The sequence below is a fragment of the Notamacropus eugenii genome, chromosome 1 (assembly GCF_028372415.1).
Source record: "Notamacropus eugenii isolate mMacEug1 chromosome 1, mMacEug1.pri_v2, whole genome shotgun sequence".
NCBI lineage: Eukaryota > Metazoa > Chordata > Mammalia > Diprotodontia > Macropodidae > Notamacropus > Notamacropus eugenii.
Genome location: NC_092872.1, coordinates 452184888 through 452329066, shown reverse-complemented (window position 1 = coordinate 452329066; position 144179 = coordinate 452184888). Strand labels below are relative to the sequence as shown.

The window sequence follows — 144179 nt, the reverse complement described above, 5'->3', positions numbered from 1 at the left end:
GTTACATTGAGGTGCAAACCAATTTTCTTGGCTTTTTTCACTATTTCTTTTGATATTCTTGACTTTTTGTTTTTCCAAATAAATTTTATTATTAGCTTTTCTAGTTCAGTAAAATAGTTTTTGATAATTTAATTGGGATGATATTGAATATATAAATTAGTTTTGGAAAAATTATCATTTTTATAGATGTTTTTTCTTTATAGGTGGAGCACTTACAGAGTTAGTGGTCCTATGAAAGTTCTTTGTGCATCTATATCCCTTAGACAGTCCCAAAAAAACTGGGCAAAGGTTCCCCAGTCAGTCACCTAGCTCATCTTTTGAGATCTGATTGCATGTTTTGGGGAGGTGTTACTCCATCCAGTCAGAGATAGAGCCAGTCTTTGGGTAGTCTTCTGCTTGACACCAGAAAGTAGAACAAAAAGTGGTAGGTAGGAATCACAGAAAAACACATTTAGGCTCAATATAAGGAAATATTTCTTAGTAATTAGAATAGTCCCAAAGAGTAATGAGGCATATTAGGAGGTAGTACATTCCTTCTCCCTGGAGGTATTCAAGCTATGTGACTTCTTGGATATATTGTGAAATATATTCTTGATTAGGTATGGTTTGGAAAAGAAGGCTTATGAGGTCGCTTCCAATTCTTAAAAAATAGGCTGGATTTGGAATCTGAGAACCTAAGGTTCAAATATGTGCTAGCCTTTTCTAATCTGTGTGATTTAGGGCATGTCATCTCTCTGGGTCTCAGGTTTCTTATCCAAAAACCAAAGACATTGAATGATATGATCTTTAACATCCCTTTAAGCTTTAAATTGAAATGATCTAAATCTAAATAATTTTTGATTTTATGACTAGTATGCCATTTATTACAGGTGAGGTTTTGGCATAGACTTCCCTGTTTTCTGCATGAGAGTTGCCTCATGACCCAGACTGTGGCCAATTGGATATCAGTTCATTGTTGGCAAGAATTGCATTTTTCTTTGAATCTCAGAACATGGTATGGTGCTTGGCATATAGCAGATGTTTAATAAATGCTTGTTGAATATAATATAATATAATTGATCCCCTTCCCCTCCCACCCACACTTTAAGATTATATTGACAAGAAATTAGATTTAGTTCAATAGTTTATGCCACATCCTACAAAGATATGGCAAACAAAGAATTTGGCCTACAAAGAGTCTAAAATAGATATTTGATTTAAAGTTCATGTCACAAAAACATTAAAAGAGATACAATTCAGATACCTTTCACAGATAAAATTGGGGGAAGAGTTCTTAATCAGAAAAGGGATAGAAGTGATCATAAAAGATAAAATAATTTGTGTTACATGAAATTGAAAATCTTTTGCACAAACAAAATCAATGCAACTGGGACAAGAAGGAAAGCTGTAAATCAGGGGAAAATATTTGCATCATATAGTGTGGCTGCATGGTAGAATTAAAGGCATACCAAATTTCAAGTCAAGAGATGCAAGTTTGACGCCTGACTCTAAAACCCATTAGTTGTATGACTCTGAACAAGTAATTTAACCTCTCTGAGTTTCAGGTTCCTTATCTATAAAAAGAAAGGGCTTGACTAGATGGCCTCTAAGGTCCCTTCCATCTCTGAATCTGTGATCCTATTATGTCTCATGAGGGTCTGATATTTAAATATACAAAGACCAAATATATAAGACCAAGAGCCATTCTCTCTAAATGAACAAAACATATAGCCAAATAATCCTCTGAAGGAAAATTGCAAGTAATTAAAAATCATATGAAAGGTAACATAGTATAATGAATGGAGAACTAGACTGAGGCAGGAGGACATATGTTTAAGTTTTGCCTCTGGTAATAGTAGGGTATGATGCTCGGCAGGTTACTTAAAAACTCTTAGGAACCCAGACAACTCTCTAAGACTATGAGTTGCAGAGAATGTGCTGACTTATACTGACAGAACTCCACCTTTTGAAGGTTTCCTATCTTAGTGGAACCTCATGACTAGTTTCAGTGAAAGACATAATGGTACAAGGGAGAGAGTATTGAATTTAGTGTTAGAAGATCCAAGTTCAAGTTGTATCTCTGATTTTCACCTGTGCAACTTTCAAAAAGTCACTTAGTTTCTCCGGGACTCAGTTTTGTTATCTGTAAAATGGGGTGGTTGAACTGGGTATCATCTAAGATGTCTTCTAGATTCCAAACTCTGATCCTCTAAGGCATCAGAGGAGTTGGTAGTAGAAGTGGTAGAGATACAGAATAGGTCAGTAGTGAGTCTAGATCAAAGCATCATAGATTTTTGAGCTGGACAGGACCTTGGAGAGTACCTAGTTCAACCCTGTCATTTTGCTGATGAAGAATCTAAGGCCCAGAGAGGTTAAGACACTTGTCCAAGCTCACACAAAAAGCAAGCCACAGTCCCAGGATTTCAAATATAGTCCTCTTTCCTGTAGTTATATAGAACTTCTCAAAGGCCACCCTTTTTTCCTCTTGAATACCCTCCTCTCATATTTCCCTCATAAATTTACTGTTGCAAAAAAATTGCCATTTGGAAGAAAAAGCTCTTCACCATTAAAGATGCATTAGAGACATACCCTTGAGGGGGTATGACACCCTACTCTTGTCCACACTGACCATAAAAATCTGGAGTGCCTTCTGACTACTTGGCAGCTCAATATACTCCATATCTACTAGCCCTTATCTTATAATAGGTTTAATTTCATCGTAATTTATGCTCCTGGACACTACAATCTGTAAATAGAAACATTTTTACAAAAACTCTGATTTGGTCATCAAATCACTCCAGCCATCCTGTCTACATACCATACATGCATTCTGCAGTCATGAGATAATAACTGGAACTAGTGGAGTTAATTTAGGAGTAGTGGGCCTGGGACAAGAATATGTGGGTCTAATTAGCTACTCTCTTATTGGATAGGGCACCTTTACCCAAACTGAAGATCATTCTTAGATGACTCCTTTAGTCTTTTAAAATATTTTAATATGCTGAAATATTATTTACACATGACTTTTTAATAATTAGCTCATCACTCAACAAGTATTTTTGACAAGTTAGAGTTTGACACAATAATTTATCACAGTAGCTGGGTATAAAAGATTAACAAGGGACTGAAGATCAGATATTATCTCCCTCATTAGAGTGTGAACTTTTTGAGAGCAGTGACTGTCTTTCCACTTTTCTTGATTTGTTTAGAAACTTCTATAAATAAACTAATGAAATCAACACAAAGGTAATAAATTGTGAAACATTTGTGACAAATAATGCAGATTAAAATCTTGACATTTAAATATATGAGGAATTGTTAAAAATGGCTAGCTGTTGCCTACAATAAATAGTTGAAGGATATGGCCAATTTACAAATGAGGAGACTTCAATAATCACTTTAAAATGCTCAAATGTACGAAATCAAAGAGACATAAATTGAAATAATTCTCAGGTATTACATCATATCCTCAATCTGGGAAAAATCATTAAAAGCAATGAAAGTCAATGTTGGTAAGGTTGTGGAGAAACAGGTATATTCATTCATTGCTGGTCTTATTGCAAACTTGCAGAATTTTTTGTTGATCAAGCTGACTGTGCTCAGTAAAAGTTACCAAAAACAATCCTACCCTTTAACCAAGTAGTTGCATTATTGGAAATATACTTGGAGAGCATTAACAAAGACAGAGAAAAAGAACTGCCTGTTCAGATTTTTCAGAGAAGCTTTATATGCAATGGAAAACAAAATAAAATGAAAACAGAAAATGTACAACAAAAAAACTGGAAACAACTTAAATTTTTAACATTAGAGGAATGACTGCATAAGTCATGTCATATTAATATAATGGAATACAACAATTACAATAAGAATGAGAACGATAAAGAATATAAAGAAATCTAAAAAAGAGTTTGTGAAATAACATAAAGAAAAAAAGCAGAACCACTATAATAGAGTATATCTTAATTATTACCTTATAAAAGGAAAAGCAAATGCAAAAGACTGGACAAAAGAATCCCAAATCAGATGTAGAGATTACATGATACTTTTAGGCATTGAAATGAATTTATTTAAGTATAAATGCAAGATGTTACAAAAATGCTTTAAGAACTTAAAAATCCACTAAAACTTTTAGTTTAATGGTTTTTTAGTACTATTTGTTTATTGTTATTTTCCAAGAGAGCAAGTTGATATTCAACAATCTTTCTAATAAGCATTTAATTAAGATGCAATATTAGAAAATGTTTGCTTTGTGAAGGGGTATTGTAACTTGGTTCCTTGTCTAAAAATAAAAGGGATGATAAAACTTACTGACTTCTTTGGGAAAAGGAAACACATATACAAAAGAGAGACTCAAGAATAAGTAACAGAGGATAAATACAAGAGCATGGCATGGTGTCAGCATCAGAAGTGTTTGTGCTTAACATGATTTGAGGTGGCCCAGTGGATAGAGTTCCAAGTCTGGAGTCAGGAAGACTCATCTTCCTGAATTCAAATCTGACCTCAGATACTTACTACCTGTGTGACTCTGTCACTTTACCCTGTTTGCTTTGGTTTCCTCATGTATAAAATGAGCTAGAGAAGGAAATGGCAAATGACTCCAGTATCTTTACCAAGAAAACCTTCAGTGGAGTCATGAAGAATCAGACATGACTCAACAACAGCAACAAGTTGGCAAGGAATACTTAAGAACAACTCCAAGGCTTCAAAAAAACCTCGCATATTGGAGAAAAAGGAGAATCAGGGAAGAGACAGCAGTATTGCTTGGTGAAGGGGTGCTATCGTAATGGGTGATAGATAAATTAATCAACTTATTTTATTGTTGTTTTCCTTTCTAAGTTAAATAATCTTTTTGTCATAATAAAATATAGAATAATGAATAAATTTCAGTAGAAAGCTAACACCCAAGATAAGTACTAAAAGTAGAAAAAGCGTTAGAGTTAGAGTCAGAAGAATTGGATCTAAGTTTTGGTTCTGATACTATTTGACTCTTTTGCTGTTCATATGTGTCTGATTCTATAACCGCATTTGGGGTTTTCTTGGCAAAGATATTGGAGTGATTTGCCATTTCCTTCTCTAGCTCATTTTCCAGATAAGGAAACTGAGGCAAACAAGGTTAAGTGACTGGCCCAGGGTCACACAATTAATAAGTGTCTGAGACCAGATTTGAAGTCAGGAAGTTCATTGCACCACATTTAAGCTCCCTCTATGAAGTTCCCCTAAGTTGCAGATGTCATCTGTGTAAAATATATAAAAAGGTAATACCTACCTCGCGGGATTTTTGTGAAGTAAAAAAAAAAACCAACCGAACTTCTACATAAATATAAACATTACTTTATAACCAAATGTTCAGGAGTCTGTGGAGGAGTTAGTGGGCTGGACAGTGGGAGATTCTGGCCCAAGCCACTATTAGATAGGATAGGTAGCATGAGAGCAGCCTAGTATGTAACATTCTCAGGGTTTATCCTCTCTACTGTATTTATCCTCTGCTACTTACTCTTGAGTCTCTCTTTTGTATATGTGTTTCCTTTTCCCAAAGAAGTGAGTAAGCTTTATTATCCCTATTTTTTTAGATAAGGAACCAAGTTTATTCTATTGGCTGTATTCCTGCCTGTAAACCTGATCCATGCGCCATCCCCTGCTGTTCACTGCTCTTGAACTCACTCTATGTCTTCTACATCCATCATTTTTATGATTAGACTCCAGGTGTTATCCCACTCTAAATTGTGCTCTTTGCTCAAAGGTTCTTTCTAGAGTTCTTAATTCTGAATTGTGTTGCTCGATAAGAAGGGTCTGACAGAAAATATAAGACACAATCCTTGACCTCAAAGATCTTGTAATATACTTGGAAGAACTGTGTTTAAAAAAATAAAGAATTCGACACAAATATCAGAAAGCATGTCTTAGATTGTATTTGTGCTGTTACATAACAACTGAGTTACAAATATTATGTCATATGAACCTCATAATAAATCTGGGAAGTAGGTGCTATTATTATCCCTATTTTACAGATGAGGAAACTGAGGCAGACAGAGGTGAAGTGAGTTGCCAAGGTCATACAGCTAATAAATGTCTGAGTTTTGATTTAAATTCAGGTCTTCCTGACTCCAGGCCCACAGCTCTTTTCACTGTACTACCAGTTACCTACAACACCTGAGGTTTTCAACCTCTGAATGCAACAAGAAAGTGCTCCTGTTAAAGCAGAAGAAAGAAAATTTACATTAAATTTATTTTTTGAAAGAAGGCACATTGGTATTTTAGCCATCACAATTAACTTAGTTTAAATAAGTAAGATTTTATGCTTTGGACACAGGAGCGTATGCCACAAAAAACTGAGTAAACTTAAGACCCTGCTTTGAAACATGAGTTTAAAATTCAAACACTGTTGTGAATTTTCCAAGTATATTTTCATTTATTCATGGACATCAAATGACTTCAACTCACTAGAAACGCAGTTAGTCTTAAGAATGAAAAATATCTCATTTTATGCATTTGTTCTGCCCATTGATTGAACCGTAGAAGTGGAATGACCTGTCTCCTTTTTCCAAGTGGGTGTAATTGTGGGAAGATGAATGAACCTCTGAGTATGCAGACAAGAAAAATTAGTTTGCTGGAAGGTTCTGAAGTTAGAACCCAGGGAAAGTCAGGAATCCAGATACTCTAGCTGAGAGTTTTACAAACTCAATTAAGGTTGGTCTGCACCTGACTGTCCATGATCCCCATCCACAAAATTTTGGATAAGTGTCTAACTAGTTCCTGCTTTGAAAACCTCCTAAGGAATTTACAACCCTCTGAAGTGGTCAGTTCCATTTTTTAGACAGGTCTAAATAGGACCTCCTCATATCAAGTTATGTAGAATATGTATAATCTAGATTCTATAAGACAAACTTCAAATATTTAAGGATTTTTGTCAACTATTCTCCCTTCCTTCCAAACACAGTGGAAGAGGTAGCTCTCTTAATGGCAAAAGCTAAACATATACTCATCCCTTTCCAAGCTAGAACCTTTCTGTCCCTGTCAATCCTTCTTTGTTAGGTAAGAGCAAAATCTCTAATCACCAATCAATCAGTTTTGGTAAATAAATGCTCAAGTTCATAAATTTAGAGGTATAAGGGACCTCAGAGGCCATCAAATTACAGCTGAGGAATCTGTGGTCCAGCAAGGTTAAGTGACTTGTCCAAAGTCACACAGGTAATAAGTGACAGAGCCTAGATTTAAACTCAGGTCCTTAAACTCCAGGTTAAATGATTTCCCCCACTAGTCTAGGTTGTCATTCCTCCCCTCTGCACACTGAACTGTAAGTCTCTTTAGAGTCCTTTATCTATTTTTGTGTCCCTGATACCCATCTCAGTACCTTACAAATAGTACACACTTAATCCATATTTCTTTTTGTATTTCAATTTGAATTTGTTGTAGAAAGAATTAAGAAAGTGGGTGCTATTTAATTGTGAGTGAGAGAGCAAGAGTATCTGGGAGAATGGGAAAACTGGGAGGAAATAGTGGGAAAGGGAAGTCTCCCTCAGTAAAAAGAACATTCCTTAAGGGCAGAGACTATACTTTATTTCAAGTGCCTGCCATTGTGCCTGGAACTTTGTAGGAGTTAATATGTGTTTGTTAAATAGAATGGAATTAAATAGTATTAGACTGGGAGCAAGAGGAAGGAATATAAGGGAAGGAACAATCCAGTTTAGGAGGGAGGGTGCGATGAAGGAAAGGAAGGAGGGGAAAGATCAAAGGAAAGAAGAGACAGTAGAAGGGTGGGGCAGGGAGACAAAAAGGGATAGTGAAAATGGAGTTGATGGATTGAGAAAGACAAAACTATCATTGGGAAGAGGGAGAGAGACTGAGAAGAGAATGGGGGGGAGGATAAGGAAAGGATATGGGGGAATATAATAATGAAATAATTTGCTGTCCTTTACTGAAACCCTGTCACTGTCCTTTCTTCCCTGAGTCTTCCAAACAGATTGCCCTCCCCCCAATATTGATTTCAGGTTTTTCCTGTTTTTCAAGTTTTAGTCTTATTCAGAGTCTTCTCATTCCCTTCCTTATAATCAGACATGTGAGGGACTGGAAAAGTTAAGTGTCTCTCAGAGATTCTATTTCCTCCCCTATAATCCTAGAAACCTTTCTTCCCTCTCTCTAAAATCCCAAGAGACTTTCAAGAGGCAAATTAGGGTTTTTTTCTATAAATACTTGAACTCTGGGCTAAACATGAATAGGAGGTGGTCAGTACAGTAGGAAAAGCATTGGAGTTTTTGAGGATTTTGAGCCCAATCTTGTCACTACTTATATGACCATGGCCAAGTTCATTAACCCCTTGGAAGTTGTTTCTTTTTTGGTAAGATGACAAGATTAGTTTAAAGACCTCAATGGTTTCTTCCAACTCTAAATCTGTCATGTTGATAAAATTTACTTATAGAAGCAAGATCAGAAGTCTCTGAAGGTTTCCAATATAAAAATTATCTGTAAAGTTCAATTCTGCTGAAGCCTCCACATTATAATAGACAGTTCTCTAACTTCCCTGTTCTTGTTGATGGCTCCATCCCTCGTCTGGTCACCTAAGTTGGAAATAACAAGAATCATCTTCAACTCTTCCGTCTCCCTGACACTTAGTGTTGATCATTTACCAAATCTTGACAATTTATCTCCACAACATCTCTCACATCTCTTCCCTTCTCTCCACTCCCCTCCCCCCCTTCACTTTTCACTTGGACTATTACAAAAAATTCACAATTGGTCTCACTAATTCTAGTCTTTTACTTCTATAAAACAATGTTCTAATAAACTTATAAAATAATTTTCCTCAAGCAGAGCTTTGGTTACTTTACTCTTTTGCTCAATAACAAAAGGGAGTCACTCCTTTTTGTCTCCAGGACAAAACACAAAGGGCATTTAATGTCCCTCACAGGCTGGTTCCATCCTTTTTTTTCCTAGTCTTATTTGATACTACTTTTCTTCCTCTACTTTACATTTCAACCTCACTAGACTATTTGCTGTTACCCAAACTTGGCATTCCATCCCCTGCATCTCTAACTTTCCGTGGGCTGTGCCTCATTCTTAGAATATCCTTCCTCCTCCTCACTGTCTCTTTGAATTCCTAGCTTGCTTCCAGCTATAGATCATGTGCCCCCTCCTACAGAAAGCCTTTCAGAATCCCTCTAATTGTCAGGAGTACTTTCTCTCCTCAAATTATCCTTTATTTACTTATCCTTTTATGTGTTTTATTCCTCAGTAGAATAAAACTTTTTGAAGCAGGGATTATTTGTCAGCTTTGCTTTTATACCCTCATTGCCTTGCATAGTACCTTTCATAGATGAGGCATTGATAAATGCTTGTTGAATTAATTTGGATAGAATCCTCAGCTCCTGAAGCTTATTGAAGATAAATTGTTCAAGGGACTTTGATTTGTCTGAAGAAAATGACAAAGGTCATAGGGTCAGGGAGAGAAACCTTGTCATCTGCCTATTATTTCTCTGTCCTTTACTTTAAACATCTTCCATATAATAACTTTGTACTTGTAGACGGCTTGTACACCAGATTAAATATGTATTATATGTTTATATTATATTATATGTATTATATATAAATGTATATTAAATAAAATATATTTAAAGTTAAATATACACATATTTTTTGAAATATAAATCTATTTAAAATTGAATATAGACATACTTAAGAATAAATATATTTAAAATTAAATAGAAATATATTTACTTGAACACAAATACATATTTAAACATAAATATATGCAAAATTAAGTGTAAAACAATATTTATTTAAATACATGTTCAAAATTAAATATAAATATATTTAAAATTGAATCCAAATTTAATCATAATATAGTTAAAAATAAACATACATTTCATAGGTTATACACATAAATGCATGCTATCTATCTATCTGTGTAATTAAATACCACCTATGAAGGGCACTAGAGAGTCTGGTTATTCAGGATGGGCATATATGCTATTTCAGAGTACAGGAACTGGACAAGTAAGTCCTCTAAGTCCTCAAGTAAGTTTTTTAATCATTGGGTCAGCATAAGGTTTCAGTGAATGATTTTCCCCTTGATTTCAAATGATAAACAGAAGATTTTGGTAAGGTTAGAGGATAATGTTAGGAGAACAGGATCGGATCTTACCTGTGGGACCTTGTTTGTGATATCCTCCTAAACATCCAGTGCTCCTCTCTTTACCCTGACTCAGATTGAGATATCACTCTGCTTGATCCTTGGGAAGCTATATGATCTTGCTTGCTTCTTAAGAGTTTGGTTGTCTCTCACAGATACCTGATAGATAGTGTGACCTAGCCCAGTATGGCTCCTAGAATGAAGGAAAGAAGAAAAGTTTGTCAAATTATGACCAATTAGTTTTAGTCATTGCTAAAGAAGATGCTTTTTCTATTGGAGTTTGGAGACTCATAAGGCCCAATTCCCCAGGCTGTCAAGATGTGACCTTGCCACACTGCCAATTAGAACAGAAATATTATGGCCCCGATTAGGCTATTCTATCAGGAGTCTCTGGGGGTTGGAGCAAGACATTATGTTGGCTTGGAGGCAGTCACAATAGGGTATTTTGGAATTTCTTGTCCTGTAGACCTTCAGTGGTTACCATTCTGACTATCCCAATGCCTCCAGTTCAAGCACATAGGCTACTCTGTCCTAGTTGAGTTTCACTTCTATTCACTCTCTAAGACCTAGAGATGGGGTGGCAAACCTGCAGCCTCAAGGCCAGGTTTTATAGAACAAATCTTTTTATTGAGGGAATTTGTTCTGTGAAGTTTGGATTCAGTCAGAGGACTGTACTTGAGGACTTAGAGATCCACATGTGGCCTCAAGGTTGCAGGTTCCCCGCCTCTGCTAGGCCAACCCCATTCCAGGGGAGGAGATATCCATCTTCTGTTACTACTTTTTCTGCATTTTCTGCATTCTGCACCGAATGGCCAGAGGGTTAATGTCAGTCAAGAGCATTTTTTATTTATTACTATGTTTAAAATTTATTTTTCATTTTTAACACAGTTCATATCACATAACACAATTTCAGCTTTTGGTCAGGTGATATTTCTTTTAAAGTATTTACAATATAGACCACAAACAGATTTTTTTTTTTAACATTAACCAACTGAGACACAAATAATAACTATGTATGCTAACTTCATAAGCCCTTGACCTAATTTCTCCAAGCTATTACTTATAGCTTATTGGGTTTAAGTCCTAAGCCTAATAGCTTAATTTTAAATTTGACCTCAGATGTTCCCCTACCAACAATCTATAATAGATCTGATATTAAGCTTACAAACCTTTTGACTACAGGAAATTGCCCCTAAGAGTAGGGACATTGCAGGGAAACAATATCTCCCCAACTTCATGTCAGTTCCAGGCAGCAGTAGATTGTCAACTTGCTTTCAGTGAGGCTTAGAGTCTGCCAGGTGTCAGTGGAGAAACTGAGTCAGGAGAATCCTACCTCAGCCCAGGCTGAACAGCCACTCTCCCGCCCTTCCTATGAGATCACCTTTTGCAGTTCATACCAGCATCTCACAGGCTTACTGGCATCATGGATTGGAGGCTCAGACCACCTTTGTTGCTTTTCATACCTGTAGTTAGAATCAGAAGAACAGTCATTTAATAGTCCCACAGCATCTTAAAATAGCAAGTTCCAATAACCAGGTTTCAGATATGACTATAATTTCATATTGGCTAAGGAACATCTTTTGAGACAAGTGTTAAGTGGCTTACATGCCTTTCTATACCTGTTCTAGTTCCTGCTTAAATAACATAAAATCAAATTTACCATTAAAACCTTAATTTTTCCATCAATGCCAAATTTTACCTGAAGTTACCTGCCTCTAGGAGACTTAGATTAAAATTCATTTCCCCAAACTAAAGATGTCTCTGATTTAGTCTCAGTAATTAATTAATGAATTGTTTAAATATTGATTGCTTTTACATCACTTTGTAACATGTCCAATTTTTCTCCCCATGTCTCCCCTCCCCCCACTCCCTAATACCTTGCATTCTGATTACCCCTTCCCTCAATGAGCCCTCCCTTCTATCACACCCCCCCCCTTCCCTTATCCCCATCTTCCCTCTTGTCTTGTAGGGCAAGATAAATTGCTATACCTCATTACCTGTGTTTCTTATTTCCCGGTTATATGCAATAATAATTTTCAACATTCATTTTTAATGCTTTGAATTCTACCTTCTTTCCCGCCCTCCCTCCCTCCCCATCCCCACTGAGAAGGTAAGCAATTCGATACAGGCTATATATGTGTCATTTTGCAAAAGACTTCCATAATCATCATGTTGTGTAATACTATCTTGCCCCCATCCTACTCTATCCCCCCTTATTTTTTTATTCCCTCATTTGAACTTGTCCCTTCCCAAAAATGTTTATTTCTAGTTACTTCCTTCTCCCATTTCCCTCCCTTCTATCATTCCCCTCACCCCACTTGTCACCTCCTCCCCTACTTTCCTGTAGTATAAGATAGATTTTCATACCAAATTTAGTGAGCATGTTATTCCCTCCTTAAGCCATATGAGGAGAGAGTAGCTTCATTTTCCCCCTCTCCCCTTCTCCCTTTTCTCCTTCATTGAATAAGATTTTTCTTTATCTCATTTATGAGTTACAGCCTGCCCTATCTCATTTCTCACTTTCTCCTCTCAGCATTTTCCTCCCTCACCTCTTAATTTTTACTTTATATCTTTTTTTTTTGTGGATATCATCTCTTCTGATTCAACACAACCTGTACTCTCTGTCTATGTGTGTGTGTGTGTGTGTGTGTGTGTGTGTGTGTGTGTGTGTAATCCCTCCACCTACCCAAATACTGAGAAAAGTCTCAAGAGTTACAAATATTTTCTTTCCATGTAGGAATGTAAACAGTTCAGCTTTAGATAGTCTTTTATGATTTCTCTTTCCTGTTTACCTTTTCAAACTTCTCTTGATTCTTGTGTTTGAAAGTCAAATTTTCTATACAGTTCTGGTCTTTTCAACAGAAATGCTTGAAAGTCCTCTATATCATTGAATGACCATTTATTCCCTTGAAGTATTATACTCAGTTTTGCTGGGTAGGTGATTCTTGGTTTTAATCCCAGTTCCTTTGAGTTCTGGAATATTCTATTCCAAGCCCTTTGATCCCTTAATGTTGATCTTGTGTTATCCTGATTGTACTTCCATACTACTCAAATGATTTCTTTCTAGCTGCTTGCAGTATTTTCTCCTTGACCTTGGAACTCTGAAATTTGGTCACAATATTCCTAGGAGTTTCTCTTTTTGGGTCTCTTTCAGAAGGTGATGGGTGGATTCTTTCAATATTTATTTTGCCCTCTGGTTCTAGACTATCAGGACAGTTTTCCTTGATAATTTCATGGAAGATAATGTCTAGGCTCTTTTTTTGATCATGGCCTTCAGGTAATCCCATAATTTTTAAATTGTCTCTCCTGAGTGTATTTTCCAGGTCAGTTGTTTTTCCAATGAGATGTTTTACATTATCTTCTATTTTTTCAAACTTTTGATTTTGTTTTCTAACTGCTTTTTTATCTCATAGTCATTTGTTTCCCTGAACTCAATTTTCTCTTTCAAAGAACTGTTTTGTTCAGTGAGCTTTTGAACCTTCTCCTCCATTTGGCTAATTCTGCTTTTTAATGCCTCCTTCTCCTCATTGGTTTTTTGGACCTCTTTTTCCAATTGAGTTAGCCTCCTTTTAAAGGTGTTGCTTTCCTCAGTATTTTTTTGGTTCTCCTTTAGCAAGCTGCTGACTCACTTTTCAAGCTCATCTATTGCCAAAGTTCACTTTGGAGGCCCTGGAGGCAGGGGTCTCAACTTCCTGAGACAGTAAGCCTTGTTCTTCCTCATCTGAAAGGATGAGAGGAGATACCTGTTCACCAAGAAAGTAACCTTCCATGGTCTTATTTTTTTCCCCTTTTTGGGCATTTTCCCAGTCAGTTATTTGACTTCTGAATCTTTTGTCAAGAGAGTAGACTCAGCTTCTTGGTTCCCTTGGGCTTTGGGTGGGTGTAGGGGTGGGACCATCACTCAGGGCTGGGGTTTAGATCAGCTGCTCCCTACTGCCAGAGGCTTTAAGCTGAGCTGCCTGAACAATGGGTCTAGGTTGCTTCCTGGCCACTGTAGCTGCCTACAGTCTGCTGCTTTGGTCTGTGCCATTGCCTGGGACTATTGGTGAAGAAACTCCATTCCCTGTTGCCCAGCTGGGAAAGTCCTCCCCCACTGACCTTTAGAGCTTTCTTTGTCACTTGTGGATTGAGGTATCTGGGACCTTCCCTGCTAGGAACTCTGCCCAGAGGTCTGTTCAGGTCCTGTTCCTCCCAATGCTGTGTGGCCAGGGCTGTGCTCTGCTCAGAGTCCCATGAGATAGACCTTTCCTGTAGGCCTTCCAGGTTACCTTTGGGTGGAAACCTCTTTTGTTCTGTTGTTCTGTGGCTTCTGCTACTCTAGACATTGTTGAGAGTCCTTTTTACAAGTATTATATAGGCTGTGTGGGAAGCACTAGAGTATATGTGTCTTTCTACTCTGCCATCTTGGCTCCATCCCTCAAGAGCATTTATTAAGAGCCTATTCAATGACAGGTATTGTGCTAAACGCTGAAAACAAAAAGGCATAATAGACATCCCTTGCCCTTAAGAAACTCACAATCTAATAGGAGAAAAAACATGAAAATACCTATTTTTAAACAAATTATATGCAAAGAATAAATTAGAGACAATCAATAGAAGAAAGACACTAGCATTAAGGAGGGGGGCAAGAAAGGATTCTTATAAAAGAGAGGATTTTAGTTGGAGCTTGAAGAGAGTCAGCAAAGCCAAGAATAACAAATAAGTATTCCAGGTATGGGGACCAGTCAGTCAAAATGCCCAGAGTCTAGGGATAGTGTTTGGTGCCAGGAACAGCAAGAAGGCCAGTGTCTCTGGATCACAGTGTACATGGTGGTGCTGGTGGAGTAAGGTGTAAGAATACTGGAAATATAGGAGGTGTTCAGGTTATTAAGCACTTTGAATGCCAAACAGGATTTTTTATTTGATTCTGAAGGTGAATGTGAACCACTGGAGTTTAGTAATTGGCATGTATGACATCTGGGCTTTAAGAAGGTTAATTTGCCAGCTGAGTGGATGATGGACTAGGGCAGCACTTCTTAAAAGGGTCATGAGTGGCAACAGTTTAAGAAGCACTGGATTAGATTTCCAGTTCCGGGAGACAAGATGATAGAGTGATGATCAATTGCTATCTCCCTTCCCTTGTTCACCTTGATGAGCTCAGAGAATATCTCCCTGGGAAAAACCCTGAACAGTGGAAGTAATTGAAGGGATTAACAGACTCTTAGCATGTGAGGCTAGGAAGATCAATAAGGAGGGTCCTTCTTGCTGTGGCTGAAGGGGACCAGTGCAATCCCAGAGCTGTCCCAGACAGCCCCACCTGAACAAACTGGCAGAAGATCCTGAGCCCCAGGGGGGTGAAGCCCACAAGCACCAACACTAGGACCCCAGGCATACCTCAGCACCCCAGGGGAATTGGGAAGACACTAGTGCAGATGGGATCACAAACCACTGAGTTTGCCTATGCTCTAGCTCAGTAGAGGAGACCTCCTGTGACCAGACCACCCCTCCCCCACACTTAATGAGCTAACTCTAGGGTAACTGGGGGGAAACCCAAGAAGACCTCATCTGAACTCTGATTTCTAACACCAGCCAGCTCAGCACCAGGTAAGTTGCAGCATTTTAGCTTCTAGTTGAAAGAACCAGAGGCTACAACACACAAAGCCTCAAGTTTTAGGCATGAGAACTATGGGACAGAGCCCCCTGTGCCCCAGATACAGAGATCTACTGTAAATGATTATCATGAGTAAGAAGCAAAGCAGAAAAGAAAAAACCATAGAATTTTTCTATGGGAACAAGGACCAAAACACAAATACCAAAGTGGTCAGTATTGAGACTGTACTCCCATCTGAAACTTCAGAAGGGAATATGAACTGGTCTGAAGCACAAAGAGCCTCCTTAGAAGAGTTCAGGAAGGATTTTGAAATATAAATTAGAGAAACAGAAGAAAAACTGAGCAATGACTTTAAAAATATGAAAAAAGAAATCACAGAAGAATTTAAAAGGACAATTGGACAAATGGAAAAGGAAGTACAAAACCTAACTTGAGAAAATAGCTCCTTAAAAGGAACAACTGGACAGATGAAAAAGGAGATGCAATAGTTAACTGAAGAAAACATTTTGATACAAATTGGGATTGGGCAAGTTGAAGCTAATGAATCTATCAAGAAGCAGTCAAACAGAATCTAAAAAATGAAAAGATAGAAGAAAATGTAAAATAAAATATCTAATTGGAGAAACAACTGATCTGGAAAACAAATCCAGGAGAGAAAAATCTAAGGACGATTGGTCTACCAGAAAGCCATGATGAAAAAAAAGAGCCTGGACAATATCATCCAAGAAATGAAGAGAAGTTGCCCAGAAGTCCTAGACCCAGAGGGCAAAGTAGGCATCGAAAGAATCCACCATTCAGTTCCTGAAAAACCTCCCAAACTAAAAACACCAAGGAATATCATTGCCAAATTCCAGAACTATCAAGTGAAGGAGAAAATACTGCAGGCAGTCAGAAAGAAACAATTCAAATATCAAGGAGCTATGCAGGACCTTGCAGCTTCTACATTAAAAGATCGAAGGAATTGAAATACGATATTCTGTAAGGCAAGGAGCTGGGACTACAATAAAGGATTAATTACTCAACACAGTTGAGCATAATATTTCAGGCAAGGAGAGGGACATTCAGTGAAATAAGGGATTTGCAGACCTTCCTGATGAAAAGACCAGAACTCAATAGAAAATTTGATCTTCAAATGCAGGTCTCAAGAGAGGCATAAAAAGGGAAACAGGAAAAAAAAACAACTTGTTACTCAATATGGGCAAAATGTTTATATCCCTATAAGGGAAGATGATACTTGTTAATCTTAAGGATTACGTATTTATTATGAAATATAAAAAGGACATACATAGATAGAAGGAGTGGGTATAAATTAAATTACGTGACGATAACAAATGTGATTTAAGGGTGTGAAAGGATTGGAATGGGATATGTGAAAATGAGGAGGCAGGAAAAAAATAAATTCCATCACAGGAAGAGGCACAAAAATATATTACACTAGAGGAAAAGAGGGGAGGGAGATGAGCATTGTTTGAGAGGTACTCTCATCTGATTGGATTCAAGAAGGGTACAACAAACTCAGTTAAGTATAGAAATACAAGTAGCTCTATAGGCTGTAGGAGGGGAAGGGAGAAAGAAAAAGGAGGGGAGTTTAAAAGGGAGATTAGAAGTAGTAAGGGAAAAGGGGATTAAAAGGGAGGGTGTTTGAAAGAAGGGAGGGAAGACTGAGAGAGATGGTGGTCAAAAATTAAAACTCCATTGTGGAGGGGAAGGGAGAAGGGAGAACTAAAAGCATAAACAAGGGGAAAGAGGATGGAGGGAAAGACACAGACAGTAATCATAACTGTGAATGTGAATGGGATGAACTCTCCCGTAAAACAGAGATGGATAGCAGAATGGATTAAAAACCATAATCCAACAATATATTTTTTACAAGATACACATTTGAAAGGGAGGGGCGGAATACACACAGGCTAAAGGTAAAAGGTTGGAGCAGAATATTTTGTGTTTCAGCTGATGTAAAAAAAAGCAGGAGTAGCAATCCTAATCACAGACAAAACAAAAGCAGAAATAAATCTAATCAAAAGAGATAAGGAAGGAAACTATACCCTACTAAAAAGCACCATAGACAATGAAGCAATTTCATTACTAAACATATATGCTCCAAGTGGTATAGCATCCATATTCCTAGAGGAGAAGTTAAGGGAGTTACAGGAAGAAATAGACAGCAAAACTAGGGGCCTCAGCCTCCTTCTCTCTGGACTTGATACATATAACCTCAAAATAAACAAGAAAGAAGTTAAGGAGGTGGATAGAACTCTGGATAAGGTAAATATGATAGCTGTCTGGAGAAAACTGAATGGAGATGGAAAGGAATATACCTTTTTCTCAGCAGTACATGGCACATTTACAAAAACTGATCATCTTCTAGGGCATAAAAACCTCACAATACAGTGCAGAAAGGCAGAGATAGTCAATTCATCCTTCTCAGATCATAATGCAATAAAAATTATATGTAATCAGAGAAGAAGGAAAGATAAAGCAAAAATTAATTGGAAACTAAACAATCTAATCCTAAACAATGAATGGGTTAAACAACAAATTACAGAAACAATCAAAACTTCATTCAAGAGAATAACAATAATGCGACAACCTCCCAAATCTTATGGGATACTGCAAAAGCAGTTCTTAGGGGAAGTTTTATATTCTTGAATGCCTACATGAATAAAATAGAGAAAGAGGAGATCAATGAATTGGGCACACAACTGAAAAAGCTAGAAAAGGAACAAATTGAAAATCCCCAAGTAAATATCTAATTAGAAATACTGAAAATCAAAGGAGAGATTAATAAAATTGAAATTAAGAAAACTATTGAACTACTAAGTAAAACTAAGAGTTGGTTTTATGAAAAAAAAACAACAAAATTGGTAAACCTTTGATCAATTTGATTAAAAAAAAGAAGAAAACCAAATTACCAATATAAAAAATGAAAAGGGTGAACTAACCTACAATGAGGAAGAAATTAAAACAATAATTAGAAATTACTTGGCCCAACTGTAAGCCCATGAATTCGACCATCTAAATGAGATGGATGATTATTTTAAAAAATATAAATTGCTCAGATTAACAGAAGAGGAAGTTGAGTACTTAAATAATTCCATCTCAGAAAAGGAAATTGAACAAGCCATCTATGAACTCCCTGGGAAAAAATCTCTAGGACCAGATGGATTTACAAGTGAATTTTATCAAACATTTAAAGAACAGTTAATTCCAATTCTACATAGATTATTTTGGGAAATCACCCAAGAAGGAGTCCTACCAACTTCTTTTTATGATACAAATATGGTTCTGACACCTAAACCAGGAAGAGCCAAAATAGAGAAAGAATATTATAGATCAATTTCTCTAATGAATATAGATACAAAAATGTTAAATAAGATATTAGCAAAAAGAATACAGCAACTTATCATGAGGATAATACATTATTATCAGGTAGAATTTATACCAGAAATGCAGGACTGGTTCAATATTAGAAAAATTATTTGCATTATTGATCATATCAACAACAGAACTAACAGAAACCACATGATTATCTCAATAGATGCAGAAAGGCTTTTGACAAATTACAACACCCATTCCTATTGATAATACTGGAGAGCATAGGAATAGGTGGGTCCCTAATTTCAAACAGAACATTGGTAATCTGGAGAGTATCTTGAGGAGTGTAGGCTGGATAGTAAAGGAACTTGAGTTCATGCCATATGCCTATAGGAAGATAGGCAATTGGTGGCAGAAGGCTGCTGTCGCCATTCCTACCACATCTTTCCCACTGGGACGTTTGTATAAGTTTCATAACTTAATCACCATGAAGGAAAAAAAAAAGAGATATTGCCTTGGTTGGTTAACCCCTATTTTAGGCATAGTGGGTTCTGGTTCATCAGCAGCAGATGCTCTGAAGGTGATGTGAGAAATTGCTCAAGGCAGAACATATTGTGCATCTTCAGTAGGACAGTACTCTCATTGGCAATAAATAAAAGAAAGTTGCTTGGTGAAATCTCTGTGCATCCACATTGTTTTCTTTAGAAAACTCTCCTTTTTCTTCAGTTATGGAATTATTTCTGTTTGTTTCTTCTAAATTTCATTCTTGAGAAGTACTCATTCTGCTTTAAAATTTTTTGAATGTATTTTATTCTGAACTTGAGAAATAAAATAAGCATTTCCATAACACAGTCGAATAGAAGAAAAAGATGATTGTATATGAAGCTCCAAATCTATTATGTACAACATACTATTCCTTTTAAAGATATAACTTTAAAAATATAGCTTTCTTTTTTCCCCTTTTATCTTCCTCCAATCCTAGAGATGGCTCTTCTTAGATACAAATATGCATTCATATCTAAAACCACTCTATACCTAGTCCTAATTATCGGTTCTTTTTTTGAATGCAGATAGCATCTTCCTCCATTTGTCCTTTGTAGTTGATTTAGCTATTTACAATAGACAAAATGATTTAGTCACTCAAAGTTGTTTTTAAAACAATACTGTTGTTACTGTATTGTGAAAGCTCTCTCACTAAAAGCATTGACAATCAGATGTGAGGAAGAAAATGTCTAGAAAGCCTGCACTGTGGAAACACCGTAGAGCATTGGGTACAACAGAGAAGTTGTCTTGTCAGCTGTTTTCACAACTTAATTAAATTCCTAAAGTCCCCATATTTTGTGTGAATGTACTGCAAGGCATGTTCCCACCACCTTTGCAAAATAATTCCTTTTTTAGTATAAAGAAGCATTAAATTTCATAGCATACCCACTGGTTACACTGACAAGGTATAAGTTTCATATAGATAAGCTTAGATCACCCCAAGGTTCTATCTTAACTTACTCTGCCATTCACTTGAAATAAACCTCCAACCCCTCCTCTTAGACAAGCCTATAATCTTTTAAATAATTATATAAAACCCCATGATTTTGTCCACTCCTTAGCCAGTTTTAGCCAGGGCAGACCAGCCAGCTTGTTCACCAAGGTTGACTCACTAGAGGGATGGGGGAGCACACTTGACTCGACCTAAGGGGAGGGCAATCTGGTCTTGCCAGTATGTAATTTTATACTTGAGGAAAACTGGGAGACAGCTCTCACCTGTCTTGTCCAGCACCAACCCTGGCTCTAGGCAAATATACTTGACTTTACAATAAACATATGTATCATTTCTGACTGGACTCAAGTAATTCACAGCACCTGCACTTCATTTCACGTTTTGACAGTATACAACGTTCTTTTGTTTCTGCTCATTTTGTCTTCATTATTTCATGCAAATATATCCACATTTTTCTAAGATCATTGAGCTTATCACTTCTTATAACATAGTGTGTTCCATTACAATCATATATCACAACTTGTTCAGCCATTCCTCAATCGACAGGCATCCTTGCAATGTCCAGTTCTTTGCCACCACAAAGAAAGCTGCTATAAATATTTTAGAACATCTAAGTTCCTTTCCTTTGTTCTTAATTATCCTGGGAAACATACTGAGTGATGATATTGCTGGCTGAAAGGGTGCAGGCAGTTTAATAACTATTTGGGCATAATTCCAGATTGCTTTCCAAAATAGTTGGATCAATTCACAGTTCCACCAATAGTGAGTGTCTCAATTTTCCACATCTCCTCAACATTTTGCCACTTTCATCTTCACTCTGATAGTGTAAAAGGATATATCAAGGTTCTTTTAATTTGCATTTCTCTAATTAATAATGATATAGGGCATTTTTTATATGACTGTAAATTGTTTTTATTTATTCATCAGAAAAGTACCTTTCCATATCGTTTGACCATTTATCAATTAGGGAGTGAATCATATTCTTATAGATTTGACACAGTTCTTTACATATCTGAGATATGAGGGTTTTATCTGACAATCTGCTATAGAACTCCCCACCCCCCCCATTTTCTGCTTTCCTTCTGATCTTGACTACATGTTTTTGTGTACAAAAACCTTTCAATTTAGTGTAATCAAAATTATCATTTTACACCACACATTGCTCTCTATCTCTTGTTTATTCATAAAATGTTAACCTATCCATAAATCTTATAGGTAATATATTCCATGTTCTTCAAATTTTCTTGCAATCTGTGTCTCTGTATGTAGGATATGTATCCATTTTGATCTGATCTTGGTGAATGGTGTAAGATACTGGTCTATGCTCAATTTCTGCCAGGCTGCTTACCATTTTTTCAATAATTTTCACCAAATAATGAATTCTTATCCCAAAATTTTAAGTCTTTACACTTGTCAAATATAAGGTCATTATGTTTATATGTTACTGTAAATTATATGTTTACTCTATTCCATTGATCTACTTTTCTATTTCTTAGCCAGTGCCACATAGTTTTGATAATTGCTGCCTTATAATATAGTTTAAAATCTGGTACTACTAAGCCGCCTTCTTTCATATATTTTTTCCATTGGTTCTTTTAACATTCTTGACTTTTTGTTCTTCCAAATGAATTTTGTTACCTTTTTTTTTTTTTATAATTCAGGAAAATAATTACTTGGTAACTTAATTGGGATGACATTTAACATATAAATTAGTTAAGGTAAAATCATCATTTTTATTATATTGACCCTGCCTATGCATGCACAATGAACATTTCTCCAATGATTTTAATCTGACTTTATTTGTATAAAAAGTTTTTATAATTTTGTTCATATAGTTCTTGAATTTGTTTTGGCAGGTGTACTCCTAGGTATTTTATACAGTCTAGAATTAATTTAAATGGGATATCTCTTGTTATCTTTTCCAGGGTTTTTTTAGGTGGTATGTAGGAGTGCTGATGATTTATGTTGATTTACTTTATATTCTGCTGCTTTGCTAAAACTATTATTTCAACTAACTTTTTTGGTGAGACTTTGGAATTTTCCGAGTATATCATCATATTCTCTGCAAAAAGAGATACTTTTACTTCCTCATTCCCTATTCTGATTCCTTCTATTTCTTTTTCTTTTCTTATTACTATTGCTTGGATTTTCAATACAATATTGAATAATACAATGGTGACAGTGGGCATCCTTGTTTCACACCTGATCCTCCTGGGAAGACTTCCAGCTTGTCCTCATTACAAATAATGCTTGCTGATAGTTTTAGGTAAATGCTTTTTAATCAATTTAAGTAAAAATCTGCTTAGATCTATACTTTTAAGTATTTTTTAAAAATAAAAATGAATATCATACTTCATCAAAAGTTTTTTTTGCATCTATTGATATAAAATATTATTTTTGTTACTTTTATTATTGAAATCAAATTAAATTATAATTATAAATTAAATGTATTAGTTTTCCTTATATTAAATAATTCTTGCATTTCTGGTATTAATCCTATCTGGTCATAATGTCTAAACTTTGTAAAACATTGTAATCTTTTAGCTAGCAATTTATTTAGGAGTTTTGCATTCATATTCATTAATGAAATTGGTTTATAATTTTCTTTCTATGTTTTTAATCTTCTTGGTTTAGGTATCAGTGTCACAGTTGTTGCATAAAAAGGAGTTTGGTAGGATTCCTTCTTTGCTTATTTTCCCAAATAATTGATTTGATATTGGAATGGGTTGATATTTAAATGTTTGAAAAAATTCATTTGTAGATCCATCTGGTCCTGGTGCTTTTCTCTTAGGAAGGTCATTTTTGGGCAATTCAATTTATTTTTCTAAAATAAGTCTTTTGAGAAATTCTATTTCTTCTTCTTCTAATCTAGGCAATTTTTGTTGTTGTAAATATTCTTCCACTTCACTTACATTGTTAAATTTATTGGCATATTATTGTGTTAAGTAGCTCTTTATAATTGCTTTAGTTTCATCTTCCCTAGTGGTATATTTACCCTTTTCATTTTTAATACCAGTGATTTGGTTTTCTTCTCTTTTAAATCAAATTAATCAGTGGTTTATCTATTTTACTGCCATTTCAAACCAACTCTTACTTTTATTTATTAATCAATTACTTTTTAGACTCAATTTTATTAATCTCATTTTTAATTTTTAGAATTTTCATTTTAGTGTTTGATGGGGATTTTTAGTTTGTTCTTTTTCTAGTTTTTAAAAATTGCATACCCAATTTATTAGTCTGCTCTTTCTCTATTTTATTGAAATAAATATTTAGAGACATAAATGTTTTTCCACTTACTGCTTTTGCTATATCCCAAAGGTTTTTATATATTGTCTCATTATTGTCATTCTCCTTAATGAAATAATTATTTCTATGATTTGTTCTTTGACCTGCTCATTCTTTAAGATTAAGTTGTTTAAACTCCAATTTGTTTTTAATCTGTTTCCATGATTCCTGATTAAATATGATTTTTATTGCATTGTGATCTGAAAAGGATAATTTTAATATTTCTGCTTTTAAAAATAAAATTTTATTTCCTAACATATGAGCAATCTTCGTAAAGGTAGCATGATGAGAAAAAAGGTGTATTCCTTTCTATTTCCATTCAATTCTCTCCAGATTTCTATCACACATAGCTTATCTAAAATTCTATACATTTCCTTGATTTCTTCCTTATTTTTTAGTTAGATTTGCCTGGTTCTAAAGGAGAAGATTAAAGCCCCTCAACTATTATAGTACTACTATCTATCTCTAACAGGAATTCATTTACTTTTTTTTTAACATTACAATTCTGTAGTGTTTGGTACATCTAGCTTCAGTATTTCAGTACATATTGCTTCATTGTCTATGAAATCTTTCTTTCTTTCTTTTTTTTTACTAAAATGGGGATCTCTTTTAATTAAATTTATTTTAGCCATAACTTTGAGATCTTAATCATTACCCCTGCCTTTTTTGCATCAACTGAAACATGATAAAGTCTATTCCAACCTTCCATTTTAACTCTGTGTGTATCTCTCATTCTTACATATATCTTTTGAATGGGTCAGAAAATTCCAGGCTCTCCAAATTTCCTCCTCAAACAGATAGAACATTGCCACTAAATGAACACAGCGCAGAAAAAAAAAGGGGTAAAACAACTGTCCTCCTAAGACAACTTGAGAGGACCTCAGGAAAGACAGGACCTCTAGGACTGAGGTTTAGACTGAATGCAGTTTCAACAACTCCAGGCCTTCTCTGCTGAATCACCAAATAGGAGTTCTTGAAGGCAGCTCTTTAAGGAAGCAGACTAGGCCTCAAAAACTTTTATCTCACAAGCTTTCATCTAAAGAATAGCATGGAGATCAGATGACTGAATAGGAGAAGATTGAAGGACCCTCTGCTGTTTCTAGATAACAGGCCTAACATTGCTGACTATGGGCTGTAGTTGTGGGTGCAGAGGACGAAGCACACACTCTGTGTGTGTAAGTAAGAACGAGTGCATGGAGTAAGAGTGTTTCTGGGACAGTGTAGCTGGGGTCCCTAACTGTGGCTTAGGGAAGGTTGGGCCCCTGGACAGAATTCAGAAAATAACAGGAAGGAGGACCTGAGTCTTGAGGCACCAATAACCACAACTCAGAATTAAATCAGTTGCTAAAAATAAAGAAAAATAAATAAAAATAAAAATGAGCAAACAAAAGAGAAGGAACTTAACCATAGAGAGCTACTATGGAATGAAAGAAGATCTGGGTTCATATTCAGAGGGAGATAGTGAGGTTAAAAAAAAACATTCCTACCTCACAGAATAATGTCAAGTGGTCAAAAGCCAGGAAAGAGTTCTTAGAAGAACGTAAAAAAGAATTCAAAAATCAAATAAGAGAGATTGAAGAAACAAGGAAAAAAGGAAAAAAATAAAAGCAATCCAAAAAAACTATGAAAAGAAAGTTAACTGATTGGAAAAAGAGGTCCAAAATATTAAACTCCTTGAAAACTAGAATTGAGTAAGAGGAATGATATTATAAGACATGAGAAACAATAAAACTAGAAAAAATAGAAGAGAATCTGAAACATCCCATTAGAAAAACAACTGACCTGGGGAATAGATCAAGGAGAGACAATGTAAAAATTGTTGAACTACCTGAAAGGTATGATCAAAAAATGAATCTGGATACTGTTTACTTCTCATATAAGAAAATGTTGTCAGTATTCTTAAGACAGTCATCATTTGTAGGGTAGTTTGAAAGAAAGGGTGGGGATGAGTTATGTGTTTTGTTCCTCAAACCTGAGAGGCGAGATCAAAAGTGAGACTTTGCTGATAACTTTGTCAGAAATGGGGCCTTTTTTATGTAAGCAAAAACAACCCTGTTTCCAATTATACTTCCTGACTTCCATAAACATGTAACTCATCACAGGTGTGGAGATGTGAAGACTTATTATAGACTTGGGAAGAATCCCAAAGACGGCTGTATTCAAGCTGCCCTTTCCATCATCTTGGGACCATGGCACTTAATCTGTATCCTTCATTATTTGTATATGGAAGTTATATCTTCCTTTCACTTTCAGTGGTGTGGTAGTGATTCTTGTCACACAACAACCAGGATTTGAACTCAGATCTTCTGATTAAAGGGCTAGAGCTCTTTCCACTGCCTCTCACCTCACCCTAAGGATCAGTCATGAACATGCATTCATTAAGCACTTATTATGGGTCAGGGGCAGCTAGGTGGTATAGTTGATAGAGCACCAGTGCAGGAGTCAGGAAGACCTGAATTCAAATTTTACCTCAGACACTTGACATTCACTAGCTGTGTGATCTTGAGCAAGTCACTTAACCCCAACTGCCTCATCCTGGGTCATCTCCAGTCCATCCTGATGACGATCTGGTCACTGGATTCAGATGGCTCTGGAGGAGAAGTGAGGCTGGTGACCTGCACAGCCCTCCCTCACTCAAAACAAAGTCAAGTGCAAGTCATGTCATCATTTCTCTGATGCCATGGTCTTCTTTGGCAACAAGGGACAAACACAAACATAATTCACCAGCCTATGTCTCTGCCTCTAGGGACTACTGGAAGGACAGAACCGGCTCCATTTAATTGTTAAGCTCTTTCCCTCAGGTACAGTGGAGGTCTCTCATTGCCTCCTGGGCTAATCATCCTGATGAATATCTGGTCACTTAATCTGGATGGCTCAGGAGGAGAAAGTGAGACTGGTGACCTGCACAGCCCTCCCTCGCTCAAAACAAAGTCAAATGCAAATCATGTCATCATTTCTCTGATGTCATGATCCTCTTCGAAATGAAGGATGAACACAACAACTCTAGAGAATTTAACATAATGGGACAGACATCTTCCAGTGGTCCTAGAGAATCTAATAAGATATTTATGAGGATCAGTGAGATGATCTTAAAGGGAACTGTAAATAGTGAATGAACAGTAAATATTGGGAAAGATCTTGACCTTATACCAAGACTTGATACCAATAATGAAGACACTGCAATACTATGAAAGGCTGAAGTATTCAAAACTACTTACTATGTCTGTGGACCAACTTAAGCCATTATTAAGAGCATGCTAGTCTTTGATTATGAGAAATTAAAAGGAGGGCAAAATTTTAGTAAGATTTAACTATTGGGGAGCCAGTTGTATTTCCTGTGTAAGTCATCTTATACAGAGGGGAGAGTCTAACTTATACAGAGAAGGTAAAAGCTTTATAGAGTTTCTGGTAAAAACAGAAGATGGGGAAGAGACATCACATTACATGAACTCAACAATATTTAATTTATTCCCTGGGAAATATAGTTCTACTAAATATATTTCCTCTCTTTACTATTTGTTTTCTCTTATGATTCATCAGCACTGTAGTCTGTTCCGACTTGTAAGTTCCCTCAGGGATTCATTTGTTATAGCAGCCAGATCTGTCTTTTGAGAGGGAATTGTTGAATCAAAAAGCTAAAATAATGAAATGTCTTCCAGAAGGAGGAAGTCTCCTGTCCATGGTTCTGATACCATCGGGGGCTCCAGGCTCAGTGAATCCTGGCGTTGTAGAAAAATAAAGTTCCCTAAGGTGCTACTATTAAAAGTGATGGTTGCTTCAGTGAGGGAGTGGGTACATCTGTTGTTGTTAGCATAGAAAGCTGCTAGCTATGATAATAAGCTTTGAGAACAAACTATGAGGACCTATATTAATTCTAGGAGGGATACACTTTGATTTCTTTCATTGTATTCGTGTGTGCTGACTGTTACTTTAGATCCTTGTAGCTTTGAATACATTCACTGAGAGCAAGTAGATAAAAGGGCGGTCCTTAGAAGACCTCCACTCAAATAGTATCTAGTGATCATTGGTTGTCTTTGACTATATTATTATAGTCCTCTACTATTATGAATTTTATGAATTCTATACTTGAATTGGGAAGTTACTGTCAGCCCAAGGATAACTGTTATGTTTTTTTATATAGGGGTCATTTCATGGAATTAAAGTTATCTATGTAAACTGCTATTTATTTTAGCAAAATGTTTCCTGATTCTAGGTTAGCTGGATCAGTGGCCAGGGATACAATTGAATTCACTGGCTAATGGATCTTAGACTCTTTTCTGAGATGCAGAATTCTGAGGCTAATCCATCAACAGGGGCATTGGAAGGGGAGAATGAGCTCTGAATATGGTGTATTAGAAAGAACACTGAACTACAAATCAGAAGTTCTAGTTCCTAGTTTGACCACCCACTAACACTGGATAAATTATCCTATTATTATCCAAATTATCCTCAACTTCTTTCTTTACATGTAAAGTGATGATAATACCTTTCTTATCTACCCCACAGGAGTCTTCACAGTCATGTTCAGATCTGCAGTAACTTTATCATGATAATAGATACACCAGTCACTGAAATTGGTAACTTTGTTCTTGACATTTCTAACTATCCAAATGTCTAGACCACTGACTTATCCTACCAGGTTTTCAGTCTCTCAGTCAGGTGATTGTGCTTTTATGTGGGTATAAGTGTACTACATATTAGTGATATGTTCAATATATTGTCTTTTATATTTGCTACATGAGCTTTTCAATATCTTTCTATGTTAGACTGCATATATCTCTCACCCTGCACCTCGACTTCATCCCTTAATTTGTATGTGATGCCCCAGACAGGTTTTGTACACAATATACGCTGAATGTAAACATCTGCCTTATGCATTTCATTTCCTTGTGGTTAGTTGCTCATATAACAAGAAACGTACTGCAAACTAAATCATTGGTATAGGAGGAAGCAGCTACACATACAGTTTTGTGAGGTTTATAACTGCTTCTTTTCCTGGTGATTGCTGCCTAGGTACACATGGTGCCTTGGCTTTTTTGGTGAAATAACATAGACAGGAATCAGCCAGGAAGGAGAACCACACTGAGTATCAGCAAAATCAGGCAAGTTTCAAATGAGGAGGATATTTCTTGACAGTGGAAGAAAAGCCCTATAGATCCTAGAGAAAGAGAAGCAAAGTCAAGGATAAACTACCTACTATAATCATCTTACAGTGAGATAATGCTTTTGTTCAAAGCTGGTACATGTGGTATGGATCAAGGCACTAATTCATTCTTCAGGGAATCATGCCATTCATAACCAAGCAGTTAGGTAAAGTGGGACCTTCTAGTTTAATTAAATTAAATTCAACAAAAATTTTATAAGCAAATTTTACATACTTGGCACTGGGGATATAAAGCCAAAAACAAAATAGACACTCCGTAAGGAAACTTCTTTGTGTCTATTGCTTCTCCTGGTAGAATGCAAGCCCTTCAAGGGCATGAACTATTTCTTTTCAGTCTTCATATTTCTGGTGCCTAGAACATAGTAAACCCTTAATAACCAAATGTTGACTGACCAAATTTGAGGAGGAAGAGAACATTTACATCTAGAAAGATCAGGAAAAGTTTGAAGAAAAATGATATCTGAGTTGAGCCTTGAATGAAGACAAAGATTCTGACAGTCAGAGACAATGAATGAATGTACTTCTAAATGGTTAATGGTTTGTTTGAATGTATGGAGGTAGAAGATGGTGTACTGTGTTTCTTTTTCCTTTTTACCAACCAAAGCAAAGGTGATGGCTATGAGTCATTTTACAGTTCAGAGGCAGAAGTTATATTGTCAGGTCATCAAGCACTTATTAAACACCTACTATGTGCCAGGCATTGTGCTAAGTTCTGAAGATACAAACAAAGGGAAGAGACAGTCTTTGCTCTCAAGGACTGCTCTCACAGTCTAATGATGGAAATACCATGCAGACAACTGTGTCCAAACAAGATATGTACAGGAGAATTTGGATATGGTATCTTTCCCCCAAACAGCTTTTTTTGTGTGGGTTATGTCTATTGATAGTTATCATATTAGAAATGAAAATATCTTAGGATTATTTTAGCATTTGTTCAGCCTTATGGATTTGCTGAAAGGTCTTGGGCACCCCCTATGGTCACACTTTGAGAATCACTGAGGCAATAAAGAGTCATTGGAATTAATTGAACATGGAATACTATATTCAGTCTTGATCTTTAAAAATTTCTGTGTGATATCTGTGTGGAGAATGGATTGGAGATGGAATAGATTAGAGTAAGGGAGATCAATTAGGCTACTGTAGTAGTTCAGGCAAGAATTCATGAGGCCATCAGTTAGGGTGATGGCCATGTTAACAGTAAGAAGGAGATAGAGGCAAGAGATGTGGACATGGAATCAATAAGACTTGGCAATGGATTTCATAAGCTACGTAAAGATAGAGAGTCTAAAATAATACCTAGGTTGCCAACCAAGTGGTTAGAAGAATAGTAGTACCCTTGGCAGAAATAGGTGAGATAGTGGAGGGGGTAAATTTAGGGGGAAAGATAATGAACTCTGTTTTGGATATGTTGAGTTTGCGAAGTGCATGTAGCATTGAGGATGACGTGTCCAGAAGGCAACTGTTAGACACCAGCAACTAGCACTCCATTTCCATTTAACTAACATCAAGTAGGTTTTATAAAAGGATATTGATAGCAAGAACAGATTTTATAAATGGATATTTATAGCAAGAACAGAAGTATAAATATCCCTTTCTCTCCCCAACACTTCAGGGGAATATCCTCCCCTTTATCTCTCTTCTCAGACTCTATATAGAATGGACTGAATTTAACTTAGTTAATACATAACATTGATTCAATCAAGTTCATACCCTAAATGTAGCATCTCTGCCAGATGAACTATTTTCTTAGCTATTACTAGGCTGTGTTCTGTAGATTATTCCTTAGGGCCCCCAAACCAGACTGTCTAAAAAACACAGCATGTATATCATATAAAATTCTAAGAGACAAAGTTCTAGGTATAGAAAAAATCAATTTATTGACTAGGTTGGCCAATAATCAGTAAATCAATGGTCAGTGATTTCTCTCAGGGATCAAAGACAAAAAGGTAGCATCTTAAATCTCTGTTTCCCTTCTAACAGGGACATCCCCTGACAAGAGAATGGTAACGCTAATTGACAGATATTTAATGAAGGAATGTTATTAGAAAGTCCATGAGAAAGAATAAAAACATAAGCAGAGGATAAGTTTAGATTGGAAAACAGCTTTACACTACAATGAGAGGTAATATAAAGGTTGTTTCTGCAGAATATTTGAAACAGTCTATGTTGCTTTTGAGATGGCTTGTAATGTACCTGCTCAACAGTTTCCTAACAGTTTGATATTTGTACAGCAAGAATGCAAACATTCATAAATTGCATACAGTTGATGAGGCCTGATTACAAAGTAACAGAAGGGAATAAGTGAACTAGTCTGGTGCAGTGTACAGAATGCAGAAGAGAGCATGTCCATGGGTCTGACCATATTTTGGGAATTGGTTTCTGTGTTTGAATACTGAACCCTTTTGATGATTTGGAAATTATTTTGTGACTGGTTGAGAAACTGCAAGATCATGTAACTTAGAAGCGATTAGTGTTTTGTTTAATTGCTATAATAATACCAAAACTGTTGTGAATATTATCATGGGATCATTATAGTTTCAAACTGCTACAGAAACAAACCTATAACGCTTCACATATGGACATGTTTGTTGTCACAGAGGAAAATATATATTTGGAAAATATTTGAGTCATTAATACCATTAAGATTGTTAAGTGTGAACCTCTTGTACCATTGTTGCATGCTCCATGGAGGTGGGGTGGGGTGAGAAAGCACTAAATGGGAAGTGATGTAATGGAATTTAACATACCAGGAAATGGCTGCTATTAATCTTTTGGTATATATCTTTTTTTTTAAATGCTTAGGGATATATGCCTGTGTTAGGGTAGAGTCAATCATATTATTCCATCCTCCCTAAAGTAAATGATAAAATACTACAGCCTGGTGCTTTAACCGGGAAGGAACTCATCTCAATTGAATCAAATCAATCACAGGCATTCCAACTAAATGTGAAAAGCCATTGATCAATTAGATCTCTGAGGAACCTTTGGAGGAACTTGAAATGATTTTGTGCAGGAAGTGTTCAGATTTGCTGAGGAATTTGGTCAACCCGTAGTGGTCTTCTATAAACTATGAAGTCATTTGGGGCCCAAGAGAGATTTTGACATGTGTGTCAGTGGAGAGAGGGGGAAGTTACCTCTAAGAAAGAATCATTTTGAGAGGGAACAAGAGTGCTTTGGCCTTGGCCTTTGTCTTTCTCCCTTCCTCACTTTCATCAATTGAGAATCTCATGAATTTTGGGGTTGGAGAATTTCTCACCTTCCCATTGGTATCCTAGCTTTGAATAGGTGGCAACAGTTACTGCTTCAGCAACCAAGGACATACTAGATACAAATTTGTGGATTTACAAGAACTCTAGTAAAACTACATCCTGCTTAAGGGGAACATTTATTTTTAAATTAAATAAAATAGTATTTTATTTTTCCCAATTATATGTCAATTTTTAACCTTCATTTTTGTAAGACTTAGAGTTTCACATTTTTCTCCCTCCCCACTCTGCCCCTTTTCCAAAAATGGTAGGCAATTGATATAGGTTATCATGCATTATCCTGTAAAACATATTTCTGTATTACTTACATTTGTGAAAGAAGAAACACATCAAAGGGAAAAGAAAAATACAAAAAGGATAAAGTAAGTGAAAAAAGTATGCTTTGATCTGCAGTCAGAACCCATCAGTTCTTTATCTGGATTTGGATAGCATTTTCCTTCATGAGTCCTTTGTACTTGACTTAGATCATTGTGTTGCTGAGAAGAGCTGAATCATTCATAGAAGATCATCACACAATGTTGTTGATATGGGGTACAACGTTTTCTTGGTTCAGGACATTTTACTTTGCATCAGTTCATACAAATTTAAGGGGAACTTCTTGAGTAACTACAAAGGGGAAAAAAAGAATTTTCAGCAACCTGTAACTGTGAGTCACCCTTTCCCACATATGCTCTCTTAGCTTGAACTCAATTGTCCTTGGAATCTATGTATTGGTGGAAGATCATACTTCATAGACATTGGGCAGGGGGGATGATTTGTACTGTGTGTTCTTATCATACTACTGGAGTAAAAACTTTTGTCTAAAAGCTAACTAATAATGACTGACTGATAATCAGCTGACAATCATGATGAGAAACACATTGATGAGGGGCCATTATTAAGCTACAAAGCACTAGAAAGACATCCTGAACTTCTCAACTACCTCAAAGCTGTGAGGAGATACAGTCACTGAGCTCAGGGAACCTAACTCATTAGAGCAATCAGTCAGTCAACAGGTATGCATTAATTGCCTGCTATATGCTGGACACTATTCCAAGTGCTGGGGATATAAATACAAAAGAGAAAGACAGTCCCTGCCTTCAAGGAGCTCATAATCTAATGAAGATAACACACAAAAGGAAGCTAAAAAGCAGTGGAGGAGGGAAGGTATCCATTAGAAGCATGATGGAATCTATCCATGGGAGTGTTGCTGAGTAGGAAATGAAGAGATGGGAGTCCTCGTTAAGTGCAGGCTTTGTGAGGATTTATTTTTTGCTCTGTCTTGCAGTCCTCCAGTCAGTAGGCAGTAGATGGTAGTCTGATGTAGATGATATTAGCAGATGATATTATGGATGAAGGGTGAGTGCTAGGCAGGAGTATGCTAGAAAATGTTTAAGAATGAGAATAATTTTATGTTAATCTGCATTTTATCAAACACTTTATTAAGTGTTTGACAATCAACAAAACAATAAATCAAGTTCTGATGATTTCCAAAGTATAAATGTTCACACTGAAGATTTAGAAGTCAGCTCTCAGGATCTCACACAAGTTGACTCTAGTACATTACTGGTTAGGAAAAGAACCCCAAGACTTATGTCCATGGGGACGGGAATTATTTTAATTTTCTTAGAAATTCCAACTCGATATCCATCTACCCTGAACATCTTGGCACATCTTGCTCCCAATCTAGCTTCAGTAATCAAATTAATACTGCCATTAATTCCAGAAAAAGCATGATATTTAACTGTCTTCTGGCTGCATTCATTATTCCTGTAAACTTTTTAGACAAAAAAATTTCTTCACTGGCTATACTATTCGTTTTCCATCAATATTTCAGATCTTTTGTTCTTTTTAAAATTTTTGTTATTATTTTCTATAAAATAACTTTTTGTTAGTTAATTGTCCCTTTTTTTCTTTACTTATTCTGTGGTATTTTCTACATAACTCCTATAAATAGGGATAAGTTTGTTTCCTCTTTACATATGTTTATTCCTTTAATACTTTTTCTCTTTTCTGCTCTTAGTAGCATAACTGTATCAATATTGACCAACAACAAGGAAAGCTGAATACATGCTTTACTTTTGCATTTTATTTGGAAACAATTAGAGTTTTCTCATTGCAAATAATTCTAGCTTTTTGTTGCAGTAACTTGTGTTGTTGCTGTGTTCATCCTTTGTTGCCAAAGGAGACGCTGCCATCAGAGAAATGATGACATGACTTGCTCTTGACCTTGATTTGAGTGAGGGAGGGCTGTGCAGGTCACCAGCCTTACTTGTCCTCCAGAGCCATCTGAATCCAGTGACCAGATATTCCTGCAGTAACTTATCAAAATGACAATATCCTTTTTATGCCACTGCTTTGCAATATCTTAAGGTATAAATGTGTTGTACTTTAAAAAAGCCTTGTAACTATTTTTATGACAATGTAGTTTTGGAGTGTTTTTTTCAAGATGTAATTGTATTAATTGTTTTCCTAATGCCAAACCATTTTTGTATCCCTTGTTTATAGTGAAAAATCTTTTGGTAGTGTAATGGAAAACTGGCCATCCTGAACCTAGTCCTCTAAATATGCACAGGATGCCCAGTTTTAAGTATTCTCTGAAGAGTGTCATGAGTGAAATTTCTACCATATGCCCCTCAAGTAGCACCATGTAGGTAGCCTACCTACATTACCTACTTGTAAGACAGTTTTTGTGTTGAACTATTCCCACTATCATCTATTTTATTATTACATTGATATGATATATTGTGACCCAAACCATGTTCCCTGTAACATCATAACTTCTAGGAAATGTCTGGAATTTTCACTCAAAACAAAGTCAAGTGCAAGTCATGTCATTGTTTCTGTGATGCCATGCTCTTCTTTGAAAATGAAGGATAAACACAACAACAACACGGGTGAAATTTAACAAGAAAGTAAACTGAGGAATATTTCTCCAAGCAAGACAACATTTTATTATCTGGGTTGGTAACCTGAGCATAAGATGGTTCAATGGCTTCCTCAAATTCCAGTTAAAGACCTTGAACTAAAGGATAGATCCCTTTTTATAGATTTTGGGGACTACAGAGCAAAGAACAAAACTGGGTAGGTGACATCATGGGGTTGAGGTCAGCACGATTGTTTACAAAGCTAAGGCAAGGGGAACAATATGACTGATTGGAAGTTGGAAGTGAGGGGCTAGCAATAACTCCTTCCTCTCCCTCCTATGACTAAAAAGTGTTCGTTGTTTGAAACCACATGTAAGGTCAAAGAAAAGGGCCCAGACTTCTTTAAATAGCAAACTAGAAATCCTTGAAGGATAACTTGGTGATGTAAAAATATTAGGCCTAACTCCCTTATGGCAACCGAGATTCCCAAGGATAACAGATTTCCTTGAGGTAATTGTAGAACGGTGATTAGCAAGAGAAACAGATTTCTAAACTTAATGCCTTACAGACTAGCTAGATTCTGGACTGAGTTCAGAGGCAAAGAAGCACAGGAGAAAATAAATTAACTGTGAATAGGAACAATAAAAATGATACAGAATCAAGTTAATCTTCTCAAGAAGAGAGTAATGACAAAAAAAAAAATCATTCATGCTCAGAAGCATGCTTACCAAGCATATGTATAAGTGATTGCATCAATCTGAGCATACTGTGCACGTTCATGCAGAGTGGGCCCTCCCATTGGCTGCTTCACTTTTGGATTCCCTCCCTTTTCAAAAGTTTGCCATCCTTGGCAAACTTGACAGGGTACATTTTCAACACTACTCATTTCCTCAGTATATAACACTTCTTAGAGTGCTATAAACATTAGGTTTTCACTCACTTTCTCAATGCCAATCAGGAAAGAATCTCAATAGTTATTGTCCTGCTACAATTATATTCCCATTGTCTTTTTGCTAGGTTGTAATTTAATTTTTGAATCATACATTAGTGATATAAGCCTATAAATCTCTCTCTCTCTCTCTGTCTTTGTCTCTCTCTCTTTCTCTATCTCTCTCTCTGCTTTATCTTTCCATGGTATAGATATTGGGCTATATTTGTTCCATAAAAGTAGTTTGGTAGAATTTTTTTCCTTTTCAGTTTTTGAGAACCATTTATTTATCATAAGTATTACTTTTTCTTTAAATGTCATAAAAGTCATTTGGACTAAGGTTTTCCCCCTTGGTGTTCCTTTAGGGAAACAATGTAATTTTTTGATTCTGTTGTATTATAAGATTAAAAACATGGAAAATCAAATTCCAAATTTTTAAAAATAAATAAGAGGAACTCGAATAGAGAAGAAATAAAAAGTTATCAGAACCTATTTTATGCAATTATATGCTATCAAACTGGGATTATCTACAAAAACCAAAATATGTAAATTAGCAGAATATGAAGTTGAGATCCTAAACAATAGAATATCAAAGCTGAAATCTTTCTTCTGCCTAGTATTTCAGCTATCTCACAACTTTGGGTATGTTTTGTCTTCATTATTGTATGATTTGTTCTTTAACCCACTCATTACTTTGGATTTATTTGTCATACTGTTAGTTTTTCCATTATTAATTTAAATGCTATACCATTTTTCATGTACACATGTATATTTAACATTAATAATGTTTCATTATCTTTAGCTCCTTTCATCACATAGGAGTTTCCTTCTTTTTATTTTTTGACATTGTGAATTTTTGTTTTCATTGTGTGTCATTGTAAATAATGTTTTTCTAAAGTCTCCTGAAATATAGCAAATTTTGTCCCAGCCTCTCATTTTCATTCTATATTTGTCTTCATTTTCTAAGACAAAGTTTTTAATGTAACATATTCTTTTGGATTTTGCTTTCTTATTAAGCATATTAGTGTTTTGTTTTATTGTCTTATTTAGTTCATTCACATTAAAATTTATGATTGTTAGGTCTATTTTTCTTCCATTATTTCTTCTCTATTTTAAAAAATTTACCTTCTTTTTCAACCAGTACTTCTCCTGCTCCCATGCCTGTTGTATCCTAAGTTGTGTTTTTATTCAGTAATTATCAAACATTCATTCAAAGTGATCATTTCGATGTATAAAGTAGAATACACAATGGTGATTATACATGAATCTGTGAGTCTTCAATTCCATATTATTTAAAAAAACATAAAATTAACATATTATTCAAAAAAAATTTCTTCATGCTTCTTTCTTAACTTCCCGATATATACCTTCATGTACTTAAAAATGAATTGCTCTATCTCTTTTTCTTTTCTTATTTTGTATTGTGAATACTCTCTCCCATCTTCCTTCCCATTAAAAACAGAAAAACAACCCTTGTGACAAATAAATATAGTAAAACATAACAAGTCCACATGGTATCCATGACCCAAAATGTATGTCTCTTTCCATACTTTGAGACCATAATTTCTCTTTTAGGAGAAGAATAGTATATCATCTATGGTCACCTGGAATCATGATTGATTTTTGCATTGATCAGAGTTTTTAAATTTTCAAAGCTGTTTTTTTTAAAGTTGTCATTATATAAGCTGTCAATATATATTATATTATATTATTATAAGTTGTCAATATATATTATATATTGTCATTATATAAATCGATGTTTTGGTTGTGGTCACTACTCTCTGTAGTAGTTTACATGTCCCAGGATTCTCTGAATTCATCTATTATAATTTCTTACAATGAAAGAGAATTCCATTACATTTTACAAACTACAATTTGTTTAGCTATTCCCCAATTGATGGGCATCTTTTTAGTTTCCAGTTTTTTGATTACATATATTTCCCCTTTTAATCTCCCCATTCAGGTCAGAAAGTTTACTTTGGTCGTAACTGTTCTCTCCCTGGTATTAGCCTTCCTTTTAACCCTGACCACTCCCCACCCACCATTGGCTGCCTGTTTCTCTATTGAGTTTGATGAATTTGTACATAAGTATTTATGTGTGATTAAGTTTTGTTTTCTCATCTCTTCTTTGTATAAGAGCGAGATTTATCTGATGCCCACATCACCCATTTTTTTCTCCAGGTTTGCCTATTTCTCTCACACATCTCAATTATGAAAAATAGGAAGTTTTGCCCTATATTCCTCCTTCCTATATGAGTACATTCCTTTTAACCTCCCTTCTATTACTCCCATTGAAATGCTCAGAACAAGAATAATTCACCCTCTAGACTTCTATTTGTTTAATTTAACTTCCTTCATAATCTTTTAAGACATTAATCAGTGAGTCAGTCAGTCAATAAGCATTTATTAAGCACTAACTCTATGTCAGGAACTGTGCTAAGCACTGGAGATAAAAAAAGAACGAAATATAATCTTTGCCCTCAAGGAACTCGCAATCTAATGGAAGAGACAACAAAGAAACAAATATGTACAAATAAATTATATACAGGATTAAGAGGAAATAACTAACATAAGGAAGGCACTAGAATTAAGAGGGGTTGGAAAAGACTTCCTGTACAATATGGTATTTTATTTAGGACTTAAAGGAATTTAGGAAAGCCAATAGTCAGAGATGAGGAGTGAGAACATTGTAGGCATAGGAGACAGTCTAGAAAAATGATCTGAACTAAAAGATGGAGTTTCTATCTAGCAAGGAAGCTGTTGTCACTGGATTGAAGAGCACATGGCAGGGAGTTTACTCTTGGTAGTCATTTAAAGTCATTGGAATTTATTGAGTAAGTAGGTGACATGGCCAGACCTGCACTTTAGGAAAATCATTTTGATGACTGACTAGAAGATGGATTGAAATGAAGATAGTCTTGAGGCAGGCAGATTGTATTGTAATTGCCTGTTGTGATTGCCTATTGACTGTCTATTGTAAGAGTGCATGTGTGAGGTCACTAGTACCAGAGTGGTGGCAGTATCAGAGGAGAGAAGGGGACATATTTGAGAGATGTTACAAAGGTGAAATTGACAGACCTTGGTAACAAATTGGGGATGGGGAGTGAGAGATAGTAAGGTGTCAAGAATGACTCTTAGGTTGCAAGCCTCAGGGGCTGAGGCAGATAGTGTTACCCTTTACAGTATTAAGGAAGGTATGTGGTAGGGAAAGTGTAGGAGGGAAAGATAATGAGTTTTGTTTTGAACATGCTGAGTTTAAGGTGTCTATTGGATATACAGTTTGAGATGTATGAATGACAGTTGGAAATTTGAGATTGGTAGAATAAATTGATCTGAGCATCAGCAGCATAGAGAAGATGGCAATTAAATCCAGGGGGCTGATGAGATCACCTAATGAAATAATATAGAGGGAGAAGAAAAGAGGACCCAAAACAGAACCTGTGAGACACCTACAGTTAGATGGTTTAAACTGGATGATGATATAGCAGACTGAGAAGGAGTGATCTTATTGATAGGAGAACCAGAAGAGAGTGATGTCCTGAAAACCTAGAGAGAAAAGAGCATCAAAGAGGATAATGTCAAACAATGTCAAAGGCTACAGAAAGATCAAGGAGAATGAAGACTGAAAAAAGATTGGATTAAATGACTAAGAGATCATTAGTGACTTTGGAGAGGGCAGTTTATGTGGAATTTTAAAGTCAAAATCTGGATTGTAAGGGAATAAGAAGAGAGTGAGAGGAGAGAAATAGTATAGTGTAGATATAACAGTATAGATGTTCTTTTCAAGGAGTTTAGTCACAAAGGACAGAAGAGACACAAGATGATAGTGGGGATGGAAGAGTCAAGTGAGGGTTTTTTTTCTGGGAGAAGGGAGACATGGAAATGTTTGTAGGCAATAAGAAATGAACCAGATGATAGGGAGAGATTGAAAATAAATGATAGAGTGGGGACAAGAGATGGGACAATCTGTTGGAGGAGATGTGATGGAATGGGATGACTTTAACAGGTAATGGGGGTTAGCCTTGGTAAGGAATCAGATCACTTCATTATGTGAGACAGGGGTGAAAGAGGAAATAATGAAAGTAGGCATGTGATTAATAATGAGATGAAGAAGGGTGGAAAGGAGGGAGGCCATGGAGAATAGTCTCAATTTTTTTCCACTACGTATGAGACAAGGCTCTCATCTAAGAGGAGTGGGGAAGGGGGTTCCATGGGAGGTTTGAGAAGGGATGAATAAATTTAAAGAGCCTTTGTAAAGAGTGGGATAGTGAATTGATAAGGATGATATAGTAGGGTTACTTAGCAGCAATGAGGGCCCAGTTAAGGTTGTGCAAAATATATTTGTAGAATAATCATAATAGTTGTATGATTATTCTCTACCTTTCTTCAGCACCATGTGTGAAAGAGCAAAGGCAATAAAAGATGAGAGTGATTCAAGGGTGCGACTTGGATGACGTATCAGTGACATAAGGGAACTAAGGATTAAAGAGAGGGGAACAGCGTAGAGTTGATTTGCTTGACTAAAGGGTCAAGCTGGGGAAAAGAGGAGAGAATGATAAATGCATGGGTGAAAGGTCAGGGGATTGGAGATCATAGTGTGGGATGAAAAGCAAGATTTGGTAAAGGAAGGCAAAGAAATAAGAGGAAAGTCAATAAATTAAAGTTCTGTAAGGGTTTTTCAGAATACTTGAATACAGAAGTGGTACAATATGTATGTATATGTGTGTGTGTGTGTGTGTGTGTGTGTGCGTGCATGTGTGTGTGTGTTGTTGACCTGAAAGTTTGGTTAAAAAAGGCAAACAGACTAAATACATATTTTTTATTCCCTTAAAGCTAGTGGTTACATGATCATGGAGCCAGAAAAACTTCTGACTGACTAATACAAGAATGACCAGGCTTAAATCTGTTTTTGGACAATCCAAGGTTTTCTGTGTCCTTCAGATTTATGGTTTCCATATGTGTTTAACCATACCATGAGAAAGCAATTTTTTAATTGCATAGGTTGTAAATACAATGAGATAACAGAGTTGACAAAGTTTCAATTGAAATTATGACCCAAGATATCTGTGTTTTCTTTACCATTAACATGCCATAACATAGTATATAGCCACAAAATATTAGGCCATGGAAAAAGTCCCATTATTCAAGATAAGTGTCTAGGGTTAAGGGTCTTGTAAGGAATACTAAGTTAGCCCTGCCTGACTTTGTTGACATAGGAAGTGGTATCCTCTGAGTTTACTTCAGAGAACAAAGAGACTGTTAGATCCAGACTCTTCTTCATACTCTGGCCCTTATTAAAGTCCAAAATTTATATTAAAGGATTATCAGTGTATACACATTTGTGTATATGAGTATATATGTGCCCTTCTGCAGAAGTTAGGGAGGAGAAAAAAATCAAGATTCATTGTGGGATTAAGGGGAGTGACCTGGAGGTTATAGACAACAGCTACCAGGATTTTGATTTGGCGGTAATGATAAGTAACATGAACCTCAAAGGTGGAAATGTTACTGAGTGATAGAGGTAGGGGGAGAACCTCAAAGCAGCATTGAGAACAAGGAGTATTCTAACTCCCTTGCCTTGACCAATGAGCTGAGGTGAATGAATGAAGTTAAAGCTAGAACTAGAAATGTTGGCCAGGGAGAATGTGTCATTGTGGGGAGCCAGATTTCATTAATACCCAGAAGATTGAAGGAATGGGAGAGGAAAAGATTTAGAATGAAGGCTGCCTATGGACTAGGTATTCTGGAGGGGAGAGTGAAAAGAGTGGGTAGTGTTTGGTTGGAACTTTATGGTGGGAGGGTTGAGAGGGACAGGAATAAGAAATTGGGAGGTAATAGATGGGTAATGGGGGTTTGGGTGATGACATATAAAAGTTCAGAATCTCTGTGATATAGTAAGACCAAATGTGAACATGCTTCTCATTGAATGGAAGGGGCCACTCCACTTCCCAAAGGAAACAGGAGATCAGACTGGAGGAAAAAGGAACATGGAATGGGAGGTACATGGTCAGGTGAACAGATGGGATTCCCCCTTTCACTACTCCTTTTTCTCCTGAAGGCTAGAGATTTGGCAGGAAAGGCCATAACAGGAGAGTGTAAGTTTAATCTGTACAACAAAGAGAAGGAATTTCTTTTCCCCATCGATTTTTGTCTCTCTTTTCCCTCTAGGGACAGGTGTAGAAGGAGATGGAAGGCTTGAAGTCAGAAGGAAGGTTGCTCCTATTTGTACCCCAAATTCTTCTCATCTCACTTGAGAGATCAGACTGGCAGCAGGAGGTGAAAGTTAAGTTATGTTGGCACAAATGGAAGTTAGCTCTGCCTGTTACCACTTCCCTTCAGGGCACACACAGTAGGAGGGGGAGGGTGCAGTCAGACCAAAGTCTGGCCCTTCTTTTTTCCTGAGGTTGGAGATCAGGCAGCAGAGTAGGAAGGCTCCAGGTATAAAAGGAAGTTGCTTTGGGGCAGATGGAAGGTGCTGGAAGAGGCCTTTATTATTATTATTTTCCCATTAAATGTTAGCATTGCATCATCATATGTCATCTTTTAATTCCTCAAATAGATTTACCTTTCTGGTTTTCTCTCGACTTTTGTGCTTGTATTCCAAAGGTTCTACTCAACTCTGGTCTACAGAAATTCTTGAAATTCCTCTATTCCACCAAATGTCCATTTCTTTTCCTTGCAAAAGGAAATGTAGCAGGTGTTGGAGTGAATAAATTCCTGGTCTGGAGGCAAGAAATTGTTTTTGTTGTTTTCCAGTTGTGTCCAATGCTCTTTGACCCCATTTGAGTTTTTTTTTTTTTTGGCAGGGATACTGGAGTGGTTTGCCAGTTTTTTCTCCAGGTCATTTTACAAATGAGGAAACAGAGGCAAAGAGGCTTAAGTGACTTGCCCAGAGTCACAGAGTTAGTAAGTGTCCGAGACCAAATTTGAATTCAGGAAGATGATTCTTTCTGACTCCAGGTCCATAACTCTATCCACTGTACTTCCTAGCTGCCTCAAGTCAGGAACTAGGAAGACCTAAGTTCAAATCTGGACACAGAGCTATGTGATCCTGAGCAAGTCACTTAACCTCAGTCTCAACTGTAAAATGAGAGTAATAAAAGCACCTAACTTCAAGAGTTGTTCCGAGGATCAAATGAGAGCTTATTTGTAAATAGTGCTTAGAACAGTGCCTGGCAAATAATAGGTTCTACATTATTGCTCATTCCCTTCTCTCCCCACTCCCCCTTTTAGGATTATCCCCAGTTTTGCAGAGTAAAGTGTTAATGGTTATAAACCTAATCCTTTTATCTTTTTGCAATATCATATTCCACTACCTGCTCTGCTTTATAGTAGAAGCTGCTATGTTTTGGTACTCAAAGTACTTCTTTCCAATCTTTTGAGTATTTTTCTTTGACTTGGGAATTCTGGATTTTAGTCTTGGAATTCCTGTGACCTTCCTTTTTGAAGTTCCCCTCAGGAGATAATTAGTGGGTCTTTTCTACCTTCACTTTGTCCTTAGCTATAATAGATCTGGGTAGCTGTCATTTGTGGTTTCCTGAAATGTAGAGTCTTGACTTTAAAAAAAATATTGATTTTCAAGGAATCTAATGATACTTAAATTGTCACTCTTTGGTCTATTTTCAAGAGTGTGCTTGCCCCTTCTCAGTCAGGCTTGTGAGAATTACTTGTTAAAATTTCAGTGTGAACATTTACAGTTAAGAAATTGGAAAATGCTGCAAGTTATGGCTTGATTTATTTATTTTTGTTGATTGTCTACAAACTTAAGATAGTGATGAATGACATGTTAATAATGCATTTTTTGGTAAATAGTATTTTATTTTTTGCCAATTACAATTAAAGATAGTTTTCAACATTAATTTTAAAAAAGATTTTGAATTCCAAATTTTTCTCCCTCTTCTTCCTAAAAATGGCAAGCAATCTGATAAAAGTTTTTACGTGTATGATCATGTACAACTTATACACACATTAATCGTGTTGTGAAAGAAGAGGCAGAATAAAAGGGAAAAACTACACACAACAAACCCCAACCTTCTCTGAAGTGAAAATTGTATGCTTCAGTCTCATTCAGACTCCATAATTCTTTCTCTGAAGGTGGAGAACATTTTTCATCCTGAGTCCTGAGAACTGTCGTAGAGCATTGTATTGCTGAGAAGAGACAAGTCTATCATAGTTGATCATCACATAGTGTTATTGTTACTGTGTACAATGTTCTCCTGGTTCTATTCACTTCATTTAGCATCAGCTCTTGTAAGTCTTCTCAGATTTTTCTGAAATCTTTCTGCTAATCATTTCTTATAGCACAATAGTATTCCATTACATTCCTATGCCACAACTTATTCAGCCATTCCTCAATTTATGTACATTCCTTCAATGTCCAATTCTTTGACACCACATAAAAAGTTGCTATAAATATTTTCGTACATGCGGATATTTTCCCCCTTTTTATGATTTTTTCGGGATACAGACATAGTAGTGGTATTGCTGGATCAAAGGGTAAGCACAGTTTGATTGCCCTTTGGGTATAGTTCTAAATTACTCTCCAGAATTATTGGATCATTTTACAACTCCATCAACAACGCATTAGTATGCCAATCTTCTCCAACACTTATCATTTTCCTTTTCTGTCATTTTAGCCAATCTGATAGATGTCAGGTGATACCTCAGAATCGTTTTAATTTTCATTTCTCTAATCAATAGTGATTTAGAGCATTTTTCCAATATATTTCTCTCTCACCACTTAATTTCATTTTTTTAAGATATGCCCCCATCCTATTCAATTCCCTCTGTGCTCTCTGTCTCTCTCTGTGTGTGTTTGTGTGTGTGTGTGTGTGTGTGTATAATCCCACCCACTACCCATATACTGAAAAGTAACTTTCAAAAGTTACAAAAAGTTTCAAATATTGTCTTTCCTTGTAGGAATGTAAACAGTTCAACTTTAGTAAGTCCCTTATGACTTCTCTTTGCTGTTTACCTTTTCATGCTTCTCTTCATTCTTGTGTTTGAAAGTCAAATTTTCTTTTCAGCTCTGGTCTTTTCATCAAGAATGCTTGAAAGTCCTTGATTTCATTGAAAGACCATTTTTCCCCCTGAAGTATTATACTCAGTTTTGCTGGGTAGGTGATTCTTGGTTTTAGTCCTAGTTCCTTTGACTTCTGGAATATCATATTCCATGCCCTTTGATCCCTTAATGTAAAAGCTGCTAGATCTTGTGTTATCCTGATTGTATTTCCACAATACTTGCATTGTTTCTTTCTAGCTCCTTGCAATATTTTCTCCTTGACCAGGGAACTCTGGAATTTGGCCACAATGTTCCTAGGAGTTTCTCTTTTTGGATCTCTTTCTGGTGGTGATCAGTGGATTCTTTCAATATTTATTTTGTCCTTTGGTTCTAGAATATCAGGGCAGTTTTCCTTGATAATTTCATGAAAAATGATGTCTAGGCTCTTTTTTTGATTATGACTTTCAGGTAGGCCCATAATTTTTAAATTGTCTCTCCTGGATCTATTTTCCAGGTCAGTTGTTTTTCCAATGAGATATTTCACATTATCTTCCATTTTCTCATTCTTTTGATTTTGTTTTGTGATTTCTTGGTTTCTCATAAAGTCATTAGCCTCCATCTGTCCCATTCTAATTTTGAAAGAACTATTTTCTTCAGTGAGCTTTTGGACCTCCTTTTCCATTTGACTAATTCTGCTTTTTAAAGCATTCTTCTCCTCATTGGCTTTTTGAGCCTCTTTTCCCAATTGAGTTAGCCTATTTTTCAAGGTGTTACTTTCTTCAGCATTTTTTGGGTCTCCTTTAGCAAGGTGTTGACCTGCTTTTCATGCTTTTCTTGTATCTCTCTCATTTCTCTTCCCAGTATTTCCTCTACCTCTCTAACTTGATTTTCAAAATCCTTTTTGAGCTCTTCCATGGCCTGATCCCATTGAATATTTATTTTGGGTGTTTGGGATACAGCAGCCTTGACTTTTATGTCTTTCCTTGATGGTAAGCATTGTTCTTCCTCATCTGAAAGGATGGGAGGAGATATCTGTTCACCAAGAAAGTAGCCTTCTGTGGTCTTACTTTTTTTCCCTTTTTTGGGCATTTTCCCAACCAGTTACTTGACTTTTGGGTCCTTTGTCAAGAGTAGGGTATACTCTGGGAATCTGTGAGATCTCGGTTCCTCCAAGGTGGCACAATCAAGCGTGTACTGGTCTGGATGCAGAGAGGGATTTTTGTGCGCAGAATCTTAGCAGATACCTCTCCACAGCCACTTGGCCTCCAGTTCCCAAGTCAGCACTGGGGGCTGATTTTCAGAGAAGCTGAATGGGCAGGGCTGCCATTCAGTGTGAGACAAAGACCAGCTCTCCCAGGGCCTCCACCCAGGGCTGAGGTAAGACTAAGTTCTTCAATGCCCCCAGGGGTTTTTTCTCCTTTAGTAAGCTGCTAACTTGTTTTTCAAGCTCTTCTATTGCCTGAGTTCAGTTGAAGTTCCCTTTGGAGGCCCTGGAGGCAGGGGCCTTGACTTCCTCTGACATTATGCCTTGTTCTTCCTCATCTGAAAGGTTGAGGGGAGACACCTGTTCACCAAGAAAATAACCTTCTATGGTCTTATTTTCCTCCCCTTTTGGGGGCATTTTCCCAGCCAGTTACTAGACTTCAGAGTTTCCTCTCCACAACCACTTTGCCTCCAGTTCTGCCAAGCCAGCACTGGGGGCTGAGATTCAGATGAGCTGCTCCAAACCTTCAGGGGATTTAGGTGGGGCAGGGCTGCTATTCAGTGTGAGATTAAGATCAGCTGCTCAGGTTGGGGCAGGGCCACCACACAGGGCTCAGTTCTCTCAGGGGCTTTATGATGAGACCTTCAACAATGAATGCAGGCTGCTGCCTGCATTAGGAACCCCCTTCTGCTGCTGCCTCCACTGCTTCCACCTGAGAAGGCCCAAGTTATGGGGACACCCTGCCCCCTTCTCTGCCAGCCAAAAAGACTCTCTCACTGACCTTTAGTGCCCGTGGGTTGAGGGATCTGTGCTGCTGCTGGAGATTCTGTCCCTGAAGCCTGCTTGGTTCTCCTCCTTTTGGTGCCTTGTGACCAAGGCTGGGCTGGGCTCTGCTCCAGTGTGACAGACCTTTCCCATTGCTCTTTCAGGTCACTCTAGGCTAGAAATCTCCTCCACTCTGTTGTTCTGTGGCTTCTGCTGCTCTAGAATTTGTTGAGAGTTCTTCTTTACAGGTATTTTATGGGCTGTGGTGTAAGAACTAGTGTATGTGCATCTTTCTACTCTGCTCTCTTGACTCTACCCCCCCACCCCAATTAATCTATCTTTCTATGGCCCTTTACAACATGTAATTTTTTTTTAATGCATCATGATCTGAAAAGGATGAATTTACTATTTCTGCCTTTCTGCATTTGATTATGAGGTTTTTATGCACTAATACATGGTCAATTTTTGTGTCAGTGATTAATAATTAATATTATACTACTGAGAAAAAAGTAAATTACTTTCTGTCACCATTCAGTTTTCTCCAGAGTTCTATCATATCTAACTTTCCCAAAATTGTATTCACCTCCTCAGTTTCTTTATTTATTAATTTTGTGGTTAGATTTATCTAGTTCTTAGAAGGGGAGGTTAAAATCCCCCACTAAGATAGTTTTACTGTCTATTTCCTCCTATAACTTATTTAACTTCTTCAAAAATTTGGATGCTATACCATTTGCATATATATATTTAGTATTTATATCACTTAATTGTCCATAGTACCCCTTGACAAGATGTAGCTTCCTTCCTTGCTTCTTTTAATTAGATCTGTTTTTGCTTTGTCTGAGATTCTGATTGTCACCCCTGATTTTTTTTTAAGTCAGCCGAAGGCACAATATATTCTGTCCCAGCCTTTCACCTGTGTCTCTCTGCATTGAATCTACCTACCTACCTACCTACCTACCTACCTACCTACCTACCTATCTATCTATCTATCTATCTATCTATCTATCTATCTATCTATCTATCTATCTATCTGTCTGTCTGTCTGTCTGTCTGTCTGTCTGTCTGTCTGTCTGTCTGTCTGTCTGTCTATCTATCTATATCTATATCTATATTTTTTGGTAAATAGCATATTGTAAAATTCTGATTTTTGATCCAATCTGATTTCTGTCTGCATTTTATGGGAGAGTTCATCCCATTAATATTCACAGTTGTGATTACTATGTATTTCCCTTCATCCTATTTTCCTCCTATTTATACTTTTTTCTCTCCTTTTATCCTATCCCTCCTTATCACTGTATTGCTTTTGACCACCACCTCCCTCAATCTGCCCTATCTTCTATTAGCCCCTCTTTCTTTTCTTCTTCTCTTCCTACTTCCTTACAGAGTAAGATAGATTTCTATACTTAGCTGAGCATATATGTTATTCCCTCAGAGACAAAATCTAGCAAAAGTTAGGTTCAAACAATGCTCACCCCACTTCCTTCTTTCCCTCTACTGTCTTCCATGCCTCTTCATATGATATCATTTACTCCATTCTACCTCTCCCTTTGGTCTTCTCCCAGTACAATATCTTTTTCATGCCTTATTTTTTTATATCATCACATCAAAATCAACTTATGCCCACATCCTCTGTCTATGTATTTTCCTTTTAACTGCCCTAATAGAGATATAGTTCTCAAGAGTTACAAGTATCATCTTCCCATATAGATATGTAAGTAGTTTAACATCATTGAATGACATGTTTTATTTTCTTACTTGTTTACCTTTTTATACTTCTCTTAAGTCTTGTATTTGAAGATCAAATTTTCTATTGAGCTCTGGTCTTTTCATCAGGAAAGTTTGAAAGTCTCCTATTTCATTGAATACCTATTTTCCCCCCAAAAGATAGATCATGTTCAGTTTTGCTGGGTAGTTGATTTTTAGTTGTAATCCAACCTCCTTTGCCTTCCAGAATATCATATTCCAAACCCTCTGATCTTTTAATATAGAACCTGCTAAATCCTCTGTAGTACTGATTGTGGTTCCTTGATATCTGAATTGTTTCTTCCTGGCTGTTCTCAGTGTTTTCTCCTTGACCTGATAGTTCTGAAATTTGGCTACTATATTTCTTGGAGTTGTTGTTTTGAGATCTCTTTCAGGCAGTGATCAATGGATTCTTTCAAAAATTATTTTACCCTCTGGTTCTAGGATATCAGGAAAATTTTTCTTGGTAATTTCTTGAAAGATGCTGTCCAGGATCATTTTTTCAATCCTGACTTTCAGGTAGTCCAATAATTTTTAAATTATCTCTCTTGGATCTTTTTTCTAGGCCAGTTATTTTTGCAATGAGATATTTTGCATTTTTCTGTTTTTCATTTTTTCAATTTTGTTTTATTGATTCTTGATGTCTCATGGAGTTATTCATTTCCACTTGCCCAATTCTAATTTTTAAGGAATTATTTTCTTCAGTTAGTTCTTGTAACTTCATTTCCATTTGGCCAATTATACCTTTTAAAGAATTGTTTCTGGCCAATGTGGTGTACTAGAAAGACACACTTACGTAAGGTCTCCTCACACAGCCCACAAAATGCCTGTAGAGAGGGACTTTCAACAAATTCTGGAGCAGCAGAAGTGGAGAACAACAGAGTGGGGGAGATTTCCAGCCCACAGTGACCTGAAAGGCCCATGGAAACATTGGTTGCACCAGACACGGAGCAGAGCACAGAGCCCAGCCCAGCCTTGGCCACACAGCGTGGCATGAGGAGACTCTGGGAGGAGGACACCTCGAGGCGGAATCTCCAGTCCCAGCAGGGGGCCTCAGATCCCTCAACCCACAGGTGCCAAAGGTCAGTGACGGGGTTTTATTAGCTGGCCAGGAAGGGAAAAAGGCTTTCCCATAGCTCTGGCAGCAGGCAGCAGCCACAGAGAGTGCACAGCAGCCTGTACAGACCACTCGTTGTTGGAGCATAAAAACCCCTGGGGGCAATGAAGAGCTGAGTCTTACCTCAGCCCAGGGTGGAGGACCTGGCCTACCTGGCCTTTGTCTCACACTGAATGGTGGCTCTGCCCATCCAGTTTATCTGAAAATCAACCCCTAGGGCTGACTTGGCGAAACTGGAGGCTAGGTGGCTGTGGAGAGGTAATTGCTAAGATTCTGGACATAAAAATCCCTTTCTATGTCCAGACCAGTACATGCTTTATTGTGCCACCTTGGAGCAACTGAGATCTCACAGATTCCCAGAGTATACCCTACTCTTGACAAAGGACCCAAAAGTCAAGTAACTGGTTGGGAAAATGCCCCCAAAAAGAAAAAAAAATAAGACCATAGAAGGTTACTTTCTTGGTGAACAGATATCTCTTCCCATCCTTTCAGATGAGGAAGAACAATGCTTGCCATCAGGGAAAGACATAGAAGTCAAGGCTGCTGTATCCCAAACACCCAAAATAAATATTCAATGGGCTCAGGCCATGGAAGAGCTCAAAAAGGATTTTGAAAATCAAGTTAGAGAGGTGGAGGAAAAACTGGGAAGAGAAATGAGAGAGATGCAAGAGAAGCATGAAAAGCAGGTCAACACCTTGCTAAAGGAGACCCAAAAAATGCTGAAGAAAGTAACACCTTGAAAAATAGGCTAACTCAATTGGGAAAAGAGGTTCAAAAAGCCAGTGAGGAGAAGAATGCTTTAAAAAGCAGAATTAGTCAAATGGAAAAGGAAGTCCAAAAGCTCACTGAAGAAAATAGTTCTTTCAAAATTAGAATGGGACAGATGGAGGCTAATGACTTTATGAGAAACCAAGAAATCACAAAACAAAACCAAAAGAATGAGAAAATGGAAGATAATGTGAAATATCTCATTGGAAAAACAACTGACCTGGAAAATAGATCCAGGAGAGACAATTTAAAAATTATGGGCCTACCTGAAAGCCATAATCAAAAAAAGAGCCTAGACATCATTTTTCATGAAATTATCAAGGAAAACTGCCCTGATATTCTAGAACCAAAGGACAAAATAAATATTGAAAGAATCCACTGATCACCACCAGAAAGAGATCCAAAAAGAGAAACTCCTAGGAACATTGTGGCCAAATTCCAGAGTTCCCTGGTCAAGGAGAAAATATTGCAAGGAGCTAGAAAGAAACAATTCAAGTATTGTGGAAATACAATCAGGATAACACAAGATCTAGCAGCTTCTACATTAAGGGATCGAAGGGTGTGGAATATGATATTCCAGAAGTCAAAGGATCTAGGACTAAACCCAAGAATCACCTACCCAGCAAAACTGAGTATAATATTTCAGGGGAAAAAATGGTCTTTCAATGAAATCAAGGACTTTCAAGCATTCTTGATGAAAAGACCAGAGCTGAAAAGAAAATTTGACTTTCAAACACAAGAATGAAGACAAGCTATGAAAAGGTAAACAGTAAAGAGAAGTCATAAGGGACTGTTTACATTCCTACATGGAAAGACAATATTTGTAACTCTTGAAACTTTTCAGTATTTGGGTAGTTGGTGGGATTATACACACACATAAACACACACACACACAGAGACAGAGAGCACAGAGTGAACTGAATAGTATGGGATAATATCTTAAAAAAATGAAATTAAGCAGTGAGAGAGAAATATATTGGGAGAAGAAAGGGAGAAATGGAATGGGGCAAATTATCTCTCATAGAAGAGGCAAGCAAAAGACTTTTCAGTGGAGGGAAAAAGAGGGGAGGAGAGAGAAAAACATGAAGCTTACTCTCATCACATTCAACTAAAGGAAGGAATAAAATGCACACTCATTTTGGTATGAAAACCTATCTTACAATACTGGAAAGTGGGGGAGAAGGGGATCAGCAGGGTGGGGGGAATGATGGAAGGGAGGGCAGTGGGAGGAGGGAACAATTTGAGGTCGACACTCATGGGGAGGGACAGGATCAAAAGAGAGAACAGAAGCAATGGAGGACAAGATAGGATGGAGGGAAATATAGTTAGTCTTTCACAACACTATTATGGAAGTCATTTGCAAAACTACACTGATATGGCCTATATTGAATTACTTGCCTTCCCAAAGGGAATGGGTGGGGAGGGGGGGATGAAGAGAAGTTGGAAGTCAAAGTTTTAGGAACAACTGTCGAGTACTGTTCTTGCTGCTAGGAAATAAGAAATACATGAAATGGAGTATAGAAAGTTATCTGGCCTTACAGGACAAAAGAGAAGATGGGGACAAGGGAAGGGAGGGATGTTAGAAAAGAGGGCAGGTTGGTGATAAGTGCAATTAGAATGCTCGGCATTTTGGGATGGAAGGAGGGGATAAATGGGGAGAAAATTTGGAACCCAAAATTTTGTGAAAGTGAATGTTAAAAGTTAAAAAAAATTTTCTTCAGTCATTTTTTTGTGATTCCTTTTCTAAACTGTTAAGTCTTTTTTCATTATTCTCTTGCAGAATTGTGATTTCTTTTCCAATTTTTCTTCTACTTCTCTTATTTGATTTTTAAAATGCTTTTTGAGCTCTTCCAAGAGGATATTTTGGGCTTGAGATCTATTAATATTCCTCTTTGGAGCTTTGCATGTAGGCATTGTGGTATTGTTGTCCTCTTCTTTTTTTCTTTTTTAAAAAAATCTTAAATGCACAATAGAGAAAAGAAAAAAGAAAATTATCGACTTAAATATTGAAGCAAATATAAAATAAGAAAAGAAAGAAGTATGTCATGTGCCCCACAGAACATAAGAGAGGATTCAAAGTATATGGCAATAAATTTCCTTTTCAAGAAAGTATGTATAATAAATATATATAATGTATGTAATATAAATATTATTTATATATTATATAAATATGATAAATATAAAATATTTCATGTTGTTTTGAGAGCTGTCCATCTTTGCTTCCTTGTAAGTTTTCTTTTGTTCTCTGCTGTGAACTTTTTACTTCCTTGTTTTCCTCCCTTCTTCCCTCCATCCCCAGAATGCTACAATTAAGGACAGATATATTTATATACAGATATATACATACATATACAGACACATTTTTCCTAACAAATTCTACTCCTGATCTTTGTTTTTATGTTTGTACATATCTCTTATTTCCTATCTCTCCTGACTGCTCTACTTTAATTCTACCCACTACCTTGCCCTCTTACTACTTTATTTACCCTGCTTCCAAGGATCCCTCCTTTATCCTCTCATTCTTGAAAATCTGAACACCCTTCTATACCCCCCCCTTTAACCTATTCCCTCACTCTCCCCTCTAGAGATGCTTCCCTTATCCTCTCCCCCTTCCTATACCCTTAATGTTTTATTTCCTTCTGGATTTAGAAGACTTTTATACTTTTCTTGATATATATGTATTATTCCCTCTTGAATTCATTCCTGATGAAATTAGGATTCCAAAACAAACAGTCCTTCTCCCCCATTTAATTTCTTTGTATGGGTTCTTCCTCTTACTCCTCATTTGTATAAGATGATTAGTCTTTTTAGGTGTTTTTAAGTGGTTTTACTTTTTAAAAGTCATATCATACACAGTCCTACCACAGTCTTTCCTATGAACTACCCAATTACAAATAACAATATTAGACATACATTTTACATTTTATGTACATAAAAGGTAAACAGTCAGTCCTTAGTGAGTCTCTTGTAAGTATCCTTTGGTAAGTATCTTATATTTCTCTTTGCTCTTGTATGTCAAATTTTCTACTAAGTTCAGGGTTTTTTTTTAATGAAGTTCTGAAACTCTGACAGTTTATTAAATGTCCATTTTTTTTTTCATTCAGGATCGTGCTTAGCTTTGCTGGGCATGATATTTTTGGCCAGAAGTCCAATTCTTTTGCTCTTTGGTACATAGTGTTCTAATACCTGTGGTCTTTTAGTATCACCATTGCTAGGTCTTGTGTGATTCATATTTATATCATGAACATATTTAAATTATTTTTTTCTTCTTGCTTGTAATATTTTATCTTTGAGCTATAATATTCTTGTGAGTTTTCCTCATAGGGCCTTTTTCAGGTGGTGATTGATGAATTTTTTCTATTTTTACTTTCCCTTCTTGTTCTAGTGCTTCAGGACAATTTTCTTTAATTGTTTATTGTATTATTGTGTCATTATTCTTTTTTTGATCATGGCTTTCAAGTAGTCTGATTATTCTTATGTTTTCTCTTGTTGATATGTTTTCAAGATCAGTTGTTTTTCTCATAAGATGTTTCACTTTCTGTTCTATTTTTTCATTCTTTCTAATTTGTTTTATTTTTTCTTGATCTCTTATTACTCTGTTGGCTTCCCCTTGCCCAATTCTAATTTTCAAGGAATCATTTTCCTCCTTAAGATTTTGGATCTCCTTGTCTAATCGGTTGACTTTCTTTTCATAATCTTGTTTTTCTTGGATTGTTATTTTTTTTTTTTTTTTTTTACTTTTTCACCAATCTCTCTCATTTGGTTTTTAAGATTCTTTTTTGAATTCTTTTTGGGCAAATGACCATTTTATGTTAATCTTTGGGGTAGCAAAGGTCTCTGCTTCAGTATTCTCCTCTGAAGATGAACCCTTGTCTTCTTAACTTTCATAGTAATTCTTTAAGGTTAGATTCCTTCTCTTTTGCCTGTGTATTTTTATTTTGTAGTAGTAGTAACTTAATTTTTGTAATCACCTCTAGTCCTGTGTTATGGGGGAATGGTGCTTCTGGACTCAGTTCTTCAGTTCTCTTCTTTGGCCTAGGACTGGAACTAAGATCTTCAGCCTCCTATAAGTTCCCACAGCCAGTGGTGTCCTTGTCACTCTGCTTATGTGCTTATTGGGTAGGTGTGTGCTTGTTTCTTCTCACCCTGCAGCTGAATCTTTTGTAGTGCAGGTTGGTCTGGCTTTCCTTGTCAGTTGAGGTTCCCTTGGTCTTCGCTGGCTCAGATACCCAACTTGCCTCACTACACCAGGTAAAAATTCCTGTGGCTGGGGCTGAGGCAGCTTTCCAACCCAGTTAAACCCAGGGTTTGTTGTTTAAGGGACCCAGGACCTAGGCAGGAGGTGGTTACTCTTCACCAGACCAAACCTCATCCTGGGATTTTTTTTTCAGATCTCCTAGCATTCCAGGAGAAACCCTGTTGCACCCCTACTCTTGTTTGTTTTTACTGCTCTATGTTTGGTCTATTTTATCTCTTTTGTGAGGAAATCTTGAGAGCTTGGAATTTTCTGACTTACTCCACTATATTCTCAGAATCCTCTCTTGTTCTCTTCTGAGTTGGTGTTTTGCTCTTCCCTGTCATCACAGTATCTTTCTATGGTCAGGGCTTTTCCCTCTCATATTTTAGCCTATTTCATGACTTTTAAAGTTGATCTCTACTCCTGGGATACAGGAGACACTGTCCCAAGCTTCTTGTGCTAGGGCTCAAAGGTCTGGTGACTGGCATTTTGTGTGGTGCCTTCAGGGCTGGTGGCTTTCCCAATACACAGGCGTGGCCCAGCCTAGTCTCACCTGTTGTGCTAGGGGTTTGGGATCTGGAGTCCTCACAGATGGCCTGGTATGCCATCTGTTTGCTGAGCCAGGACTGTGGGTCCTGGTTTGCTGATCTGTGGCTAAGAACCTCCTGCTGGCTTGCCTGGACCCTACCTACACTGGATTGTGCTCTCTATTTACTCAAGTGAGACAGGCCTTTTCTGAAATCCTTCTAAGTTATTTTGGGCTCAAAAATTGTTTCACTGTGTCTTCTTGTGGGTTTTGTCACTCCAGAATTCATCTAGAGGCTTGATTTAATTTTGTTTCTGAGTGAAACCAGGGAGAACTCATGCAGCTTCCTGGCTTTTCTTCACCTTCTTGGCTCTGCCTCCTAATAATGTAAATTTTAAATTTAGAAGTGTGTTGTGTGTACATTTTCCTTCCAGAAAACTGGTTGTTAAATATTAACAGACACAGCTTTGCCTGTTTTCTAGGTTGATTGCTTTTGAGATCAGATGTTAGTTTCTTCTCCTTATTTAATATTTTAATTTTGTTCTAATATTTTTTGCTGCTTTGTTTTGCCTGAAGAAGGGAATAGGAGTCATAGATTTCAAAAACCAAAATAGAAAGGAAGCTAAGTAGAGTTCCATTTTGGACATGTTAATAAGTTTGCCACATCTAAGAATTTGAAGCGATTTCATAGACCTTCCATTGCAATCCCCACTTTAAGACTATCCTATAAAGCATGCCATAAAAGTAATCTTCCAGCCTTTGCTTGAAGACCTCCGCTGAAAGAGAAATCCATTTCACATTTGCAGTGTTTTAATCATCAAAAAAGTTATTGACAAGAACAATAAGTTTGTAATTACTTTTGGTTCTACTCTAAGGATCCAAGCATAACAAAAGTAATCTATATTAATCTCTAGGGAGAAGAGGAACATTAGGTTCATACAGCATCACAGTTCCTACATAGCATTAGTCTTACCAGCCTTAGTTCTTTGCATATTGGTCCCCCCTTTAGACTATAAACTCCTTGAGAACAGGGATGGTTTTTGATTTTTCTTTTGTATCCCTAGTTCTTAGTACAGTGCCTGGCACATTGTAACAGCTTAATAAATACTTGTTTATGTGACTTGACTTGAATGTAATAAAAAAAATTCCTGAAATTCCTAATAATCCTATCCAGAAGTTGAATATATTGTTTTAAGAGGTGAGGAATTCTCTGTCACTAGTGATTTTCATGTAGTGGTTAATAGCTTCTGAAGGATGCTTTACAGGGCATTTCCTTTTAGCTACAGATTGAATCAGAAGACCTCTGAGATCTCTTCCAACTTTGAGATGCCAGAATTATTTTGAACCAATCTTCATGTGTCAGGTTTTCCAGTTCTCTCATCATCTGTCACTCATTTCTTGACATCTTCCATATTAGTAATGTTCTTTACCATTCTGAACACTTTGTTTCTATTAATAGTAGTCTAGGATAAAATTAGAGGAATTACCTATGGGAAAAGCTCTTGGAGTTAGGAAGACCTGGTATATACCCTGTTATATACTATCCTTTGACTCTGGGCAAGTCACTCAATCTCTCAGGTTCACAGACAACTTATTTTCTAAGAAATTTTATCTTAGGATAGTAACATCTTCATTGTTAGAAAGAGTTTTGTCAATGAGATTACCATCTCATTACTCTCGGTATCCATATATATATATATATATATATATATATATATATATACATATATACATATATATATATTCACATGTATACTTACATACATCTGTGATTTTATCAGTAGACAGTAATCTCTCTCCCCAACACATACACACACATATATCTATATATATATACATATATGTGTGTGTGTGTGTGTGTATGCATTCTTGTTACTTCTTTCTATCTACACATAGATATAGATAGGGAGAATGTCCTTATGTGCCTCTCCCCATTAGTTTCTGAAAGGCTTACATCTCCTATGCCCAAGGATCCTTATACCAAACATGGCTCTGTTCTCCAAAGTCCTGTGCAGAATTTCCAGGGACTGTAATGATTTCACAATAATAAGACTCTGCTTTGAGCCTCCTATATTTGTATAATTCCACCAAAATCTCCAGAGTAATAAGTGTATCCTCTCACACATCTTGATGCAAATGAAGACATATTAAGGGTATATAATATATAAACATTCTATATATTATTAGAGAACAATATAAATATACATTTTATACCACCAGTCATGAGGCAAAGGCCATTTCTTCCCAGGGAGGCATACAACAAGTCTTGGAGGTAAGAAATGTAGCCAAATGTAAATATATTTTGAGTCTCAAGGTCTATGGGATTTCCCCCTATTGACAGCATTCCTAAATGCCCTCTTCACATCCTTGTTCCTCAGACTGTAGATAAGGGGGTTAAGCATAGGGTTTATCACTGCATAGAAAACAGACACTAGCTTCCCCTGACTCTTGGAGGACTTAGGTATCATGTAGGAAATTATTCCTGTTCCATAAAAAAGGATGACCACAAGGAGGTGGGAGCCGCAAGTGGAGAATGCCTTGAGTCTCCCTGAAGTCGTCTTCATCCTGACAACAGTTACTATGATAGAGCCATAGGAGACTAGGATGAGGGACACAGGTGCAAGAAGAATCACCACACCCATGAGGAAAATGGCTGTCTCTGCTTGGTGAGTATCTGCTGATGCCAAAGGTAGGAGGGCTGGGGCCTCACAGAAGAAATGAGCAATCCTATTGTCTCCTTGGTAGGGAAGTTGTAATGTAAATGTAGTGTCCACCAAGGATGCTACTAGTCCACTGACCCAGCATCCCAAGGCCAAGTGACCACATACCTTCCATGTCATGATGCTTGGGTAGTGCATTGGGTCACATATTGCCAAGTACCGGTCATAGGACATCACAGCTAATAGGGCACATTGTGTAGATCCAAAAATGAGGAAGAGAAAAATCTGAGTTGCACATCCCATAAAAGAAATGACTTTCTTCCTGGTCAGCATGTGAACTATAGCTTGGGGAACTATGTTAGTTGAGAAGAAGAGGTCAGCTGTAGACAAGTTGGTCAGAAAAAAGTACATGGGTGTATGGAGTTGCGAGTCAGTCAGAACCAGCCAGATGAGGAGTAAGCTGCCAAGCACCGTAGCCAGGTAGACCCCCAGGAACAATATAAAGAGCAGCACCTGAGTCTGAGGGTCATCAGAGAGACTGAGGAGGAGAAATTCTGTCACCCAAGTCTCGTTGGCCTGGCTCATGTTCTTTCTGTTTCTTGAGAAAAGACCCAACAGGTAGTTGATGTGGGATTATATCCTGTGGAATTATATGATCTAATATTTGCTGGGGATGGAAGCTCAATTCCAGGTGGACAGTCTCGGGCGGGTAAAGGTGGGAACTTCTAAATCTTAGAGTTCTCACGAGGCCCCCCCAGGAAACGACTGGGAATCGAGGTGAACCGAGCTATCTTGTGTATTTCCACCTCTTCCCGTGAGAAACGTGATGGGAGAGAGCTCTCCCCGCCCTCGAGATTGTCCCGGATCTGGGCACACTATTGTTATCTAACAGCACGGTATTCAGATGCAAACTATGCTGCTGGAGAGTTTAAGTAGGATCAGGAAAGCCTGAAAGTTCTCTTGGGCGGAGGGGCGCGGAGCGGACAGGACAACAAGGCTCCGCTTTTCCTCTCTCCTCTCTCCCCTCCCCCTCTCTCCCCACTTATACTTCTACTTCCAATCTCTTATTGTAAGATCTTTGCCTCCTTGGGAGATTCTTCGCTCCCTCCTAAGGAAGAATTCCCCTGCACTTGTAACCAGAACCCTGAATAAAGCTCAACCCTTGTTCGACTCTGGAACGTCCTTTCTCTCATACGAGCATCCGGTTTGGCCAACCGAAGACCTCCGATAGAGGTAAGGGAAGACTCGGGTAGCCCTCAGGCCTCTAGGCCTGGCAAATATTGTTAGATGTTACCTAGTTATAATCTCCCACCCTACTATCAACAGATATCCTGATTAGTGTCCATTGAATGCTTCAGTAATATTTAGTATACATGTAATAAAGAAGTGATTCCATTGTTGTACATCTCTAATTGTTAAAAAATATTTCCATATGATGAAATGAAATCTGTCACTCTCTAATTTCTTACTGTTATTGTTAATGTTGTTCTTTGGCTCTACAAAGAATAAAAGCTCATTCTTGTGCCGCTTAAAAAGGCCTCAAAAATTTAAACAGATCTCTTATTCCTTCTAAATCTCTCTGTTCCTGGCTAAATATCACCTTATTTTTCTCTTTTTAAATAGGATATACTGTCTAGACACTTCCCATTTCTGTTTACTTTTCCATACATATGCTCCATTTTGTAAAATTTTGGGTAAACAACTGAGTAGAATCTTTCATATGTGGTTTGACCATCAGAAAGTTCACTGCTTTTAGACTAAAATGACAAAATAGTGTATTAACTTTTTGTTATCTAAATATATCTATACTGAGCATGTAGTCAACTAAAACCTTTTGAGGTTATTTTTACTTGAATGACTTTTGAACTAGGTCAATCCCATTCCCTGATGATTTTTCAGCAAATATCAGAAATTCAGATTTAGCCATTTGACTAAATCCTGTTATACACACATGCATACATATATACATATATGATATCTCTCTGTCTCTTTATCTTTCTCTCCCATCTCTCTCCCTCTCCCGTTTTCCTCAGGGGAGCAACGAGCAGCATTTAGGGAAACAACATAAGGCAAAGAATTATTAGTTCAATCAGTACATTGTGAGGAACAATGAGATACTCTCAAGGGAAACCTTAAACACTGATAGTGATCTCTGGGATGGTTCACAATCCTACATCAGGACTTAATGCTGAGTTAGACTTTCATTATACTCAGAGAAACTCTCCTCTATGCTAGAATCAAAGTGCAGCATTAGCAGTAGAGGGCCTCGGACAAATTGCTTAACACCTTTGGACCCCCATATGAAATTAAAAAAGGTATTCAACCACATGGAAGAGCTTCTTGTTTGGGTTCCGGTGGTATATTCTCCCTGAGTTTTTTTTTAATAGAGAAACAGAAGCTACCTTGCATGGGGAAAGGATGGAGTGGAGAGAACACTAATCACATCCTAGGAACTCTAATAATACCTGAGCATTGCCTGGAAAAAGACAACTCCCTCTACACCAGATTCTGCTTCCTGTTAAAGTTGACATCATTGTTAGTCATTTCACTATATCAATTTATTGATTATCATACTTTCTGTGTGACACGTCCAATTTATTTTGACATTTGACTGCTTCCAATCCAACTGTTACTTCCGACCTTTCACAGAGATCCTTGGTTGACATGAGGTTTCCTTAGAGAGCTTTGAGTCATAGCATAGATAACAATACAAAGAATAGCAGCTGAGTCTGAGGATCCCTAGAAAGTTCTAGCAGGAGGAATTCTGTCACCCAGGCCTGACTGGATATGTTCTGTCTTTCTGCTCCTTCAGGAAGGACCCAACATATGCTCAATGTGGGGATTTAACATATAGAATCATAGTGTTGGGAGGTTATCTAGTTTAGTCTCCCACCTCACATCAACAGCTGCCCTGATCAGCGATCATGGAACATTTACAGCCATAAATGGTGCACTCTCTCACAAGGAAGCCGTTTTGTTGTTATCCTGTTCAAAGCGTTGGACGATATTCTGAGATGTAGATCTTATATATTGAAGGGTAGCACAGCATAGTGCAGAGGAAGAGATAATATTGGTGTCCCAACATATTCCTCCTGTCAGGCAGTCAGAAAACGCCCGGCATAGAAAAAAAGATCAGGGAGTGGTCCATTAGAAAAAAAGGAAAGAAAATCATGGCAATTTGGGTCTTTTGGTTAATTTCTTTTTGTTTCTATCTATTTGTTCAACTGGCACATCTTATCTGTGGTAAAGTACCAGTAGAAGACATTGTGCATATATCCCTTTGGGTCTGTCTATTTCATCTGAAGCTGCACAGGCAAATTGTCCAAAGGTCTTAATCCATAGAACACCAGTGGGAAACTAATAGAAACTAATATTTTCTCTGCCTTTGGCTGTGGAAGCCCAGCCTATCCTTTAAATATCAACTCAAATGTTGCTTGCTCAATGAAGCCTTCTTTGTTACCTCTGGTTGCTAATGTCCTTCCTTCCATGTCATGGGTATACTTGAGTTAGCTCACACTGGCTCATGAGACCTGATTATTAAATTTTCAGTGTTAGCATTTATACCTAGAATATTGGGTAATGCCACAAATCAGGGCTTGATTTATTGTGTTGTTGATTGTCTTAATAAAACAACGAAGAAAATGTTAATAATGTAGATCAAACTTAAAAGCTTGTTTTATATATATATATAAATATGTAGATACATAACCACATTATATATGTATGTATGTATATATATTTCCAGAGTTTTGAGTGTTAAATATTTACCATCATATCCCTATCCTATTCACTCATATCCTATTTTGTTTTGCAGCTACAAGATATACCTATCATATAAATCACATATTAGAGCTGTCTGCGTTGGTGTCTTAACTCCCTATTTAGTATTAGCTTCTTGAAGATAATGACTAAACCTTGCATCCCTTTGCATCTAATACAATATTCTTTTTGCTTTTTGTTTCTTTTTAAGATATAATTTTTCATTCTTAATTTAAACACCGAAGAAAGAGCCCAGCACATACATACACAGTAGAAAATAAAAAATGGGTTCTATAAGAGTGTTGTTTTCCAGTTCCTATTGTTTGTTCTGTGGTTGCATAATTCATGATTCTTGAATGAATGAATAAATGATTGAATGCTCTGACTTCAGTTTGCTGAATGACAGAACCAGGATTTTGGAGATTTCTATTTTGTCTCAGGGTACGATTATGGTAGTGATTGGGTGGGGATAGTGGATCCGATGTCAGTAATAACTGCATTATTTAAGCTACCTTTTATGTAATCCTAGATAGGCTGGAAGTACATCTGAGAGAACTTTAAGGGGTGATGGAATGTATGATATAATGAATCATTGAATGAGAGAGAGTCTCATGTGGGTTCCAGTGAAAGCTCTACCCATGTCTCTACTTGTAGCAGGATTACTAATGCCTAAACCTGCCATAGTCTCTTTATTCATTCACCAGGGTTGCTGGAAACAAAGATTGACTATGCTGAATTTATGTAATTTAGGACTTAATGTCCACTAGATGTGTTTTCAACAGATTTTGCTAAAAATGGTAGCCTTCATTACTGGAAAACTTGGAGGTGTTGCTCTGATTTGAGGCAGTCATCTGATGAAGTAGGGAAATTCCCTTTGGCAAACTATCAAAAAGTCAATGATGAGTCTATGATAGTGTCTACAAAACTATCCTGTGGTACATGGTTCAGTGGAAAGAGCATTGCACTTGGAGGGAAGGGATGTAGGTTCAAATGTGCCTCTGCTGCCTTTTACCTATGTGACCTTGGGAAAATCAGTCAGTCAATATACATTTATTGTGTCAAACTCTATGCCAGATACTATGCTATATTCTGGGGTTGCAAAGAAAGATAAAAGGCAGTCCCTGTTCTTAAGAACCTCATAGTCTAATGGGGGAAATAACATGCAAAAAACTAAGTACAAACAAGATATATACATATATATATATATACATATATATGACAAATAAGAAATCATCAGAATTACTAATCTTCTCTGTACCTGTCTCCTCATCTATAAATGGAGATGCTTGAACTTATGATTTTATTATTCTATGTTAGACAGTTAACAGAAAATAACTACATTGATGAAGGCTTATACTTTTTCTGTGCTGCTATTGTGGGGGTAGTTTTAAAAGTACAAGTTAAACTTTGGAGGCTTTCTAGAGGAGGGGCTGCACACACTTACGCTACAGATATTAGCACCCTTGATTGATGAAGAAGGAATTAGTAAAAACTGTTTGACATGATGGGTATCATATTTGTTTTTTTCTTGTGCCCTATTTTGGAGCAAGAGTTGGTACTGTTTTCCTCTTATATATATGCATACCCTATTCTGTTATTAGCTTTTATGACATTCTCTCTTTTCTTCCTTTTCTCTTTCCTCCCTTTGCCTTTCCTTCCTTTTATTTTTCTTCTCTTTCTTTCTATTCCCTTTCTCTGCTCTCCTTTTCCATTGCCATCTTATTAAATACCTGACATTTATAATGATTCTCCAAATGAAATCTCTTTTGTCAAACCTCGGAAAGAAGCAGTCATCTGGACCAGAAGTTGAGACCATCTGGCTTAGTACAGTAGGATAGACAGGGTCCAACTAAGAAAGGGAACTACACTAAAACTCAGGGAAAGGAAAGCAGCTGGGGAGAAAAATGAAAGCTTCTCACTATTGGAGAAAACCTTCCGGATTCTAGGGAAAGTAAAGCAGAAGTAGTCTAAGACACCCTGCTATGATCGTCTTTGCTTCTTGGACAGTAATTCTCTTGGCATAAGATTATAGTCCCCCTCCATCTTTGTTGTCTTGCTCACCAGAGTGATAATGGCCTTTCTACAAAGTGGCACCCAGGACCAAACATAGTACTTCAGACATTGCTTTCAAGGGTAAGAGTACAGTAGTATATAAATTCCCTCATGTTGGTTATAGTGACTTTCTTAATATAGCCTTAAAAAGCAGGAGTTTTTTTTTTTAATGTAATGTATTGCTACTGATACATTGTGAATTTGTCCTTAGCAAAACTTCCAGACATTTTTTTCCTCTCCACATAAATTGTTGTATAGCCATACTTATCCCCACACTGTATTTGGGAAGTTAATTTTTTGAATCACATATAGTCTGGATTTCTTATTAAATTTTATCTCATTAGAATCAACTCATCATTTTAGCCTGTGAAAATCTATTTGTGTCCTCTTTTCCAGTCAAATATTAATTTTACTCTTTATTCTGTGTCTTTGGCAAATTTCAAAAGGATTCTATCTATGTCTTCATACAAATCATTGATAACTTGTTTTGTATAGCACAGTTTAAGAACAGATTCACGAGTCATTTCAATCAAGATCTCCTTCCCAATAGTCTTCATCTTATTACTACCAAACTATCAGTTTGGTAATTACTTTCAACTATTTCTATAGCCATCTTGCTGTGCTATCAATTAGTCCACATCTCTAATCAGTGCAGAAGAATTTTATGAGAGACTTTGTCAAAAACTTTTTTGAAGTCTTCTCAGTGTATTTTGTATAGAACATTTGCCTGGGCTACTCTTTCAAAAAGCAAAGGGGGTTAATTTAGGATCATCTTCTTTCAATGAAGCTTTGTGTCCCTTATGATTGGCATATCCTTTTCTAGATATCATATGCCATCTCTTTAAGAATATTTTCTAGAATTTTACCTAGAATTTGTGTCAAATTTACTGACATGTATTTTATATGCCCTACAGGGTGAAGGATAGAGGCTGAAGCCAGCTTGAGAGTCAATTGTTAATCATTCAGTGTGAGACCCCAGCAATTAGCAACTACAAATCTTCATTTTATTTATCAGGTAGTTTATTGTCTATAAAAGTAATGGAGACAATTCACATTAAACTTTAAAGTGTGTCCTGTGTATATCCTTTCCCTCAGCCCCCAAAGTCAGTTGTTAAATATTTACCATCACAACCCTGTGGTCTCTCTCTTCTGTTTTAGAAAACTGGCACACTTCCCCTTCTGTAGTCTTTGAGCACCTCTTCCATCAAGCTAAGTCATAGAACCACGTTAAATAGATTATAGGTAAGAATGAAACAAAAGCACACAACCCCCCCAAAAAATCTATCTGCTAAACTCTATTCTAAATTCATTTTCAATTAACTTTAACTTAATTTTGTTAGCTGCCAGGCCTAGAGGCCTGTGTGGGCTACCCGAGTCTTCTTACCTCACCTCCGAGGTCTTCGGTTGGCCAAAACCGGATGCTCATATGAGAGAAAGGACGTTCCAGAGTCGAACAAGGGTTGAGCTTTATTTCAGGGTCTCAGTTACAAGTGCAGGGGAGGTCTTCCTTAGGAGGAAGAGGGGGAGATTTCCTAAGGAGGCTAGGATCTTAAGGGACTGGAAGTAGAAGTACAAGCGGGGAGAGAGGGGGAGGGGAGAGAGGAAAGAAGAAAAGCGGAGCCTACTGTCCTCTTGGCTCCTCACGTGCTAAGAGAGCTTTCAGGCTTCCTCAATCCTACTTAACCTTCAGCCGCACAGTTTGCATCTCAATACCGTGCTGTTAGATAACAATAGTGTGCCCAGATCCGGGACAATCTCGAGGGCGGGAAGATCTCTCTCCCATCACGTTTCTCACGGGAAGAGGCGGAATTACTCGAGATAGCTCGGTTCACCTCGATTCCCTGCCGTTTCCTGGGGGGGTCTCGTGAGAGCTCTAAGATTTAGAAGCTCCCACCTTTACCCGCCCGAGACTGTCCACACGGAATTGAGCTTCCAATCCCAACAGTTAGCACCCAGTATCTTCACTTTTTTTCGTAGAGATGAACTTGTTTCAACTATATTACTTATATAATACAAGCATTTCAAAATGGACTGTAAGATTTAAGCCTCAATATTCCTATAAATAAAAACATATGCTAGAGGCATGAATTATTTCATTCAAGAGATAAAAGGAAAGATGTATAAGACATACCTGAATTTGATATTTTAAATTGAAGAGAGGCAGCACACAAACAAAGTCATAGGACTGTGGAATCTCATAGTTGGGAGAACCTCAGAGCTTGTCTCATGGAAATCCATACCTAACTGGGATTCCTCTCTGTGAAATCTTTAATTAGTTCTTAAAGACATTCAATGATGGAGGATTCACTACTTCCTCAGTGACCTCATTAAACTTTTGACCAGCTTTATTTTTTAGGACTCCCTCCTAATATTTCATAAAAATATGCTTCTTTGTAACTCTCACCAATTACTTCTTGTGCAGCCATCTAGAGCGACATCTTATGACCCCTTTTTCAATACTATATAGCAGCTACCATGTTTTCCTCACTGCCTCAAAGTTTTCTATTTTCCAGTGTAAATATTCCCAGGCAGTATAAATTGTCCTAATATGGCATGACTCCAAGTCATCTTGCTGTCTTGGTCACCATCTTCTGGACATGCTCCAGTATCAGGGGAGTCCCTGCTAACAGATGATATTGGGGGTCCAGGTATCTCTCATTCTGACTAGCACATATGCTATCATAGCTGAGATGTGACCACATTGAGAAGTAAGTCCAGCAATCAATGTGGCTAAGATATTTTTTTGGGGGGAGGAAGAATAGGACATGCTGAGGGAAACAGAATCTGGTGAAGAAGTCCATTTTTCTTTTGATTTGAGGCACTTCACTACTAATATCTTATTATTAAACTTCAATGCTTCACCTTCATTACCCTCATCTGCAGCTCTTACCATGTATTTATGCTCCCCTGAAATATTTGCTTTCCTTGATTCTAGATGATATTCATTCATGTAATACCTTCTCTCAGTTTTGGTGCTCAGTTGTCCTCAGTCCATCACAGAAGAAAGACAAGGCTAAGACAGTTTTGATAAATAACAAAGGGGGGAAAGGAAATAGAAGTTCTGTGCATAATGTACTTTCTATTTAACGTGAATTTTAAGGCATTAGGGAGGACTGTGTCAGACTGCCAGGTCCTATCTATCCCTAGATTGCACCCTGACACATGCCCAGAACTAGGTGACTCAATGTGTAAATTGATAAATCACCTCTTCAGATTTTTGATGTGTGGAACTCCATTATGAAGGGTTTCTGGTCAATGATCCTTTGCCAGATAACCATCATATCTCTGTGAGTGAGGGATGTGTGTATTTTTCCTGAATGAAGCTAAGAGACTAGCTCTCTGACCACATAGAACTATTTTCTCACTTGGCCTATAGCTAGGAAGGGTCAAGGAGATGGTCCTTCCACTCCAAGCCAATTTCATCATACTACTAATAATAACAATAGCTAAAATTTGTATGGTACTTTAAAGTTTTCAGAGCTCTTTGCATATTTTTTCCATGATTGGATACAACAATCCTATCAGATGAACTCTATTCTCTCTTTTTATAGGTAAGAAAACTGTTGGAGAATGGTTAAGTGACTTACCTAGGTTCACATAGCTAATACATTTCTGAGGCATCAGTATTTGAATTCACCTTTACAACTCCAGTACCAACTCTCTATACACTCTGCAACCACTCCTAAGTATAGATACATGTAAAAATCATGCTCTTGTACCTAAGGGACTCTTCCTTTTGTATAAGGTGTCACATGAAATTCATGCTGGTTCCTGAGGTATCTGTTTTGGTAATAGATGACATAGGTCTTATATGTAAATTATTAATCTATACCCATTGCCAAGGTGAGAAAACTGGGATATCAGCCTTTCCGGGCAGGGAATCTCAATCAAAACAAAAGAACAATTCCAGAAAGGTACTACATACAAAATCCTCTTGAAACATTCAGTATCAAACTTCCTCTTCTATAACTTCTTCTACTTTTCTCTTACCCTCTCCTAAAAAGAGCCATCTTACCTGGGAGGCAGAAAGGTCCAGGAGTGCCTCTCATGGTGTCTGAACAGACTCTAAATGCAGAGCATAGAAGAGATGCCTGAGAAGTTGTCATTCAGCTGAATGAGAGGGCTAGAAAACACAGGCATATTTTCCTGAAGGCAAAAAACACATCCCCAATCATTGTAGAGAGGTCAGAAAAAGGGACAGAAATGGAGTTAGGGTGAAGGGGAATAGTGGAAAATTTGTTCAAATCAACCCTTTCCACCAGTAAATCTCAGTGGTTCAGAAGACTTGCCTTTCAAATAAAGGCTGATTCTTTGAGGATGGTCCTAATTTAATAGGCTATGGTATTTGTCTTTGGAGTCTCTGTTGTGCTCAGGAGAATTTCTCCTCATTAATATAGTCTTTGGAGTGTTTCTTTCCAGAGTGGCTCACAGATGGTGGCAAGGGGGAGATTTTAGTGGAACTGACTCAAAGTTCTAGATTCAGGCATAAGCTCTGACTGAATATCTCCTCTCCTTTCTTCCCCATATCTGTGTCCACTTGGGTGCAGCGATGGGCTTTTCCTAAATTTTTATAGTAGTTCCATGGGTCATCATACTACTAATCCTGTCTGCTGAGTATTTTTTGTGACCTTTGAACTTAGTTTTTTTCTCACATTTTTATAAATGTAATTTGCCAACCTCTTCCATGAGAATTACAGAAGGCGAAATGATAATTTTACGTTCAATCAAGAAGTGTTTGCACTAAAAAATCCAGTATAGCTAACATTAGAAGGAAATAATACATATATATGTAGAGGAAGGAAACAATACATATATATGTACATGTATTTATGAAATGAAACATTTATCAGAAAAACTTGTGGGAAAAATATTTGCCACAAGTTTTTCTGATAAATGTTTCATTTCATAAATACATGTACATATATATGTATTGTTTCAAATTTATAAGACTAAAAGGTATCTTCCAGATGATAAATGGTTGAAACATATGAAGAAGGAACCTGTAAGGGAAAAAATTCCGGCAATCTCTAGCCACATAAAAATTCCTGCTCCAAATTACTAATATCTAGAAAAATATAAATTAAGGCAACTTTTAAGGTCTACCTCTCACCCATCAGATTGGCAAAATTGAAAGATGGGAAAATGACAAACTTTGGAGAGGCTGCTGGCTAAGAGTCATACTGATGCACTGTTTCTAGAGTTGTGAATTGTTATAGCCATTCTATAAAAACATTTAGAACTGTGCCTTTAAAGTTATTAAACTGTGCATCATTTTGATCCAATGATACTACTAGACCCATACCCCAAAGAGATCAATGAAAGACAAAAGCACCTCTAGATACGAACATACTTATGGCTACTCATTTTTCAAGTGTGAAGCAACTTGAAATTAAAAGAGAGAATCCACCAATTGGGCAATGGCTGAACAAACTATGGTATATGTAAATAATGGAATATTATTATGTCCTAAGAAATGAAAAAAGGGGTAGTTGTGTGGCAGAGTGGATAGAGCCCTGGGGCTGAAGTCAGGAAGACATGAGTTCAGATCCAGCCTTAGACACTTCTCAGGAGTGTGACCCTCAGCAAGTCACCTAACCCTGTTTACGTCAGTTTCCTCTTCCTTAAAATGAGCTAGGAAAGAAAACATGTTCAATCACTTCAGTATCTTTGCCAAGAAAGCTCCAAATGTGATCATGAATAGTGGGACATGACTGAACAGCAGCAAGAAATGAATAAAATAAAATGAAAATAGTGTCTCCCCTAACCTTGTAACAAATATATTTAGTCAAGTACAGGAAACTTTTACATTGGCTGTATCTAGAAATGCATGTTTTGTTATTTATCTACAACCTTGTGATTTCCCAGATTATTTACTTTATAAATTAATTAATTAATTTTTAGTTTTCAACAGTCACTTCCATAAGATTATGAGTTTTAATTTTTCTCCTCCTCCTTCCCTTCCTCACTCCCCAAGATGGTATACAATATGATAAAGGCTCTACATATACATTCATATTAAACATATTTTCCCCTTAATTATATTTGTAAAGAAGAATTAGAAGTAATGGGAGGAACCATGAGAAAGAAAAAACAAAACAACAAAATAAAACAATCAAATAGCATGCTTTGATTTGCCTTAAGACTCCATAGTTCTTTCTCTGGATTTGGATAGCATTTTCCATCGTGAGTCTTTTGAGGTTGTCTTAGATCCATGCATTTCTGAGAAAAATTAAGTTTATCAAAGTTAGTCATTGCTGTTAATGTGTACAATGTTCTCAGTTCACTTCACTCAGCATCAGTTCGTAAAAGTTTTTCCAGGTTTTTCTGAAGTTTGCTTGATCATCATTTCTTATAGCACAATAGTATTCCATTACATTCATATACCACAACTTGTTCAGTCATTCCCCAGTTGATGGACATCCCCTCAATTTCCAATTCTTGGTCACCCATGAAAAGAACTGCTATAAATATATTTGCACATCTGATTTCTTTTCCCATTTTTTATGATCTCTTTGGGACACAGACCTAGAAGTTGTATTGCTGGGTCAAAGGGTATGCACAGTTTGACAACCCTTTGGCATAGTTCCAAATTGCTCTCCAGAATTGTTGGATCAGTTCACAATTCCACCAACAATGCATTAATTTCTTTCCCACATTCTCTCCAACATTTATTATTTTCCTGTTTTGTCATGTTAGCCAATGTGATAGATGTGATGTGGTACCTCAGAGTTGCTTTGATTGACATTTCTCCAATGAATAGTGATTTAGAGCATTTTTTCCCTTATGATTATAGATAGCTTTAATTTCATCAACTGAAAACTGCCTGTTCATCCTTTTACCATTTATCAATTGGGGAATGACTTGTTTTCTTATAAATTTGACTCAGTTTTCTACATATTTTAGAAATTAGGTCTTGTAATGGCAATTTAAATGGGAAGATCTTTCCCATTAGTTAATAGGCCCATGTGACCTGTCTGGGTCACTTGGAAATCTGAGTCACATGGAGCCTGTTGTGGGAGGAGTTTGCAGAATGGGTGGAGCAGGGAGGATGGAACAGGAAGAGGCAGAGCTAGAGCAGAGCTGAGAGGAAGTTAGTTATTAGATCAATCAGAGCCAGGAAAGCTGCAGGCAAGCAAGTACCTGGCTAGCATGAGTGAAAAAGCTTGTGATTTTATTTAAGGGAACCTGCCTGTGATTTGTTTAATGGAGCTGGATTGTGGGAAGCCTAGCAGGAGGAAGGTGTGGGGATGGTGTTGTCTTCTGCAGTGTTATTGTGTGTAGATTATGATGGATTTGACTTTTTGGTGTCTGTATAAATGTTTTGGTTCTGTTTTTTTTTTTTTTGTGGAGAGTCTGTTGTATTTTGTGATTCAGGATTTTGCTGAGGTATTCATGGTCACCGTTGGCGCTGTAAATATCGGTGTTGGTGCTACAAGCCTTTATCACAGATCCTGGCTATAATGATTATTTCCCAGCTTTCTGCTTCCCTTCTAATTTTGATTGCATTTGCTTTTTGCAAAATCTTTTCAATTCAATATAATAAAAATCATCCATTTTGCATTTCATAATATTCTCTATCTCTTATTTGGTCATAAATTTTCCCCTTCTCCATAAATCTGACAGGTAAACTATTAGTTGCTCTCCTACTTTGCATATAATATCAGCGTATGTGTACCCATATGTATCCAAATTGTGTACCCATTTAGATTTTATCTTGGTATATGGCATAAGATGTTGGTCTATGCCTAGTTTCTGCCATTCTATTTTCCAGTTTTCAAAGTAGTTTTCATTAAATGAGTTCTTATGCCAGAAGCTAGAATCTTTGAGTTCATCAAACAATAGATTACTATAATCCTTGACTATTATGTCTTACATGCCTAACCTATTTCACTGATCCATGACTCTGTTTCTTAGCTAGAAACTAGCTACTTTATAATACAATTTAAGATTCAGTACAGCTAGGTCACCTATCCTTGCATTTCTTTTCATTAATTCCCTTGATATTCTGGACCATTTGTTTTTCCAGATGAATTTTGTTTTTTCTATCTCTATAAAATAATTCTTTTTGTAGTTTGATTGCTACTTTTTCTATTTTAATCAATTTTCCTAGTATTCTATGTAGTGGTGGGAAATTATGTCACAGGTTTTGGAGGAATGCTTTGCAATAACTTATTATTATTCAACTTTAGTAAAAACTCCTTTCTAAAAGTTAATTAAGTCTAGCTGACTATTAATTGATAACCATGGTGGGAAACACTCTGGTAGGGGTTTAAAAAAATTTGAGTCCCAAATTTTTTTCCTTCCTGAGAGGGCAACCAATTTGATATTGGATATACATATGCAATATTATGAAAGAAAATAGACAAAAAAAAACCCCTAAGCAAAACAAAGTAAAAACAATATGGTCTGACTTGTATTCAAATTCTATCAGTTCTTTCTCTGGAGGTGGAGAGCATTTTCATCAGTAGTCCTTTAGAATTGGATCATTATATTGCTGAGAATAGCTAAGTCATTCACAGTTGATCATTATAAAATATTACTGGTATGGTGTGCAATATTCTCCTGTTACTGCTCACTTCACTTTGCATCAGCTTGTGTCTTTCCTTCTGAAAGCATCCTACTCATCATTCATATAGAATAATAATATTTTAATTTGGTGTAATAAAATAATACATTTTACATCAGGCAATGCTGTCTTTCTTTTGTTTGATCATGAATTCTACCCTTACCCAACTATCTGACAATTAAACTATTCCATGCTCCCCTAATTTGCTTTTGGTATCACTGTTTTTGTCTAAATCATGTACCCATATTGACCTTGGTATATGGTGTGAGATATTGATCTATTCCTGGTTTTTGCTACACTGCTTTTCAGTTTTCTCAGCAGTTTTTGTCAAATAGTGAGTTTTTGTCCCTAAAGCTTAGATCTTTTTATTTATGAAATGCTAGATTACTATGATCATTTACTGATGGAACCATCAGTTAACAGCAAATGGAGAAGTTTTGAATTCTGTGGATAAGTTCATTTACTTTACAGAGATGTACACATTGAGAAGGAGGTTGATGTACACATTGCCAGAGTTAGCTCAGTGTTTGGGGGACTCTGAAGGAAAGTATTAGAGAGAAGAGGTATTAGACTATCAAACTGAAGGTCTCCAGAGCCATTGTGTTTGCCTCATTGTTGCATGCCTGTGAAACCTGGATAGTACACAGTACCATTCCAGGAAACTGGATTGCTTCCATTTGGATTGTCTTAGGAAGATTCTGAAGGCCACCTGGCAGGATAAGGTACCAAATGCAGAGGTCCTTACTTGAACTAAACTGCCAAACATTCAAACTGCTTCAGAGAGTGCAACTCTGATGGGCTGACTACCTTGTTCCAATGCAAAATGTACACTTGCCACAAAAGACTATTTATGGGGAACTCTCACAGAGCAAGCATTCATATGGTGGTCAGAAGAAGCAATACAGGGACATTCTCAAGATCTCTTGGCATGGCATGCCCACATTAGAGAAGGTATTGTTCTCTAGGAGCAAAGTAGAATTGAGACAGCTCAAAGGAAACACAGGATTCACAAATTTGGAGTATCCACCCCAAATGTTCACACAGAGTATTTGTGCCTGCCCTGTGGTAGTGCATTTCGAACTTGCATTGGTCTTATCAGCCATAATCTGACACACTGAAACTTGACTCTAGCATAGTCATGTCATTTTGGTCCTCTTCGAGAACGAAGGACAGCAAACCAATGGTCATTTACCATCTATGGTGTACCTAATCTATTCCATTGAACCACCACTCTATTTCTTCGTGAGTACCAGATTGTTTTGTTGATTACAGCTTGAGATCTAGTATGGCTAGGCCACCTTCCTTCATGTTTTTTTCATTGGTTCACTTGATATTCTTGACATTTTGTTCTGCCAGATGGAATTTGTTATTATTTTTTGTAATGCTATAAAATAATTTTTGGTCATTTGGTATTGCACTAAATAAATAAATTTAGGTACAGCTGTAATTTTTATTATATTTCCTCAGACCTATCCATAAGCAGTTAATATTTTTCCAACTGATTAGCTGTGCTCTCTAGTTTTTTTTTTTTAATAGGAATGGATGCTGTATTTTATCAAAGGTTTTTTCTGCAACTATGAAGATAATAATATGATTTCTGTTGATTTTGTTATTGATATGGTCACTTATGCTGATAGTTTTCCTAATATTGAAGCGACCCTGCATTCCTGGTACATATCCTATATGGTCATAGTATATGATCCTTTTAATATATTACTGTAATCTCTTTGCTAGTATTTTATTATATTTTTTGCATCAATATTCCTTAGGGAAATTGTTCTATAATTATCTTCCTTTTGGCTCTTCCTGTTTTGAGTGTTGGTGCCATATTTGTGTCATAAAAGGAATTGGGTAGGACTCCACCTATTTTTCCAAATAGTTTGCACATTATTGGGATAAATTGCTCTTTAAATGATTGGTAGAATTCACTTTTGAATCAATCTGGTCCTGGGGATTTTTTTCTTAGGAAGTTCATTGATGGCTTTTTCAACTTCTTTTTTTAAACATTGGATTAAGAGTTTTATTTCTTTTGTTAGTCTGGGTAATTTATTTTTTGAAGATATCCCTCCATTTCACTTAGATGGCCAAATTTATTGGTATACAGTTGGGCAGTATAGCTCCTAACAATTGTCTTAATTTCCTCTTCATTGGTGGTGAATCTACCCCTTTCATTTTTGATACTAGTAATTTGTTTTTCTTCTTTTTTCTTTTTAAAAATAAAATTAATCAACTGTTTACCTTTTTATTATTTTTTCATAAAACCTACTTCTAGTTTTACTTATTATTCAATGTTTTCCTTACTTTCAGTTTTATTAATCTCTTCTTCGATTTTCAGGATTTCATATTTGTTGTTTGGGGATTTTTTGTTATTTTCATTGGAATTTCTCTACCTCTTCCTGACAGATTGTTGTTGCCAATATACTTAAAAGCTAATTAGTAATGTGGATTTATTTATATCACTCTGCTTTACTAATATTATTAATGACATCAATTTTTAATTGAATTTTTAGGATTTTCTGAGTGAACCATCATATTATCTGCAAAAAGTGATGACTTTGTTCTTTGAGTCTGTTTTTCTTTGTCTTTTTGAGATAGCTAGTATGTCTGCAATTACATAAAATAATGGTGGTGAGAAATGGCATTTTTGCTTTACATCTGATGCTACTGGACAGGCTTTTAGCCTTTCTCCATTACATGTAATTCTGTATTTCATCTTAGATAGATATTATTTACCATATTAAAGAAAGTTCTATTTATTCATGTACTTGGTAGTTTTTTTGATTGTATCATTTTATCTTTCAATTTATTATTTATTCATTTTAAACATATTTTTTTTTTAAATTCTGAGTTCCAAATTTTCTCCCTCTCATCCTCTTACAACCTCTCTCACACTGACTAGAAAAGCAAATGATATAATATCCATAAGTAAAACCACACAAAATATTTCCATGTTAGTTATGGTTAAAAATAGCAAGAAATATAAAGTGAGTAAATTATTCCTCAATTTGCAGTCAGAATTCATTAGTTCTCTCTTTGTTCATCATGAGTTCTTTGAAATTGCCTTGGACCATTGTCAGAGGTGCCAAGATTTTCACAGCTGATTATCATTACCTCATTGCTGTTACTGGGCACAATGATTTCCTAGTTCCTCTTACTTCACTTTGCATTTGTTGATATAGTTCTTGCCAGATTTTTCTGAAACCACCCCTCCTCATCGTTTCTTACAGCACGAGAGTACTCCATCACAACTCTATGTCTGAACTTGTTGGCCAAAGATGCCCATGACTTGGGTTTTACTGGTTCCTCTCCTCTCCTCTCCTCTCCTCTCCTCTCCTCTCCTCTCCTCTCCTCTCCTCTCCTCTCCTCTCCTCTCCTCTCCTCTCCTCTCCCTTCCCTTCCCTTCCCTTCCCTTCCCTTCCCTTCCCTTCCCTTCCCTTCCCTTCCCTTCCCTTCCCTTCCCTTCCCTTCCCTTCCCTTCCCTTCCCTTCCCTTTCCTTTCCTTTCCTTTCTTTTCCCAAAGCCTTAAACTCACTGCACTCTGAAGCTGGGACACCAGTGGGTCCCTGCCTCAGGGCTCTCCTGGATACTTCTGGCTTTAGAGTGATTATCAGTAGTAACTGTTGCTGCTTCCCTCCCGACCTAATGTCTTTCTTTTTCTTGGCCTCATTAAAAGGACCATGATTTGGCTACTTCTTAAACAGGCCTATTCAGTGAATGGGCCTTACCTCACCCTAAGTGAGTACCTGAAGAGACCTTGGCTTAAAGGGCCCAAGGTCTCCCAGTGCATCCTGGGCCATCTCTGGTCATTCCGATGAATATCTGGTTACTGGACTCAGATGGCTCTGGAGGAGAAATGAGACTGGTGACCTGCACAGCCCTCCCTCACTCAAAACAAAGTCATGTGCAAGTCATGTCATCATTTCTCTGATGGCATGGTCTTCTTTGACAATGAAAGATGAACACAAAAAACTCTTTTAGAAATTCTTGTTGGGCTACAGTCCAATTAGTATTTTTCTTTTTGACATTTTTGTAGTTGTTTTCACATTGTTTTCTTCTGAGTTTATGTCTTGCTTTTCCATGCCACTGTAGTAGCTTTTTATGCTCAGATTCTTTTTCAGTTGTTTGCTGATTATTCCAGTCTATTTCTTGACTTTGAATTTTATGTTAAAGTTGGACTCTGCTCACATGTGGCTGAGGAGGCAGTGTCCCAAGCTTCAAAATTTTTTGTGTTTCTTTATTATGAACTAGATCTGGGCATCTGCAAGTTTCTGGTGCTTCCAAGGTAGCGTGATCTTGGGAGTGGCATGGCCACTGCTCTGCTTGTCTGCACTATGGTCTTTACTTAGGAAGCACCTCTGGTCCCCTGGTGCTGCATGCTCTCTTCTCTTGGTGTGGAAGTGTGACTAGAGCTTTTGCTCCCTTCTGACTGACCTCTCGTACTCCTCTCTGCCCTGGAACTCCTTATGGTCAGTAGAATTGCCAAATCAATACCCAATACTAGCAAAAGGTCCTCTGTAATCTCTTCTTGATCAGTTGTCCAATCCCCTTACTATCTCTGAGCTGTGAGCTCCTGAAGCTGCTGCTGAAATTGCTGTTGCCACAGTTGTGTGGGTGGGCTCTAGACAGATCTCCACCTCAGTGTCATAGACTTCTCCTGCTGACCTTTAAATTTTCTTAGGCCAGAATAATTTCTCACACTATTTTTTCTTGATTCTGCCACTCCAAAATTTGATTTGAGACATTATTTTAAAATTGTTTGGAGTCAAATATTTGGAGAATTCAGCTGGGTTGCTGTTCCCTAATCCTGTATCTTCCCACTGCTCCCCCGCCACAACCTCCCGTGCCATATTGCTTTCATTTAAACTACAAGAGTGTTATGTTATGTCAAAAGCTTTTCCTGCATATATCTATATAACCATATAATTTTTATTATTAATATGACATATAATTTTTTGTTATTAATATATCATGTTCATAGCTTTCAGAATATCAAGCTGACCCAGAATGCCTTGCATAAATTCTTTATTGCATAAATTTATTTTTTGAATCCGTATGAATACAGATTTTTTTTGGTACTCTCATTATCCTTGCCAGCACTATCTGGACACCTTTCTCTTTTAGGATTGCCCCTTTAAAAAATGCTGCATTTAGTACAGAATACAAATGTACAGATATCAAAATGTGGTCTAATCATGGCAGGACACAATGTTACTATAACATTAAACACATTTAACACTATTTCTATTATTTCTAGTTTAAGATTTCATTACAGTCAGGATCTGTAGAGAATAGAGGTAGCTTTAATGTAAAGAAGATTGTATTTAAGTTACAACTCTGTCATTGACCAGTTGTGGGATTTTTGACAAGTCACTGAAAGTATCAGTGTCCTTGGTCAACTCTTATCTAAGACAATATAACTTGGAGTAGTTGTCAGTCTTTGTTGATGGAGAAAGTTTCCTTAATATTAGTTCATTAAAATAATAAAAATAAGATCATGCATACATTTAAAAGGTGAGGTTAACTTTTTATGTATCTTTCAACAAGGTTTCCTAAGGTCTGATTATTTTTCTTTGATCCCACAAATCCTTATGGCAGACGTGAGCTTGTTCTTCAAAGTCCAGTGCAGAATTTCTAGGATCTATGAAAACTATATTAACAATATTCAGTCCTCAGTTCTCCTTATTAAAGAAATGCTACCCAAATTGCAGGAGAGATCAATGCATCATATCAAACTTCTCTCCATAATTGAGGCTTTATAAGGGTGTACAACAGATATTATAAAGGAATATATGATAAAAGGATGATATGTTTATGCATTCTTTACCACCAGTCACAAGAAAATTGCCATTTCCTGACAGGGGGACACACAACCAATGTTGTAGACAGGAGCTATGGCCAAATGCAATTATATTGTTAGGCTCAGGGTCTGCAGAGTTTCCCCCTATTGATTGCATTCCTGAAGGCCCTCTTTACATCCTTGTTTCTCAGGCTATAGATGAGAGGGTTAAGCATAGGGTTTATTACTGCATAGAACACAGAAATCAGTTTGGCCTGTTCTTTGGAGGACTTGGGTGTCATGTAGGAAATTATTGCTGTTCCATAAAAAAGGATGACCACAAGGAGGTGGGAGCCACAGGTGGAGAATGCCTTGAGTCTTCCAGAGGTTGTCGTCATCCTGACAACAGCCAGTATAATAGAGCCATAGGATGTCAGGATAAGAGACACAGGTGCAAGAAGAATCACTACTCCCATGAGGAAAATGGCCATTTGTGAATTCTGAGTATCTGCAGATGCCACAGCCAGGAGGGCAGGGGCCTCACAAAAGAAATGAGCAATCTTGTTGTTTCCTTGGAAGGGGAGCCGTAGTGTGAACGTAGTGTCCACCAAGGAGATTAGAAGACCACTGGCCCAGCACCCCAAGGATAGGAGGCCACATGTCCTTCTTGTCATGATGATAAGGTAGTGCATGGGGTCACAGATTGCCAAATAACGGTCATAGGCCATCACAGCTAACAAGGCACACTGAGTAGCTCCAAAAATGAGGAAAAGACAAAGTTGAGCAGCACAGCCCATGAAGGAAATGACCTTCCTCCTGGTCAGCATATGGACCATGGCTTGGGGAACAATGTTGGTTGAGAAGCACAGATCAGCCACAGACAAGTTGCATAGAAAAAAGTACATGGGTGTATGAAGTTGTGAGTCAGTTAGAACCAGGTAGATGAGGAGTAAACTGCCAAGCACGGTAGCCAGGTAGACCCCCAGGAATAATACAAAGAGCAGCACCTGAGTCTGAGGGTCATCAGAGAGACCCAAAAGCAGAAATTCTGTCACCCAGGTCTGGTTGGTCTGGTTCATATTCCTTCTTCATGCTCCTTTAGATGAGAGGCAACATGTGGGAATTTCATGTGAGAATATTACATATAGAATCCTAAAATCCTAGAATTGGAAGAGACCTGAGATGACTTGTGGTCGAACTTTCTACCTAGTCATCATCAGCTGCCCAAACACACTTCTAATGAACATCTCAAGTGATGAGTAGTGCACTATAACAGAAAGAAGACATTTCATTGATTGAAAGCTGAAAGTTTCAAAAAATATTCCCTTGCATATTTTGCTAATGTATTGAGCATCATGGTAGAGTGGAGAGGATATGACATTGCTGGTGTCTGAGGCAAGCTATATTTCAAAGTGGTATATATTACAATTTTTTTAACTTGCATTCTATTTTGGAGGAAGTCCTGATAATTATATCCTCTCATATTTTTCTAAATAACTTATTCACAGCATTTCCCTTTTCTTTTTTCTCTTCTACTTTTCCTCCTTCCCCTCAACATCCTCCTTCTTGTTCCCCAGTCTCCGTCTTTTGTATTTCTTCCTGTTTCTGTCTCTTTTCCACGCCCCTCTTTTTCTCTTCATCTCAATAAAAATGGACAACTCTCATCCACCAAATATAGTTTGTCTTTCTAAAGACACTGAGAATTTGAGTGACTTGATCAAGGTCTCACAGCCAAAATGTGTGTCCTGAATTCACTTTGTTTGACTCTGAGGATGCCTCATCAAGCTAGGTCATCACATTGAGCAAGATTGAATAATTAGAAATAGAAACAAATTAGAAATTAGAAATAGAAACAAAAAGAAACTCCATTCTAAAGTCATTAAAAAAAACTTTAACCTCAACGTCAACATTTATATCTCAAATGTACAGATTTGAACAAAAATAGAGCAATAGAATGGAAATTCCTTGACAGAAATTTTTACTTTAGATTTGTCATTGCTTTCTACCACAGTGCCTGGCATATATGCAGTAATTAATAAATGCATGTTGATTGATGGCAGGAAATAGTGATATGTACAGAGAATATTCCCTCACTGATATTGTATCATTATGGAACACAAGTTACTAGCAACCCAGATGGCTTAGGAAAACCATTCCACTCTCTGGAAGGTGCCCACTATTAGGTCAGGAATTGCTGAGAGCATTATCTACCTCTGTTTGTTATCCTGGGAGCTATGAAACCATGTCCTCAATATTCTGTAGTGCACATACTGTAGATTATTCTATTGTGGAAAGAAACATTTGTATTTTGATTTACATGGGTGTTTTCTTGTTTTGTTTAGAATTTTTATGTGTGACTTGGTCTCTTTATCTCTCCCAGGGTACAAGTGCACTTGCCTCTCATATACTCATCCCAGTACTGATTGGCATGGGAGTTTTGACCTGTTCCATTTCTGATCTGGGTTGGTTCTCCCAGATAGTCTTCCTAGGTAGCATGGTGTCTCCAGTTCCTGGGGGTTCACCACATCAGGTGATAGATTAATGTAGACACCCCATCATAGCACACTGAAGCTCAAAACTCCTGTGTTCAATGTATCCACTTACCTCAGCTTCCTTCTTAGAAGTCAATACATGCCTGTACCACTAGTCCACAGTGAAGGGGTTGAAATGAATTTAGAACATTTCTACACATATTATTATCTTTAGTTCAGTGAAATTTGATTGTTAGTTTTTGTGGCTGAGATATATACAAAATCAAAATTTTTCTAGGGCTCTAATGAGATAATTGACGTGAAAATGCTTTTGAACCTCTAAGATGCTATGCAGTCATTCCCTTGAGTAGCAAATACCAGCCTCACAAATACATTATACTGTACATCAAATTTCTGGTTTCTCTCTATCCTTTTTCTCCCTCACTCAGGCTGATGTTCTTTCTTGCTTACTTGAATTAGCAGAAACTGCCATGGATTCACAGCATGGTCTGATTTCCTGTGTAGGGAGCTGTCTGACTGACATCTCAATCCTATAGCTCTCTCTCAAATCCTATAGGAAGATCAATAGCCTCATCTTTTTCATTTCGCATTCATATAACAGGTTAGTTGATTTCCAGCACTTTTGACTGACACACACTGGCTTTCAAATCCTTTTTTTCTTTCCTGGTCCATCATTTTCCATCTATATACGAGAAATTTCTTTTCTTTTTTACTTTCCTCATTCTTTTCCCCTTCTTGATCCTAAATTCATTCATGAGCTAAAAATCTTGGTCCATAAATTTGTGAAACACACAGGCAATCACATTTTGAGATAAAATTAACCAGAAAGAAAAATTGTTAGGATCTTATTTGAAAACCCTTGAGAGTTCTGAGACAATTCTCTTAGGAACTCCATATACATTTCTCTCTTCCTCTTATTAAATCTATTGTTCTTCCAGAACCAACATTCTTTCTCAAGTTTAGGGAGTTGTTAAATTTCATGGACTATTTTCTTCGATTTCTCAAAGTATATGCATATTTGTAAGTTGTTTATTGTTTCTATTGGAGAGTGAAGTCTGAATTCCAATCCAGTGACTTATAAATGAATTTCTATAAAACATTTGAGTATGATTTTTTAATGGCCTACAAATAAAATGCCACCTATTTAGAACACATTAATTGGAATGTTTGGTCATTACAACTGAAATGAACTGAATTAACTTTAGTGGTTACTGTTTGTCATATCCCAATCTTATCTCTTTGTTAAAGATTTCCTCTAGGAGGGATATGATTTGTGAATATTTGAAAGAAATGAATTGTCTTTCATGGTAAGTATTCTAAATTTCAGTCTTATAATGACCATGATTCATACAACTTAAGGACAGTTTTCTGTCCTAACTCTTTCCTACATATTAAGATATGATTCTTCTTGGGATGGGATATTTTTAGGCAAAATGACTGAGTTTGGATTTTTATCCTGCATTAAATTTTTCTCAACCATATTTCCAGTTTCTATATTTCCTTTCTTCCACTGTACTTCTTACTTCTATCAACCTCTGCTAAGTTTGATCATGTCCAGGGTTCCAAAGCAGTAGGCAAGATTGATCCAGGAGAAGGTAAAATCTTCACTTTGTCCTGTCTCCCTGGTACGATGTGATGAGGCACAGAGAGCAGCAAAATCATAGAACTACAAAATTATTCATAGAATTATACTCATACACATGCACAGAATTGTGTTAGGAGGAAACACATCTAATGTATTCTGTTTGTTGTTGTGAAATCATTTCAGTCATATCTGACTCAGTGCCTCCATTTTCTTGGCAAAGATGGAGTGGCTTGTTATTTCTTTCTCCAGCCCATTTTACAGATGAGGAAAAGAGCCGAACAAGGTTAAGTGACTTGCACAGGCTCACACAGTTAGTAGGTGTCTGAGGCCAGATTTCAACTCAGGAAAACGAGTCTTCCTGATTCCTGACCCAGCACTATAGCCATTTATGTCACCTCATGGCAATCAGCATGTTGCTAATATTCTTCTCTACCTAATCCTTAATAAATTTTTACAGGCATTCATTGATGGGGAACTTCCTACTTTGTGATTTATCTCATTGCTCATATATATACACATATGGGTATATGTATGTATATATATGTATATATATTTATATTCCCTTTTGATACTCAAAAATAATCCTGTCAAGTAGGTGCTATTATCTTATCCTTCTTACAGATAGGAAAACAGGCTGAGGCAGGTTTACTGACTTATTTAGGGTCATACACTTTGTAAGTATGGATTTAAAGTAGGATTTAAACACATAACTGTCTGACTCTAATTCCAGCACTAGATTCACTCTGCATCCACTCCCAAGTAGATTTATGTAAATTGTATTCAAATAGTCCCAGCATCAAGATAATTCTTCCTTTCATTTAAGCCATCAGCTATTTATTTCATGCTAGGTCCTGAAGAAGTGATGATGGGAAAGACAGGTCTCATATGGAAAATCATTTGCTTGCATCTGCTTTTAAGGGGGAGAGTATTGGGATATCAGCTTTGGTGGGCAGGGAATTTCAAAACAAAAAGAACAAACCCAGAAAGAAGCTTCACCCAAATCCCCTTGAAACATACAATATCAAACTTCCCCTCTTTCATTCTCCCCCTCTTGCTTTCCCTCTTCTCTATCCTAAACCTACCTTCCTCACCTGTAAGGCAGAAAGGACCAGGAATACCTCTCATAGCCAGTGAAGAGAATCCAAATGCCAAACATAAAAAAAATGCTTGCTAAGTAACCATTGGGTTATGTGGGTGGGAGAGAAAGCACAGAGATCTTGTCCTGAAGACAGAGAGCATATTTGGAATCCTTGTAAAAGGGTTAGGGAAAAGGAAGGGTACAGATGTGGGACTGAAGGGAAAGAGAGAAAATTGCTTCAAACCAACCCTTTGACCAATAAGTCTCCTTGGTGGTTCAAAGAATTTGCCTTTTAAACAAGGGCTGATTCTTTGAGGATAGCATCTATTTAAAGGATTTTGGCGTGAGTTGTTCTCTGGAGCATCTATTATTCTCTAGAGGTTTCCTTCTCATTATGGTAGATTTGGTACCATGTGTTTCTTTTCAGACAGGTTCTCAGGTGGTAACAAGGAAGAAATTTTGAGTAACTAATTCAAAGCTCTAGTTCCGGTCCTAAGCTCTGAATATCTCCTCTCCTATCTTCCCCATCTCTTCTGTGTCCACTTAGGTACATGGATGGGTGGCTGCTTGACTACCTGTGTTGCCTACTACATATTTGCTATGATAACAGAAATCTATTTAGCAGTCAATGAGAATATGCACATTCCAGACCACAGACTGCAAAATTTGTTTGCCTGAGAAATGTATATAAATATGTTGATTGAATATGTATTGAATATACATATTGATTGATGTAATTTTATGATCTCATCACTTTGTGATATTTGAGTATTTTAAACCATGAATTATTATTAGAATAACTCAATTTCAGTCTGTCAGAAGTTAAATGTTTCAGCCCATAGTTTGCATTCTGTCTACAACATCCCTCATGATGGTCCTCAAACCTCTATTTGAAGACCAGGATTAGTAGAGAACTCACGACCTCATGAGGCAGCTCATTCTATTTTTGATGAACTGCAATTGTGAGGAAGTGTTTTTTCCTGATTGCACATGAATCATTTTTATTCTGAAGTTTAAATGCACAAAATTAAAGTGTGCATTTGCATAGCCACAACTGAACAAAGAAAGTGGACTGTACATGGATTTCTGAATATCTATTTTGTATAGTTTGCTTTTACTTAAAAGTATGCAATGCATTCAACTTGTAACTTCCAAACTTTCTGTCCTTTCTTTTGTGTATTTAAAAAAATTAAAAAAAATTTTGATGTGTCCTTTATTGTCTACTCTGCATAAACATAGGTTTTTATGCCATGTCTCAGTGAGTCCCTAATGCTGATACATCCTCGGGTGCATTTTCCTTTCTATATTTCTATTAAAGGATTAGGTTGTGCTAAGGGCCATTATAATAACTGTTCTTAGTCTTTTCATAATTTACGAGATTCCTCTCTATCCTTATACTATGCCTTTGACACTTAATGTATTGTCAGTTTTCAATGTAACTTCTAAATGGTGGTGCCTATAACATTAATGGTGCTGGTTTGGTTTACTCCTGATGTATTTATCATTTTGCTCACTCTGGGATCCCAAATTCTTATCTAGGCTTAAAACAGGTAATTTCCATGACTCTTCACACCCTTCATGAACTTAATTTTAGGGTCACCAGATGATGTGACTGAATTTACCAAAGTCTAGATAAAGTTCAAAGGGAAAATAGAGCAGACTCGCATATTCCCAGATGTGAGGACTATGGTCTTGGAGAAATTGATAATGGGAGTGAATAGAAGCTTCTGGTTTTCGAACCCTTTCAACTGAGGTCGTCATAGAAGGACTATCGAACCTAAAAGCTGCTGTGCACCTTCACTGGAAGGACAATTCACAGGTCTTAATTTACCCAAAGCCACCAGTGAAAATCAAGGTCAATAATCTCCCATGATGTGCCATGCTCTGCAAATATATAATTTTGCAGATAAGTGCTGAGCAGTACATCTTACTTGCAGGGCTTCTGGGATCTGCTATAGGAAAGCCATTTTCCAGTACTCAATTTCTTTCTTTGTGATGTGTTCAGAGATCTGAGTGGATGTTCATCTTCAGAAATTCCTCCCCACAAATTACTCTTGAAATAGAAATTTGTAACAGTAAATCTTGACATTGAATTTCTTTTTTTCTCATGATTTGCAAATAGCATCTAACTCATCTGTGTATAAACATGGTGTTTTCAACTATATACAATCTTTAGCCTCTTGTGATTCAGCAAATAAAGTAACACATCAATCATGCTTGATAATATATATGTATAATATATACAAATTTGCATATATATGCATATATAATATTTCTTCCCTATCACTCTCCACCTTTGCAAAGAAGAGAACAAGTCTTTTCTTCTTCAGAGTCAAAGTTGGTCATTCTATGTACAGAGCATTCACTTTTATTTTTTCCTGTAGTTGTTTTCACCTACATTGTCATAGTCACTGTGTATTTTCTTATTCTACCTTTCCCTCTATAACATTTCATAGAATTCTTCCCATGTTTCTTTGAGTAAAAATATTCATTTATTTATGATACTACATTTATGAGACATAATTCCTCTAGCCCGGGAGCGGGGCGGGGGGGGCGGGGGGGGGAATATGACCTCGAGGCCACATATAGCCCTTTAGGTCGTCAAGTGTGGCTCTTTAAATCCAAACTTCACAGAACAAATCCCCTTAATAATAGGAATTGTTTTGTAATGCTTGAACTCAGTCAAAAGTACTTAGGAACTAGAAGATCACATGTAGCCTCAAGGCCACAGATTCCCCATGTTTAGTCTAGCCATTCTTCAACTGATAGGCATCTGCTTTGTTTCTAGCTGTTTGAATGGAAATTCATGGGAAACAATTTATTAAGAGCTTATGTTCCAAGTACTGTGGTAAGCAGTAAGCATACACATACAAAAGGGAAGTCTGTCCTTGTTCTGAAAGTACTTACATTTCAAAATGAGATGCAAAACATTAGGAGAGTGATGGCAAAGGAAGCTTGTTTGGAGTTTGAAATTTACAGAGATAGTAAATATAGCCATCAGGGAGCACTATTTCCAGGAGAAATGATCAGATCTTATTAGATTGTGGTTTAAGAACTAGAAAGTACTGTGGCCAGAAAATGACTGGTGAGTGCAATAAGCATGTTTAGAGCCAGGACTAGAAACAATTGATGACAGGGATGACAATCACTTTTCTACCACTGAAAGTGCTGCTAAAATATTTTTTTGTGCATATAATCTCCTTCCTTCTCTTCCTCCCTCCTTCCTTCCTCCCTCCCCTCTTTCCCTCCCTCCTTTCCCTCCTTCCCTCCCTCTCTCTTTCCTTTTCTCCCTCCCTTCCTCCCTTTCCAACTTTGTTTCTACAGTGTCTTCAATACTTTGGTCATCTGTGCTACTTTACTCTGTGTGAGATAAAAGTTCAGGGTTGCTTTGATTTTGTATTTACTAATAGTGACTTTTTAAGGCTCTTAAATTTTTCCTTGTTCATTTGTGGACTGAGGAATAACTCTTGGTCATTTATTTTTATGTTAGTTCTCTATATGTCTTGGATATCTTAACCTTATCAGAAATATCTGATGTAAAAATTGTTTTCTTTTCTCCCCAGTTGTCAGCTTTCATTGTATTATTAGTTTAGATGATATTTGTGTGAAAGCTTTAATTTTTTTTTTTTGGTAATTGAAATGATTTTATTTATCATTTTTGATTATCTGTATTTCTTATTTGGTTAAGTGCTCTTTCTATACCCATTGCTATTCAGATGACATGCTTTTCATTTTATATGGTGTAATCTTTAACAATCAGGTCATATATCTATTTTAATCTTACTGTGGTAAATACACATCGATGCTGGTCTCAACCTAATTTCTTCCACATTGTTTTCTAGTTTTCCCAGAAATTCTTGTCAAAGAAGGAGTTTTTTGCAAATTAATGTATATTCTTTGGTTAATTTCTAATTAATTTAGCTTAGTTATTTCTGATATCTGGTGAACTTTTATATCTTTTTAACTAAAATAAGTAATTTTGATGATAATAAATTCGTAATATAATATGGGGTCTGCAAAGATTATTGTTCCTTCATTCCTCATTTCATCCACTCCCCCCTGTTTCAGACCTTATGCCACTCTACATAACTTTTATTATTATTTTGTCTAATTCTATAAAAATATTCAGTGCATGATATAATTGGAATAGCAGTAAACCAATAAATTAGTTTAGCTATTTTCATTTGTTTTAATTATAATGGAATGGCCCAACCATGACCATTTAATGTCTCTAATCATTTAAATTTATTTAATTAAAGTTTATTGGAATTGAGTTCACTTACATTTTAAGTGAATTTTGGTAGATTGACTCTCAAATATGTTGTGCATTCTGGAATGATTTTGGATGGGATGTCCCTTTTAAGTATTTTTTCTCAGATTTACTAATTACTAAATATAATATGCTATTGGTTTTTGTGATATATTTTGAATATTGCTTTTTCATTGAAGCTCTTAACTATCTTTTAAATTTTCTTTATTGATTCTCTGAGATTTTCTAAGTCATTCTCTGAAGCAGGGATAATTTTGCCTCTGCTTTGCACAAATTTATGCCTTTCTCTTATCTGAACGATTTTGGAAGCATACTTGTATTAGTATGTAGTGAAATTATCCTTGCGTCATTTCTTTATTTCTTTGAAAACTTTTAGAGTTTCTCCATTGCCAATAATTTTTGGCTCTTGATTTTGAAATCTGCTTGTCATATCAATAGATATTTCTTCTATGTTTTTCCTCTTTAAAGTATAAAGTGCCGTTCTTTTTTCAAAGAGTTGTTCTGCACTTGCTGATATAATATTCTGGTCTGATGGTGTTTTTGTTCTTAGTATGGTTAAGTTAATTGTTCTCCTAATTTAAATCATCTTTGCATCCCCTATATAAATCCAACTTCTTCATAATTAGTAACATTTTGGCAGTTTAAAAGAGAACTAACCAGTGTGATCTCAGTCCTGGGAGAAACTCGGGGGTCTATGTAGATGTTTGGTGAGCCTGCTTCTGGAGAAGTTGAGAGTAGGACCCTCCATCATGCATCCTTGGAACAGGCTCTCCAAGCATCCATATGGTTGCTTGCATTAGACAAAGCATACTGTTCAAGCTCCTGAAGAGTGGGCCCTCCCATTGGCCAATGAGTCCATTACATTACATTTTCTCCCCTGTTTAAAAATTTTGTCATCCTTGGCAAATCAACCATGGTGAATTATTTATGTTTTTATCCCCAAGGAAGAATCAACATTATCTTTTCATTTAATTTTCCAGTGTTATACAGGAAAAGCCTCTCATGATTTTAATAATTCAATTTTATTTTATTTTCATTTCCAAATTATCTCCCTTTTCCATTCTTTCCCCATCTATTGAGAAAGCAAGAAATACAAGACTCATTACAAAAATGTAGTAATATAATACAAATTTCCATATTTGCCATGTTCCCCAAAAATCAAGGGAGAGAAAAAGAATTTATATATATGTATACACACATATATGCATATAAATATATACATACACATACACATATATACATTATGCACATATATACATTTCCTATATATAAATTTTCTTCATATATGAAAATTTCATGTATATAAATCTGCATCCATCAGTTCTCTCTCTGGAGGTGGATAATATTTTCCCCCATCTATTGATATGATACACAATTTCTTTCATGTTCCATTCATTTGCTTGTGCTATCACACTTAATGCCTAAATCATGCACCCCTTTTGAGATTATTTTTGCATACTCTAATATTTTGTACTATGTCTAGTTATACCAGGCTTCTTTCAATTTATCTCAATGGTTTTTGTCAAATAGGGAGTTCTTGTCCCAACAGGTGGAGTCTGAGTTTAGCAAACACCACACTACTGTGCTAATTTCCTTCTATACATATTTGTACCTAATCCTCCTTGTTGCCTATCACCACTCTTTGTTGCTTTTAAATTTTATTTATTTTTGTTATTTTGATATTTTATTTTCCCTTAATTTCATGTAAAAACAACTTTAATATTTTTTCAAATTCTGAGCTCCAAATGCCCTCCCTTCTGCCCCCTTTGCCTTTCCTCCCTTTCCCTCATTGAAAGTAAGCAATTCCACATATGGCTTGCAAATGCATTCATAAAAAACACATTTCCATTTAAGTCATGCTATGAAAGAAAACACAGACAAAAAAGTCAAGAAAAATTAATTAAGAATAAAAATGCTTTGATCTGCATTCAGACTCCATCAGTTCTTGCTCTGGAGATGGGTAGTATTTTTCATAAGTTTCTCAGAATTGTCTTCTATCATTGTATTGCTGGGAAGAGCTAAGCTGATCACACAGTATTGCTGTTATTGTATACCATGTTTGCTAATTGTATGCCATGTTTGCTAATTGCACTTTGCATCAGTTCATGTAAGCCTTTCCTGGTTTTATTGAGAGCATCCTGCTCATCATTTCTTATGCACAATAGTATTCCATCACATTCATATATAACAGCTTGGTCAGCCATTCCCCAAATGATGTATATCTCCTCAGTTTCCTATCCTTTGCCATAACATAAAGAACTGCTATAAATATTTTTGTATATAAGTCCTTTTCCTTTTTGTTTTTTAATCTCTTTAGGATATAGACCTAGTAGCAATTTGTTTGATCAAAGGGGATGAATGGTTTTTATAGCTCTTTGGATATATTTCCAAATTGCTTTCCAGAGTGGTTTAATCAGTGTACAACTTCACCAACAGTGCATTATTTACTTAATTTCTCCACATCCCCTCCCACTTTCATCATTCTCCCTTTCTGTTATGTTAGCTAATCTGATAGGCATGAAGTAGTAGCTCAGAGTTGTTTTAATATGCATTTCTCTAACCAGTAGTGATTTTTGAACATTCTTCATATGACTGTAGATAGCTTTAATGTCTTCATCTGAAAACTGGCTTCTCATATCTTTTGATCATTTAACAAATGAGGACTGGCTCTTATTTCTATAAATTTGACTTAGCTTTCTGTATATTTGAGAAATGAGTTCTTTATCAGGGAATCTTGCTGTGAATACTTTTATAGTAATAATTGTTAAGTATATCTCTCCATTTTATTGTCTATTTATTCTACTTCTTTCACCCTGTCCATTCTCAAAAGTATTTTGTTTCTGACTTTCACCACTCTCAATCCTCCATTTTATAGTCTGCCCTTTCTCATCCTCTTCTCCTCCTATTTTCCTTAATATTAAGATAAATTTCTATACTCAACTAAGTGTATATATTACCACCTCTTTGAGCCAATTCCAATGAAAGTAAGGCTCACACACTCCCCTCCACTTTTCCCATCTTCCCCTCCACTGTAAAATCTCTTTTGTGCCTGTTTTATGTCAGGTAATTTACCCTGTTCCATCTCTCCCTTTCCCCTTCTCCCATTGTATTCTTTCTCTGTCCTTAATCTTATCTTTTAGATTGTCATCCCATCACATTCAACTCACCCTTGTGCCTCCGATCTTTTGCTCCTTTTAAAAAATAATTAATTTCAGGATTAAACAATCATTTTCTTAACATAATATAATAAAAAATAATTGCACATGAAACTGCAAATCTATTATGTACAACTTGCTATTCTTTTAAACATATTGTAAAGCTATCGTAATTTTTTTCCTTTTTCTTCCCCCTCATCTGTAGATGGTTGCCATTAGACACAAATAGATGTGTGTGTATGTGTATGTGTGTGTGTGTCTGTGTGTGTGTGTGTGTGAAATTATTCTGTACATACTTCTGTTTATCAGGTCTATCTCTGAATGCAGATAGCATCTTTCTTCATATGTCCTTTATTGTTATTTTGGGTATTTCTAATTGTCAAAATAATTTTTCCACTTCAATCACTCTTAAAACAATATTGTCTTTACTGTATATAATGCTTTCTTGGTTCTGCTCATTTCACTCTTCATTATTTCATGTCTTTTATGCTTCTCTTAAATCACTGAAGTCATCATTTCTTACAGCACAGTAATATTCCATCAAAATCATATATCACAACTGGTCCAGCCTTTCCCCGATTGATGAATATCTCTGCAATTTTCAGTTCTTTACCATCACAAAGAGTGCTGCTATAAACATTTTATGATGTATAGATTATTTTTCTTTTCCCCTAGTTATCCTCAGAAATAGACAAATAGTAGTGTTGCTTTGTCAAATAGGCAGTTTAATAACTCTTTAGTTACTATAACCAAATTTCTTTCCAAAATAGTTTGATCCATTCACAATTTCACCAAGAATGAATTATTGTCTTAATTTTTCCACATTTTATCTTCACATTTGTCACTTTCCACTTTTATCATTTTAGCCAATCTGGTATGTGTAAAATATATCTAAGGAGTTTTTAAATTTACATTCCTCTAACCAATAATGATTTAAAGTGTTTTTTTGATATGACTATAAATTGTTTTGATTTCTTCACTGGAAAGCTGCCTGCTCATATCCTTTGATTATTTTTCAGTTTGGGAATGACTCATATTTTTTACAGATTTAACTAAGTTCTTTACATATTTTAGATATGAGACTCTTATATGATAAACTGCCTATAACTCCAGCCCCTCCTCCCCAATTTTTGCTTTCATTCTGATCTTGGCTACATTTGTTTTAATTATACAAAAACTTTATAATCTAATGTAGAAAAAATTATCCATTTTATACTTCATTCTGCTTTTTTCTCTTGTTTATTCATAAATTGTTCAGTTATCCAAACGTCTGATAATAACATGCTCCATGTTTTTCTAGTTTTCTTGTAAAATTCTCTCTTTTTATCTAGGTCATGTATCCCTTTTGATTTTATCTTGGTAAACGTTGTAAAATATTGGTCTATGCCCAGTTTCTGCCCTTTTGTTTCCAGTTTTCCCCCCAATTTTTTTTTATCAAATAATGAATTTTTATCCCCAAATCCTGAGTATTTCCACTCATCAAAGACAAAGTTATTTTTTTTATTTGCTGCTCTAAATCATATGTCTATTCTATCCCATTGACCTACCTTTCTATTTCTTACCCAGTACCAGTTTTGATAATTATTGTTTTATAATCCAATAAGATCTGACCCTACTAAACCTCCTTCCTTACACCTTTTTTTCATTATTTCCTTTGATATTCTTGACTTTTTATTTTTCCAAACAATAAAACAAACTAATAATTTTTTAAATTAATTTTTCCACTTGAGTAAAAATATTTTTGGTAAATTAATTGGATAAAATTTTCATTTTTGTTACATTGGCCTTGTCAACCTATGAACAATTAAAGTTTCTTTAATTATTTAAAACTCATTTTATTTGTATTAAAGATTCTTGAAAAATCACTTTATTGATATACTTCCTAGATTTATTTTGGCAGTACTTCCAGTTATTTTATAATGTCAAGAATTATTCTAAATAGGAATGCTGATGATTTTTATGAATTTACTTTATATCCGGTGACTTTGCTAAAATTGCTGTTACAACTGACTTTTTTGTTGAGACTTTGGGATTTTCCAACTATATCATCGTGTAGTCTCCAAAAAGTGAGAGTTATATTGCTTCATTCCCTATTCTGATTCCTTCCTTTTCTTCTCCTATTGCTATTGCTTATATTTCTAAAACAATAATGAACATTACTGGGGACAGTGGGTATCTCTGTTTTATGCCTGATCTTACTGGGAAGGCTTCCAGTTTATCCCCATCATCCCTATACACTTGTTGATGGTTTTAGGTGCTTTTTAAAAATTAATTTAAGGAAAAATCCATTTATACCTGTACTTTCAGTATTTTTTAATAAAAATGAGTAAACTTTATTAAAAGCTTTTTCTGTATCTATTTATATAAGCACATGATTTTTCTTACTTTTATTAGTAATATAATAAGTTATGCTAACTTTCCTTATGTTCAATCATCCCTGCATTCCTGGTATTTTGATTATAATGTATAATCTTTGTAACACATGATTATAATCTTTGAGCTACTATTTAATGTGGGATTTTGCATCCATATTTATTAATGAAATTTGTCTATAATTCTTTTTTTCTGTTTTTATTCTTCCTGGTTTAGGTACCAGTATCATATTTGTTTCATAAAAGGAATTTGGTAGGATCCCTTCTTTACCTATTATTCCAAATTATTTAATATTGGAATTAGTAAATTTTTAAATGTTTGATAGAATTCACTTGTAAATCCATCTGGTACTGGTGCTTTTGTCTAAGGAAGATGGTTTATGGCCTGCTTATTTTCTTTTTCTAAAATAGGTCTATTTATATATTCTATTTTTTCTTCTGCTAATCTAAATAATTTATATTTTCATAAATAATTTTTCATTTCATTAAAATTTTTATATTTATTGGTGTTTAAATGGGCAAAATTGCTCCTCATATTTGCTTTAATTTCATCTCTGTTAGTGGTATATTTACCCTTTTCATTTTTAATTCCGGTGATTTGATTTTCTTCTCTCTTTTTAAAAAATCAAATCAACCAACTGTTTATCTATTTTATTTTTTTAAAACCAAAACTTTATTTTATTTATTAATCCAATGATGTTTTTGCTCAGTTTTATTTACCTCTTTTTTAATTTTTAGGATTTCCAATTTAATTTTTAATTGAGAAACTTTAATTTGTTCTTTTTCTAAATTTTAATTGTCAATTCATTAGCATGCTCTTTCTCTATTTTATTGATATAAACATTTAAAGGTATAAATTTTTCTGTAATCATTGCTTTTGCTGTATCACATGTGTTTCAGTATATTATCTCATTATTGTCATTCTCTTGAATGAAATGATTGATTGTTGCTATGAACTGTTCATTAACTCACTCGTTCTTTAAGATTAGGTTATTTAATTGGAAATTAGTTTTTAATCTATATTTCTTTATTGTATATAATTTTTTTCATTGTAATCTGAAAAGGATACTTTTAATATTTATGTGTTTCTACTTTTAACTATAATATTGTTACGTACTAATGTATGGTTAATCTTTGCAAAAGAATCATGAATCACTGAGCAAAAAGTGTATTCTTTTCTATTTCCATTCAATTATCTCCAGTTATATGTCATATCATCTAAAATTCTATTCACTTCCTTAACTTCTTTCTTATTTATTTTTCAGTTAGATTTATCTAGTTCTGAGAGGGAAAGATTAAGTAACCCAGCTATTATAATACTACTATCTATTTCCAGTTGTATTTAATTTAATTTTTCATTTGAAAAATTAGATTCCATATCGCTGGGTGCATATAGATTCAGTATTTATATTGCTTCATTATCTATGATACCTTTAATTATGACTTCTCAAAATATGATGCTTGGGTTCCTTTTATGGTCATGGCATTCAGATAGTTTGATGATTCTTAAATTGTTTCTCTTTCATATGTTTTTCAGGTCAATTATTTTTGCAATGATCTTCCTCACACTTTCTTTTATTTTTTTTCAGCCTTTTGACTTTGTTTCTGATATTTCATTGTCTTGTGGAGCCATTCAATTTTATTTGGTCCATTATAATTTTCAGATAGTTTGTTACTTGGGTGAGATTTTTAATCTTTTGTGTCATACTGTTCTTTCCCTTTGCAATTCTTCATTCCAATGCTTTCTTTTTTCCTCAACTTTTTTCCTGTAGTTTTATCATTTGGGGGCAACTAGGTGGTGTGGATAGAGTGTCTGTCCTGGAGTTAGAAAGACTCATCTTCCTGAGTTCAAATCTGATCTCAGACACTTATTAGGTATGTGACCCTGGACAAATCACTTAACCCTGTTTGTCTCAGTTTCTTCATCTTTTAAAAGAGCTGGAGAAGGAACTGGCAACCCACTACAGTATCTTTGCCAACAAAACCCAAAATGGAATTAGAAAGAGATGGACATTACTAAAAAAAAATCAGAACCACAAAGCTATAATTTCATTGACAAAACACATTTTGAACTTTTCATACTCTTATTTTATTTCTTCCAGGAATTCTATTTTAATTTATAACCAAGCTGAAGCTTTCCTTGTAGATGATTTGAGCTCATTCTCTTATTTTTAGGTTATATCTTGTGCTTTGCCACCGTCATAATAGCTTTATAGAGTGGGATTTCTCTATTTTGTTTGGTCTTCCAGCTTACTTCCTGACTAACTTGATGTTAAGTCTGGGCTCTACTTTATATTTCTAAGGAATGTCTTAGCAGATCTCGGCTGCTACTTTCTCAGAAAGTTGAGTTTTCTGTTATTCCAGGATATCAGGGCTGTTACAGACAAAGGACATGAAAACTATCAGTGTTCAGAAAGTATGTTTATCCAGGGCACTCTCATTACTTTCCCCTTTGTCAGAGATCTGCAAAGTCCTGACCTATAACTGGATAGGAAAAATGAGAAAATATAGCTAGACTTAGTTCCTTATCAATCATCTGGAAATTCCATTGATTTAGAGTGACATAATTGTAGGCTTTCTTTTGATCTGGGCATTATATCCTGGTTATTCCTCTGTAGGCTGAGAAATTACTAGAACTGAAATTCAGATCTACTCTTGGGATGTGAGACACATATCTTCTGCTTTGTTTCTGAACATTCTCCTTTCTACCCAAAGTCTTTCTACCAGGGAAAGTTATGCCCAAGTGTAGGAATCCTCAGTCTCTTGGATTTTTGACTAAGAACTGGTTAGTGGATATCAAAAGTGCCAGGCTGTCTCCATCAAGTTTCCCTGGTATTGGTTTTGGGATACCTGGGTATAGATCTGGGACTTCTTCTTACTGCAGCCCATGCTTTCTCTCTGGGTCAACATATACTATTATCTTGACCTTGCCCCATAATTGAGATGTTGTGGAAATATACTATGAATATTACATGCATATATAAATATACATACATATGTACCTCTCTCTCTCTCTATAGATAGATATCAAATGCACAATACATGCATGTATTCTCCACCACTAGTTATAGTGTAATAGCCATTTTCTTCTGGAAGGTCATATAATAAGTTGTGGAGTTAAGAAATTTGGTTAAATTGTAATTACATTAAATGGAAATTGAGTGAAAATCATGATTTTCAGAGTTTCCACCTCTTGGCTGCATTTCTGAATGCCTGTTTCACATCCTTATTCCTCAGGCTATAGATGATGGGGTTAAGCATAGGGTTTACCACTGTATAGAACACAGAAATAATCTTGGTTTGCTCCTTGGAGGACTTGGGAGTCATATAAGAAATGATTGCTGTTCCATAAAAAAGGATGACCACAAGGAGGTGGGAACCACAGGTGGAGAATGCCTTGAGCCTCCCTGACATTGTTTTTATCCTGACCACAGTCACTATGATGGAACCATAGGAGACCAGAATCAGGGATACAGGAACAAGAAGAATCACCACCCCCATGAGGAAAATGGCTGTCTGTGCTTTGTGGTCATCTGTAGATGCCAAGGCCAGGAGAGCAGGGGCCTCACAAAAGAAATGAGCAATCCTATTATTTCCTTGATAGGGAAGGCATAGTGTAAATGCTGTGTCTACCAAGGATGCTACAGTACCACTTGTCCAGCACCCCACGGCCAACTGGACACATACCCTTCCTGTCATAATAAGAGGGTAGTGCATAGGGTCACAGACTGCCAAATACCGGTCATATGACATTACAGCTAGCAGGGCACATTGTGTAGATCCAAAAATGAGGGAGAGGAAAAGCTGAGCAGCACAACCCATGAAGGAAATAATCTTCTTTCTCATTAGCATGTGAATTAGGGCTTGGGGAACAACGTTGGTAGAGAGACCAAAGTCAGTCAGAGATAAGTTGCAAAGAAAAAAGTACATGGGTGTATGGAGCTGTGAGTCAGTTAGAACCAGGTAGATGATCAGTAAGCTTCCAAGCACAGTAGCTAAGTAGATTCCCAGGAACAATACAAAGAGTAGCAACTTATTTTGCGGGTCATCAGAAAGTCCCAGGAAGAGGAATTCTGTCACCCATGTCTGATTGGTCTGGTCCATGTTCAGTCTTCCTGTTTCTTTAGAAAAGAGGCAACAGATAGTTTGGTGTGGGGAATATAACCTCTAGAATTATAGATCCTTAGTGTTGAAAGGGACCTAAGGTGTCACCTTCTCCAACCATCACCACTTGCCCCATAACATTTCCAATGAACATTTCTCATTATGAATAATACATTTAAATAGGAAGAAACCATTTCATTGTTGGAGAACTTACAAAGTTAGAAAATATTCCCTTATGTATTGAGCTGATATATGGAGCAACATCATGGTTCAGTGGAGAGAAATTGGCATTGCTATTGTCTGAGTCTTAGTAATAGGCATAAATCTTCTGTCAGTTAGTTACAAAATGCCAGGGAGGAAAGAAATGGAGTAGGGAAAGATCTTTGGAGTAGCAAGTTTGGGTGGTCATGATAACCTGTGTCTTCAGATTCATTTCCCTTAATTTGAGTCTTTGTGTTTAACTGTCCTACTATTGAATGGGATGGAATAAACACAGTGATCTTTATTTGTGGCCTTAAATAGCAGTGCAGAAATGCCTGAAGCTTGGACTTCTCCTGCACTCCCACCGCACAATGGTAACAAATAGTTCAACTTTAGCATATTGTTCCAAATTAAAAATTAGGGTAGAAAAAATGAGCAAACAATAAAAAAAGTACATGATCATAATAAGCTACTATGGTGAAATGAAAAATAAAGGCACAACCTCAGTAGAAGACAGAAAAGTCAAAACAACTATAAAGAGAGCCTCAAAGTAAAATGTGAATTGAACACAAGCTTAAAAAGTATTCCCAGATGAACTAAAAGAATGATATTTAAAATCAAATATGAGTGGTAGAGGAAAAATTAGGTAAAGAAAGAGAGTGAAGGAAGGAAATTGTGAAACATATAAAAACTTACTAAAAAAGACAAAAATACTGGAGTAAATAAATCCTGAAAAAACAGAATTGGCCAAATGAAAGAAGAATAAAAATTTCACTGATTAAAAACAAGTTCTTAAAAAGCAGAATTGGCCAAATGGAAAAGGAGATACAAAAACTCACTGAAGAAAATAATATGTGTACCTAACTCCTAAGAACTTTATTATTATTAGAGTGTTTATAAAGACTCCATATATGTGTGAGTTGATTATGTTGGGATAATGTGAAAAAAATGAACATTTTGGAGAAAGAGGGATGCTCTGAGAGAAGGAGAAAGGGAAAGAAACGATAGAGAAAATTAGCTCATAGAAGAGACATGTAAGGCAGAACTTTTTCAGTAGGAAAAATGCTGGCAGAGGTGGTGGGCAATGCTTATCATCATTCTCAACTAAATTGGCTGAAAGAGGGAAAGTGTATGTGTGTGTGCATACACATATATGTATATGTGTGTATATATATAAATATGTATGTGTCTCTGTATGTGTATGCATACACAAATACACACACTTAATTGAGTATGGAAATCTATTTTGCCCAACAGGGAAGTAGGAGGGGAAGGGAATGACAGAAAGCAATGGTGATAAAAAGGCAGATAGAGGAAAGGATTGGTCAGAGGTCAGAAGCAAAACTGACTTTAGAGGAAGTACTAAATAAAAAAAGAGAGAGAGAATGGAGGGTAATACACCACTAGTAATCATAACTGTGAATGAGAATGGAATGAACTCTCTAATCACCTAGAATCAGACAGCAGAATGGATTAGAAGCCAGAAGCCAACAATACGTTGTTTACAAGAAATACCCTTGAAATAGAGACACACAAAGAGTTAAAGCAAGGGTCTTTAGCAGAATTTATTATGCTTCAGCTGAAGTACAAACAGCAGGCATTGTAATTAATTATGATCTTAGGCAAAACAAAAGCAAAAATAGAGTTAATTAAAAGAAATAAGCAGGGAAACTAAATCTTGTTAAAAGCAACCATAGAAAATGAAGTAATATCAATACTAAACATATATACATTAAATACCAAAGCATCTAAATTCTTAAGGAAAAGTTAAGTGAGTTACAGGAATAAATAGACAGTAAAATTATACTAGTGGGTGAACTTAACTTTCCCCTTTCAGAGCTAGGTATCTATGACCATATAATTAATAGGAAAGAAGTTAAATAGATGAATCAGATCATAGAAAAGTTAAATATGAATGATCTCTGGAGAAAGCTGAACAGGAATATAAAGGTGTCTCTCTTTTTTCTTAGCAATACATGGCATCTTCACAAAAAATGACCATGTATCAAGGCATAAACACTATACAACCAAATACAGAAAAGCCTAAAACGCTACCTTTTCCAAGTCATAATGCAATGAGATAATGAGACAACATATTGTACTTTGTGGGATGCAACCAAAGCAGTATTAAAGGAAACTCTATATTTCTAAACACAAGCCATCAATAAAAAGGAAAAAGAATAGATTAATGAAGTGGGCATGTAGCCAAAAAACCTTGAAAAAGAACAAATTGAAAATCTCCAATTAAACATCAAAATGGAAATCTTGAAAATCAAAGAAGAGATTAATAAAATAGAAAGTTAAAAAAATATCCCATTGAACTAATAAATAAAAACAGGAGCTGGTTTTATAAGAAAATTGATAAACCTTTTATTAATTCGATTAAAAACGAAGAAAAACAAATTACCAGAATAAAAAGTTAATGTACTACCAATCAAGATGAAATTAAAGCAATTATTAGGATCTATTTTTGTCCAGTTACACTTCAGTAATACTGGCCTAGAGTCAAGAAGACTCAAATTTCTGCATGCAAATCCAGCCACAGCACTTACTAGATGTGTGACTCAGGGCAAGTCACTTAGCCCTGTTTGCCTCAGTTCTTTTGTAAAATCAGCTAGAGAAGGAAAAAGTAAACTGCTCCAGTGTCTTTACCAAATAACAGCAACAACCACACAACAACAATAACAAGAACAACAACAACATACCCCCAACAGAATCTTGAAGAGTTAGATATAACTGGAAAACAACTGAACAAGAACAACAAAAACCTCTAACAACCTAAGTAAAATCCATTTCATTTACAAATTTCAAGTCCACTATATTTACAAAAATACAAAATGCCCTCCTAAATATTTCTTACTTGATTTTGTTATTACAAATATTATTGGCTTCGTGTACTTATTTTACATCTTACTACTTTAAATTTTTAAACTTTAATGCTATTTCCTCTTTAAATTTCTTTACTGATCTCTGGACTTTTTTCAGTCGTCAGAAACAGCCATAGTTATATTTTCTCATCAGTGTTTATGCATTTAGTATTTGTCTATTTTCTTATAGTTTTTGGAAGCATTTCTACACCTATGTCAAATAATTTTTCCTCAGCATTTATTATAGAAATTTGTCATGATTCCCTATTGGAACTAGTGCTAACATTTTCTTTTAGAGATATACTTATGTTAATGAATGTCTTTCTATGTCTATACTTTCTAGTGTTTTTTAATTTAAATTTTTTTAATTATTTTATTTGTGTTCAATGTTCTACAATCACCTCCATATATCTTAGATTTTCCCCCTCCATCCCTGCCTTCCCCCACTTCCTTCCCACTCCTTCCCTGAGATCGCATACAGTTTTATATAGGTTCTACAGTACATTCCTATCAAATACATTTTCACCTTCATCATGTTGCAGAGAAGAATTAAAATGAATGGGAGAAATCATTAAACAAACCAAAACATAATACAAAAGAAAATGGTCTGCTTCATTCTGCGATCAAATTCCATAGTTCTTTCCCTGGATGTGGAAGGTATTTTGCCTTAAGAGACCATTGGGAATTTTTTAGGTCCTTGCATTGCAATGAAGTCCTAAGTCTACCAGAAAAAATCCTCGCACATTGTGGTTGGTGCTGTGTACAAAGTTCTCCTGGTTCTGCTCCTTTCACTCAGCATCAGTTCATATAAGTCTTTCCAGTTCTCTCTGCAGTCTTCCTTTTCTTCATTTCTTATAGTGCAATAATAGTATTCCATTACATTCATATACCACAATTTATTCAGTCATTTCCCAATTGATGGGTATCCCCTGGATTTCCAGTTTTTGGTCACCACAAAGAGAGCTGCTATAAATGTTTTTGTACATGTGGGACCCTTTCCGATTTTTATGATCTCTTGGGGATACAGTCCTAGAAGTGGTATTGCTGGGTCAAAGGGTAGGCACATTTTTGTAGCCCTTTGGTCATAGTTCCAAATTGCTCTCCAGAATGGTGGGATCAGCTCACAGCTCCATCAACAATGAATTAGTGTTCTAACACTCCCACATCTTCTCCAACATTTATCATCTTCCTGTTTTGTCATATTATCCAATCTGATAGGTGTGATGTGGTACCTCAGAGTTGTTTTGATTTGTACCTCTCTAATCAATAGTGATTTAGAGCATTTTTTTATATGACTACAGTTATTTTTAATTTCTTCCTCTGAAAACTGTCTGTTCATATCCTTTGATCATTTATCAATTGGGCAATGACTTGTATTCTTGTACATTTGACTCATTTCTCTAAATATTTTAGAAATGAGGTCTTTTTCACAGACACTAGTTGCAAAAATTCATTCCCAGTTCTTTGCTTCCCTCTTAATCTTGGTTGCATTGGGTTTGGTTGTGCAAAACATTTAAGTTTAATACCATCAAAATTATCCATTTTGCACTTCATAATATTTTCTATGTCTTCTTTAGTCAAAAATTCTTCCCTTCTCCTAAATCTGATGAATACACTATTCCTTGCTCCACTAATTTGTTTATAGTATCTGTCTTTTTACCTAGATCATGTCTCCATTTGGACTTTACTCTTGTGTATGGTGACAGGCATTGGTCTGTGCTAAGTTTCTGCCATACTGTTATCCAGTTTTCCCAGCAATTTTTGTTGAACAGTGAGTTCTTATCCCAGAAACTGGAGTCCTTGGGTTAATCAAACAGAAGATTGCTGTATTCACTGACTACTGTGTCTTGAGTACCAAACCTATTCCCCTAGTCTACCCTTCTGTTTCTTAGCCAGTACCAAGTGGTTTTGATAACTGCTGCTTTATAATGCAATCTGAGATCTGGTAGAGCTAGGTTACCTTCCCTAGCATTTCTTTTCATGAGTTCCCTTGATATTCTGGACCTTTTGTTCTTCGAGATAGTTTGATTGGTATAGCAATTAATCAGTAAATTAATTTAGGTAGAATTGCCATTTTTGTTATATTGGCTCTGCCTACCTGTGACCAACTGATGTTTTCTCACTTACTTAGATCTGACTTTATTTATGTGAAAAGTGTTTTGTAATTGTGTTCATATAATCACTGGATTTCTTTTGGCAGGTAGGCTTCCAAATATTTTATAGTGTCTACCCTAGCTTTAAGTGGGATTTCTCTTTCTATTTCTTGTTGTTGGGCATTGTTAGTAATATATGGAAATGCAGAAGATTTGTGCAGGTTTATTTTGTAACCTGCAACTTTGCCAAAGTTGTTCATTATTTCAAGTAGTTTTTTACTTGATTCTTTGGGGTTCTCTAAGTATATCATCACATCATCTGCAAAGAGTGATAACTTAGTTTCTTCTTTATCTATTCTAATTCATTCAATTTCTTTTTCTTCTCCTATTGCTACAGCTAACATTTCTAGTACCATATTGAAAAATAGTGGTGATGATGAACATCCTTGTTTCACCCCTGATCTTATTGGAAATGCATCTAGCTTATCTCCATTGCATATAATGTTTGCTGAAGTTTTTAGGTAGATACTGCTTATCGTTTTATGGAAAGTTTCATTTATTCCTATGCTCTCCAGTGTTTTCAATAGAAATGGGTGTTGTATATTGTCAAAAACTTTTTCTGCATCTATTGAAAGAATCATGTGGTTTCTCTTAGTTTTGCTGTTGATGTGATCAATAACATTAATAGTTTTCCTAATATTGAGCCAGTCTTGCATTCCTGGTATAAATCCTACCTGATCATAATGTATTATTCTCGTGATAGGTTCTTGTATTCTTTTTGCTAAAATCTTGTTTAAAATTTTTGCATCTATATTCATGAGAGGAATTGGTCTATAATTTTCTTTCTCTGTTTTGGCTCTTCCTAGTTTAGGTATCAAAACCATATCTGTATCATAGAAAGAATTTGAGAGGATTCCTTCTTCCCCCGTTTTCACAAATAGTCTAGATAGTATTGGAATTAACTGCTCTTTAAATGTTTGATAGAATTCACTTGTGAATACATCCAACTCTGTTGATTTTTTCCTAGGGAGTTCATTGATAGCTTGTTCAATTTCTTTTTCTGAGATGGGGTTATGTAAGTATTCAATTTCTTCTTCCATTAATCTGGGCAATTTATGTTTTTAAAAATAATAATCCATCTCATTTAGATTGTTGAATTTATGGGCATACAGTTGGGCAGAGTAATTTCTAATTAGTGTTTTAATTTCCTCTGCTTTGGAGGAGAGTTCACCCTTTTCATTTTTGATATTGGTAATTTGGCCTTGTTCTTTTTTTTAAATCAAATTGATCAAAGATTTATCAACTTTATTGTTTTTCATAAACGAACACTTAGTTTTTTAATTTTTTCAATAGTTTTCTTAATTTCCATTTTATTAATCTCTCCTTTGATTTTCAGTATTTCTAAATTAGTATTTACTTGGAGATTTCAAATTTGTTCTTTTTCTAACTTTTTCAGCTACATGCCCAATTCGTTGATCTCCTCTTTCTCTATTTTATCCATGTAGGCATTCAAAGATATTAAGCTTCCCCAAAGAAATGCTTTTGCAGTATTCCATAAGTTTTGGTAGGTTGTCTCATTATTGTTCTCTTGAATGAAGTTGATTTTTTTCTATGGTTTGTTATTTCTCACACTCATTATTTAGGATTAGATTATTTAGTATCCAATTAATTTTTGGTCTATCTTTCCATGGACTTTTATTGCATCTAATTTTTATTGCATTGTGATCTGAGAAGGATGCATTGGCTATCTCTACCTTTCTGCACTAGCTTGTGAGGTTTGCATGCCCTAGTACATGGTCAATATTTGTATCTGTGCCATGTGCCACTGAGAAAAAGTTGTATTCCTTTCTATCCTGTTTCAATTTTCTCCAGAGATCTATCATATCTACCTTATCCAGAGTTTTATTCACCTCCTTAACTTCTTTCTCATTTATTTTGAGATTAAATTTATTAAGTTCAAAGAGGGAGAGGCTGAGGTCTCCTACTAGTATAGTTTTGCTGTGTATGTCTTCCTGTAACTCCCTTAACTTCTCCTCTAAGAATTTGGGTGCTATACCACTTGGAGCGTATATTTTTGTAATGAAATTGCTTCATTGTCTATGGTACCTTTTAACAGGATATAGTTTCCTTCCTTATCTCTTTCGATTAGATCTATTTCTGCTTTTGCTTTGTATGAGATTAGGATTTCTATGCCTGCTTTTTTACATCAGATGAAGCACAATATATTCTGCTCCAACCTTTTGCCTTTACCCTGTGTGTATACCCTCATTTCAAATGTGTTTCTTGTAAATGACATATTGTTGGATTATAGTTTTTAATTCATTCTGCTATCCATCCCTGTTTTATGGGAGAGTTCATCCCATTTACATTCACAGTCATGGTTACTATCTGTGTCTTTCCCTCCATCCTCTTTCCCATCGTTTGTGCTTTTAGTTCTTCCCTCTGCCTTCCCCTCCACATTAGAAAAAATGAATGTTTTTCTTTGTTGAAGACATTTTCTTCATCTGCTGATGTAAGAGTGTGGTTTTGTGTTTGTTTTCTTTCTCTTTCAATGCCTCTAGATAGAGTCTTTTAGGTTATCTCTGGTTTTCTGATTATCCAGGGGGGCTTTCAATTTGTTTGGCTACACTGGTGCGGGCTTTTGTGGTGGCTCCTTTTCTTATTGCCTGTGGTCTTCTGTTTCACTTTTTGTGTACATCTGGAGTTAAAAAAGCAAATTTTTGCAGTTTCTAATTGAATTTCTTCGTAATTTTTTGGGCTGATGAATTTGGTTTTGCAATTTTTGGAGCAGATATTTTGGAGGGGGCATTGCTAGCCTCTGTTCAAGCAGACATCATAATCAGAAGCCTCCAATAAATTATTTCAATTGCAAATTTTTCTTTATTGTCTTCCTCTTTAATGTTTTTCTTTCCTCACCAAACTGTTAAAAACTTATTTTTCAGTAATATTCTTTTACTGTGGCAGTTTCAAGAAGGTTTATTTGTCTTGCCCTCATCAATTCTGTGCTTTTCTAGTCTACTCTGAATTTTCTATTCTCATTTCTGGTTTATAGCCTTCTGGATTCTATGTCCCTCATGTGTCTTTTTAAAGCTTCTGAAATACCAGATTCAAAGTTCTCTTTCTATGTCATTTCCATCTCTTTGCCTTTGTAGATTTTATCCTATTGGAACTCTTTTCTTCTTTACTTCTTTGCTCTTAGTAATATGAATTCATGTGTGAAGTCATGATCAATATAAAATGCTTAGTATATCTGGTTCTATGCCAGGCTCTTCCCATGATGCATTCTTTATTCTTAAGCCTATTTTTTCTTATGTATGATCTATTCTCCAGCCTAACATCACCAATTTAGGTCCTGGCTCACTCATACTCTCACATGGGTTGGGATGCTGTCTTAGGATTTACTACTCAGAAAAGATAATTAGCAAATGTGCAAATTCTCTCCTCCCCAATCTTCTGAAAATTTGCATTATAAAACTCCATTCTTTTATTGCAGACACAAAGCTCTACCATGTGAATGTTTTTTATATCCTTTTTCTTTCCTTTTCACTTTTGCAAAAGTTCCCCTGTTTTTTTTAGTCTCTTCCCTTCATCACTTTAATTCATTCTCCCAATGTTATCTGCTGTTTTGGAGAAATTCTACAAATGATTATGCCTTCATTATATATCAATGGAATTGGTATGGGTGCATATACACCTCTGTTCTTTAATATTTCTGACTCCACCAACATGTCTTCCTATTCTATTATTCCTTACTATCATAGATATAGATATATTTATTGGGGATGATGTAATTTAATCCATGGAGTATTGTTTCAATTCTTCCACCTTTGCTTTTTTCTCAATCTTTAATTTCCTCTAAATCTTTAAGTTCTTTTTGTCCCTTGATGGCATTTTTTTGCCTCTTTCTTTTACTACAACAAATCAATTATTTCTTAAAAATCTCCAAATATGAGAGAGTTAACTTCACCACTTTGTCTTTTCTTGGTAATTGTACTTATTCTTTGTGTATTTCTGATGTTTCAGGTTATTTGAAGGTTGAATGATTGGCTTATCTTATGTTGTGCCCTCTGCATGAATGCTGACATTCTTCACTTTTGTTGAGTATCTATCTTTTAAAAAATAGGCATGGGTTTGCAAGAAAGGTTATTTTAGGTTGAGCCACACTGCTGCTGTTCGCTTCTGAATATCTTTCTTTCCTCTCAGGGGTTCCTGACTAGGGAAATTCTTTCTCAGGAATAGATCTTCTTCTTAGTCCACCTGAGCAGGTGACTCAGACTTAGGGGGCAGCAAACTACCACACTGGAAAATGTGCCCAGTGTGTTGTCCCAGAAATGGTCTGAGGGAGCCCTAATATGGGTATGGATTTGCTCTTTTGTGGTCCATAGCTTTCTCTATGTCTACACATGTTCACTCCTGGACCTTCCCTGTCTCCACTAGAACCAAACTTCTCTATGTCCCCATACTGAACAGTGTTAGATAAATGACTCACCACAACTTTTCCCCTAGATTTCCCCATAAAGGTTCATTCAGGTCCATTTTCTAGTTTTGGTTGGGGGAGTTTTGTGGAGGGGAACTTGACTTTTTGGTTCTTTCCACTTCACCATATTGCTTCTGTCTGACCTTTACATATATTAATGGTAGTTTATGATCAGATCAGAGAGGCAAGGTCACCTGGTGAATTATGACATAGCATTGGTGTCAAAGCTTTATGTTTAAGTCACAATTCTGTCTTCTACAAACTGTGTGAACCTGGGCAAAGGTATACGAATTTAACCCTCTAATTCCCTCTAGCAAGTCTTATATAAGACCATATAACTTTTAATTATTGCCTGTCTCCATTGATAGAGGTAGTTTCCTCATTTACCCTAGAACAATAAATGAAAGATTCGTACATATATCTAAGAAAGGAGAGATTGATTTTTTATGCATCTCCATTAGGCTCCCAAAAGCCTGAATGCCTTTCCTAGTTCCTATATATCCTTATACCATATGCCCTGTTTACCAAAGTTCAGTACATAATTACTGCAGCCTATGAAAACTCTAAATTAACAATACTCATCTCTGTGACCTTCACAACAATGAAGCTCCACCCAAATCTTTTTAGTGATTTATGTATGATTTCATACTTCTTCCCATAATGAGGACATTGTAAGATATTCAATAAATATATACAGATATATGTAAATATACATATATACATATATATATATTCAAGAGGAAATATGCTCATACAATCCCCAACAGCTTCCTGCTAGAGACTGCATGATAAGTGTTGGAGGTAAGAGATTTTGCCAAATACATCATCAGGCTCAGAGTCTGCAGGGTTTCCTCCTCTTGAATTCATTCTTAAGTACCAACTTCACATTCTTTTTACTCAGACTGTAGATGAGAGGGCTAAGCATAGAGTTTGTTTGGCTACTCCTTGGAGGACTTGGGTCATGTAGGAAATTATTGCTGGCCCATAAAAGAGGATGATCACAAGGAGGTGAGAACCACAACTCTAGATTGCTTTGTCTCTCCCTGAAGTTGTCTTCATTTTTACCACTCACTGTGATAGAGCAATAGGAAACCAGATAAGGGACACAGGTAGAAGAAGAATTACCTCTCCCATGTAGACAATGACTATCGCTGTGTGGTGGTTGTCAGTAGATGCTAGGGATAAGAGGGTTGGGGTCTCAAAAAAGAAAAAAAGAAATCATATTGTTACCTTGTAATGGAAGCCTTAGTGTAACATAGTGTCCACCAAGGATAGTAGAACACCACTGACCCCAAGCCCAAGAGGTGGTAGTGCATGGAGTCACATCACAGCTAACAAGGTACACTGCGTAGCTCCAAATATGAGAGAGAAGAAAACTGAGCACCACAGTATATGAAAGAAATTTTGAGAAAAATTTAGATAAAAAGAGAAATCAGTGCCATTATCATCTAAAGGCATCTTGATTTCCAAGACAATCCTTTCAAAAATTCAATAAATATCCGTATCTAATGCCCATCTCCCTCTAATTAAATCTACATTTCTAAAGCATCAGCACTTCAGGGAAAACAGAATTTGTCACTCAAGTTTAAGTGGTTGTTAAATTTTATGGTGATTATAACAATGTCTCCTAGCATATCTCATCGAAAATGTAACATTTTATAATAGAGTTTGAGGGTAGATATAGGAAGCTAAGTACCAATTATAATATTTTTTCTACTTAACAGTGAACCCCAAATTCCAAATACCCGAATTAAAAGTAAGTTTAGGAAATAGCATTTAATTTTGATTTGGAAAATAACTATTAAAAACTATCCATTGGAACTGTTAGAAATCCTAGCTGAATTCATCTGCATTTTCTTCTAATGGATTGTTGTTTATCAAAACAAATTTTACCTGTTTGTTAAAGAAAATCTTCTAGTATAGCTATGTGAGTTTCTGAAAAAAAGAAATTGACCTTCTTTATAAATATTCAATAATTCAGACTAACTCAGTCTGATAGTACCACTAATCAGGGCAACGTAATGGGATTTGGTTGTCCTAACTTCCTACTACATCATACAATATCTTTGCATTTTTGGAGTTTTTTTGGTCAATAACTATGATGGGATTTTCTGTAAGTAAAATGACTACAAGTTAAAATTCTTGGGTTCTGCTTCTGACTTTGCTTTAGATTTGCTCTCTTGATGTTTCTATTTTTTTCTCTCTCCTTACTTCTTACTCTTATCAACAGGTTCAGGGTATCAGAGGGCCTAAAAAGTAGATCCAGGGAAGGCAAACTCCAACTCATCCTGTATCTCTGCTATTACTCCAATGATAGTGCTCAATTTTCTCATTTGACCCTCGAGGAAGGGCAAGTTTAAAGAACTTTTGATAAAACAGCAGAGGAGGTAAAGGAACTAGTAGGATGTTTTTGGGGGGCATGTCTGTTCTAAGAAACATAAATTTTGAGGGGCCAAGTAAGAACAATGTTAAATTGCCATGCCACCACCTAAACCTGTTTTCCCACTGCAACACTCTGTGTTTCTCTAGAACTATATTAATTAATATTTGATTAAATGCAATAGAGACCTTGAATCCAAATATCCTTGAAATATATGGTATTAGACTGCTTCAGTAAGTGTTTCCACTTTGACCCTTTTCTGTCCTAAATGCAACACTCTTACCTGGATTGCAGAAGACATGAGGAAAACATCTGCTAGCCAGTGTGAGACTTTAAATGCAGAATATATAACAGAAGTATCCTCTGAGTAAGATAGAAAGTAGTGATCTTGTTCAGCAGGCAGAAAACATATTTCAAATTCTTGTAAAAAAGGATAGGAAAAGAGAAGGAAGAAGGGTATGGGGAGGTGGAGAGGAGTAGAAAACTGGCTCAAATCAACCATTTCCATTAGAAAATATGCTTGGTGGTTCAGAGTACTTACCTTTCAAATAAGTACTGCGTCTTTGAGGATAGTCCTGTTTTAATGGGCTGTGGTGTGAGCTGGTCTCTGGAGCATCTAATATACTCTGGAGGATTCTTTCTCATTAGGGTAGATCTGTGTATTAGGGTGTTCTATGTTTCTATTCAGGATGGTTTTCAGGTGTTATCAAGAATGACATTATAGTGTAGGTGCCTCAAAATTACACACTCACCTATAAACTCTGAATATTCTCTTTCTCTCTTTCCCTTTATTCCTTTTGACTCCTTCATAGGTAGATACATAGAGGAATGATAAAATAACTTTGTGGTCTACTGATTTTTTCATGATACCAGACATCTTCTAATCTATTTACAAGAATATATACATTTCTGATCCTAGATTTCATGATTTGTTTTCCTAAGGAAAAAAAAGCATTTGAAGTGCCCATAAATTATATTCATCAAGGTAGTGGTATAATCTTAGGGTTTGGTGATGTTCAGACGTTTAAATCAGGAACTAGTAAGAGAGAGCCTCAGGTTTAGAACTAAAGAGGTCATCTGGTCCAACCCAAATGATCAAGTTTCTCTACAACATCCTTGACATTTGGCTCTCAGCACCACTTATGACCTTTTGTGGTCTCACTAAATCTTAATATATTTCATTTTACTTTGAAACAACTATTAATTACTCAAAGAATTTTTTCCTAAGGGGTGAAATTTACATTCTTATAATTATTTTCCTTGGTTCAAATTAAAACTGGCAGGGGATGAATATAGCTTCATATCAGCATGTCAATATAGAGGGAACATGCTTTATCAGGGAGTTGATGGCTGCCTGTACACCTATCCTTACCATTTTCCTTTGATCCACTCAGTAGCACAACTCACAGGTTACCAACTTCATGGCTCCATCACTGGTGCATCCTTATTCTTTTATGGACTTTTGCTTTGAACCATTATGGGTGCTTATGTTACAGTTTCTGAGCCATATCTATTTCTGTAGCCACTCCAGCATCAATCACGGTGCTGTATGTGCTGTTGCAGGCTCCCCATTATAATTAAATTTGGAATGATAATAAATATCTCTAGTTACTTCTCTACTCTCTAATACCACTTGGAGCAACTTTTCAAGTTAAAGACTATTCAAACATCTTAAGACAGCTATCATACCCTCTAATTCTTCTCTGCAGGAAAAATCTCCTAGATGTTTCAAATGATCTTCATGTGACATTTGTTTCTTATCTATCAATTTATGTCTTGGCTGAGTAGGCTGTTTCATTGTTATCTGCCTTCCCTTGGATTGACTGCTCTGCATAATTGAGGGCTGTATGTTGTACTTAGTTACTTCTTCCTGTTACTCTCTTCCTGCTTTTGTCATGTAGGAGTAAGTTTAGAGATACTCCAATGCTTTTTCGTAATATTTTTTTAACTTTGGAAGCTTCTCATCAATAATAGCTTATAGTTAATTATAACTAAGTTTTTATATATGTGCTAGGCATTGTGCCAACTGCTTCAAAATTTCTATTTCATTTGATCCTCATAATAACTCTGAAAGGCAGGTGCTATTATTATTTCCAAATTAAAAATGAGTAAACTGATCCAGGCAGAGTTTATGTGATATGCTCAACATCAATTAGTAAGTGTCCAAGGCTGAATTTTAATTCAGTTCCCTCTGACACGAAGCCTAGTGCTCTACTTTGCCAAGTAGCTGATCCAATCATCCTTCCAAACCTCCTTTTGACATTCAACAAATTGTCAATCTGCTTTCTAAATAACGATCACTAGAATTGGTCTACTTCTTAGGGGTTAGCAGGTCTAGCACCCTTCCTCACCCTGAGCATTATATTTCTATTAGTGAAATCTCTCCAAAATTGAGCTTTAAGCATAAAGTCCATGACTTACCATACCCCAATTCTACCAGTGGAACAGGATCCAAGTTTCAGGGTCATTTAGAGTTAGGGCATTATTTATCAAAAATTAGATAAAGCCCAAAGGAAAAAGAGAGCCAACATTCTCCTAAACAGGAGGTAAATGATCTGAGGGGCCTTAACTATGGGCAGGAGAAGAAGCTCCTGCAATTCAAACACTTAAACTTTAGATCATAGAAGGATCATTAACAGTATCTGAGTTGACAGCATATTACCATTGATAATGTTTTGAAGGTATTCAGGTATTAAGAAACATTATTCTTGTGTTTGAAAGTCAAATTTTCTTTTCAGGCTGGTCTTTTCATCCATGAAGAGAAGCATGAAAAGGGAAACAGCAAAGAGAAGTCATAAGGGACTTACTAAAGTTGAACTGTTTACATTCCTACATGGAAAGACAAGATTTGTAACTCTTGAAACTTTTCAGTATCTACACACACACACACACACACACACACACACACACACACACACACGCACACACAGACAGAGAACATAGAGTGAATTGAATAGGATGGGATCATATCTTAAAAAAATGAAATTAAATGGTGAGAGAGAAATATATTGGGAGGAGAAAGGGAGAAATGGAATGGGGCAAATTATCTCTCATAAAAGAGGCAAGCAAAAGACGTTTTAGTGGAGGGAAAATGTGGGGAGGTGAGAGAAAAACATGAAGTTTGCTCTCATCACATTCCACTAAACGAAGGAATAAAATGTACACTCATTTTGGTATGAAAACCTATCTTACAATACAGGAAAGTGGGGGATAAGGGGATAAGCAGGGTGGGGGGGATGATGGAAGGGAGGGCATGGGGAGGAGGGAGCAATTTGAGGTCGACACTCATGGGGAGGGATAGGATCAAAAGTGAGAATAGAAGCAATGGGGGGCAGGATAGGATGGAGGGAAATATAGTTAGTCTTACACAACACGACTATTATGGAAGACATTTGCAAAACTACACAGATATGGCCTATATTGAATTGCTTGCCTTCCCAAAGGGAATGGGTGGGGAGGGAGGGATGAAGAGAAGTTGGAACTCAAAGTTTTAAGAACAGCTGTTGAGTTCTGTTCTTGCTACTAGGAAATAAGAAATACAGGTAATGGGGTATAGAAAGTTCTCTGGCCCTACAGGACAAAAGAGAAGATGGGGACAAGGGAAGGGAGGGATGATAGAAGAGAGGGCAGATTGGTGATAGGGGTAATTAGAATGCTCGGTGTTTTGGGGTGGGGAGAGGGAACAAATGGGGAGAAAATTTGGAACCCAAAATTTTGTGAAAATGAATGTTAAAAGTTAAATAAATAAATTTTAAAAAAAAGTAAAAAAAAAAAAAAAAAGAAACATTATTGCGGTCTCCCATCTAGAAAGGCAGGCATAAAAATTCACAGAAGATAGATCAGAGATTATCAGATAAGGACGAAGTGAGGCATGGAACTTATGTGTTATGGAGCAATTAAGGCAAGACATGGCCCATATAATCACTCATAACCTGACCTAGCCAGTAAAGACTATAGCTTTGCAGGTGAAGGCCTGAACAGTACAACTCACATGCTTCCCTTGAGAGTTCTCATTGCAGGTATTTGTGTCCTTTCAATGATTAATCCTGTCCCTCAGTGTACTCACATATCTCCTGCTCTGTCACCAATAACTACTCCTCACTAATTCTTTTTGAAATATCTTTCTCCTGAGAGGCTAGTCTTCAAATGCAAAGCACTTCTCTTATCATATACAAATCATCTTCAATTCATTCAAGTGAAATCATACCTTCTTCATCTTTGTGCAGTCTTCAAACTCTTATCTATTTTCCAGTAATTTGGCAGTTTGATTATATTCATAGATATCTTTTATATAGATTAATAAATATTATCAATACAAGGACACAGCTCTTATTTCATCTACATTGTGTTAGGCCCTCTTATTCTTATTCTTTGTAATATGCTTAACTAATGTGACATTGACTTATTAACTCTCTTAATCATGGATTGTACAACCATTGAATTGCTGACTACCACATGATCCATAGACCACCTGGTAACACAGATGACTAGACTGGGGGAACAACAGTTCTTTTCCAATATGATATTACTCTTGTCCTCATTTGTGCCTTTGTGTCAGAAATCATCTTCTCTTTCTCTAGGACTCACAAGGGAAAGTCAAATTCCCTATCTAATTACTGTGAATCCAGAGAAAATAGAATTGGGTATTCATAACTTCAAATTCTTTACCTGAATATAAGAACCAATCTACAGTTCCACCCAGTGATTAATGGTATTCCTTTTTTTCTCTAATCTCTTCAGCATTGGCTATTTTCATCTTATATCACTGCTAATTTACTGTGTGAGGCAAAACTCAAAATTGTTTTGACTTATATTTGTCTTATTAATAGTGACTCAGAGGAATCTTTCACGTGATTGCTCATTGTTGGCTATTTTTTCTTTGAGAAGAGATTTTTCATGCCCTTTTATCCCTGTGCTTTGAGATATGACTCTCCTTCCTGGTCGTTCCCTATACATATTAGATATCTGACACTTGTGAGCAATATTTCATGCAAAAATTTCCTCCAAATATCAGCTTCCCTTAGTGGAATTAATTTTTTTTTTGTGCAAAAGCTTTTAAATTTCTTGTATTTAAAATGATCTATTTTACATTTTGTGACTTCCTGTTTCCTATGTTTGTTCAAGTATATTCTTTTTAGCCAAGGCTATTGAAAGTTGCATGATAAAGTTTTCTTTTCATATTTATAAATGATATGATCTTAAATAAACAGGTTGCAAACGCCTTTTGATCTTACTCTGAAATATGGGGTAAGCTGTTGGTCTAAATAAGGAAAATATAGCCTAAAGTCTATGAAATTAAAAAAATTTTTTTTTATAATTTTACTTCAAAATTATTGGTTTCCCTTGTAATTCTCTGTATTTTTGTATGCTATCTATGACTCATAAAAGTTAAGAATGCTTTATCTAGATGGAATTTATGTCAAATATCTTTTTCATTTTTCTCAGTTTTTCTTTTCAAACAAGGAGTTCTAGTTCCTTCTCTCCAGTAATTTTTATTTTTAGATTAATTAAACACTGAGTTACTAGGTTTAATTGTTTATGATTCTTCCAAATCTAGGTTGTTCCAAAGATTTATTTTTCAGTTTGTTAAAAAATCATACCAAATATTATTGAAAATATTATCTTCATACCACATATTGTACTTTCCAGTTCCATTTCTCTTTTCATTATTTCTCCTAATAATTCATATCTATTAAAATTAATTTTATTATTGTATCTACTTTTATAAAGTATCCATATTTTTCATAAAGTATTGTTTCTGTGGAGCAATCTTATATATTAGTTTAAGTAATATTATTAGTTTTATTATATTGGCATGACCCAACCAGGAACACTGACTATGCTTCTAATTATTTGTTTCTATTTTTTTCAAGAGTATCTCGTAATTGTATTTATATAATTCTTGATTGTACCATGGTGATTGCCTTCCAGACACGTTGTATATTGATTTCAGATGAGACTTCCCATTCTGGTGTTTCTTTCTTGATTTTGTTATTATTAAATGCAAATGCTATTGGTGTTGTAGGCTTATTTTATATCCTGTCACTGTATAGAATACAGGGCATTTTATGTTGTGAAGCTATTGTCTCTTTAAATTTATTGTCTTATGTGATCTACAGAGATCTCAGAAACAGGGATAGTTTTGTCTTCTTTTGAGCTACATTTGTGTTTTTAGTGTTTATCTATTTTCTTATTGTTATTGATAACATTTCTAGATCCATATTATATTTTTAGGTTTTTTTGGTGGAATAAGCATTTACTTATTTACTTTAGCATGGGAAATTGATTGCCAACCTCTGTTTAAACAGTCATCTTGTTCAGAAGTGCGCCCTCTCTAATTTTAATTTTTAATTTTTCCTTTTTATCCTCTTCTTTTATTCTTTCTCTTTCCCTGTTAGCTAAGCAAGTGTCAACAGATTCCTTCTTCTCCTCTTTTGCAACTTTTAATTTTTAATATTGTTCTTTTACTGTGTCCTTTTAAAGGAGTTTTTTCTTTGCCTTATTCTTCTCATCTTTTCTCTACTTTTCTGTTCTGTTCTTGATTTTATATCCTGATTCTTGGTTTATATCCTTACATAGTCCTCATTTATTCTCTGGCTTTTTATGTACCTTTAAAGCTTTTGAAGTACTAAGGTTAAGCTTCTCCTATGTTATTTCCTCCTTATTGCCTTTGTAATTTTCACCTTTTTGTATCTTTTTTTTCTTTTACATCACTCTCAGAAATATCAATTCTTGCATGAAGCCATGATCAATGAAAGCAATGTTTAACATATTTGTTCCTACCTCTTTCCTTTCATAGCATACCTTACATTTGTAAGACAATTTTGTCTTATCTCTCTGAACCTCAGAACTTGAATTGATGACTTCCTTTGAGAAGTCACATGTACTCTCATGTGGGTTGGAATTCTGTCTTAGGATTTACTACCCTTATTCGGAGAATGTAGTTTGCAAAAGTTTGAATTTCCTCCTCTTTCCTTCTCTGGAAACACTCACTATAAAGTCCCATTCTTTTACTGAAGACACAAAACTCTGCCATGTGAGTATTCTTTAAAGACATATTTTTCCTTTTCATTTTTAGGGAAAGTCCTTTTATCCTTTCCAGTCCTCCAACCATAGTCCCTCTATTGTTTATATTTCACTCTCCCAAAGTCTTGTGCCATTGTTCAGAAACTGTATGTATAACTGTAACTTCACTGTTGATATCTGGAGTTGGTATGGGTGTATTACCCGCTTTCCTTTATACTTTTCTATCTCTGACTCCCTTATCATACTTTCCTATTCTGGTATTCTTTACTACAATAGATATTGATGTATTTGTTTGAGATGATAGGATTTAATCAATGGAGTATAACTTCATTTCTTCCACCTTTGCTCTTGAATCTTTAATTATTTTTGACACTTAATGTCCTCTTTTTTGTTTTTCCTTTTGTTATATAGATTAATCATTTTCTTTTTTAATACAAAAATCCATAGAGATGAGAGAATTGATTTCATCACTCAGCCTTTTCTTGAAATTATACTTACTTTCTCTTTGTGTATTTCTAGTGTTGGTACTCTTTGAATTTTTTACTCACCTTGAATTATTTCCTTGGCATGAATGCCTCACTTTTGTTAAATATTTCTGTTTTAAAATTGATAGTTAAGCTCAGGTCAGCAAGCAATATTATTTTAGGCTGTTCCTGAACTCTTTGCTGTTTGGGACATACTCTTGAAATTTCTTCTTTACTTTCTCATGAATGCAGAAGAAATCTGTTCCGATTTTTCTTTTTACCTGAAGTTCTTTCTTCCAAAATGTTCTATTTACTACGGAAATAGTTATATTTGATTTCTACATGCTTTGGACTTTCAGTCTTTCCCCTTTTGATTTTCACTGCACACTTTCTGACTCTCACCCTACTGACTATGGTTTACCTGGGGGATAGATCTCAAAGTATCTCATCCTCCTTCCATACCTGACAATCCATGGTTCAGCAGCCTAGCTTCTTTCCCAAGTAGCTTTTGGGTGATCAAAACTGGTCCCAGCTGGATGCTGTGCTCTTTCCTTCAGGTTTGAGTGCTGCATAGTTCCTCACATACACGGTGTCCTGTCCTGGTGACCTCTCCCACTTTCTCCATTCCTTAGTTATATGACCAGCAGTCCAGATAACTATAGGTAGAGCCTGCTTTCCTCAGTACTTGGAAGTCAGAGATTTGTAGCCCCGGTGTTTCTGGGTTGTAGCTCCTGACAGGATTTTTGTTCCTGAAGGGATACAGCCAAACTGACTGTCAGTGCCCAAGAACACTTCCACAGCCTGGAGCCTGGGTCTCCATGGCATTGGAAAGAGAAAGAAAGGAAAGAGGCACAAGGGTGAACTTTGACATGTAAATAAAATTGTTGGCTCCAGAGCAAACCAGAACTAGAACCTAAACTAAACCAAAAATTTAAGAGCCAATGAGGTTTTATTGAGTTTGCCACCAAGAAAGCCCAACACATAGAGGCAAAGATTCTCCAGAGGAACAAAAGGACAAAGCTTAGATAGGTGTCAATTTAGACAGGAGAGAAACTAGGTATGGGGTACTTCAGGATTTGACAGGACTTGTTGCTGCGAGCTTGCAGAATAGGAATAAGAAAGAAATGTGGCTATCTCTTGATTGAACAGGACCTGTTATAGGGGCTGGTAAAAGGTAAGACTCTTCCTCAGGTAAGCTATTTCTTGTAAACCCACCTACATAGATAGGGCTGTCCTCACTGTTTTAACAGTATGGAAGGTTACAGACAGGGTAGGATTGCAATACCATCAGGGGTGATGTAGGAGAGAGGAACTACAGACAAAATGAAATTGCTTTAGTTTTCTCAGACATTATTAGACTATTAATAGTCTTACACTTTTTATTTTTTAATATTTATTTATTTTTAGTTTTCAGCATTTATTTCCACAAAATTTCGAGTTCTAAACTTTGTCCCCATCTCTCCCTTCCCACCACCTCAAAGCACCATTCATTCTGATTACTTCTTCCCCCGATCTGCCCTACCTTCTATCATACCCCTCCCTTCCCTTATCCTCATTTTTTTCTTTTCTTGTAGTGCAAGATAGATTTCTATACCCCATTACCAGTATTTCTTATTTCCCAGTTATATGCAATAACAATTTTGAACATTCATTCCAAAAACTTTGAGTTCTAACTTCTCTTCCTTTTTCCCTCCCCACCCAACCCCACTGAGAAGGCAAGCAATTTAATATAGACTACATATGTGTAGCTTTGCAAAAGTCTTCTATAATGGTCATGTTGTATAAGACTAAGTATATTTCCATCCATCCTACCCTGCCCTCCATTAATTCTATTGCCTCTTTTGACCTTGTCCCTCCCCAGAAGTGTTATACCCTCCTCCCATTTGCTCTCCTTTCTATCATACTCCCTACCTCACTTCTACCCTTTTCCCCTACTTTCTTGTAGTGTAAGATAGATTTTTATACCAATTTGAGCATGCATGTTATTCCCTCCTTAAGCCAAATGTGATAAGAGTAAGCTTCACTTTTTCCCCTCTCACCTCCTCCCTTTTTCCCTCCATTGGAAAAATGTTTTCATGCCTCTTTTATGAGAGATAGTTTGCCCCATTCCATTTCTCCCTTTCTGCTCCCTGTATATTGCTCTCTAAAACCTTAATTTTATTTTTTTTAGATATCATCTCTTCCTATTCAACTCACCCTGTGCCTTCTGTGTGTGTGTGTGTATGTGTGTGTGTATGTGTGTGTGTGTGTGTGTGTGTGTGTGTGTAAAATTCCTCCAATTACCCAAATGCTGAGAAAAGTTTCAAGAGTTACAAATATGATCTTTCCATGTAGTAATATAACAGTTCAACTTTAGTAAGTCCCTTAGGATTTCTCTTTCCTGTTTACCTTTTCATGCTTCTCTTAATTCTTGTGTTTGAAAGTCAAATTTTCTATATAGTTCTGGTCTTTTCATCAAGAATGCTTGAAAGTCCTCTATTTCATTGAATGACAATTTTTTTTCCCTGAAGAATTGCACTCAGTTTTGCTGGGTAGGTGATTCTTGGTTTTAATCCTAATTCCTTTGATTTCTGGAATATCATATTCCAAGCCCTTTGATCCCTTAATATAGAAGCTGTTAGATCTTGTATTATTGTGATTATATTTCCACAATACTCAAATTGTTTATTTCTAGCTGCTTACAATATTTTCTCTCTGACCTGGGAACTCTGGAATTTGGCTACAATATCCCTAGGAGTTATTCTTTTTGGATCTCTTTCAGGAGGTGATTGGCAGATTTTTTCAATATTTATTTTACAATCTATTTCTAGAATATTAGGCATTTTTTTGATAGTTTCATGAAAGATGATGTCTAGGCTCTTTTTTGTATCATGGCTTTCAGGTAGTCTCATAATTTTTAAATTGTGTCTCCTGGATCTATTTTCCAGGTCTGTTGTTTTTCCAATGAGATATTTCACAGTCTTCCATTTTTTTTTATTCTTTTGGTTTTATTTTGAAATTTCTTGGTTTCTTATAAAGTCATTAGCTTCCCTCTGTTCTGTTCCATTCTAATTTTTAAAGAACTACTTTCTTCAGTGAGCTTTTGAACCTTCTTCTCCATTTGGCTAATTCTGCTTTCTTAAACATTCTTCTCCTCATTGTCTTTTTGGTTCTCTTTTGCCATTTGAATTAGTCTGTTTTTAAGGGTGTTATTTCCTCCAGCATTTTTTGGGGCTTCCTTTAGCAAGCTTTTGACTTGCATTTCATGATTTTCTTTCATTGCTCTCATTCCTCTTCCCAATTCCCCCCCCCACTTGATTTTCAAAATTATTTTTGAGTTCTTCCATGGCCTGAGACCATTGCATATTTATTTAGGAGGTTTTGGATGCAGAAGCCTTGCTTTTTGTGTCTTCCTCTAATGGTATCATTCTTCTCCCTCATCTGAAAGGATGGGACAAAATACCTGTTCACAAAGAAAGTAACCTTCTATAGTGTTGTATTTTTTTCCTTTCTTGGGCGTTTTCCCAGTCAGTTACTTGACTTTTAAGTCCTTTGTCAAGTGGAGGGTATACCCTAGGGACCTGTAAATTCTCAGTTTCTCCAAAGTGGCACAATCAAGGGAGAGGAGTTTACTCCTCTCCTGGACTGTGCTTTGGTCTGAGAGCAAGAACAAACTTTTCTCTCCAGGCTCTGTGAGTAGAATTCCCTGTCCAGAGCCTCCACCAGCTCCACCATGTCAGCAGTCTTTCTCACTCCAAGACCACCACTCACGGTTAAGATACAGATCAGTGGCTCAATTCCCCCAGGGTCTTTAGGTGGAGGGCTCAAAAAATGGTTTCTGCCACTGCAGTGACTGCTGCTACAGGTCCAGACCATGTTCCCTTCTCACCCAGGTGAAAGTGCTTTCTCACTGACCTCTGAAGCTGTCTTTGGTGTTTGTGGGTTGAGCAATAGGGAAACTGTACCTCCTGCTGGGGATTCAGCCTCCTGAGGCCTGCACCAATCCTGTCCCTGCCGTGCCCTGTGACTGAGGCTAGACCTTTCCTGTTGGCCTTTCAGGCTGTCTTGGACTGGAAATCTCTTTCACTCTGTCATCTTGTGACTTTCACTGCTCTAGAATTTGTTTACAGTAATTTTTTTTACAGATATTTTATGGGCTTTGGGGGAGAACTTTTACAGGTCAGTCCTTCTACTCCACTATCTTGGCTCTGCTCCCCTAATCTTACAGTTTTTAAAACAATTCCCAAATCAGTATCAGTCCAAGTATACATAATACACAGCTTACAGAATAGGTAACAGGTCCTAAAACACATTGAAATAAAAAGAGAAATAAAATTATAATAGAGTGAATAAAGAAATCCAATGTAACCATAGGTTTACTAGTGTTGAGCCCTTTGGCAGTGTCCATGATCTCCAAGAATCTGTGGATGGATCAAGGGAACGTTTTTGGAAGTATTTACCTGACCATCTCTATTTTATAGGTCACTAGAGATTCTCTAGATCAGGGGTGGAGAACCTAGAGCCTCTTGGCTGCACATGGACTTCTAGGTGCTTGGGTGTGGCCCTTTGGCCAAGGCCAAGTTTTACAGGACAAATCCTTTTATTAAGGAGATTCGTTCTGTGAAGTTTGGGTTTAATCAAAGGGCTGCACTTGATAACTTAGAGACCCACATATGATCTCGAGGTTGCAGGTTCCCTACCACTTTTCTAGATCATGGTGCTAAAGGCTGTTGGTGATAAGACAGTACAATTTATTAAAACCTGACAAAATCTAACCATACTGGCCTTTCAGTTTTAGTTCCTATAGTGAATATCAGTTCAGATGTTATGGAGATCATCTTACAAGCAACAGAGCTAGAAGAAGAACACCAAAATGAATTATGTAAAATAAAGTACCTTAAACTTCTGTCCCATTATAGCAATTCAGAGATGCTGAGGTGTTGCAGTAACAGGATTTAACATAAAAATATTATGGTTTACCTGCCATGGTTAGAGAAATTTGCTACAAAAGGAAGGAAAGACATAAATTTAACTACTTTAGCACTGGTCCTCCAGGTCTAAGCCTAAGGACACAGAATGATTTAGCATAGATATAATAGTATAATGCATCTTTAGTTCTGTTTAATTTAAAGTGAGAGTCATAGTTAACTTTTTGAAATAGCCAATCACACAGTAATGTGTCATATTATCCACAGGGTATCATAGCAAGGCTCAGAACTAACCCACTGGGAAATATTCCCATTTAAAAAGTAAATAAAACAATGGGGAAACTGAGTCAAGAGGATCTTAACTACACCTATGCAAGGCAATCCCTTAGTTTTCTAAGAAATAGCCATTCACCTGTAGCAGTTCTTGGTTTTGACAACTTGGGGCATTTTCTCTGAATGGTGGATTACTGACAATGATAATTCAGATATTAATACCTGAGTTCAAAACTTAAAACAAGATGAAATTACAATCTTTTGAAATTTTTTCTCAAATAACAAGTTTCACTTATAATAACATAGAGCTACATACTATCATTATTATTTCTCTCATTTTGTTGCAATAACAGTCAAAAATAAGTTTACCAGGGCTTTAAAAAATCACTCATCCTTTTCTTCTCCTCAAGTTTAAAACTTATCTTGGTGTAAAGATATCCCTCCATTCTGTTTTCCTCTCTTTAGCCTCCTCTGTCTCTTTCCTTTCACCTTGTCTTTCCTTTCTAGATTTTTGCTACTGACCAACATTTTCCCTAATTTACTCTCCCTTCTATCAATTCTACCTTCTCTTATATACCTCCCCTCCTACTTCCCCATAAGGTAAAATAGATTCCTTCAACAACTGAGTGTGCATGTTATTCCCTCTTTGATCCAATTCTGATGATAATATAAGTTTCAAATTATGTCCATCCCTCCATCTTTCCCTCCATTGTAAAAGGACTTTTGTGCCTCTTCCTGTGAAATAGTTTACCCTTTTCTCTCTCTCCCTTCCCTGTTCTCCCAGTGAAGTGCTCTTTCTCACCTCTTAATTTTTTATATCATTCCATCAACCCGCAAGCCAACTTATATTCATGCCCTCTGTCTATGTATACCCCAAATAGGGATAAAGTTCTTAAGAGTTAAAAATATCATTTTCCTGTGTAGGGATATAAACAGTTTAATCTTATTGAATCTCTTAGGTTTTTCTCTTTCCTGTTTACCTTTTCATGCTTCTCTTATGTCACATATTTGAAAATAAGATTTTCTGTTCAGCTCTGCTCTTTAGAGAGAAATGCTCAAAAGTCCTCTATTTCATTGAATATTCATTTTCTTACCTGAAGGATTATGCTTAGTTTTGTAGTATAGATGATTCTTGTTTAGAATATTAGCTTCTTTGCCTTCTAGAATATCACATTATCCTCTGATCCTTTAATACAGAAGCTGCTAAATCCTGTGCAATCCTGATTGTGGCTCCACAATGTTTGAATTATTTCTTACTGCCTGCAATATTTCTTCTTTGACCTGGGAGTTCTGGAGTCTGACTACAATGTTCCTGTGTAATTTCATTTTGTGGTCTCTTTCCAGATGTGATCAATAGATTCTTCCATTTTTTGAAACCATATTTCCATATTTTACACTCTGAAGGTAGGATATCAGGGCTGTTTTCTTTGATAATTTCTGTAAGTATGATTTCCAAATCCTCATTTTGATCATGGTTTTCAGGTAGTCCAGTGATTCCTTCTTTTCGTGAGATAATCAGGATTAAGTTACTTGTTCAGAGTCACACAGCTAGTAAGTGTCAAGTGTCTGAGGCTGAATTTCAACGTAGATCCTCCTGATTCTAGGGCTGACATTATATCCACTGTACGAGTGGATGTATGTATGGATAGATAGATAGATAGTGCTAATACCTAGCTACCCCTAGGCAATGATTATTACATTTTCTCTCCTGGATCTATTTTCCAGGTTGGTTGTGGACCTCCTTTTCCATCTGGCCAATTCTGCTTTTTAGGGAATTCTTCTCCTCATTGGCTTTTTGGATCTCTTTTGTCATTTGGGTTAGTTTATTTTAAAGTGTTATTTTCTTCAGCATTTTTTGGGTCTCCTTTAGCAAGCAGCTGACTGATTTTTCATGATTTTCTTGCATCACTCTCTTTATGATTTTTGTTCTGCTTCTCTTAGTTGATTTTCAAAATCTTTTCTGAACTCTTCCATAACCTGAGACCAATTCATATTTTTCTTGGAGGCTGTAGATGGAGAATTTTGACATTTTTTGTATTCTGCTTGTGTGTTTTGATCTTCCTTGGCACCAATGTAAGATTCTATAGTCTGATTCTTTTTCCAGTTTTTGCTCATCTGCCCAGCCATTTAGTTGACTTTAGAGCTCTTTGTCAAGGTATTTCTCTGCTTCCAGTGGTAGTGATGGGGGTATACTGTCAGCCACTTGATTCCCCCACAATCTGTGGGCCTATAGCTCCAGAAACAGTGGTTACAGCTGCTTCTATTTCTGTGGCTGCCTTGAGTTCTTTGACCCCTCTCCACTTTGCTGTCCTGGGGGTGGGGCTGGACCACTCTACTGTCTCACACAGGTCCCACAGGTTTTTTTCCACTGACAGTCCAATTTGTTGCCAGTGTTTTGGGGTCATGAAGTCTGGAAACCACCACAGGTGAAAGAAATTCAATCCCCCCCAAGGCCTGCTCAAGTTCCTTCTGTGAACTCCTGAAGCTCCTGCTGAAGTTGCTATTGCCACTACTGTATGTATGACCTCCTCAGCATCCCAAACTTCTTCTGTTGACCTCTTAAGTTTTTGTAGGCCAGAATAATTTCTTACATTGTCTTGTGTTGATTCTACCACTTCAAAATTTGATTTGAATCATTATTTTAAAGATGTTTGAAGCCAAATGTTTGGAGAATTCAGCTGAGTCTCTGCCCCTAATCCTCTAACTTGTCTTCACTGCTTTCCCCTGTTTCAGCATGGACCCATACACATATAGGAGGGCTTACTATCATGGGTTCTTTGACCCATTTTTCTAAAAGGAAATCCGCTTTTGAGAGGTCAACAATTACTTTAATCAGGCACATATATCTTTCACTTAGCTCAGGGGACAAAGTTAACACTCTGAACTTTAGAGAAAATACAAAGGGAAAAAAAAGATCAAGAGATAAGGCTTCCAACTATCTGATCATAAGCAAAACATATATCACAGATTAAGAAAAAGATCCACCTGTCTGACCATCCATACATAGTTACTAGAGAGAGAGAAGCACCAACACTTGGGGTTTCAAAGCTGGGGAGCTCCTTAGTGGCTGCCCAGAGTCTTGTCTGGCCAAACAAACACTTCCAGTGAATAAGCTACAAAGTAAAACCTCACCTTCCAGTATTTAAACCCTTTTCTGAGCTGGAAGGCAGGACCCTCTGACCCAGTGCCTCAATAGAAATTAACAAAAGATATTGAGTCCTATTAATAGTTAGGGAAGACCTTTAAATCTTCCCCCACTCACCATTAAACTTAAATTACCATTATACCCCCACTTTTTTGTAAACACAAAGGGTGTTATATTTTATCAAAAACTTTCCCTACATTTATCTATATAACCATATAATTTTTAGTGTTTTTGTTATTAATATGGTATATTATGTTTATAGCTTTCAGAATATCATGCTGGCCCAGAATGTCTTGCATAAATTTAAATTTTGTTATTTTTTGAATCTGTATGAATATACATTGCTTTTAGGTACTCTCATTATACTTGCCAGCACTATCTGGACACATTCCCCATTTAGGACTGCCCTTTTAAAAACGCTATATTTAATACAGAGCACAAATATACAGATCTCAACATGTAGTCTAATCGTGGCAGGACACATTGTTACTATAACATTAAACATATGTAACACTATTTTTGTTAATTCTAGTTTAAAATTGCATTGCAGAGTCAGGATCTGTAGAGAATAATGAGGCAGCTATAATGCAAAGAAGCATTGTATTTAAGTTACAACTCTGTCATTGACCAGTTGTGGGACTTTTGCCAAGTCAATGAAAGTATCAGTGCCTTTGGGCAACTCTTATCTAAGAAAATATAACTTGGAGTAGCTGTCAGTCTTCATTTATAGTTTCCTTAATGTTGGTTCATTACAATTATAAAAATACCAAGTTCATGCATGCATTCAAAAGGCAAGGTTAGCTTTTTATGTATCTCCCTATAAGATTCCCTAAGGTCTGATGGTTTTCCTTGATCCCACAAATCCTTATGGCACATGTGAGCCTGTTCTCCAAAGTTCAGTGCAGAATTTCTAGGATCTATGAAAACTATATTAACAATATTCAGTCCTGAGTTCTCCATATGAAAGAAATGCCATCCAAATTTCTGGAGAGATCAATACATCATATCAAATTTCTTTCCAAAATTGAGGCTTTGTAAGGGTGTACAATAAATATTATATAGGTATATCTAATAAAAGGATGATATACTTATGCATTCTTTACCACCAGTCATAGGGGAATTACTCTTTCTTGCTAGGGGGGCCACACAACAAATGTTTGAGATAAGAGCTGTGGTCAAACGCAATTATATTGTTAAACTTGGAGTCTGCAGGGCTTCCCCCTGTTGGTTGCATTCCTTAATGCACTCTTTATATCCTTGTTCTTTAGGCTATAGATGAGAAGGTTAAGCATAGGGTTTATCCCTGCATAGAACACAGAAACCATTTAGGTCTGCTCTTTGGAGGACTTGGGGCTCATGGAGGAAATTATTCCGTTCCATAAAAAAGAATGACCACACATTTCTAATGAATATGTCATGTGATGAATAATGCATTATAAGAGAAAGAAGATATTTTATTTGACAGCTCTAAGTTTTAGAAAATATTACCTTATATATTTTGCTAATATATTGAGGAGCATCATAGAATAGTAGAGAGCATATGACGTCGTTACCTGAGGGAAACTGTTTCAAAGTGGTATATGTTGCAATTTTTTTACTGGCATTCAATCTTGGGGCAAATCCTGATAATTATACTCTCTCATATTTTTCTAAATAACTTATTGCCAACATTTTTCCTTTTCTTTTTTCTCTTCTACTTTTCTTCCTTCTCCTCAACATAGTCTTCTTGTTCCCCATTCTCCTTCCTTTGTATCTCTTCCTCTCTCTGTCTCTTTTTCTCTCTGTCTCTTTTCCACTCCCCTCTCTTTCCCTTCATCTCATTAATAATGGACAACTCTCATACACCAAATATAGTTTAACTTTCTAAAGACTCTGACAGTTTGAATGACTTGACCAAGGTCACCTAGCCAAAATGTGTGTTCTGAATTCATTTTGTTTGATTCGGAGGCTGCCTCATCAAGCTAGGTCATCAAGTTGAGCAAGATGGAATCATTAGAAATGCAAATAAAATGAACAGAACTCCATTCTACATAAACCTTTAACCTCAAATAACATCAGCATTTGCATCTCAGATGTATAAATTTGATTGAAAATAGGCCAACAGAATGTAAATTCCTTGAGAGAAATTTTTATTTTAGTTTTGTCATTGTTTTGTAGTGTAGTGCCTGGCAATAAGGGGTGATCAGTAAGTGCCTATTGATTGACAGCAGGAAACAGTGATGACTATGGAGAATATTCACTCACTGAAGTTGTATCATTATGGAACACAAATTGCTAGCAACTGAGACGATGTAGGAGAACCATTCCACCCTCTGGAAGGTGCCCATTATAAGGTATGAATTGCTGAGAGCATTGTCTGTCTCTATCAGCTATACTGGGAGTTATGAAACTGTGTCCTCAACATTCTGTTGTGCATATACTATAAATTATTCTATTGTGGAAAAAAAAATTTGCACTTTGATTTACATGGGTGCTTCCTTGTTTTGTTTAGAATTTTTATGTGTGACTTGGTCCCTTTATCTCTCCCAGAGTGTAAGTGCACTTGCCCCTCACAGACCGATCCCACTTCTGATTGGCAAGGGAGTTCTGATATCTGATCTTGGTTGGTTTTCTTTTTTACTTGTCACCAAAGTAAAATTCTATTGTCTCATTATTTTTCCAGGTTTTGTTCAGTTCCCCAGCCATTTACTTGACTTTTGAGCTCTTTGTCAAAGTAGTTCCCTGCTTCCAGTGCAGTTAGGGGTATACCGTCAATTGCTCTATCCCTCCACAATCTGTGGGTCTATAGCTCCAGAAACAGCTGCTGCAGGCTTCTTCAACCTCTATTCTGCCCTGGGCCTGGGGCCAGACCACTCCACTCTCTCACACAGGTCCGACAGTTTTTTTCTACTGACCCTCCAATTTGTTCTTGGCATTTTTGGGGTTGTGAAGTCTGAAAACTGCCACAGGTGCCAGAGGTTCAGTTCCCCTAGGCCTGCTCAGGTCCCATTGGGGCCAGTGCGGTTCACACTGGACTGTATTCTGCTCCCAGCATGGCATGATAGAAGCTTCCTCTTGACCTTCCAGGCTGTTTTGGGCTGTAGATTTGCTTCACTTCCTCATTCTGTGGGTTCTGCAGCTCCAGAATTTTCTTAGAATCATTTTTTTTACAGGTATTTGACCTGGTTTTGGGAGAGGGTTCTAGAAGTTCTTGCCATCTTGGCTCTGACTCTCCCCCAATTCTACTTTTAAGCAGTTGTTTTATTCAGTAATCTTTTGTAAAAATTTTCTTCCTTTACTAATTTGTTGACTCTTTTTTAATGATTCTTTTCTGTCACTCCCATCATTTTTCAAATATTTCTTCTTTCTTTTTTAATTTTTTAAAATGCTTTTTGAGTGTTTCCATGAGCTCTTTTGGGCTTGAGACCAATTCACATTATTCTTTTATGCCTCGTATCTAGCCATTTTGATATTTTTGTCCTTGTTTGCATTTGTGTTTTGATCTTCTCTATCACCACAGCAACTTTCTATGGTTGTGTGTGTGTGTGTATGTAATTTTCCAGACTATTTTGTGATTTAAAATTTTATGTTAAAGTTGGACTCTGCTCCTGGGGTGGAGGTGGCACTGTCCCCAGCTCTTTGCATGAGGGATACAGGACTTTGCCACTGATCTGCAGCCCTGGGGTTGTGGGACCTCACTGCTGACTTGCTAGTGTATGCCCTGGTGCTGGTTCACCTGGATGCTCCTTGTACTAGCATCCCTTTTTTACCTAAGTGAGGCAGATCTTTCCTGCCAACTTTCTAAATTGTCTTGGTTTGGAAAATTGTTTCATCCCCGTACTTTATTTTGGTTCTGCTGTTCCAGAATTCACTTCCAGGCATTCTTTTTATTGTTGTTTGGGTGTGAATTTGGGAGAATTTGGTGAATTCCTGACTTATTCTGCCATCTTTTATAAGACCTTTCTCTATATTACCACATTTTAATGTCTGATAGTAAGATATCTGGATCAAAGGGAACGGACATCTTAGTCACTTTCTTAGCATTATTTTATTTTATTCTTAAATTATACTTTATCTTTTTTTCAGTCAGCAAAACATTCACTTTCCTTTCTTCCCTTGTTCCCCTTAGCCCCCTAATTCAAAACTCTTGGTATCAACATGTAGACTCAATTTAGACAAATTTTCATAGTGAACATGTGTTTTTAAGAAGTCTCATCCTCTGCTGCATTCGTTCCCCTATTTTGCTTAAGATATTGCCCTATATGTCTAAATCATTTACCCATTTTGATCCTTTTTTGGGATATGGTGGGAGATGTTGCTCTGTTCCTAGTTTCTGCTATACTACTTTCCAGTTTTCTCAGTAATTTTTTGTCAGATGGTGAGTTCTTGCCCTCCAAACTTGAATCATTGGGTTTATCAAACACTATATCATTATGGTCGTTTACTTCATTGCATTGTATATATAATGTAGTCTACTGATCCACCTTATTGTATTTCTTAGCCAATACCAGATTGTTTTGATGATTAACACTTTGTAATATAGTTAGAAATCTGGTACTACTAGGCCACCATGGCTGTTATATGAAAGAGAGATTAGAGATTAGATTTATTTTACTTAGTTTCAGGGGGCAGACCTAGGAGCAAAAGGGGAAGTTAGAGAGGTTTCATTCATTTCAACATATCAAAGCTCAACTTCCTTATAATTAGAACTTTCCAAAAGTAGAAAGAGATTCCTTTGGAGATAGTAGCTTAAAGGTATCATGACAAGGTTTATAAAGTACTGGACTTGGATGCAGGAATGAATGAATGAAAAAACTAGCCCTTACTATGTGAAAAGCATTCTTCCAAGTGCTGGGAATACAGGTGAAAAAGTAAGATGGTATTTGCTCCCTAGAGGCTTATATTCTAATAAGGGAAAATATGGGTTTGATTCCCTTCTCAGACAATTATTAGATATATGATGATTTCCCAACTACTTAAAGCTTTTCTCCCCCCCTCATCTCCTAAGAAAGGTTAAATATAATTTCATTTCCTACTTTGCAGGAACGTTGTGTGGCTCAAATGAGGTAATGTGGATAAAGTGCTGTGCTGATTGTAAAGTACTTTGTAAAAAAGTGAGTTTACAATCCTTAGAGGTCTTACCACAGAGTATAGACAACAATTTATCAAAGTTATTATAGAAAAGATTCCTTTATGATCATGAATTGAACTAAATTTTCCATTGTATCTGATTTATATTCATTTGACTTTCTGTGTTTTGAAAAATTGCACTGTTGTAATTAACGCATATCTAATTCTTTTGATTTTTTTCTTCACCACAGGACCTTTCCCTGAACCTTGTAGTTGAAAACTTCAATATGTTTTGGAATGTGAACTCGTTGAGACCAAGGATGGGTTGATTTCTAAAATTTGTGTCCCCATTGCTTAACAGATTGATTTGCACATATTTTGCTCTTAATAATGTCTTTTGAAGGCATTAAAATTCTGAAAGGACACATTTCTTATCCCAAGATTAGAATTTTATCACTGTATCATCATGCAGACCCTTCTAATTACAGAAAAAAATATCCTAGATTTCTCTGGACTCAGGTTTCTCTTTCAGTTTGTATTCAGCTCCGGTTTTGCCCTCAGGAGTACTTGAAAAGTCCACTAAAAGTAAGTGGTTTTTAAGCTAAGGTATTTTTGGATGTAGCATTATATCTTTTTAAAACTTATGGAATATTCTGAGCTGTATCTTCTTTTTAGTAGAAGCTTTCAGGTCTTTTGCAATCCTTAGAGTAATTTCTTGGTACTTGAACGACTGTTTCGTGGATGCCTGATTTGTTTTTTCCTTGATGTGGGAGATCTGACTTTTGGTTATGACATTTCTCTAACTTTTCCTTTTAGGGTTCCTTTCAGGAAATGGTTGATAGATCTTTTCTACCAGCACTTTGTATTTTTTTCTAATAGATTTAGATGGCATCATTTATGAGTTGAAATGAAGGGCTCAGGTTTTAAACAATAATTTTTTGGGGAGTTTTCAGATAATCAGATTATGTTAAATCACCTCTCCAAAATCTGTTTTCCAGTGTCCAGTTTTTAAATTTTGTTCAACTATTTCTTCTTGCCTCATGCAATAATTAATTTATGTTTGATCTCTCCTACTTTCTAGATTCCATTTCTTAGATTGCATTTACCATTTTACCTTCTTCATTCTTTTTATAATTCTATCAGGAAGATCTTTTATTTCATATTTACCTCTTGTCTCACTTCTAGTTATTCATGTGATCCTTGAGGAAAATCTAGTCTTCACTGTGAGTCACTGCCAATAGCTACTATAGAATTACTTTCTCCTTCTTTTGAGAGAGCAGTAGATTTGCAATATATATTTTTATTTGACTGTATGTTTTTCTCATTTCTCCAGTGTTATTTCCTGAACTGGGTTTATGTGCCAGACCTAGGCTCTACTCCCTGTTGTTCTTTTAGTTTGAGATAGAAATAGTTTTCTCCTATTTGGACCCCTGGGTTTCTACTTTGATCTCTATATCCCAGAGTTAGCCTTCTGTACGGTCTTTGAGGTGCAGGATGCTGGATTGTAATAATTTTTTCTGGGATTTTAGGACAGTGTTAGGAACCTCAGAGTTCTGAGCCTGGGGTGTTAGGGACTAAACAACAGCCATATTGTAATGGTCTTTTTCCTCTGCACTATAGCTTCCCAAGCCTTTCATGAATCACAGACTGGGCATGTCTGATCACTCTGGATCTTTCAGAGGGGAGAACTACACTAATGTTGCCTCGGATGACTGGGTTTTGTGGGCTACATGTGTTCCTGGACCCCTCTGTGAGGCTATCTTGTACTGGAGCTCATTTTGTGGGAGGGCCCCTCTCCTAGAGCCTTTGGATTTCTTTCTGATCTCTTTTGCAGTTTTGGGTTGAAAGAAGTCACTTCCAGTTTCTTATTAGTCTTCCTTATAATTTTTTGATCCTATATTAATTCCAGTGCTTTGTTTAAGGGGACATGTGAGAGTAAGATGGTTTGACTACTTTGCAGGCAGAATTTTGGAATGAAAGAGACTTCCATTTGATGTGTACCTAATCTGATCCAGTGATCAACTTTTTTATTTTTAATCCATTCTGAAATACTTTCCATTAATAACTGTTTTGTAGTATAATTTTAGATGTGATATGATGAGGCCCCTTTTCTCTAGACTTTTCTTTCCCCATGATAACTTTTTGGATTATATCTAATAACCATGGTAAAGAAAGGCATTTTTGCTTTCAACTTAATGCTAGGGTAAAGGTCTTTAGCATTTCTCCATTATGTGATGCTGGTACCTAGTGGTAAAAAAATACTATAAACCATATTAAATAAAGTTCCATTTAATCATCTAATTTGTAGTGTTTTTCACAAAATAGTGTGTTATAGTTTGTCAAAAGCTTTTTCTACATTTATTGCTACAATCATATGATATTTATTGTTTTTGCTATTAAGGATGTCTATTTTATTTATAACTTTCCTAATAATGACATGATCTAGAATTTCTATTGTAAATCTAGATTTTGTTATTTTCTGAACCAATCTTCATATAGCTTGTTTAAAGTCCTCTTGTTTTCCTCCTCACATAATTTGGATACAGTACACTTTAGGACTTCCCCTCTGAAAATGTTGCATTAAGTACAAAGCGTAGTTCTTCAGATGTAGACTAATACACAGTGTCACTAAAACCATAAATCACTTCAACTGTCTCTAATAATACTAGTGCAAGATCAATTTGGAGATACAGGATCACTTGGTAAACATGAACCATCTTCAGTGTCAAGAAATGTGGTATCCAAGTCACAACTATTGGCTATGTGACCTTGACCAACTCACTTAACCCATGTCCCTGAGCAACTTTTGTGTAAAGACACTATATCTTACTATATTTGCTAGTCTTCATTGGTAGAGGGAGTTTTGTAAATTGGAATTCACTATAATGACAAAATGACAGTTATATGCATATATCTAAAAAAGTAGGTGAAATTTTTACACGTTACTTAATTAGATTCCTAATGACCTGTTGGATTGCCTTTTTTTGATGCCATGAATCGTTTTGCCATAGATGACTCTGTTTTCAAAAGTCTAGTATAAAATTTCTAAGGCCTTTGAAAACTGCACATTGCTAATATTCTTCCCTGAGTTTTTCATATTAGCAAAACTCTACCCAAAAATAGAAAGATTTATGCATCACCTCAAACTTTTCTCAGGAATTGAATCATTATAAGTATGCACAATAAATACAACACATACACATGCTCACACACATGTTAACATATGTATTTAGAGAAGGAGACTAGTTGGTACAATGGATAGAGCATTGACCTTGCAATCAAGAAGAGTCATCTTAATGAATTCAAATTTTTCCTCAGACACTTACCAGCTGTTTGACTCCAACGACATGCATAACTGTACATATAGATACATGAAATAAAAGGACAAAATTTTTATGTATTTGTGCCTGGTCAAAGGGAAAAGGTCATTTTCTGTCAGAGGGCTAAATGAAAAGTGTTGAAGGTAAGAGATGTGGCCAAATGCAGTTATGCCACAATAATCAGGATTACTTCCTGTTGACTGCATTCCTGAATGCCCCCATTACATCCTTATTTCTCAGGCTATAGATGAGAGGGTTCAGCATAGGGTTTATGACACCATAGAACACAGCAACCTGCTTTGTCTGTTCCCTGGAGGACTTGGGTGTCATATAAGAAATTATTATTGTCCCATAAAAAAGAATGACCACAATGAGATGGGAGCCACAGGTAAAGAATGCCTTGAGTCTTCCCGAGGTTGTCTTCATCCTGATGACAGCCAGTATAATAGCACCATAGGACACCAGGATCAGGGCTACAGGTACAAGAAGAATCACTACACCCATGGAAAAAATGACCATCTCTGCTTTATGAATGTCTCCAGATGCCAGGGTCAAGAGAATGGGAGCATCACAAAAGAAATGAGCAATCCTATTGTCTCCTTGGTAGGGGAGGTATAGTGTGAATATAGTGTCAACTAAGGATGATACAATACCACTGATCCAACACCCCACTGCCAATTGGCCACATATCCTCCCTGTCATGATGAGAGAATAATGCATGGGGTCACAGATTGCCAAGTACCTGTCATAGGACATCACAGCTAGCAGCAAACACTGTGTAGCTCCAGAAACAATGGAAAAAAAAATCTGAGCTGCACAGGCCATGAAGGAAATGATATTCCTCCTAGTCAACATGTGAACTATTGCTTGTGGAACTATGACAGTAGAGAGACTAAGGTCGGCCAGAGACAAGTTACAAAGGAAAAAGTACATGGGTGTATGGAGCTGTGAGTTAGTTAAAACTAGGTAGATGAGGAGTAAGCTCCCAAGCACAGTAGCCAGGTAGACCCCCAGGAACATTACAATGAGCAGCAGCAGAGTCTGAGGGTCATCAGAAAGTCCCAGAAGTAGAAATTCTGTCACCCTAGTGTGGTTGTTCTGGTTCATGTTAAATGTTCCTGCTTCCTTTGAAAGGAGCCAACATATATTTGATGTAGAGATGTAACTTCAGCATCATAGAATCTTTGAGTTGAAAGGGACCTAAGATGTCATCTGGGTTAACTTTCACTGAACCATCTTTGTCTGTCCTGATAATATTTCCAAAAATCATTTTCACTGATGAGTAGTGAATCCTAACAGAAGAAAGACATTTTATTGGTTGACATCCAAAGCATTCCGAAATATTCTCTAAATAATAAGCCAATAATAAACCATGACACATGGAGTTGTAGAAAAGATGTGACCAAGGTAGTTTCTGAGTCTTAATGGAAGCCACAAGTCCATTGTCAGAAAATGGCAAAGTTCCAGGGAGGAGAGAAAGCAGAGAAAGATCCATTGGAACAGGAAGGGAAGAGACTGTTTTTCTCCACTTTGTGTTTCCTCAGCTTCTACCATATTGTTCTGCTAAAAATACATATATATATAAAACTTATGACTGTTGAATGGATGAACCAGAATTCTAGTGCTCTACTCTCAATTTAATGTCATCTGAATTGATATATCTTAGACCATTGCTTTTACTCAGGAAACATCTATGGGAGTATTTGGGGAAAAGGCCCCCAAAGTCTGCAACTTTCTTTTCTTTAAATTTATTTATTTATTTTTAGTTTTCAACAGACACTTTCACAAGATTTTGAGTTCCTAAAATTTTCTCCCTATCTCACCCCTCTGCCTGCTCTAAGACAGCATGCCTTCTGATTACCACTTCCTCCAATTTGCCCTCTCTTTTATCACACCCCTCACTCCTCTTCTCGTCATCCCCTCTATTTTCTTGTAGAGTAAGATAGATTTCTATATGCCATTTCCTCTATATTTATTTCCCAGTTACATGTAAAAACAGTTTTTAACATTTGTTTTTAAAACTTTGAGTTCTAGCTACTTTCCCTTCTTTCCTCTCCACCCATCTGCACTGAGAATCCAAGCAGTTCAATATAGGTTGTACATATGTAGATATGCAAAACACTTCCATAACATTCTTATTGTGAAAGACTAGCTATATTTCCCTTCATCCTATCCTGCCCCACATTTTTTCTATTCTCTCTTTTGACCCTGTCCCTCCTCAAAAGATTTTACTTTTAATTAGCTTCTCCTCCCATTTGCCCTCCCTTCTATCATCCCCCACCCCCCACTTACCTCCTTTTCTTCTCCTTTCCTATAGTGTAAAATAGATTTTCATACCAAACTGAGTGTGCATGTTATTCCCTCCTTAAGCCAAATCCAATGACAGTAAGGTTCAGTCTTTCCCTCTTCCCTCCCCCCTCTTCCCCTCCATTGAAAAAGCTTTTTTCTTGCCTCTTTTATGTGAAATGATTTGCCCCATTCTATTTCTCCCTTTATCCTCTCAAAACATTCCTCTCTCACCCCTTAATTTAATTTAATTTTTTTTTAGCTATCATTCCTACCTATTCAACTCACCCTGTGTGCTCTGTCTAGTCCAATAATTTTTAAATTGTCTCTCCAGGACCTATTTTTCCAGGTCACTTGTCCAGTGAGATATTTCACACTGTCTGCTATTTTAATTCCTTTGATTTTGTTTCATAATTTCTTGATTTTTCATAAAGTCATTAGTTTCCATCTGCTCCACTCAAATCTTTAAGGAATTATTTTCTTTAATCTGCTTTTGGACCTTTTTTTCCAACTGGTCAATTCTGCTTTTAGGGCATTCTTCTTCTTATTGGCTTTTTGGATCTCTTTTGCCCTTTGGGTTAGTCTATTTTTTAAAGTGCTATTTTCTTCAGTATTTTTTGGGGTCTCTTTTAGCAAGCAGGTGCCTATTTTTCATGATTTTCTTGCATCATTCTCTTTTCTCTTCTCAATTTTTACTCTGCTTCTGTTACTTGGTTTTCAAAATTCTTTCTTTACCAATATTCCAGAGTTACTTGAAAGAAAAAGTGACCATGATAAATGAATATAGACTATTTAAGATCCTCTATGTTTTGCTATGAATAAATCTTCATATGTATGGTAGATTTTGTTACTGTTAAATTGGAAGATATTGCTTTGAATTAAACTGTTTACTTGATAGAGAAAGGTCAATGTGGAGTCAGTGGTAGTTTCTACAAAATTATCCTATGACACATAGGTTAATAAATACCAAAAAGTCATTGAAATCTATATTCTCTCTTTCTGAATCCAGTGCACTTTCCACTTTTGGTATTTATTGCTTATGTGATCTGGGTCAAATCACTTAACATGTTTTCACTCCTCACTTGCAAATGTAGTAAATTGAAGCAGAAACTCTAAAGTCACTTCAAGATTTACATCTATCATCTGATGACCCTTTCTTGGATAGCTGATAGAGATTAACTACTTTAATAAATGTTTATGTCCTTCCTTTATGGTCATTTTTAGAGTGCAACTGAAATTTTGGGAACTGACTGTAGGGAAAACTGTCACTTATTTGGTATGTGGATGTACTTATCAATTCCCTTCCATGATTGTGATGATTGGCAAATATATTTTGAAGTGATGTATACATTCCCTTGTATTCCATTTTGAAACAAGAGTTAGTATTCATATCATTTCATATACATATATTCCCCTATTCAGTAATTACCTACTTCATGACACTCTCTATTTTCTTTTTCTTTTTCCTCTTTCTCTTCTCTCTTTCTGTGTTCTATTATTACTCTTTTCCTCTCTCTTCATTCCTCTCCTATTCTCTTCTCTTGCTGTCTTCTACTCTTCATTCTTGTTTTCCTTCTCTTCCTTCCCACTTGAGTCTTCTTATAACCCTCTTTTTCCTTTTCCTCCTGGCTTGTCTTTGGTAATTAAGCACTCATAACTTCAGCAAGTCATATAAATGTTACCCTCTTGAACACTTCTAGCGTAACTCTAATATGAATGTGTAGCAAAAAGGAGGTGGATTACTTAATAACTCTGGCTGGTCAATATTTACACAGAAATAATTGAAAATCCTAGGGCACAAAAGACTTGTCAGATGGGGCATCAATCTTTCTGGACCTTTTCCTCCCACTTTCTATTATTAGATACCTAAAATCTATAGTGATTTTCCAAGTCAAATTTCTCTCTTCCCCAAGCCTTAGAAAAACCAGTCAACTGTACGGAAAAGTAGATGATCAACTGGCTTAGCCAGGACAGTAGCATAAACAAGATTCAACTGAGAAAGGGAATTAAACTAAAGCTCAGGAAAATTAGATCACCTGAGAAAAAAATGCACTTCTTAACTATAAGAGAAAAGCCTTCTACATTCCAGGGAAAATAAGGCAGAAGCAAGATTAATCTCTAAGCTCTAATCACCTTTAATGTATTTTTATCCAGAGAGTCTTGGTTTCCTGTCTCCTCTTCTTCCTGAACATCTTCTTGACAGTGTTCTTCCTAAAATGTGACATCCAGGACTGGGCAAGTTCTCCAGACACTACGTAAAAAAGAAAGAATGATGGAGCACTCTCCATTCCCTTAACATGGGTGTGGTAGTTTTTTTGTTTGTTTGTTTGTTTTTTTTGTTTTTTTTTTTTGTACAGAATGAAATAAGATCGGTTGCTTTGGCTTCCATGTGAAACTACTGATTCATTTTGAGCTTGTATTCAGTAAAAGCCTCAAGACTTTTCCCCACACAAACTGTTATATAGCCATAGCTACCCCTGTACTATGGTATAAAGAAAAAAATTAGTACTTTGATAGAACATTTCTCCTTTTTACCTGTTAAATGTCATTTCATTACAGTGAACTCATGATTCTAGCCTATTAGAAATTTGAAACGACTATCACAACTAATCTCCCACTTTTGTTCAGTCATCTAACCAGTACTAAATCCATTTTATTTTATGATTGTATTGGCCATAACTCTCCAGTATATCCAAAAGGATTTCATTAGAGATTTTGCTAAATATTCTGCAGAATTCTTAGTATACTTCAATGCTCATTCAAGGATAAGACAAAAACTTCAAAATGGGGCTATCTTATTGTCCTTTCCAAAACTTAATGAGGGTTGATTTGGGATCATTTATGCTTTAAAGAAGCCATGTTCACCATCAGGGAACTCTTTCATACACTCACAAACAAATCTTTGTAAGAATATGCTTTAGAATTTCACTTAGATTCAAAGGGAAGCTCACTGATGTCAAATGTATATATTCTCTTCTCTTTTTGAAAATTAGAACAGTATTTCCTCTTCTTCCCTTTTGAATCTCTTCCATCATACTAGTTTATAGAATTTAATCAAATAGAAAGGTCAGAAACACAAGCAAAATTCACTCTGAATTAACTTTAAAAAAACTTTTAACCTGTATTAACTTTAGCATATAGGTTACAGTATACAAATTTGAACAAAAAGATAATAGAATGTACTTTTTTTTTTGAGAACAGTACTTATTTCATTTTTTCTCACTGTATCTGAAGTATCTAACACAGTGCATGACACATAATGGGTCCTTTAATTAGTGTTGGTTGATTGCAGAAGAGAGTAATGGGTGAAGAGTATTGAGTTATAATTGAGATGAGTAAGAAGAAGTGGCCCCAGTACATGGGAAAGAAGCCTTACAGGAGGTCATGGATTGTTGAGACCATTATCTCCCTGCAGGTAATATGCCTATTAAGAGTCATGGAACCCTGTCTCCAACATTCTGTTCCTCCACAATGTAGATCACTTGATTATGGAATGAAACATTTTTTGCCTTGAATTTCATGAGTGCCTCCATGTTAATTAATACTTTATGGAAGCAAGTGAAATGAATTTTAGGACATTCTATTCACATTGTTTTATTCATTTCACTGAGAATGGATTGCTGAACCTGGTGCCTAGGGCACATATGAATTGCAACCCTTCCCAAGGATCTATTGTAATAGTGTATGTGAAAATGCCTTTTAAGGAGTTCTGCACCTGTTCCCTCAAGGAGGCAACACCAAACTCAAAATATATAAAATCTTCATTTTCTAGTTGTTCTCGGCCCCTTTCCTCGCCTCACTCACTAGGATGCTCTTCCCCTTGCTCACTGAAGACTGCAATCAGATTATCTGGACCCAAAATACTAGCTGATGATCTGTGGGAAGCCGTCTAATGCATATCTTTTCCCTAGAACTTTCTCTCAAGAGTGCTCACAAGAAGGTCAGTCTCTATCTCTGTCTCTGTGTCTATCTGTCTCTCACTTCCATGATGATGAAATATGAGCTAAAGAAAGACCTTTGTCCCTTGGATTGGGAGGGTTTTGGTTCCATTTGTCTGAAGGACCCTGGAAAGTGTGATCTTGGTGGGGGGGGTGGGTGCTCCTTTGATTCCCCTTATTTGATTTAGCATTCTCTTGAGCTTCAGGTCTCCCAGTCTGGGTGCTATCTGCCTTTGATCCATGATCTTATCAGGGTCCTATTGTCTGGATTACTAGCCACTCCCATCAGGATCATCCCTGAACTGGATCTATATGCCAGGCTGACTCTCCCTATCAAGACCATCCCTGGGGCCTCCAGACTACTTGGTAACACCTGGATTCTTCCCTAAGTCTTTTTCTGTATTTAAGTTCCATCTCACCTCTACGTAGGTGCTCATATTCAATCCAGCTCAGACTCTGTCTAGTTGAGATTCTATCTGGCTTGCTTGTTAATACAAGTGTTACAAATGCTTAGGCTCCTTAAGACTCAAACCAGAATGGTAAATCTTTAATAAACTTTGTTTTCCTTTGAGAAGGCTTGTGTCAAATTCATTCAAGCAGGACCCAGCATGTTGGTGTTTTGGGGTTCCCAGCACTCCAAACCTCAACATTTTTCAGCATCCCAAACCTCAACAATGACTCTACTTCCTTCTTTGTACCTTTCTCTCCAACTTCTCTTGGCCTTAATTTTATTTTTGAGCCAAATGTGACCAATAAACTTGTCAATCATGCAGGTGACATAATGAAATCAAGGAAAGTGGAAAGAAATCATATTTTAAAGTCAGTTTAGACAAAAAGAGAAATTGGTGTAATCATCACACAAAGTCCTAAGATTTCTAAAATAATGCCTTTAAAACTTCAACAACTGTGTCCAATCCTCATCCTCTAATTCAATACAAATTTCTCAAGCTCTAGTACTCTAGGAAAATCAGAATCTCTTATTGAAGTTTAGGATGCAGTTAAGTTTTACTGTGATGATTATAACTGTGTTTTCTTCTATTTCTCATAGAAAATGTACCATTTTCTAACAGGGTTTTGAGCTAGGTATAAGAATCTAAATACCAATAATAACATGATTTCTATTGTGTACTTATGAAAATTTTCCAAATCCTTGACTTACAAGTGAATTTTAATGATAACTTTTGATTATGATTTGGTAATAATCTTTAAAGAAAATGCTGACCATTTGAACTGGTGGTTCCAATTCCAACTAAATGTCTACATACCATTCTATGTGGTTCTTGCTTATCAGAACCAATCTTATCTTCTTGTTGAAGAAAATCTAGGATGTTATGTTTGCTAGTATCTGAAACAAATAAATTACTTTTCTTTATAAATATTCCAGATTTTAGACTAACTCAACTTTATAGTACCCTTAATGCAACCTAGTGAAAATAGATTGTCATGATTCCCTGCTGCATTATAAAATCTTATCTTCTTGGACAATAAGTAAGATAGAATTATTGAGGTAAAATGATTGGGAGTTGGAATGCTTGGGTTCTGGTTCAGATTTTACTTTAGATTTGCTCCTTTTGCGTGTCCATTTTCTGTATTCTCTTCTCCACTTCTTTACACTATCAACCTGAGACCTCGATTAAATTCAAAAGGTCCCAGAGTGGTAAGTCCAGGAAAATGCAAATCTCTACTTTGTTTTGTGTTACTCTGATGTAAAGTGAAGGTATAAGAAAAGAAAATTCATAAAATCATGTAATCACATAGATGGGACCAACCTGGGAGCTCATTTAATCCAATGTATGTCTTGCTAGGAACCATTGTTCTCATTTTCCAAAAACTTACGTTTCATTCAAAAATTTTTGAGAAACATAAAACTATTTTAATCATATATCTCTAAGTCCCCTCATTATTCTCTGAATATGTTTCAGTTTATTCTCTTTCTCCCTAAGATGTGGTTCCCAGAAAAATACAAAGTAGAAGAATGCTAGTCTGACCTCTCTGCACTGGTGACTGTGCTTCTATGATTGCATTGCCTTCCTTGGCCGGCATGTCCCATTATTTAGTAAACTTAAGATTTCAGCACATTCAAACCATATATTTTTAAAATATGAACTGCTATTTCCTCACATTTACTTTTGCACAGATTGGTTGGAGCTTGTCTAGGAATCTATATTTGTGCATATTGCATTTCTTGTTTTTACTTGTCTTTTGTTTTGTTTGCAAAGATTATTTTGGATCTTGATTTTCAATTCAATGTTCATCTCTACAAGATTTTAATAATCATGATTTTCATTACTTAATCCAAATTATTGATTCCCAAAATCAGGCAAGTGACTTCCATATGAGAAAACAATGAAACAACCAATTCCCTCCAGCTTGATCTCACTTTTTCCTTGACATTTTTAGTGACAAAAATGGTGAAAAGAAGCCCTTGGGTAGTTGTCTCAGAATTTGCCATAACGGGTTTGAGTTTTTTCATGGAGACACATTTGAAGATCCTGTGTAAAAACCATGATGATAATCAGAGCATGTTAAAGACTATGGAACTGAAAGGTAGATAGTGGAGGAGAATCAGAATTTCTCTGAGATAGGTGGTTTTGACATTTGAAATCTTGCCAAAAGATAGTAATCAGTTAAGTGAAAGATGCTTTGGACCCTGGGATCTCTGGATAATGACAGGAACCTGACTTCAGCAGATCAGTGTGAAATAACAAAATTCATGACAGGGTCTTAAGATGGAGAGTTCAGTTGTTCCTCAGAGGCAATATTATTCAAACATCTCATTTGCTAAATGAATTGCCCAAGATAACAGAGGTAATAAGCATTAGAGCTGGAATTTGAATCCAGGTTCACTAACCAATTCTCTTTCTATTATGTCATGGACTACCTTGGACACAAACACCCTATTATTGGATACTGACAACATTCTGTGATCCTCTACAGATGGATTAAATGAGGTTTAAATAAATGCATCACTTCCTGCTTTATTATCTAGAACTACATTTTGTGGGCTATTTGTTTACTGTTTCTTTCTTAGATCATCACCAAGCCTGTGTGAGGTAGGGCATTTTTTTCCTGTTTGACCATGGTGGACTGCTTCCTATCTCTTTTGGCCTGTAACTATGAATGGGAAAAGAGATGATAGTTTATAATCAGAACACTAATAATATTTAAGATTTATGTAGTGCATGAATGTTAAAAATCACTTTATATAAGTTTTATAATTTAATTCAACAATCCTGTTATTACCTTTTTCTTTAAAAAAACACATAAGGAACTTGAAGTTGATAGAAGCTTAATGGCTTGTCTAATGTCACATAGCTAATTAGTATCTGAGGAAAGATTCAAACTCAAGTCTTTTTAACTCACAGCCCAGCACCATAGCCACTGCTCAACACTCCCTAATTATGGACAATGTAAAGAGCATCTACATACTGTCAGCATCAATGGAAATTTCATTTCATGCAAGCTGTCACATAGGACTCATTTTAGTCCAGTTCTTGAGGACTTTGTGTTGGTGGTGGGAGACACAGTTCCATATTGAAACTCACCTGCTTATTTCCATGGTCACGGGGAGAGCATTGGTATGTCAAATTTGGTGGAAAGGTATTCTCAAAACAACAAAGTAAAGAGTTAGAGAGGTGCATAATTCAAATCCGCTTGAATCATAGACTATTAAAATCTCCTTTCTCACTAATGTTCACTTTGCTCTTCCTCTGTCCTAAATCAGGCATTCTCACCTGGATGGCAGAAAAAAACAGGAAAATGTTCACAGCCAGTGAAAAGACTTCAAATGTCGACTATAAAACAGAGAGCTGAGAAGTGGCCTGTGGGTAGGATAAGAAGCACAATAATCTTGTTCAGAATTCCAAGAACACATCTCTTACTCTTATAATAAAGACAGGAAGAGAGAAAAATGGGTAAGGGGAAGGGAAGAAGAGTAGAAAACTGGCTCAAATCAGCACTTTCATCAGAAAATGTCCTTGGTGGTTCAGAGTACTTACCTTTTTAATAAGGACTGATTATTTGAGAATAGTCCCAGTTTAATGGGCTATGCTTCAGTTGGTCTCTGGAGTATCTAAAGTACTCTGGAGGATTCCTCCTCACTAGAGTAGACTTGTGCTTTACATTTCTGTTCAGGATGGTATTCCAGTGTTATTAAGGGGGAAATTATAGTGCAGATGTCTCAAAGCTACGTCCTTGTCTCTGAACTCTGGATATTTTCTTTCTCTTCTCAACCATATTATTTATTATTCCATAGGTAGGTACATATAAGGATGACTAAATAACTAGGTATGTGGCCTACTATATTTTTGCTATGATACCAGACATCCTCAGCTCTGCTTTAAAGAATATGTACATTTTTTATCCTTGCTTTCATGGCTGGTTTCCTAAGGAAAAAAGTCATTTGAGATGACCACAAACTATAATCATCACTGTAATTCTGTGATCTTGGTGTTTTGTGATACTTGGATGTTTGAAATTAGAAACTAGAGAGAATGTCAGAGTTATTGCACCAGAGGCAATTTAGGCTA

General features: G+C 36.2%; 3 protein-coding genes and 1 pseudogene across 3 annotated transcripts; all 4 read right to left on the bottom strand.

Moving 5' to 3' along the window:
- Window positions 1-57664: 57664 nt before the first annotated feature.
- LOC140526771 (olfactory receptor 2D2-like) lies at window positions 57665-58600 on the bottom strand. The gene has a single exon (XM_072643287.1). It carries the CDS (start codon window positions 58598-58600, stop codon window positions 57665-57667), a length of 936 nt encoding a protein of 311 aa, XP_072499388.1.
- A 19711-nt stretch (window positions 58601-78311) lies between these two features.
- On the bottom strand, window positions 78312-79247 carry LOC140526769 (olfactory receptor 2D2-like). Its single transcript, XM_072643280.1, has one exon. It carries the CDS (start codon window positions 79245-79247, stop codon window positions 78312-78314), a length of 936 nt encoding a protein of 311 aa, XP_072499381.1.
- A 17050-nt stretch (window positions 79248-96297) lies between these two features.
- LOC140526765 (olfactory receptor 2D2-like) lies at window positions 96298-97224 on the bottom strand. Its single transcript, XM_072643268.1, has one exon. It carries the CDS (start codon window positions 97222-97224, stop codon window positions 96298-96300), a length of 927 nt encoding a protein of 308 aa, XP_072499369.1.
- Window positions 97225-133465: 36241 nt separating this feature from the next.
- On the bottom strand, window positions 133466-134603 carry LOC140526763 (olfactory receptor 2D2-like; annotated as a pseudogene).
- Window positions 134604-144179: the final 9576 nt, after the last annotated feature.

Bases quoted from the DNA above. Each gene is read 5' to 3' on its own strand.
- LOC140526769 (XM_072643280.1), bottom strand. From the start codon at position 79,247: ATGAACCAGACCAACCAGACCTGGGTGACAGAATTTCTGCTTTTGGGT.
- LOC140526771 (XM_072643287.1), bottom strand. From the start codon at position 58,600: ATGAGCCAGGCCAACGAGACTTGGGTGACAGAATTTCTCCTCCTCAGT.
- LOC140526765 (XM_072643268.1), bottom strand. From the start codon at position 97,224: ATGGACCAGACCAATCAGACATGGGTGACAGAATTCCTCTTCCTGGGA.